Source organism: Saccopteryx leptura, chromosome 12, assembly GCF_036850995.1.
Source record: "Saccopteryx leptura isolate mSacLep1 chromosome 12, mSacLep1_pri_phased_curated, whole genome shotgun sequence".
Classification (NCBI taxonomy): Eukaryota; Metazoa; Chordata; class Mammalia; order Chiroptera; family Emballonuridae; genus Saccopteryx; species Saccopteryx leptura.
The window spans coordinates 15,829,747-15,973,925 of record NC_089514.1 but is presented as its reverse complement, the minus strand read 5'-3'; the positions used below and the strand labels follow the sequence as shown (position 1 = coordinate 15,973,925).

The 144,179-nt window shown below is 40.4% G+C and overlaps 1 protein-coding gene across 7 annotated transcripts; it reads left to right on the top strand.

The window, feature by feature from the left end:
* The first annotated feature begins 63,479 nt into the window (after positions 1-63,479).
* PALS2 (protein associated with LIN7 2, MAGUK p55 family member) lies at positions 63,480-143,371 on the top strand. Of its 7 annotated transcripts, XR_010747534.1 has the most exons (14): positions 64,099-64,468; positions 109,956-110,077; positions 113,692-113,844; positions 117,744-117,893; positions 118,244-118,471; positions 125,648-125,689; positions 127,094-127,225; positions 129,069-129,168; positions 129,503-129,571; positions 131,108-131,269; positions 136,587-136,789; positions 138,082-138,210; positions 138,817-140,494; positions 143,239-143,371. XR_010747534.1 is itself a non-coding variant. In XM_066354246.1 (13 exons), the coding sequence occupies exons 2-13, from the start codon at positions 109,961-109,963 to the stop codon at positions 138,991-138,993; spliced, it is 1,662 nt and encodes a 553-aa protein (XP_066210343.1). In that variant the 5' UTR covers positions 63,480-63,780; positions 109,959-109,960; the 3' UTR covers positions 138,994-143,371. The 7 variants fall into 7 exon arrangements, 6 of the variants coding, with proteins under 6 accessions (XP_066210343.1, XP_066210342.1, XP_066210339.1 ...); XM_066354246.1 differs by lacking the exon at positions 64,099-64,468 and adding an exon at positions 63,480-63,780 and having other exon boundaries at positions 109,959-110,077; positions 138,817-143,371; XM_066354245.1 differs by lacking the exon at positions 64,099-64,468 and adding an exon at positions 63,480-63,780 and having other exon boundaries at positions 138,817-143,371.
* The last annotated feature ends 808 nt before the right edge of the window (positions 143,372-144,179 follow it).

Sequence of the window (144,179 nt, the reverse complement as noted above, 5' to 3'; positions counted from 1 at the left end):
CTTCTGACCTAATTTAGCCCTAGCTCTGGGGTCAAAGAAGTAACAGAAAGAAATTAGTTCCTTTCCTCAGTTTGCACAGTTAAGTAATTGTCAGAGACAGAAGTATAATGTAAGATTCTGAATTTGGAGACTCAGTGGATTATTTGGAAGCTCAGTGGATTAGACTGACTCTCTCACTCTCTCTCTCTCTCTCTCTCTCTCTCTCTAGGACTGTGTTTCTCTCACACAGTCCTTTATCTCTTATGAGTCTTATAGTTGCTTAGGAACCCCCTGGGGAATGCAGCTAGTGGGTAGGGAAAGGAGGAGCACTGTCAGTGTTAAAAGGAAAGCATAGTGTGTGTGAACTTCCCAGTAGGCACCTTACCTGACATGAGACATCTGACTCTGGTGGGAGCCAACCTTGGCATCCGTAGGCTAACTCCGAAATGCTCCTTCAGATAGCCCTTGACCCCTGAGGGAGGAGAACAAACACAACGGCTTTCTCACCGCTCGTGTGTGTCTCTGTCTTGTTCTTGGCCTCAGCTTACAAAGGGGGAAAGAAGCAGCAAGTTTCATGGTTGATGTTTGTTTTCCCTCTTGAGTCTCTTAAACACTCTGAGCAAAATTCAGAAATGGCTTAATTTTTTAAAGCTGATTTTCTCCTGAAAGGTTGGATATTTGATGCCTTAACCCTGCAGTGTTCTCTTTCTCTTTCTCTTCCTCTCTCCCTCCCTCTCTCTCTTGCTCTCTCTCTCTCTCTCTCTCTCTTGCTCTCTCTCTCTCTCTCTCTCTCTCTCCAGCCAGCCAGCCAGCCAGGATTCAACTCATCTCTCAGTAAAACCATCTGGTCTCTAAAACATTTATACATCTTAAAATATACAAAACCCAAGACCTACCTTCTCATCTAGACTCTGACTACAGCCTCTTCGGGCTGGGTTCCTTGTAGAGGATGATTCATGAAACATTGTTTATTATTGAGAAGCCGGTCTGCGGTTGGTCCAATTTTATCCATTGCCTGGCTCATCATTCTAAAACACACAGTTATGGAAACAGGTTATTAGCTTCTTAAGCATCTAGCCGTAATGTTGTGCAGGAGTCACTCCATTTTGTAGCAAAGACTGCCCGAAACTGGTCTTCCTCTAACAGCCAAGGAACACTGACAGAGAGTGAGGTATAAACTAGATAGTGTGGTATAATGATAACAGCAGCATTTTGAAGCCTAAGCTGATATCTTTGCATTTCTGTAAAGAAGAGGTCAGAGAAGCCTGAATTCCCAGCTGAGAACCCCTCTCTGGGCAGGGACATTTTGGGGTTAAGGTCCTGCCAGTGACTGTGTCTCAGAATTTAGTAAACACATAGGAACGGTCTTAGATCTTACTCCAATTTGGAAATAGATGAACGATGTTTAATGTTAATGAGGTACCTGGAGCCTTAGATGCAAACAATGTAGGTTTCTAAAAGCTCTGATGGGGACAATACCGCAGGCAGAAAAGAACACGTTTGTAAATTAGCGTGGCTGGATGAAGAATTTCTGTTGAACAGCCCACTGGGGCTGGGTGCAGGGAGAGACTGCAGGGTAAGCGCCACATCTCGTTTTTGCAGTCTTGAGAGGCAGAAGGGAGCAAAAGGTGGGCCTGCCGGGGCAGCGTGGCTTTCAATGAATGAGTTCCAAATGGCTCCTCTGGTGACAGCCTGGCCAAAGAAGGACAATCACACTTAACCATGTCTGCTCACATTTGGAGGGCGCTGGCCACACCTGTCCTGTTTCTGCCCACAGATCAGCAAACTTGAGGGAGGGTTCTCAAGATAAGAAGAAGTGACATTTTGGAAAAGCCACGACAGTGGCTTTGTATGTGCCCGTGCGTGCGGTCTGGTTTGCAGAGCACGCCGCGGCTGGTATTGTGCAGGATGAACACGGAATACAGATGTGGGCCTAGGAGGGCCTGGGAGGGCCGGGCGCTGACATCACCTCCAGAAAGCAAAACGTTGGCAGCATTCTTCACAGCTTTATGTTTACACAACTCAGATCAGGGCTATTGATTTTTTTTTTCTTTTTTCTGTAGTTAGACCAAGCAGTTCAGGGAATTAAACATCCAGACAGCACAAAAATCCCCTTCTGGGTAAAATGTTGTAGTTTGCAAATTGCTGTGACAAGGCTCAAGCAGAACGGAATCTTAGGATATGAATTGGGGTGTGCGCCCCACTCGGCCCCTTTCTCCTTCTAAGTGCCGGCTCCCTGGCGAGCTGGAGGACCACCCGCCCGCCGGGTCCCAGGGCCCCGCAGGAAGCAGGCGGAGGCAGCTGGCGTCTGTGGACCGCACTGTGTATTTGTGGGAGGGGGCCCTGTCTTCCGCGGAAGATTTTGCTCACATTGCTATTCTGTCTTCGCCAAGACACAGGAGGAATTGTTTGTTCTCTCCGCACGGTACCCCGACTGCTCACAACTCCACGATGAAAACAGATTCCCCCTACTCTGGATTCAGCTCACACACAGCGAGTTGTGTGCAGTCTCCGGGGATCACCACTCTTGCCAACAGAAAATTAAAACCAATTTGGCTAGATAATAAGGAGCCATGCACATAACTCTTTTTTTTCTTAATTTGCCAGGAATTTGATGCTCCCGCGGGGATGGAAATGAAGCCTTCTGAGCCATTGTAAGTGAAAAGGAGTTGAGGGAGGAAGCACGTGCTCCCATTCTCTTCTCACTGAACAACTGAAACTCTTAATTGAGACCTACAGCAGAAAGGGCTCATGGAGTGAGGAGGCGTGTGTTGTACGTGTTGTACTTGCTACCAGAACACAAACCCCTGGTGCTGAATTAGCCAAACAGACTGTTTCAGTGAGGCTGAGTAGACGTAGAAGTCCTACATGGCAGTCTTCATAGAAAATATTTTGAGGCCCTGGCCGGTTGGCTCAGCGGTAGAGCGTCGGCCTGGCGTGCAGGGGACCCGGGTTCAATTCTCGGCCAGGGCACATAGGAGAAGCACCCATTTGCTTCTCCACCCCCCACCCCCTCCCTCCTCTCTGTCTCTCTCTTCCCCTCTCGCAGCCGAGGCTCCATTGGAGCAAAGATGGCCCGGGCGCTGGGGATGGCTCCTTGGCCTCTGCCCCAGGCGCTAGAATGGCTCTGGTTGCGGCAGAGCGACGCCCTGGAGGGGCAGAGCATCGCCCCCTGGTGGGCAGAGCGTCGCCCCTGGTGGGCGTGCCGGGTGGATCCCGGTCGGGCGCATGCGGGAGGCTGTCTGACTCTCTCCCCGTTTCCAGCTTCAGAAAAATACAAAAAAAACCCAAAAAAAGAACTTAAAAAAAAGAAAATATTTTGAGTTGTGAAGTGATTTTTGTTGCTATATGCTTTTAATAAAGACTCCAACATTTTTTTTCTAAATTCTGTAATGAATCTAGCTGAATGAATGTCAAATAGTAGAGACTGCAGTTCCGTAGTAATTGTATTTATTGAATGCCTACTACGTGCCGTGTCTTCTAAGCACTTTGTTGTATTTGGTGTATTCTTAATTCCACTTTACAGATAGAGAACATGAGAAACAGAGAGATGTGTGAGTTGCCCAAGGTCACACAGCAAGCAGCAAGCCAGAATTTAAACCCATACAGTCTGGCACCAGAACCTGTGCTCTTAACTACTAGACTTTACTGCCTCCCAAGAGCTCTCTATTCTGTCTTTCTGTTTCAGTTTTTCCACTCTGTCAGATATAATACAATAAAGGAAGCATGCAAAACATAGCATTTTGAGGTAACCCCAATTTTTGACGCTTCCCCTTGATTTTACAGTGAAAGAAAGCAAGTAGTGCTGTACACTTTTATTTTTAACATGGCGTCTATTAAAATACTTACACGTGAGTAATGAAATCAGCCGTTTAACGCTTCCAATAATAAATATGCCTAATATAACAACTTAATTGAACATTTTTCTCTGGACCTGCATTCTCAAGTTAATATTAATAAAGTCAATGAATATCACTAAAGCATAAATATTAAGACACTGTTGTTAAAAAGCAAAAGTGAAAACACAGTTTTAATATCATCAATATGAATAATGTTATTGCAAATTTTACTTATATCATTGCTCTGCCTTTGATTCGGGGGTCATAACACTGTCGTTAGTAACAGGTACGTTCACGGCATCCTTCTTGCTCTCAGACAATGCAGATGGGAAGGTGCGTTCGGGAGGCCCTTTGTCTACCCTGGCCTTCATGTTTGTTAAAAACGTACTCATGCGGGTTCGATTCCCGGCCAGGGCACACAGGAGAAGCGCCCATTTGCTTCTCCACCCCTCCGCCGCGCTTTCCCTCTCTGTCTCTCTCTTCCCCTCCCGCAGCCAAGGCTCCATTGGAGCAAAGATGGCCCGGGCGCTGGGGATGGCTCTGTGGCCTCTGCCTCAGGCGCTAGAGTGGCTCTGGTCGCAACATGGCGATGCCCAGGATGGGCAGAGCATCGCCCCCTGGTGGGCAGAGCGTCGCCCCTGGTGGGCGTGCCGGGTGGATCCCGGTCCGGCGCATGCGGGAGTCTGTCTGACTGTCTCTCCCTGTTTCCAGCTTCAGAAAAAAGAAAAAAAAAAAAAAAAAAGAAAAAAAAGAAAAACGTACTCATGGATAAAATCAAAAAACAAACAGAAGTAGCTATGAGCACAAGTCATTTGTAAGCACAACTATAACAGCACATCAGTAATTATCAAAAGAAATCACATCAGAATAGAATGAAGTGACATCACCATAGACATCACCATGAATCAGCTCCAGTTATTTTTTTTAAGACAAATTATTCCAGAACCCCAATATTTTATAATTATTAACCAATTAGTTGCTATACATAGTTCATCACAGTTAAGAATAGCCCAGCAGGATAAATTCTGGCACAGCCCAGTTCAGCCATTCATTCGTTTATTCATTCAACAAATATTTACTGAGCGCCTCCAATGTGTCAGGATCTGTTTGTTCCCTAGAAACATGATCATCATGAATTGAATTCTGTACACCTTGTGCCCAGTACAAATTCTCTATGCAGTGATGATACCATTTTTATTAAGTACTTTGGGCTTTTCTGTCTTCGAGCTTTTAATTCTCTTTCCTGACAGCCTCCCACTCAAAACAGTGGCTTTCTCTGGGAGAGCAATTTTCAGCCTTTTTCCTTTTTTTTTTCTTTCTTTTTTGTTGTTGTTGTTGTTGTTGTTGTGACAGAGAGAGGGACAGACAGACAGGAAGGGAGAGAGATGAAAAGCATCAATTCTTTGTTGTGACACCTTAGTTGTTCAATGACCTTTGGGCTCAAGGTAGTGACCATGGAGTCATGCCTATGATGCCATGCTCAAGCTAGTAAACCCACACTCAAGCCAGATGAGCCCATGCTTGAGCCAGTGACCTCGGGGTTTTGAACCTGGGTTCTCTGTGTCCCAGTCCGATGCTGTGACCTCGGGGTTTTGAACCTGGGTCCTCTGTGTCCCAGTCCGTCGCTGTATCCTCTGTATCCACCTGGCTAGGCATACCCTTTTTGTGTGTGTGAAAGAGAGAGACAACTAGAAGGACAGATAGGGACAGACAGACAGGAAGGGAGAGAGATGAGAAGCATCAATTCTTTGTTGTGGCACCTTAGTTATTCATTGATTGCTTTCTCATATGTGCCTTGACTGGAGGCTACAGCAGACTAAATCACCTTTTGCTCAAGCTGATGAGCCTTGCTCAAACCAGATAAGCCTGTGCTCAAGCTGGTGACCTCGAGGTTTCAATCCTGGGTCCTCTGCATCCCAGTCCAATGCTCTATCCACTGCACTACCGCCTGGTCAGGTGGACATAACTTTTTCATCTCATGGCACACTAATTACTAATCAACTAATTACTAAAATTTGGCAGCACACCAAAGCATATTTTTTGATGATCTGACAAAAAAATAATAGGTATAATTTTGATTCAGTTGCACCAGATGGCTATTGTTGCATTGGCTGTTGTCATTTTTTTTTCTTTGACAAACTAGGAAAAAGGTCAGTGCCCTAAATAGCCAGGTATTGTTTGTTTTCATTCTTGAGTCACACCAGTTGAAAATCGCTGATCTTGGAGATCACAGTGGAAGTTCTAGACTCTCATCTTGGTACAAAGCCCCCTCTGTGGATTTTGTTTCCCTCCTGAGTAACTCAGAGCTTAATAATTTCAGAATCTTAGTGATAATGTATCACAAGGCGGTGCTCATTGTCACCTGTCTCTGACTGTTTTCATCAGCATGCCCAATAACTGTCCTGCCAGCCATTGTCGGGAAGCAGAGGGAACAGAAATGAGCCAAGATGGCCACCTTTCATAGAAGGAATCAACACTCCCGTTGAAAGGCAGACAGACTACTTAAGAAATGATTCAAGGGCTTTTAATGAAAAAAAAAAAAAGATTGATAAATGGCTGTTGACTTCTGACTCTAAGGTTGATTTTGGCAAAGTCAGTACTTGAGAAAAAGTCAAGGTGGTGAACTCGAAGAAAAAAAATTATACAGTAGTTCTATCTGACTATATTCCAAGTATCATAATTAGAAACTCTGGAACCCACTCTCTTTCTCTCTTTCCTATGAATTTCAAAAATATGACGGATTTATTCTTCTAGGAAATAACATTCTTAAGAGTTAAAGACCCTTGGGAACTCCTAGAACAGGAAATTATCCAACCTCTACAAGGCAATTAGTAGTCAATCAAAGTATATTTATTTGCTTTTCATAAAAAAAAAAAAAATAAGACTTCATTGTTTACGTGACTGCATTGAATTTTTATGAAGCCCATAATAGAAACTTACTGACTCACCGACAGAGCTTGAATTGATTCAGAAAATGCTATAATAAAAAATCTCAGCTGGGTATTTTTGGCCTTCTTATAGAAGAGAGGATTTCAGCAGCTCTTTAGAACAAATTCTGAAAACACACTCTATCGTTCAAGAGTTTGTTTTTAGTGATCCTGTATCTAGGTTTTCTCCTGTAATCATTCAGTGTCATTCTTTGTTCTGCTTTGAAAGAACAAATAGACGACAATGCAAATCACAATTGCAACATTCATTTAACAAACACAGTGGAGCAAATGAATCACGAGACTGTTGGGAGATGGATTTTTAACTTGCACAAAACAAGACGTGTCTAAGCAGCCTTTTTCCTTTTGGAGCAGATGTGAAATGTGTCCTCTCCCCTTGGCGATGAGCCACAAGAGGGTGAGGGAACTGGTTTGGTTTAATTCAAAGTCACCTGAAGTCTTGTTTGAAGTTTACTAAGGCAATTAGATTCAATTCCACAAGCACGGAGCCACCTCATGCAAGGAGGTCTGCGTGCCAGACTCTGTGGGAGCCGCAGCGATGCTGAGACGAGAGCGCACCGCCTCTAGATTCGGGAGACTGGTCCCCAGCAGTATCACTACACAGCCTTCTTCCTAATTGGCTTCCATGAGCCTGTGAAATTTACTAGGCATTGAACTACCTTGAAAACCAAATCTAAACAGCCTATTTCCTGGAACTCCTGAAGCCTACACATTCTAGATCAAAACTGGGAAAGGAGAAGTCAAGCATTTAATGCACATTTCACTTTGGAAGCCCTTTTCTCGCTTATCAGTTTTTATAGCTATGTGATTTGTATGCCGGTGTACTTTTTCCGTGATAATAATTGACTAAGTTTTAGAAAATTTGTTTACATTTATTTAGACAAGGTTAATTGCTCACTTAACCTAATAGTTCCAAGTATGAATTAGGACCTTAAAGTATTTATTTAATATAATATCCTTGATATAATTTTTCAAAGCCTCATAGCTAAAAATTTATTACGTTTGTTCTGGGACCAGAATCATTCAAAGCACCTTAATACAGTATGTCATCTAATCCTCACTATGCCCCCATGAGGTGGGTATGGTTATTATCATACTTTTACAGGTGACAAAATTAAGATTTTGTAAAACTAAGTAACTTGCCTGAAATCTTAAAGCCACTGAGTGGCTGCAATGGATGTTGCCTTATTTCTTTTCCCCAGCCCACTCCTTCAACATTACGCATCTAGTACATTCTCCAGCCTCTCAGGCTTCAAATTTATTTGCTTCCAATAGATTCCTGTCTCCATATAAACCAACCAGAAAAGCCCTTCGCTAGACTCGGTGAATCTCAAACTTCTGCCCAATTCTGAAGTCTCCATCCTCATTCCAGACTGTAGTTCACTATTGCCTGCGTTAGTAGTTCTTGACTAAAGGTAATGTTGCCATCCTGGGGACATTTCTGGTTGTCACAACTGATGACGAGAAAGTGGAAGCCAGAGACGCTGTTGAACATCCAAACAATGTACAGGACAGGCCCCCACAACAAAGAATTCCCTGGTCCAAAGTATCAATAGTGCTAAGTCTGAGAAATCCTGAACTATGTGATACACTGATATGTAAAATGGGCTCTCTTCTATTGTGAATTGTATGTTTTTTGACACCTGCTTCACTAACTAGGTCATCCATAGGAGCTAATCCAATACTTCTGTATCCTGAGTGGCCAAGCCCAATACTTCGTCCAGAATAGGTGCTTAATAAATACATAAGTCATGGTGAGGCGCTCATCTCTTCATTCATTCACTTCCTGCACTGTTCCACAGGTATTTATTGAATCTCTTTCTGGGGCCAGTTCCACGCTGGAAGTGGGAGTAAAATGTAAGCAATAGAGACACATCTCTACCTTCAAAATGCTTGTCGTCTAGAGAGAAACTCAGACCATAGAGCAAATGCTGAGTGCTGGGGCGGGGGGGGGGGGATTTGGGAGCTGGGAGCTGGGGAAGGTATGGCACAGGCAACACCCAGGGGCAAGGCTGGTAAGAGAGGCTTCTTGCAATTAAACAGATCCTGAAGGGGGAGTTTAAACATGCAGAGAAAGTGTTCTAGGCCGGAGAAATAGCACGTACAAAGGCCAAGGAATGAGAAAGGAACACAAGGGGGTGGGGTGACATTCAGGCCGTGACAGAGAAAGTAGCAGGAAAGGAGGGGCCTCAGAGCCATGAACAAATATTTGAATTTTATGTCAAGGATACCAGGAAGCTATTGAAAGGTTTTATGCAAAAGAGTGACAGGATCTCATTTTGTTTTAAAAGAGTCATTCTGTCTGCTCATCATATATCATCAGAGAAATGCAAAGGAAAACCACAATGAGATACCTCTGCACACCTGTTAGAACAGCCCAAATCCAGAACACTGGCAACCAATTCTGGCAAAGATATGCAGCGACAGGAAGTCTTATTCTTTGCTGGGGGGGGGGGGGGGGGATAAGGCAGCTGCTTTGGAAAATAGTTTGGGGCTTCCTTACAAAACTACAAATATGCAAACCATACGACCCAGCACTCCTTGGAATTTCCCCAAAGAACTTGAAAATTTATGTCCTCAAAAATCCCGCATATAGGTGTTGATAGCAGCTTGATTCATAATTGCCAATACCTGGAAGCAGCTAAGATGTCCTTTAGTGGATGAGTGGTTAAATAAATTACAATACAACCAGACAACAGAATATTATTCAACATACAAATAAATGAGCTATCAAGCCATTAAAAGACATGAAGGAAACTTAAATGCTAAGAGTCAGAAGCCAAGCTGAAAAGGCTGCCTAACTGTATGCCATTCTGGAAATGGAAAAACTGTGGAAGATAGTAAAAAGATAAGTGATTGCCAGAGGCCTAGAGGGGAGAGAGGGATGAATAGGTAGAGCACAGAGGATTTCTAGGGCAGTGAAACAACCCTGTATGATCCCATAATGAGAGATACATGAGCTATACATTTGTTCAAATCCATAGAATGTACAACCACAAGGGTGAACCCTAATGTGAACTAGGGACTTTGGGTGATACTGATGTGTCAGTGTAGGATCACCAGTTGAACCAGATGTACCACTCCGGTGGGGGCAAGGGGCTAGAAGTGTTGGTAATGGATGAGGCAATGCTTGTGTGAGGGAAGGAGGTCCCCGAGAAATCTCTACCTTCCACTGAATTTGCTATAAACTTAAAACTTCACCAAAAAATAAAATCTATTAAAAAGAAAAAAAAGAATCCCTCTGGCTACTGGGCAGAGAATAGGATGGGAGGTTAACAGTTATGACACTCACGGGGAGACATTTCTTTGGGGCAACGAAATACCCCTACAGTTTCGTTAAGGTGTTGAAATGTGTGAGGGATGACCGAGGAATCCTCTGAATCCTAATCAAGGAAGGTGACGGCAGTGCACAGAAGCGGAAATCTTTTCGATTGTATTATACTCAGGCTGAAGAAAGACGGCCCTCCTACAAGAGCATGTCAGCCCGGGGCTAAAACAGTAGGTGCGGGAAGAGTGAGCGTTGGGCACTGTCTTCAGCGCGGGCATCCGGACTGGGAGGGGCGGCCCGCAGCGTGAATGAGTATATTAGTCTGTCATAACTCGATGACACCAGCTGTTAATTTCATCCTGCCTAGTACACATTCAATAAATATTTGTTTGCAGTGAATTGGATTAAATTGGATTCCATGCTCACCAAGCAACTTTCTGATCATAATTTGGCTTCCTATGAATCTTTTCTATGAGCATAAAATGTACTGATGAGCTGACACCAACTTTCTAGTCTGGTTTACATTTCTATTTTTGCCATAAATGATGAAGTTGGCATTATGATTCCCATATCTGTCGCCTCAGTTCAGTCAGTATAATGGACAGTTGCGGTTGTTGTATGCCCTCTATCTCCCCTTCTCCCTTCCAATCAGTAACCCTTTTTCTATTTAATTACCTATCCCTCCACCATGCAGTCTGTGCTTCTGGGGGAACTGACCCCCACCTGCAGCTCCAGGTGGGCCATGACTGTCTTCTGCCAATCATTGTGTTTGACTTCCACCACAGTGATTGATTCAAATGTTGGCATGTGACCTAAACCAGTCTAATCTAAACAGAGTTCAAGTCTTTCTTAGAAAACTGGAACAGGGACAAAGATGACCTCATTCTTGATGAGGAAGAAGGAAGCTCGGAGGTCCTGGATGCTGCTGGAAGTCAGTTTGCTACTATGATGGGCTAATTTTATGTGTCAAGGTGGCAAGAGTGTCCAATTACTTGGTCACAAACCAGTAGAGATGCTGCTGTGAAGGTATTTTTTAGATGTGATCAACATTTAAATCTGTAGACTTTGAGTAAAGAAGGTCACCCTCCAAATGTGGGTGGTCTCATCCAATCAGTTGAAGGCCTTGAAAGAAAAGACTGAGGTTCCTCAAAGAGGAAGGAATTCTGTCTCCAGACGGTCTTTGGACTCAAGACTGCAATATCCACTCTTCCCTAGATCTCCATCCTGCCAGCTTGCACTGCACGACTTGGACTTGCCAGCCCTTGACTCGTGTGAGTCAAACCCTTAAAATAAACTTGAGCAGGAGAGAGACAGAGGGAGAGAGATTTCCCATGGGTTCTGCAACTGTAGAGAACCCCGATAGAGCTCCCACCAGGGCACAAAGCAGACATGCAGAAGAGACAAGAACTAGTACCATTATTGGGGACACAAGCCAGAGCCCAGATCAAATCCTGTCTTGAAGCCCATGTGTATCAACCAGAATGATTTCAGCAACAGAAAACCCGGCTGCCTTAAGCAAAGTACAGGTGTCTAACTTACAAAGGTAGAAATCCCAGTGGCAGAACAGGCTTCGGGGTCAGTTGACCCAGCAGGGCAGTGAAGTCATCAAGGAAGCTTGGTCTTTTCTTTTCTCTGCTCTACTATTCTCAGACTTATTGTGTAAACTTGACGACAATCAGGGCTACCCACTTCCTCCTTCACATCCAGTGGGAGACAGTGGATTTCCATATCTCTGTCTCTTAAAAGAGAGGATGATTCTTCTTTTCATATCACATTAGTGCCGATTGGGATAGGTTTGCCCAGCTCTGAACCACTCATTGCCATTGTCAGGGCAGCAGGAAGAAGGGAGATTATTGTGATTGGTTTAAATAATCAAGGCCAACCCCCAGAGCCTAGTCAGCCCCTCAGCTTGCATTGCTGCTACACAATGAGGAGGGATGGGTGTACATTATTCAGGCAACAAGAATGTCCCCTACCAAGCCCAACTGCTGCACTTTCAGAATACAGAAGCTAACGAATCAGCTCTTTAAAGTCATTTTGAATTTGATATTTAGTGATTTACTACAGAAGTTATCCTAACTGTTATAGCAGCCAGTGAACACATTCTCAGGATCTGGTGGCCTCAGCATACCTTGACATAATCAGCTTCTTGAGTCTTCAGAGTTAAAGACCACCCCCTAAATTGTGGCGAGCTTCCGAGGGTATGCCAATCGATGAGGCCTTGTTCCTGTAGTCCACTTAGGAGCACTACCCACACCCTCTCATAGCCCGTGGCACAGCTAAATCACCCTGGGTCTATCACTCACCCAGCTCACTGGCACCCTCTGACCACTAGACTCCATCATTTACCAAGACAGGGCATCCTTTTCTCCCTGACCTCTGACCTCTGACCCTCCGTCATGTCTTGTGCACAAGTCATCCACTCAGGATTATACCCATTACCTGCTTCCCTTGCTGCTATTCTGGGCTCCTACAGGAAAAATTCTTTTATCTGTTATCTCACTTAGCAATGGGTGAGATGCTTTCTAATGTAAGTCTCATAATAAGCTTAAAAGGGTATTCTAATTTTTGTTGACAAATGAGAAAACTGTGACCGAGGAACATTAAAAAAAAAAAAAAAAAAAAAAAAAAAAAAAGACCAGAGTCATGTTGCTAGGAAGGACTTGAAACCCTCGTTGATCTTCTCCCAAGGTTGCACTTTTTCTGATGCAAAAAAGAAAAGCACGCTGGTCTCATCTGCAGTTGAATCTTTTACCCAGTTTGGGTTTAAAACTAGTGTTCTACAGTGCTTTCTAATTCATCCCTATCACACCGTTCATAGCTGTTATTCCAGACCTCCACTCATTTCTTGCGACCCTAACTGCTGTGTCTATAGCTGGGTGTGAATCTATGGAATATAGAAGATGACCCCCCTCTACCTCACAGTGAAATTTAAGCTCATCTGACCTAAGCTCTTTTATATGTCCATGTCATCCCCTCAGCCCACTGCTGCTTTCCTCCTAACCTTCTCGACAGTCTCCGAGGTTGAGTTCCATCTTCTTCGTAACGCTGTCTTACTTAGTTTTTGGAACCCACCCCTTTCCACTTCCTGCAACTACTACGAGTTGATGCTTCCTGCTTCTTCCCCCACTTTCTCTCTCTCTCCCAATATCTCTAAGAGTCAATAAATGAAATATTTTAAAAAGCCAACAAAGTATTGATTGACCATTTTATACCCTTCTGGTTATCTTCTGACTCTTTTCTGATTTTTCCTACAAAACTGGATCTAGCCATTCCTATATTTATCTCTCAATATCTGATTTATTTTAAACCTTTCACCCCACCCCATCCCTAACATCCACACACACAATGAAACAACTCTCAAGGAAGTTAAAAATGACCTGTCCTAGAGGTAGTTGAAAATAAAAGTTGGAGATGCACTTCAGGACCTAACATGGGTGTGAATTGGAAACCAACATTAGATGTACTCCCCCATGGAGGGAGTGAGAAGGGTATGGAGCAGGTGGTCAGCTTCTGTGCTTCCATGGGAGAGAGAGAGATGGTAAGGAGGCTGAACTTGCCCTGATAAGAGAGGAAGCCAAAGAGTAGTAAGAGAGATGGAAGGAACACCAGGAAGCAACACTGCCACGGAAAACAATTGGAGGCTAAATTTCAAACTGTGACTAGACTGTAGTGTTGAATGCTGCAGAGGAGTTGAGGACTAGAAATGAGACCATATGGTTTAGGCAGAAGGAGGTCACTTTTAACTTCCTATTCAAGAATCCACTCTGGTTCCTCCTTGCCCACCATAGGAAGCATAAAATCTTGAGGCTGTTGTCAGGAGTCTCTCTGATGAGGCCCCACCCATCTCTATCCTTCAGTTTGATCTCTCTTTCCAGATCTTATAGCTCAAGCTGGCGCTGCACTGCAGGTGAGCTGTGTAGGGTTAACCAACTCTGTTGCAACTATTAAAAGTGTTTTTTTGTTTCTGTTTTGAATTTAATTAACAGTGTACAGAGATGTGTTGTAGAATTGGGCCCCTCAAACCTATATAATTTTGTTAACCAGTGTCACCCCAATAAACTCAATTTAAAAAGTTTTTTGCACTCAACAATTGCATTTATTGTATTCCTTCTGTGTACCCAGATGCTGTGGGAGACAGGAAGAAGGAGGAAACGGACTCCTGTGCTTGAGCAATTCACCATCGAGTAGGAGAGCCAAAGGTAAGCATTTACAGATAATAATCACACCATCAGAAATAGTGGTATTTAAAAATTAATCACACAAAACCAGAAATTATCCATCATAAAGGTTATATATACATATGGTGCACATATTTTTTGATACTTCAAACATCACAGAAATCTATAAAATAAATAGGGAAAGACCCCTGCTATTTTGCCTTCTTAATTCTTGATCAGTAAGAATAATGTTAACAGATAATGTATAATGTATAGGTGTATATACATATTTACATATACATACATGTATACATTTACTTACCTTTAACAAAAAATAGCATCACACTATAGATTTTAACCTACAACTTTTTCTCACTCGACAATAATGTCCTTCAGTGATATACTTGATATCCTTTTTAATGGCTGCATAGGACTCTTTTGAATCCAACAGTCCCCTATAAATAATAACTTAGCCTCCTATTTTTCTCTAGCACAAACAATACTTCAACAAGCATTCATTCACACATTTTCAGTGGTATGCTGGTAAACGTTTTAACAGTTGGCTCTCTGAATTTAAAAAAAACAAAAAAGAAGAAGCAGGACAGCTTTGTAACATTTGCCTATTTCCATGGTGTCAATATTCCCACTACTGGTGATTTCAAGCTACCCTTGTGATACCGCTGAGGGTGGAAATAGGAAAAGACGTGTCCAGGCAGCTGTCTTCAGCTGACCCACTCAACCCTGGCATGCGTACTGTGTATTTTACTGTGCATCTACTTTTGAGTGTTTTATAACACAGGAAAGTGATTTATTAAAAGGCAATTATCACTTTGCCAGGCAGGAGAAACATAGCTAGCTTATTAGCTGTAATAAAGCTGAACCATGAATTTAATGCACTCCTGTTGGATTCTACAGAAGGCCCTTTATCTGTTACCATAAAAAGATTTGGTTTAATCACAGAAGAAAAATTGTATTTTTCATTTGGTTTAAGAGTAAAATCTTTCAGTTATAAGACATGTAAATTCTGGAAATCTAATAGATAGCATGGTGATTATAACTTATAAAATTTATTATATACTTGAAAGTTGTTAATTGAGTAGATATTAAATGTTGTCACCACTCAAAAAATTGTAATTATGTGATATTAAGGAAGTCTTAGCTAACACTATGGTGATAATTATTTTGCAATATATTAATGTATCAAATCAACAGGTTGTACACCTTAAACTTGTATAATGGTATATGTCCATGATATCTCAATAAAGCTAGAAAAAAAAAAAAAAGATTTGGTTTAAAAGCCAAGGAAATTTCAAAGTGTTTCTTTTCATTTTGCCACCTGAGAAAATCACTTAAGGAAAGTAGACAGGATGTATGACTAAACATCTTTTAACAGTTCAATAGAAGTGTTATTAGATTCACCAATTAGTCTATTCAAGCACAAACACACGTATGATGAGAGGATGCTGACCTCTCTTCTCTGGTCACTCGGATTAACAAGGCTGAAACATACAGAGGTGCATAAAAATAACTCCCTCCAACTTGAGAGTGCATCAGAATGCCTGGGGGCCTCTTACCCACATGAGTTCTGATTCCATAGGTCTAGGGTGGGGCCAAGAATCTGTATTTCTATCAAGTTCCCAGGTGTTGCTGCTGCTGCTCTTCTAACGATGTCACTTGGAGAAGCATCATTCTGCATGAACTCTGGGCCCAAAGCCCAGACTGCAGGCGTCCCCAAACTATGGCCTGCGGGCCGCATGCGGCCCCCTGAGGCCATTTATCCAGCCCCTGCCACACTTCCGGAAGGGACACCTCTTTCACTGGTGGTCAGTGAGAGGAGCACTGTATGTGGCGGCCCTCCAACAGTCTGAGGGACAGTGAACTGGCCCCCTGTGTAAAAAGTTTGGGGACCCCTGGTCCAGAGGATCATCTCCCACATCCTCGTCTTGTATCCATTTCTACCATGAAAGCAGATTCCTTTAGGTAGAGACATTCTCCTGGTAAACCATAGATAAATATACAAGTAGAGTAAGTTAAGTTCTTACCAGCAATCAAAGCATTTGAGAACAGGTTTAGTAGGGGAGTGGCACAGGTTCCTTATTGTACAGAAAAGCAGAATGAGCTTTGTTTCCTGAAAATGAAGGACATGGTTAATGATTGCTGTTAGAGCTAATAAAAAGGGTAAACTTTCAAAGCAGTATCATTATTAGTTAAGGAGTTCAAAGTTTCCGTTCAAAGCTGTGGTCACACAGACAGCTGAGTGAGAAGGCTGTCCCTGCCACTTAAGTAACTGTGTAAACTTGAGCAATTTATTCAATCTCTCTGTGCCTCAGTTTACTCATCTGTAAAATAGGGACAGTCATAGCAATGGATACCTCAGAGGGTTATTGAGAGGGTGTAATGGGTATAGGAACTGACATGTGAAAAACACTCAATAAATATTGGCTGTTATAAATGAGAACTCCAGTTCCAGTTTTTCAAGAAAAAAAGCATTTTTTTTTTAAAGCAAGCAAATTTGGAAAATACTGAATTAAACAAAGTAAATAAGTTTCCTTGTTGCAGGAGTTCTGAGTGCCTTTTGTATGCCAGAGCGTGCCACGCCTCCTGAGGAGGAGAATGTAACATGTGGTGCGGCTAAGGGGTATTTAGCTACAGAACACTTTTTCCCAGTAGCATTTTGAGGATAAAAAAAAAAATTAATACTGTTACAATTATAGGAATACCAGTATTTCTTGACTTGAAAACACACCTGAAAGAAATTGCCAAGTGGCCCCCGTAGAGCTGTCATGTGGCAGAATTGGGATAAAGCAAAAACAACACAAAACAAAAAAACCTTTGAATCATAATAATTTTCTACAGCCCTTCTGAAGTGTTAACATTTCCCCCATTTTATTCTCTTGTTCTCACCTGCATTCAGTATTTCCAACAAATAGTTATAGAGACCCTGGCCGGTTGGCTCAGCGGTGGAGCGTCCGCCTGGCGTGCGGGGGACCAGGGTTCGGTTCCCGGCCAGGGCACACAGGAGAGGCGCCCATTTGCTTCTCCACCCCCCCCCCCCCTTCCTCTCTGTCTCTCTCTTCCCCTCCCGCAGCCGGGGCTCCATTGGAGCAAGGATGGCCCAGGCGCTGGGGATGGCTCCTTGGCCTCTGCCCCAAGCGCTGGAGTGGCTCTGGTCGTGGCAGGGTGACGCCCGGAGGGGCGGAGCATCGCCCCCTGGTGGGCGGAGCATCGCCCCTGGTGGGCGTGCCGGGTGGATCCCGGTCGGGCACATGCGGGAGTCTGTCTGACTGTCTCTCCCTGTTTCCAGCTTCAGAAAAATACAAAAAAAACAACAACAACAAAAAAAACAGTTATAGAGCGCCTCTAAGTAACAGGCACCGGAGGTCCTGGGGATGGAATACGGGATAGAACATGAAAAGTTCCTGTCCTCCTGGAGTCTACCTTCTAGAAGACAGTACGCAAACAAACAGGAAAATATATATATAGTATGTCCCACGGTGATGAGTACAATGAGAAAAATGAGGTGGGGCGATGAGGAGAGGAAAAATCTGCAGGGTAGCAGGTCATGGAAGTAGAGATCTGGAGGAAAAGAAGGAGCAAGCCACAGGGACCTTGAGGGGAAACGGCCCAGGACGAGGGGAGCAGGTGCAAAGGCGCATCCCGGAGTGGGGGCTGCCTGGCGGCCAGACCCTGTGACAGGCCCGGGGGCAGGGAGGGAAGGAGAAGTTGGCAGTGAGGCTAGAAGGGCACAGGAGGCCACGCCAGGGGGAAATTGAACTGCATAGTAACACCCCCACCCCAACGCGGTGACTTGAAACAGCAATGATGACTTATTTCCTGCCACACTTCTGTGTGTGAGTAACTGGGGAGTGGCTCAGTGGGCAGATCAGGCTTCCAGTTCCACGTGAGGTTCAGTCAGAGGTCAGCTAGGACTGCGTCCTCCAGAGACTGGACCTGGCGGGGACTGGAGGAGCACTTCTGAGATGGCTCCGCCGACAGCGAGCGTGCTGATCTGGGCTGTTGCCTGGGACACTCGGTTCTTCTCCTTGTGGTCTCTCCCTGGAGCTGTCTGAGGGTCCTGCCTGGTGGCTGGCTCCCCTTGGAGAAAGCAATGAAAGAGCCTGAGACAGAATGATAATGCCATTTTGCCCTACATTGTAAGTCACATGCTGGTTCTGCACGGGAGGGCATTACAGAGTCGTGAAAATCAGGATGTGAGGATCCGTGACAGCCACCTGGGGGGCTTGCTACTGCACCGTGACACAGTCTTCAGCTATACTCTGAGATAGAGAGCGATCGGAGGTTTGGGCAGAAGAGTTGTATGGTCTGACTCATATGTTTTAAAAGGCTTGCTCTGAGTGGAGAATAACTATGAAGGGTGGGCCACAGGGTGAAAGCAGGGAGAACAGAGAGAGGCGATCTCAAGAATCCAAGGGAGAGATTAGGATGGCTTGGACCCATGTGGTGATGGGAAAGGTAGTGAGACGTGGTCAGATTCCTCTGGATATACTTTGAAGTAAAAGCCAATGGGATTCCTGATGGTGTGAATTGTGACTCATGGAGAAAGAAGAGTCAAAGATAACTGGAAGCCCTGGCCGGTTGGCTCAGCGGTAGAGCGTCGGCCTGGCGTGCGGGGGATCTGGGTTCGATTCCTGGCCAGGGCACATAGGAGAAGCGCCCATTTGCTTCTCCACCCCCCCCCCTTCCTCTCTGTCTCTCTCTTCCCTTCCCGCAGCCAAGGCTCCATTGGAGCAAAGATGGCCCGGGCGCTGGGGATGGCTCTGTGGCATCTGCCCCAGGCTCTAGAGTGGCTCTGGTCACGGCAGAGCGACGCCCAGGAGGGGCAGAGCATCGCCCCCTGGTGGGCAGAGCTTCGCCCCTGGTGGGCGTGCCGGGTGGATCCCGGTCGGGCGCATGCGGGAGTCTGTCTGACTGTCTCTCCCCGTTTCCAGCTTCAGAAAAATACAAAAAAAAAAAAAAAAGATGACTGGACCTGATTGTGCATTTGTGGGTCCTCTGCTATATATCCCGGCATCAGGCCTCCCCTTGCCAAGCAAACGCAGAGTTCAGAGGGGGAGCTGCCAGGGTGTTGACAGTATATTTCCCCAAGTCTGTCTCCGTGGCACTAATTCAATGTCCCATTTTGCATAAAAAGTGTCATTTCAAATGAAATATAAAAAGCAAAATTGTTGTAAATCATTAAGAAACTTGAAGGCACTTGTGACTGTTCCCAAAAACCATGGCTAAGCTAATTATCATCTCTTTGTCCCAACTCCTCTGTCTGGGTGCTTTTAGATGACAAAATACTACTCTCCGGTTTTTGTTTTAATTCTACGTTAACGGAAAGGTTCCTGGAATCTGTCAGCGGTAGAACATATTCAGCTACTACACAATTTTAAATAATCTTTCTTTACTTTATAATAAAAGCAATGTTTATTTAAGACTTTTAACTTTACCGAGCATTAAAAAGTTGCTGATTTGATCTGATGTCAGCGTGTTTATGCTGAATAGTCCAAATCACTGTGGAAACGAGCACCCTATAGAACAATGTCGGCATTATATTCGCAGCTTAATTGCCTGAGAATGAGTATTCTAAACTAAGTATGTCTTCTTTTAGGTCCTGAGTGTTAGGGTCCTTAAAAATTCATAAAGCAATCTTTCTCAAATCTTCTGAGACTCCATGTTTGATTATTAGACCAGGTCGTCTTTGAAAGTGCTGCTGTCATTTATTTATTTTCGTATTTATTCCATATTGACTTCATATTGTATTCAAGTCTTATGCTCTGTGCTGGTGATTCAAATATGGACTGACTGCATAAGGCTTACATATACTAGAAAAAACAGAGGAGAAAACAAAGTATGATTTGTAGAGTAAGAACAGGGTTCTTTGGAAGCACACAAGACCCCCGGCCAGTCTTAGGAAGGGAGATTATGAATAAACCAAGACCTTAAGCATAGAGGTGGGAGTGGGTGCAAGGATGCTCCAAGAAAGAGAAAACCTGGTATAGGAGAGTATAAGGCAGGGGTCCCCAGACTACGGCCCGCGGGCCTGAGGCCATTTATCTGGCCCCCGCCGCACTTCCGGAAGGGGCACCTCTTTCATTGGTGGTCAGTGAGAGGAGCACATTGTCCATCTCATTAGCCAAAAGTAGGCCCATAGTTCCCATTGAAATACTGGTCAGTTTGTTGATTTAAATTTACTTGTTCTTTATTTTAAATATTGTATTTATTACCATTTTGTTTTTTTTACTTTAAAATAAGATATGTGCAGTGTGCATAGGGATTTGTTCATAGTTTTATTTATAGTCCGGCCCTCCAACAGTCTGAGGGACAGTGAACTGGCCCCCTGTGTAAAAAGTTTGGGGACTGCTGGTATAAAAGACATTCAAGGAACATAAAGTGCAATACTATAGGGAACCACACAAGTCGACTCAATGAGGTTGAAGCTTCAGATAGATACGGGAAAGTAAAAAAAGACATCTGAAGAGGTAAACTGGTACCAGCCCAGGAAGAGCCTAAAATTTTAAGTAGCCTACAGTTTATCCAAATGACTTAACAGTCATTTCAAGTGGGCACCACTATGAAAGTCGATATTTTGGAAAGATCACTTCAGCCAGAGTTCAGAGCATGGTTTTGGAGGGATGGAATGGTATCCAATCTTTCCTTTATCTCATCATCCTACCACTACATTCAATCACCTTCACCTCTCTCTGGGACTGCTGCATCAGTCCCCCGCAAAGAGTCCCCCAGTTCATTCTCAGTAGCCAACTAAAACTGTCAACCAGGTCAGGCCACTCCCTACTGAAATAGTGCTTTGCATTCCATTGTCCTTAGAAAAAACAAAGCCAGAACCCGTAAAAGCATTCACAAGTGCTTGTTCAGTCAGGTCCAAGGTTCCCATCCCATTTCAGTAGTACTTCTACTTCTTTGGGTCTTTCGATTCCAATCATGGTGGGTTTTCTTCCAGTTCTCTCAAAGGAGAAAGCTCTTCTTCCCACTTGTTCTAGAACTCCAAATGGTTTTGTTTTCTCTGCCTAGAAGAGTGGACTTATCTGTCTCTGGTTCATTTATGTCTTCCATTTATATATATTTTAGCCTTTCACTTTCTCAAGGATGAGTTGCTTTACCTCCTTGACTAAATGAAGTACTCCCACTACACAGTGGACACTCCTATTCCACCTTGTACCTCTCCTCTCATTACACTTTATTGACCAAGCTTATTGAATGCCAGTCTTTCCCACTAGACTGAATTTCTCCTTCTCACCTCGCTTGTTGGCCATGGTACTCCCATCGCCTAGCACAACACTGGTTCCGTGTATCACCCAGTCACTACATACTGAATAAGTGAATAATGGCAGGACACAGTTAAGAAGTATGTCTGTACAGAGGAGATAAAAAGGATGGATTTAATTAAGTCTTGGGTGCTCAGAGTGACTGTACTTGGAAATTAACTGTAAGTAAAGATAAAGAATTTGGGGCAGGGCAGGCCCTCTGTGTCTGGTTCCCCACCACATTGCATGAGCTTGATTGGGGCCTCATACATAGTAGAGCACTCAATATTTGTGTCAAATGAATGAGGTGGGATGAGTGGAGGCCTTCCCTCAGGTTTCTGGCTTGGTCTGGTGCTTTCCCCTCCCCTGAGAGAGGGGACATATGAGCAGAGTTGCTTGTACAGACAGAATTTAGACAGCACTACTCAGCAATTTGCTTTCAAAGAGACTCCACAAGTACTCAAAATGACATTCTATCAATAGGTAGAAAAACAGAGCATGAGTGTGTGTGAAGTCTTGCCATTGAGCTGTCCTCAATTTAGTGTTTATAATAGCATTTTAATGCTTTAAACTGAACTAGTTACTTTTATTGGAATTATTTCATCTGATTGATTTCAATTTCTAGTAAAGACAAGATAAGATCTTAATGGGCTGCTTCCGAATCATCATCATCATCATCATCATTATCATCTCCCTCCCCTTCCTCTTAGAGGGAAGGAATTATAGAGATTCTCTAAAAACTTCTCTCACAGGACCAGTTATACGTCTTTCAACTTCAAAAATGTAACACACAGGGTTTCCATTTGGGGTGATGAAAAGGTTCCAGAATTAGACAGTGGTGATAGTGGCATAACACTGTAAATGTACTTAATGCCACCGAATTGTGTGCTTTCAAATTGCTACGATGGTAAATTTTATGTTGTGTCTTTTACCACACACAAGAAAATTTAGCACAACACAGCTTAAAAGTGTTTGACCACCTTATGCAACTTAGGTATTTTAGAAACGTGAGAAGCTTCACTTCGCTTGTGAGATGCTTTTGAAAAGCACAGCAGTGTGAGGCTGGGAGGATTTTTTTTTTCTGGCAAGAAGATTTGGAGCACAGCATCTGAGAAAGGAATGAAATTCGGATTGTGTGTGACATGATTTTGAAAATAAGAAAGAGAGTCTAAGTAATGGCAGAAAACAATGACTTCCCAGGTCTGTGTAAGAAAAAAGAATGGCCTTGATTCTCTCCTCGTCTAATTCTATTTGCTTCTTGAGAGTTGTATTCTTAGAAAATGTGAACTCCCAAAGCAATTCTGTACTTAAGAAATCCAAGGATGTGGTCCATACAGTAGTTTCCAGCTTTGTGGCCAAAAAGGACACATTGACTTATTATTTCCCTGCAGAGATTGCATGTTTTAAAAGGTAATATCTAGCCCTAGTTGGGTTACTCAGTTGGTTAGAGCATCCTCTGACATACCAAGGTTGTGGGATCAATCCCTGGTCAGGACATAGAAGAATTAACCAATGAGTGCATAAATGAGTGGAACAATAAATTGATCTCTCTCTTTCTCTCTCTTTCTCCTTCTCTCCCTTTTCCTCTCTCTCTGAAATCAATTTTAAAACATTTTTAATTAAAAAAAGGTAATGTCTACTAAATATTGGGTTGGGGAATAAGTTCGTAGCATTTTACTGAAGACTTTTATTTAAACAAAAAAACAATAATTATATCAATAAGTTAATCAATTATATATTCGCCGTTGCTGTTTACAACCTCTTCCTACCTCTCGACCAATTTGTTGATGCCGTTCTGCCAAAAATCGCCTGGTCTGGTGTCAAAGAAGTTGTTGAGCCAGTTTTTAAGGACCTCTTTGTTATCGAAGGTAACGCCCTTCATATGGTTTGACAGGGAGCGGAAAAGATGGTAATCGGTCGGTGCAAGGTCCGGAGAATACGGCAGATGCTGAAGGACCTCCCATTCGAGCTCTTGGAGTGCGGCTTTGACGACTTGTGCAACATGGGGCCTGGCGTTGTCGTGAAGGAGTATGGTTTGACCATGTCGATCAGGTCTTTTCAGTCGAATAGCCTCATTCACGCGGTGTAGCTGGGCAATGTAGAGCTCCTTGTTGACCGTGGCATTCTTTTCGAGCATTTCCCAGTTCTTCATCGAATTCAGAAGGCCTTCCGTTGCGGCACGTGTCATCGACGTCAAAGTTGCCATTTTTGAACTTTGCAAACCATTTCCGTGCTGTAGACTCACCTATGACACCTTCTCCATACACGTTGCAAATGTCCCGGGCTGCTTCGGCAGCTTTTTGACCTCAATGAAAAACAAAGAAGAGCAGGTGTCGAAAATGTTGATTTTTGCCTCCTGGGTATTCCATTTCTAAGCCTCAAAACTAATAAAAAATTAAATAACTCAAATATACAATTAACATAGTTTTGTAGAGCAGAAAGAGTTTTATCGAATGAATACTTACCCTTTGCCAAACAGCAAACAAATCGTTGTAAAATAAAAGAAAATATAAAAACTCTACGAACTTATTCCCCAACCCAATAATATCTTAGAAGCTTCCCTTGGTAAATAAATGAACTTATGTCCTGTTCTCTACTTATCAGTTATATAATACATACCTACCTACCCACTGTGTCTCTGATTAGCATGAGGTAGACAATGTTTCTAAACTCATTTGCTATAACTCCAGATAAATGCAAAGAATTGATTTTCAGGCTTATTCAGATTTTTTACCTATCAATGCCTGTAGATACTTTAAAACACTAAAAAAAATGTATTAGTTCTTAGAAATTCCGAAAAGAACTTGGTTACCACTCTCATAATCAGTGTTTATATCAATGTAGCTCAACAGAGAGGAGGCTTATCAAAGTCACCTCAGGTACTTTTTGAAGCTGCGCATTTGCCTGAGCCCCTGTGGAAACACCATTGTGCCTTCTGGGTTGGGAGGGGGGGCCTTCTTTCCTCTTGAGAATTGCAGTTGCTGCAGTGAGCCACCCTTACTGACGAGAGTGTACTGCACCTTTCAAGTGTATCAGAGTCAAGAAAGGGGTAAGAATCAAACGCTGATTTACATAATCCTTGGTGCGAGGCCTTCACAGCAAGTCGAATTTTCCAATGGCAAGTCATTGTCTCAGGGCGTGGTCTCACTGAAACACTATACACAACGTGCTCTAAGTGACTGATGAGGAAAAAATACTAAAGTTCCAATAAAAAATGAGCATTAATAACAAACCATTGATAGGAGAAGACTCTAAAATTGCTAATAAATATGGGGGCGACATGTTTCAACCTGACTAGGAACTGAAAAGGGTGAGCACGTCCCTGTGAGTTTGACTTCTGCTTCCATTCAAGATGGAGTAACAATGACCGGATGAATCCTAGCACCTGAAACAACTAAAAAATGGGCAAACTACAGGGTCTAGTGGTTTGCAAGACATTGGACATTTAACCATTGAAGACAGAGATCCTGACAGGGGAAATGAGCTGGGCCACATGATTGCCGAGCATGTGCCTGAGTGAGTTTCTATCCAATGGCACATGGAAGGGGGCTTGGGCAGGGCCTAGGGGCTCCCTCAGTTGAAAAGATGGAACAGAATCTAGGGAAACCAGGGCATCTACAATTTGGAGATAGGGTAATGAGGAGAAAGCATCTCAGAGAACCCTAGACATCTGAAGAGGTGGGTCCCCAGCTAGTCTTCATCTGAGTACTGATCAACACATGCATGCAAGAAGACCATCAGAGGCCAGAGAAAGAAAGCCATGGAAGGGCGGAAGGAGACAGTGCCTGGCCCACAGCCACTGGGAGCCACTGGAAAACCTCACTCTCCACTGGGCAAAGGGAAGTGTTCAGAAGGGTCTTGCCTCCCTAGCAGGTAATTAGTCCTTGACTGAGCATTGCTCAGGGAGGAGGAACTCCTAATTGCTCCCCGTATGCGCCTTGACCGGGCAAGCCCAAGGTTTCAAACCAGTGACCTCGTTATTCCAGGCTGACACTTTATTCCCTGTGCCACCACAGGTCAGGCAGATATTTTTTTCATTATTTAAATCTCTTTAAAAGATACAGGCTGTTTAAACAGAAAATGGTAACAATGGGCTGTGGGCTTTATACCATTTGCACAAGTAAAATGTATGGCAACAATAGTTCCGATGTTGGAAGGGGAGAACTGGAACCATAATGTTGGTTGGGTCAGAATAGTTTCACATCACAGCTGCCATCATGTCCACAAGACCAGTGGCTGCCCTCAGACACTTCGAACCGACTGTGGGGTATAGATAGTTACGACAGATTTTTTCTTTCCTCCGTGGCTCTCTCTCAGGTCATGCTCAGTCACGCGTGTTGACTTGGCCTGTGTTAGCTATCCCAGAGTCTGCCCCATGAGATAAATATGAATGCCACTTGCAGAAGCCCTTTGAATTCTTGCCCCAGCAGCTTGCCCAGTCTCCCTGCATCCATAGAGCTATAAATAGCTACCAGAAATTTGGAATGGAGAGGGAATCTCCTCGTTCTGTCCACCCACTGTGTCTATATCTCACTGCAGCCCAACCAGGGCACCAGTGGACCCTTACATAGCGAAAATTATAAAGGCTACAGACTAAAGGTTAATATTAGACATCTCTGAGTGGGGAACTTAAGGTGATATTTTTTCTATTTTCTTATTTTTCTTTCTTTTCTTTTTTTTTTTAAATTCAGTGAGAGGAAGGGAGGCAGAGACAGACTCCCATATGGGTCCCAACTGGGATCCCTCTGGCAAGTCCACTAGAGGGCGATGCTCTGCCCATCTGGGGCGTTGCTCCATTGCTCAACAACCAGCCTCTTCTTAGCGCCTGCCTGAGTTGGAGGCCATGGAGCTATCCCCAGCACCCAAGGCCAGCTCGCCCTAATCGTGCCATGGCTGCAGGAGGGGAAGAGAGAGAGAGAGAAGTGAGAGGGGAAGGGTGGAGAGGCAGATAAGCACTTCTCCTGACCAGGATTCAAACCTGGGCCATCCATATGCTGGGCCAATGCTCTATCACTGAGCATACTGGCCAGGGCCTTATTTTTATTTTCTAGGTTTTTTTTCTCAGAGACCATGATCACTTGTATTAGAAATTTAATAAAAAATAAATACATCCTGCTGTGATCAACAAAGAGTGGGTGAGTATTGGTGAGGGGTGGTAGAAATGCTCATATAACTGGGAAGGGAGTGACTCTTTGAAGGCTATTTGGCAATATCAGTCAAATCTTTTTCACACTCAGTGACCATCAATTTATCCTGAAGATATATTCCCTTAAAAATAAACAGATAAATGCATAGGAGTATATAAGGCAACATCATTTGCAATAACCAGTAACTGCAAATATCTTAAATGTTCATCAAAAGCAGAATAATTAAATATATAGATTTTGATACATCTATATTAGGGATATGGTACTTAAAATGATGAAATATATAGATCTCTACCTACTGATTTATATTATATTCAATATGTAACAAGCAAAAGCAGGTTACAGAATAGTTAGGTATAATATGATACACTTGAGAAAGACAGATAATTCAAACATACATAGCAAATGTCTGGAAGAATTAGGTGGAATGCTGTGACCTTTCACCTATTATCTTGGACTATTTATACTGCGACCTCATTTGCCCTCAGCCAGTGAACTCTGAGCTCAGGCCAGTATTCCCCAGGACAGCAGTCCCTTGAACGAACCCTTGTAATGTTTCTTCTATGGGAGATGCTTCCCCTCTCCTCCTTCCTCTCAGACTCCTTTCCTGCCCGGGTTCCAGATCAGTGTCACATCTTCAGAGCTCCTGCTCAGCTTCTATTATCTGTTAGCATTTTCCACATTTTAGTGTCCTTTTTTTTAAACATTCCTATTTCCTTCCCTGAAAGGGAAGCTTTTCAAAACAGGAAAACATGACTTTTATGTGTATTTCAGAATCTAAAGCTAGGGCTGGCACCTAATAAACACCTGCCGAATGTTTGCTATTTTTTAAAGAAGGGGGGAAATGACCTTTCTAAATATGAAAGTCTAATCTCCTAGAAAAAAAGAAATAAGCATCAGCACCCTAATATTTTATAAATCTGGAATTTCTTTTAAAATAAAGGTCTGATTAAGAGGGGAGAAAAAACCCATAAGGAAGATATTGAAGCCCAATGTTAAAATAAGGTTTAATCAAAATGGATGCTCTGAATTAAGTGACTATCTTGAGTCAATGTTCAGACTTAGTCACTACTTTAAAGAAATTATTCCACATTCAATAATAAGAATCATTTTTTTTTTTATTTCAGCTAACATCAGTTTTTATTTATACAAGAGAATAATACAAATGACTGGGTTTTGTTGGCATTTGTCAGTTCTAATTATAGATCTTATTTTTTTAAAAGCATGTGATCAAAGTGTTGGTTAAAGGTCATATACTCTGTGGTCACTTTCTATGTTGAAACTTCTTGTCTTGTTCTCGGCTGTAGTTCAGACAGGAGGAAAGGTGCACAATTTGATTGGGGGTAAACATGAATGTTAAGCAACCCTCCCCAAAGAGACTATGGCGGAACGTGAATAACGATATAAATCATAATAGAAAGTGAAAATCAGACAGTCTCCACATATGGCATGTGCCGCTTGGCTGCCTGAGTGCAGGAGGTTGTAGGATGATTGATGGGTACCTGTTGTGCTGATCACAGTGGAGTGTCTCACTCACCTCTGTCTTTAGCAAATCACAATGGAGTCCTTTTGTACTGCTAACAATGCAGTGATGCGAATCAATAACAATGCGTCCTAAAATTCTTTGGACAGTGTGATTTCAAGTGTTTTGTCCTATTGTCTCGTAAATATACCTTTCAGGCCATGGCTTACTGGAGTTACAGATGAGCTGTGATGTGGATAATTTATGAAAAATACTGTTTTGTGGTGGGGGCGGGGGGTGGCATGAAGATCAGATCTGTTCTATTAAGTCCTTCCAATAAACTCTGGGACTTCTCTGCAACGAAGAGTGACTTACTTGGAAGAGATGGACTGTCTACAGATGACTTGTTCCTCGTGTTTGCTTATATCCCTAAGTGTTTAGTCCCCTTCCTTACACAACACAGACTTTCAACAAGTATTTGTTGAATTAATTAAAAGACTAGAATTAAAGGAGAAATATTTCTAAGCCACGAAGAGAAATTAATCTCTCTTCTGCTAATACTACTCTAATTTTGCATTTGCCTAGAGATAGTGATTTTCTGGGGCGGTGGTACACAGTCACAAGGACGTGGGCATTAAATCCTGCTCAACTGACTGCAATGCCGACAGAGAAATGCCCGGATGGTCAGCATACCACCACCTACAGACTCTCCCAACCACTGCCCACCTTACTTACTGGGCCTCAAATCATTTCTTTTACTCTCCTCTGGCTTTGCTTTGGTGGCATTTGTTCTAAAAATTGAAAAGTGTCTTTGTTCTTGTTTTTATTGGACTTGAAAATTCAAATGTCTGGAATGAGGAAAAATATTGCTGAAAACAAACTTTCTATGTTTTATCTCTAAATAACCCAAGGATTAAATAGGATGAATGTGGAATTTTACTAATTGTTTCTTATAAGGAAATGTTAAGCTTTCTATGAGTTTTGGGAATTAAGAAAATTTTGGATTTAAGATGTGTAATTGAATTTTTATGTTTTTTGTCATAATATACAAATTTGAAAAGGTTTCCATGCAAGAGTCATAATGAGCAAGCCAATGTTACTGCAGGTAAAACACTAGAAATGATCAGGGTTCAAATGTAATACATCTATTTTTTTAATCTGGATCTAAAGGATTGTTAGACACTCAATAATTTTTCTCATCTGCCCATGACTTGGTGCTTAAAGTTACAATAGAAGGCCATCAGCTGTTAAAAAAAAAAAAAGCCAGAATAAAACTCTCCCTTCTCAAAAATTTTACCTATTTTCTATATGCTGAGAACCCATGGACTTCAGCATTGCTTTTTTTTTTTAGTTTAGTTTTTGTGGGGTTTTTGGGTATTTTTCCAAAGTTAGAAGCGGGGCGGGGGGCGGCAGTCAGACAGACTCCTGCATGTGCCTGCCCGGGATCCACCCGGCATGCCCACCAGAGGGCAATGCTCTGCCCATCTGGGGCGTTGTTCTGTGTAACTTGAGCCATTCTAGCGCCTCAAACAGAGGCCATGGAGCCATCCTCAGCGCCCGGGGCCAACTTTGCTCCAGTGGAGCCTTGGCTGCAGGAGGGGAAGAAAGAGATAGAGAGAAAGAAGAGGGGGAAGGGTGGAGAAGCAGATGGGCACTTCACCTGTGTGCCCTGCCTGGGAATTGAACCAGGGACTTCCACACACTGGGCCGATGCTCCACCGCTGAACCAACCAGCCAGGGCTGCTTTTTTTTTAGTTTTTAGTTAAGTTTACGATGAACTTAATGACTTTTAAATATGTTAGTATTTCAGTGATGAAGGAGAGAAGTAAGGAAGTAAGACCTCTCAAAGTGACTACTAAGTCTGTCTCAGTTTTAGCTGAAGTTTGGGGACACAGTAGCCACAGGTCTTTCTGTTGGATGGGGCTTTATCCACAGCCCCCACAGAGAGCCATAAATCTACCCACTAAACTGTACTCGGTACAGGAAGGGTTAGGACCTTTGGTCTTTATATCCATATGGCTATCTAGGAAGCATATGGCAAATGTTTGAAGAACATTTTTACTATGTTTTATACCAGTTTTTTAAATATAAAAAGAATAATATACTTTGTGTAATTTAACTATATCTGAGGTATATATATGTATATGTATACCTTATACAGATAAAAGAACAACTTATCAAGATGTAATTCACAAGCTATACCACTCATCTACTTAAACATACAATCATGCTTCACTTCATGATGGGCTATGACCTGAGAAGTGCGTCGTCAGGCTATTTTGTTATTGTGCGAACATCATAGAGTATTCTTCCAAGACCTAGATGGTATAGCCTACTCCACACCTAGGATATATGGTACAGCCTAGGCTTTTAAGCTCTACACCTGTGTGGCATGTTACTGTCCAAAACAGCATGAGATTAAATCAAGCACAAGAGATATAGTAAATACAAGATTATGAGGCTGCTGCCAGCGAAACACAGCATACCGTTTTATAGCAAACTATTTTTTAGTAACTAGAAAGAGGATACTCTAAAATAATAATGTAAAAGTATAGTAAATACATAAACCAGTAACCTAATCATTTATTATCAGTATCAAGTACAGTGTGTCCATAAAGTCATGGTGCACTTTTGACCGGTCACAGGAAAGCAACAAAAGACGATAGAAATGTGAAATCTGCACCAAATAAAAGGAAAACTCTCCCAGTTTCTGTAGGATGATGTGGCAGCATGTGTGTATGTGCAGATGATGATTAACACCGTGTAGACAGCAGAGCAGCCCACGGCCATACCAGTCGAGATGTGGACGGTACAGAGGAAAGTTCAAGGTGTTCTGTGGCTCGCTAAATTCGAATCCGTGACCAAAGTGCAACGTGAATATCAGCACGTTTATAACGAAGTGCCACCAACAGAGGATAAGCAGTTGAAGGAAACCAGCAGTTTGGTGGAGAAACCCCGTTCTGGTAGGCCATCAGTCAGTGACCAGTCTGTAGAGGCTATACGGGATAGCTACCTAAGGAGCCCTAAAAAATCTGTGCATGAGCCCACATCAAACTGAACTGAATAGGTATGAAACTGGGAGAGTTTTCCTTTTATTTGGTGCAGATTTCACATTTCTATCATCTTTTGTTGCTTTCCTGTGACTGGTCAAAAGTGTACCATGACTTTACGGACACACTGTATTATGTACTGTACATGATTGTATGTGCTATACTTTCATATGACTGGCAGCACAGTAGGTGTGTTTACACCAGCATAATCTCAAACACGTGAGCAATGCCTTGCACCACTACATCAGGACATTTCCACGGCAACAACATCACTAGGCAATAGAAAATTTTCAGCTCCATTATAACCTCATGAGAACACCATCATATATGAGGTATGTTGTTGGCAGAAACATTGTTATTTGGTACGTGACTGTAATTCAGAGGTTTTTAGTATTTTCATAGAGTTGTACAATCATCACCACAATCAATTTTAGAACACTTTCATCACCCAACAAAGCAGCCCTGTATAGATTAGTAGTCACTCCCCATTAACCTCCCATCTGTGGTCAACCATTAATCGACTTTCTGTCTCTTTAGATTTGCCCATTCTGGACATTTTATATAAATGGATTTATTCAATATGTGGTCTTGTGACTGGCTTCTCTGATTTAGCATAACATTTCAAGGTCCATCCGTGTAGTAGCATATATCGGTACTTAATTCTCTTTATACCTGGAGAATACTGTTTTGCATGTCTATGGCACATTCTATTTCTCCATGGGTTAGTTTACAGACATTACGGCTGGTCTACTTTTTGGCTATTCTGAACAATACCGCTCTGAACATTCATGTACTGTGCATGTTTCTGTGTGGACATATGTTTTTATTATCTCTTGGATACATACCTAGGAGTGACATTGCTGGGTGTTATGATAACTCTATGCTTAACTTTTCGAGCAACTGCCAGGCTTTTCCAAAGTGGCTGCCCCGTTTTGTAGTCTCACCAGCAGTGCACGGGGGCTCCAGCTTTTCCGCCTCCTCACCAACACTTGTTATTGGTTGTCCTTTTGATTATAGCCAGCCTAGTCAATGTGTAGTGTCTCGTTGAGATTTTGTTTTTTCCTCGATTACTAATCCTGTGAAATTCTTTAAAATTATACTCTGATAAAAATAGTTATTTAAGTATAAAAATATAATAAATCATAATAATACATTTTAATCACCAAAGATAGAGACTTTGAGCATCCATAGTGGTGAAAACTAATAGCAAAGAGAAGGAAGAATGGACACCCGTGTGATGGAGATTTAGAGAAGAGATAAAAAATATGTACTTTGAGGGCCCTAAAGGTAATCTATGACCACAAAACCAAATTACCTAGGGGGCAAAGGTGGGGGGGGGGGGAGAAAGAGAGAGGGAGAGAAAATCTCCTAGTACATTTATATTAATTATATTATGTGTATATATATTATGTTATGTTATATTGTGTTTGACAGTAGGAACTATGGAGACCTTGGGTACTATATATATATATATATATATATATATATATATATATATATACTGATACATATATAATATTAGCACACAGCTGCATGTGTATGTGCCTATACATATATATACATATGTATATCACCCAAATCATATAAGTACCATACATTATTCATGAAGATAATATTTATAAGTGTCTACTATATACCAGGCACTATTTCTGACCCTGGGGTATAGCAATAAACAAAACAGAGAGGTTGTATTCTAGTGGGAGTACTGTGTTACGTTAAAGCAGGGGTCCCAAACTACGGCCCGCGGGCCGCATGTGGCCCCCTGAGGCCATTTATCTGGCCCCCGCCGCACTTCCAGAAGGGGCACCTCTTTTATTGGTGGTCAGTGAGAGGAGCATAGTTCCCATTGAAATACTGGTCAGTTTGTTGATTTAAATTTATTTGTTCTTTATTTTAAATATTGTATTTGTTGTCATTTTGGTTTTTTTACTTTAAAATAAGATATGTGCAGTGTGCATAAGGATTTCTCCATAGTTTTTTTTATAGTCCGGCTCTCCAACGGTCTGAGGGACAGTGAACTGGCCCCCTGTGTAAAAAGTTTGGGGACCCCTGCGTTAGAGCCTACTGCTCACAGCACCTAGCATACAGCACACAGTGAGAAGCACACAGAATACACTTCCGTCTTCTGACTGTAATGTGGAACATTATCAACCCTGTGTGAGACAGGGTTTGGAGAGTGGAGCACAGCTGCCTAAGGATTATGAGAGAAGGGACTTCTAGGATGGACCTCACCTGGGCGTAAGGAGCTAGGGAATGAAGGGCTCATGGTAGAGTTGCAGTCATTAACAGTCTATCTCAATGCAATCAAATGCTATAGAGATGTTTACCTAAAACCTATGCTATTGTTTCTTGTGACCAGTGTCATCCCATTAAATTTAATTTCTAAAAAAAAAATTAATAAATAAATAATAAAAAATAAATACAGTCAATCTCAGAAACCCAGCCAAGAAGGGGAGCCACTGCCTTTGCGCAGCTATGGCCTCTGTAGGTGTCAGTCAGTCTCTGATTGTGGCCTGGGCAGCTGTTGGTCAGCAGTTGGGACAAGAAGCTGGGCACGGACCAGCTGGAACTGACCAGGCCCCTCTGCATCTGTTCATCCTGATCAGAGAATAACAACCAGCAGAGAGTAACGGCCACTCCATCACTCCGCCTTCCAATCCATGCAGCTTAACCAGGTCGACACAGCACAAAAGCTCACATCTGCCAGCAAGATCACAATAGGTTGTGTGGACAGACCGTAGGGTGGTCCTCATGGTTCCTGCCCTCAGTTGTCCACATCTTTGCATAACACCCTCCACCTGAATGTGAGTGGGACCAGTGACTTGCTTCTAATCAATAGAGTACAGCAAAGATGCTGGATGTCACTCCTGTTGTTATATCTGACGGTCTCAGCAGACTGGAGCAAGAGAAACCCCCCTGCTGGCCTTAAAGAGGCCGCCAGCCAGGCTGCAAATGGCCCATAGAGAATATACCTTGGAAGGGGAAACATATCACAGAAGAAAAATCAATCACAGGCATCCGACCCTCTCACTTACAGCGTCTCACTGCACCTTTCCTGTTTCATCCTGTACGGGGTTTCTCAGCCTCGGCAGTATTGACATTTTGGGCTGGACTATTGTGTGTGGGGGGAGACGTCCTGTACATTGTAGGAGGGTTAGCGGCATCTCTGGCCTCTACCTACTAAGCGTTATTATCATTCTCACCACCCTCCCCAAGATGCAACCACCAAAAATGTCTCCAGACATTGCCACATGTGCCCTGAGGGGTACATTTGCTCAGCTTGACAGTGTCTATTTTAGTATACGAACTACATACAGCAAGCAGCACTAAGTTCTGAGTGGCCAACAGGAAATCTTAAAAAAAGACAAAGATAGGTCTTGGGCACAGTTAATTTGCACACTTAAAATTCTATTTTCTAACCACACACTCCCAGAAGTCAAAGCAGGTGTCTACAGCCTTAACTCCAGTGCTTTCTTCATTTTACTCACCAGTAGATAATGAGGAAAGTGCTTATGTGAACACATTACAGGTACAACTTGTTTGGCAAAAAACCCCACAAAAACCCATATTTTTAATAATGCATGTAGAAGGATTTGACTCAATCATTAAGTAGCAGAGTATAGGTCCTGGCTGGCTGGAGAGCTCAGTGTATGGAGCATCTCCCTGGTGCACCAGGGTTGCAGGTTCAATCCCCAGTCAAGGCTCATACAGGAAGCAATCAATGAGGGAGCAACTAAGTACAGCAATGAATTGATACTTCTCTCTCTCTCTCTCTCTCTCTCTCTCTCTCTCTTTCTCCCCCACTCCCTCTCTCTCAAATCAATGGGGAAAAGATTTTTTTAATAAAGCAGATTATAAATGTAAGTCCTGTTCAAACGGCTCCTGTTCTGTGGGAGGATCTATAAAAAGACCATGATGAAAACTCTTTGTAAATGACTAAGAAAGAATACCGTAGATCTTCCTGAGATATTTGTTTGCAGTTCCAGAATCTGTTCTCATCATTAACTTCTGGCATGAGCTGCCACGCTACATAAAATATCGCAGCCCAGGTGATGTTATGGGATATTAATGCTAATGTGAAATCCTATAAGTGCAACAATTAAGCGCAGAATTATTTTGAAACAGATGTCCTGGATCTAATGCTATTAGCATAACAAAGCTTTGGGTAACAAAACTTCTAAAAATAAAGTTGACCAAAATATGAATGAATGAGTGAATGAATTCATTCCTACAACCTGTCTTTATTGAGAAACGACTGCCATCATTGCTAAAGACACAGTAGGTGAGGGGAAAGAGTTAATGGTAGGATTACAGAAACGGCAGGCGCCTTGTTCCATGAAAGGGACAACAGAAGAGATGAGTAATAGTTGCCCTAAGTATCACGATAATGTCATGCACAGGGCACCGTGGGAGCAGAGAGAGACGGCACCTAACTCCGCATGGGGATCGGAGAAGTGCTCCCTCAGAAGTGAAGGATGCATTTCCAGCTGTCGGGTAAAGAAGCTAGAAAAATGTGCTCTAGGCAGAAAGAATGGCATGAGCGAACTTGAGGGCTATGCCCAGGTAAGACTGAAGGAGAGAACAGGTGTATCCAAGTGGTAGGAAATGGGGCTGCATGGGCAGGAGGGGCCAGATGATGATGGGCCTATTAAGACATGCTAAGAATTTTAACAACATCCTGAAGGTGATGGGCGCTACTCTGGGTTTCATGCAGGGCTGTTCTTTCCCCTTCCCTACTGTGTCTCTAGCGATGACGGCCGTGGTTTCTCAACAAAGATGGGTTGCAGGAATAAATTCATCCATTCGTTCCTTCATATTTTGGTCTGCTTTGTTTTTAAAAGTTCTGTTACCTAAAGATATGTTATGCAAATAGCATTATATTCAGGACATCTGTTTCAAAATAATTCTGTGCTTAACTGTTGCACTTATAGTATTTGCATTTCCAGATGAGCAGGACTCCACATGGCGCAGGCTGGACTTGGACAAATCCTGTGGCAGGAAGCCATTAGGTGGTGAAGGCCCAGGAGGTTAGAGATATTTATCAAAGACTTCACAGAGGCAGTAGGGATGGAGAAGAGATGACAGAGGCTTTGGGCACTCACTCTCTCACATCCTGCAGGCTGGGTCTGTAAAGGTCCTCAGAGCGTGCCTCTTGGCAAGGGTAGGAAGACAGAAAGAATTAGCCAGCTTGGGTTCTGCAGGAGGCCAATCCACATTCAGAACACATTCCTAATGTCTAAATAAGTACTCCTATGATGCAGAGTACAAATTTACTCCCCTCCTAAGAAAAGATGTTGTTTAGAATACATATTCATTAGAAAGGAATTAGCATACCTCACAAATCTGTCTGTGATCATCAAATCTTGCCCTTCACACCTCTGAGGAAATTCACTGATGTGCGTGGGCATGTAAACCACACTTCATTTTTCTCTCTACTAAGTCTAGTGTGTAGACTCAGCATAGCAAACAATAAGTCATCTATTTTATAAATGTTTGCCAAACAAAAGCCACTGGATTCAATTATATTTCAAGAGGTAGAGGAATAACCCGTAAGCGCAGAAAGTCTCAAGATGTTCAAATTAGGTACACCAAGCCAACTTTGGGAGGATATAAAAATATTTATCGTGAATGTCAGTCAGGGTGCTCTTCTGCTATAATAAAAATATTATTTAGGTATGTCAGGTCACCGGCTCGGCACCTTTTGTCATTTTAAGCAAAGACTTATTCCTCACCCATTTCAGGCCCAATGAATAGGGTAATTTTTATTTTTATTGTTTTCTTTTTTACCTCACATTTATTATTGTTATCCTACAAACCAGTACTCATATATTACTCTCTCTCTTTCAACTATAATTTTCTGCATACATATATATATATTCATATATTCAAATAATTCAACTTTATTCTAAACAGGATTATAAAATGCACTTTTTATTTTTGTATTTCATACATGCATTCCTGATGTGGCTTCTTCTTTATATCTTTAGTCATAGGATTTCTGTTCAGCTAATCTTCAGATGGTTCTCCAGGTTGATTGTTCCATAATTAAGTTGTAATTTTGATGCGGCCATGGGAGGAGGCGAATGTAGCATTTACCTACTCCACCATCTTGACCAGAACTCGCTCTAATGGCGTAATTTTTAAATGATGGGAAGCAGAGATAGAATGTGATAGTTCTCGTCATGTAAATATAGCCCTGAAAGACTCAAGAATTTAGAGTGCATTTACCCAAAAACCTTTCAAACTCGACTTATTAAAGCCTACATCATCAAAATGAAATGCACTCTAGATCAAACCTGAACTGGCAGAATGGCTCCAATTGTTTCTATTTTCGAGGTATCTAGGCTGATCTAAAGTTTAAATACATTTTCAAGCTTAATTAAATGAAACGCCTAAATTATACAAGCATTTAATACTTAGTTGGAAATTGAAAAACAGATACCATGAAATCCCTAGGTAAAAAGAAAAATCAAGCAGCATCTGCTAGTCTCAATTCTCCATCACTTGGGATGGAGTGTTTGTAAAGACCCAAATGTTTAAATAAGCAAATGCCTCTAAAGTGATTTTTTTTAACTTTTTTTTGCGTGGTACTGCTGATTGACGGGGAAACCTGGATAGCTGTTGCCGAGCACTGCTCTGTGAGGGCATCTGAATAAAGCAGCCCCACCCCACGGGTTTTTCGATCCCTTCCTGTGACTTGAACGCTCTGGGAAGGTAGGAGAGAACCCAGTTCCTAATTGGGTCTGTGCTAGGATCCAAAGAGGGCTTTCTATTTTGGTATCGGTTTTATAGTGATCCATTTGTGAAGATTTTTCTCCCTGACCTTTAGCGGTGCTGTTTTATAGAGATGAAAAAGAAAGTAATTTCAATCAGTTATGAAAAATTATTGCACAGTGTCTTACATACACTCAACACACATTGCTGAATGAATTAATAAAAAAAAAAGGTGCACCCCCCCCCCCCAAATAAAGCCTAAGAAACAGAATCTGAAACTGTAAGAAGCCTTAAGGATCATCCATCTTGGTATCTCATGGCACCCACACACACCCAGTTTTACAGATGAATAAACTAAGACCCGGGAACGTGAAATGATTTGCCTGAGGTCATACCATGATTTTAGTAGTGAGAACCAGACGTGCAACCCAAATAAGAGGACAGCATTCACTCACTAGAGAGTTTGCTCACTTATCTTTGTCTATCAACAGGGCCTCCCTTTAGCCTGGACATTATAGGTACTCAGTAAATATCTATGAAATTTATTCATTCACCATTTTATTTGTTCACTCATTCATTCATATAACCTGTATCTAAATGCCTGCTCCGTGCCAGGCAGCAGGTATATTTTGGATCATTTTCTCCTTCAAAGAAGAGCTACTGGAATCAATGTGTTCATTTCTTGAGTAAGAATGAACATTCTTATATTAAATCATGTCATTAGCCTTTCTAGTACCACTCTCCACCCCCAGCCGAAATCTCGAGCTAAGATTCTTGAGGGGAAGTTGAATATCCCCATCCCAAAGTCTGTTACGTTGCCTTTTATGCAATGCTGCACGTGACTACGATGTCCTCGACTGACTGACAAGCTCAGGCTGTCAGTTAAGGCTCTGTTTCATGAGATTTGACCACCCTTGTTATGTTAGTTGACATCACTGATGTTCCCTGGTAACTGCAGACAAATTCAGGTTATTCAAAATTGCTTCCAGGTTAACTCCATGAACAGTTCACTAAACTCCAGGTTGAGGATAAAATAGAATGCTTCTGTTTACCTTCGTTTTATTTAGGGCACGTGCCCTTATCATCATTCCTTTTTTTTTTTTTTTTTAGTCCACTTTACCTTTTTAATTTGGTGAGGTTCCGTCCCCGTCCTGTTTCCACCTTGGAAGGATCAGATTCGCCGAGTTTAACACTTTATCACCCTATATGTGCTCGCTTAAAGTAACACATCTTTATCTCAAACATTACTAAACCCTTTTCATTTGGCGTCATAGCATTCCACACCGGACCCTTGTAAGACTGCTCCAGGCAGAGAGGTATTACACTTCTTTGTCCTGAGGCTTATGAGTCATACAGATTAATCTGCTATAGCAAATACAGCAGGTCTTCAAACAATGTCATTTCATTCGATGTTTTGTTATTATATTGATGAGGATAAAACGTAGATTCCTGGCCAGGGCCACTATCTGTGTGGGGTCTGCACACCATTTCCACGTCTGCGTGGCTATCCTCCAGGTTCCCTGGTCCCTCTTCCCCACATGCCAAAGATGTGAATGTGAGGTGAGTGAGTGGAGGGGGTGTGAGTGGCCCTGTGATGAATGGGCGTCCTGTCCAAGGGGGTTCCCCCCTTGAACCCTGACCTTCCAGGAGAGGCTCTGGTCACTCTGACCCTGAATTAGAATCAGCAGGTTAGAAAATAATGATCTTACTTGTTTTTATTCATTTTTCTTAAATGTATGAGTAGCTCACATCTATTTAAATAGTTAACATTAGAAGTGTTTGGGGGGCCTTTGTTTAGAAATTTGGTGATGCTTTTGTGACCAGAAATATGCCGTAGGAACTTAACTCTTGTTTATATCAATTAGCCTGTCGTAAAATTGGTTTCATTATATGTTGTTTTGCTTAAAGTTGCAGTTCCCAAGAACCTATTAATGACGTTAAGTGAGGACTTACTGTATAGCTTAATACAGTCTAAAGAGAGAATTCTAGATCTCTCAAGATGACATTAGTCACTATACTTTTATTCCTTGTTGAACTGTGCTTCTCAAACTTAACCGTGTAAAAGGGCTGATCAAAACACAGATCGCCCGGTAGAAACGACCAAGTATCCATCAGTAGATAAACAGAACAACAAAATATGATACATGCATACAGTGGAACATTATTCAGCCTTAAGAAAGGAAGGAATTGCCTGACCTGTGGTGGCGCAGTGGATAAAGCGTCAACCTGGAAATGCTGAGGTCGCCAGTTCGAAACCCTGGGCTTGCCTGGTCAAAGCACATATGGGAGTTGATGCTTCCAGCTCCTCCCCTTTCTCTCTCTCTGTCTCTTTCTCCTCTCTCTCCCTCTCTGTCTCTCTCTCCTCTCTAAAAATGAATAAATAAAATTTAAAAAAGGAAGGAATTATGACACATGCTACAACATGGATGAAGCTTGAGGAAGTTGTGCTGAGTGAAATAATCACAAAAAGACAACAGACTGTGCTATTCCACTTCTACGAGGCACCTGGAGCAGCCACACTCAGACAGAGAGAAAGGAGAACGGCAGCTCCCAGGGGCTAGAGAAATAAAATGAAGCTTCGTTGTTCAATGGGTAGAGTGTTTCAGTTTTGCAAGATACAAAGAGTTCCGAAGTTGGATGGTGGTGATGGCTGTCTAACGGCGTGAGTGTACTGAACACTACTGAACTGTACGCTTTAAAATGGTGAAGATGGCAAATTTAATGTGATGCATATTTTACTACAATTAAAAATCTCATGGACAGATAGATTGCCAGACTCTACACTGAGGACCAACATGATAGAGCCGAGGTGGGGCTTGATCATCTGCATTTCTAACGAGCTTCTCAGTGGTTCTGATGTTGCTGGTTCAGGGTCTATCCTCTGAGAACCGGTGAACAAAGTGAGGGACGGCTCCAGAATGTTCATACGCAAGGGTTTCTGGGTAACAGCGTGGTTGGAAGAAAGACAAGGGAACCTGGCTTTGCAGTTTGCAGAGCCAGCATGTTGTCCTTAGACTGCGTGTCTGTCTGGGGGAGAGCTGAAGGAATGACGACCAGCGGTCCTCACGCCCGAGCCACCTCTCGGTGACACAGCTGCACCTAATTGCTCAGATCATTTCTCACATCCTAAGCAGAAAAGAGAACACGTAAGAAGTTGACATTTTTTGCACTCATTGGCTACATTGTCTTTCCTTTCATTTTACAATTTTTCTTTTAAATTGAAAAAGGAACAAGTAGGCATTTTTAAAACAATCCATGTTTTAAAACAATCCATGTTTTGAAAATATGAAGCGTGAATCAAGTAATGAGCTATATATATATTATACTAGATACCTGCTACAAACAGAACAGACAGTTATTGTTCTGTGCAAATTAAGCATGAAGCAATGTGATAACCCCTATGAAATTAAAATTCATACTGCTCCCCGGGGCGAGGGAGGGCGGCAGTGTCATCAGCTGTTGTTGAGTGTTGACTACTACAAACACCCTGGAAAGATTTGACCATATATGCCATGAATTCATATCTTTTTACCCAGTAATCCCCCTTATCCTAAAGAAATAAAAGTATAGAATCTGGCCCTGGCCGGTTGGCTCAGCGGTAGAGTGTCCGCCTAGCGTGCGGAGGTCCCGGGTTCCATTCCCGGCCAGGGCACACAGGAGAAGTGCCCATCTGCTTCTCCACCCCTCCCCCTCTCCTTCCTCTCTGTCTCTCTCTTCCCCTCCCGCAGCCAAGGTTCCATTGGAGCAAAGTTGGCCCGGGCGCTGGGGATGGCTCCTTGGCCTCTGCCCCAGGCGCTAGAGTGGCTCTGGTCGCAACAGAGCGATGCCCCAGAGGGGCAGAGCATCGCCCCCTGGTGGGCGTGCTGGGTGGATCCTGATCGGGCGCATGCGGGAGTCTGTCTGACTGCCTCCCTGTTTCCAGCTTCAGAAAAATACAAAAAAAAAAAAAAGTGTAGAATCTGAGACTATCACAACATAATCTTTACTGGCAAGACGTGAAACAACCACGATGCGGAGGGGGAGACCAGTGAGAGGCTGAATTGATGACAGCGCCTCCAGATAACAGAAGTGGCAGCTACCAAACATGTCTGTTCTTTTGGGGCCGCAGCTCAGTCTTTTCTCGGCTTCTTTTATTGTTTGTTTCTGACGGCACCGTCAGTCAAGGGACCCCCCCCCCCCAACACAACCTTCTCTGATACAGAGGAAGTTTTCATGGCTCTTTCAGGGCCAGAGTCCTTTCTGGGGGGGAACAGATGTACGTGCTGGACAAGAGGCCTCCCGCCTTATGGCAACGCGAGCTGTGAGAGCAATGACAAGCCGGTGCCAAGACTGCCAGGAAAGAAAACACCGAGGAAAGCAGAGGTGAGCGCCGGAGAGAGAGCGGACGCTGGTCAATATTGTTTGCGCCTGGATCCCACTGTACCTGAAGCTAGCAAACTGCCTCAGAGCTTCCCAGTTACAGGAATCCATAAATGCCTCCCCTTCCTTTTAAACTCAAAGATTCTTGATTATCATGCTGTCGTTAAAAACCACATTTCACATTAATCTATAAGAATACACATCATATTATTAATTTAATTTAAATATATACACATTTAAGGAACATTAAAGTATTTTGAGTCTGTAGCATTATAGAGAACTGATTTTTTTACTTGCAAAAAATTCTTCACTTAAAAAAAAATGTTCCAGTGTCTTAATTCCCTGGCAATGATATATTCTAAGAGAAAAGGTCTATTGAATAAAATATAGGTATGTGTTTCACAGATCACTTGATTGTAAAATAACATAATCCTGAGAGAGGAAAATTTGGCAAAATCTGACAAAATTGCATATTAATTTATCTTTGACGCAGTAGTACCAGTTCTAAGAATTTTATCTCAAAGGTACAATAGCAAAAATATGAGAGGACATGTGCAAGCCTATTAATTGCAGCCTCCTTATAATAGGAAATGTTTAGGGACACTCTAACTGCCCATCAACAGGGGACTGAATAAACTAAGGCACATCCACACAATTGAATACTATGCAGATGTAAAAAGAGATAAGGAAGATCTTGATACACAATATTATATAAGATCTCTAGGATATATCATTTAAGTGAAAAAAGTAATGTGCAAAACAGAAAACTGTATATATAAAGATTGCTATCCTTTGTATAACAAAGGGGTGTGTGTGTGTGTATAATTCTTTTGCAAAAATAAATAGTGGAAGAATAAACTAAAAACTAGTGAAAATTATTTGCCATCAGTGAAAAGCAAAATAAAAGCACACACAGCAAGATGCCTACCAGAACAGATAATATTACTAAGACAGAAATTATCAAGTGTTGGAAAAGATGGGGAACAAATGGAACTCTTACATGCTGCTGCAAGAAGTGTAAATTAGAACATCCACTTTTAGAAACTCCTTGGCAATATCTACTAAAACCTGAGCACACAGATAGCATATGACACAGCAGTTCTCCTCTTGGGAATATACTCACCAGAAATATATATGTGCAGTTTAAAAAGCATATAAGAAAGTTTTAAGAAGCACTGTTGGTTAAAGCCGAAAGCTAGATAGGCTTATCTTCATCAACAGCAAAATGGATAAGTAAATTGTGGTATACTGTGTATGTAGTGCAATAGAATACACTAACAGTGATGAAAAACAATGAGCACTTCTGCTAAATGCAGCAACATGGATGGATCTCATGAACATATTGTTGAATGAAAGACACATAACACAAAAGAATGAACACCATATCGTTCCACTTCTATGCAATTCTGCACCCAGCAAGATTAATTGCAAGTGTGTGAAGACAAGAAAGTAGTTATCTCTGGAGAAAAATGGCATAGGAGTGGGAAGGGCAATTTCTGGAATACTAGAATATTCTACAGTATTTCTGGATCTGGTGGTGGGTACATAGGTATGGTCAGTTTATAAGAATTCATCAAGCTGTATACTCATGATGTAAACACATCCCTTTATATATTATACTTTTAAATTTGTTTAAAAGCATACAAATAAGTATATCTGAAGGAAGGGAGGAAGCAGGGTGGAGAAAATGGGATAAAAGCAAGACTTTCTTGAATCTCCTCATGATATAGCTTTGGAGTCATGTACATATTGTACATATTGCAAAAATAAATTCAGTGAAAAGTAGAAAAATGTAGAGATGCACATATCAAATGCAGGTAATAAAAACTAGTTTTGCCAGGTGTTAAATAATTTCTGATATATGTATATTTAGAGTATAAGAATAGCTAGCTATCCTTTCAGGAATTAATGTAAACCTGAAAATGGACAAAGCCACGTCCTCTGAAATGCAAGAATGATAATAATTGTAGTTTTGGTCTAGGAGCTTGAAAAACATCTTAAATGCTAAAAGCTCAAAAGCTCAAGCTGAAGGGAAACAATGAAGGAAGGTTGGAAAAGTGAACAGCTGGAAAAGCACGCGTTATTATCCAAAACAAACAGATGGGCTGTGGTTAGGCACGTACTAACCTAATAGCCTTTGGAATTAACAAAAATGTGTTTGAGAGGCTGTACCGTCAAGGCAGGAGGCTCCGTGAATTAAGCAGTAGACTAAACGCCCAGACAGAGCCCCCACCCACTTGGCCTTGGACTGAGTCAGTTATTCAAAACATTGCATACTGACCACTGCAGAACTGTGCAAAATGGTGAGTGAAAAAGATGGTCAGGTGGTTCATAAATGCTTTTTATCAGGACCTTTAGCTGTTTCTTCCAACTGCTTCATCCAGAAGATTTTTCCAAGTGGTCCTAACCTGATGGAGGGTGGAGGATAATGGGAGGAAGCCTAGAATCCTCATCTTGGGGAGAGGCAAGAAACATAACTAGACAGGTGTATTTAGTGAGCATTCTGAATCCAATCTGTAGAGAATTCTGACCCACAGTGGGTCACCATAAATGGGTTCAAAAGTTTGGACACCCTTCTAGTTCAGGGGTTCAAATCCAGCTGTGTACCTTACTAATTTTTGTGACATTGGCCTTGGACCTCAACTTTCCTCATCTGTGAAATGATAGAAGAAATTATAGAAGAGCCCAGTTGAGCTCTTCTAAGATGAAGTCATAGTTGATCAGGAAGGTTTATGAAATCTTCAGCATAACGTGAGTGTTTGAGACACACTACCATTACCATGCTACCACAATATACACTTGGCCCTCTATTTCCATCCACAGCTGTAACCAACCACAAGTCAAAAATATTTGGGGGAAAATGTTACATTGTTGCTGAGGTGTACCATGTAGTAAGGCCTACTATGTTGCATGTAGACTGAACATGTTCAGATTTTTTCTTATCATTATTTCCTAAACAATATAGTATAACAACTATTTACAGAGCATTTACATTGTATTAGTTAATATAATTATATAGAGGTGATTTAAAGTACAGTGGTACCTTGAGATACAAATTTAAATCGTTCTGTAACCGAGCTCGTAAGTCAGTCAACTCCTATATCAAACTGCCGATACTAGACCCGTGCGCCAATGCGCCAACTAGCGGCAGCTTCCCGAATCACAACTTGGATCTCGGAATTTCGCTCGGATCTTGAACAAAAATACGTCGCAGCTCTTATCTTAAAATAAATTTGTATGTTGCTCTGTTCGTATCTCAAGGTACCACTGTATACAGGAGGTTATATGCAAATACCACCCCATTTTATATCTGGGACTTGAGTATCCATGGATTTTGGTATCTTTGGGGGTCCTGAAACCAAGCCACCAGTGGATACTGAGGGACAACTATATCTTATCTTCATGCTTTACTAACTAGAAAAAAAGTGAGTGGGAAGGATTAACATTTATTCACCACCCATTATGTGCTAGCTGCCTCACTAAGCATTTAAATAGTATAAGATTTTATTTATTTTATTTAATTTTTAAAAACCACACATATGAGGTTTTCAAAAAACACAATGATGTTTCAAAAAAAACAAATTTAATTTTTAAAAAACACAAATGATGAAATGGTGTTCAATGTCACACGGGTAATAAGTGGCAGAACAGGGATTTGAACACACAGTTCTCTGATTCCAGAAGTTATTTTTCTGTGTCTACAAGAATGCAATCATCAGGATAAAAAAAGATAAAATATCTCCTTATTGGGAGGTAGTGTGTGTTTGCCAGGAAAGCATTCATCAGTCATTCAGAAAGCTGCTCCCCCACACACTGTAAGCACTAAGCAGAAGGGCTTACTCCCTCTTAGGATGGACAGAGACAGTTCTGTTTGGAAGATGGAGGCGGGCTGGAACAGACAGTGTGGGCATTTGCAGCTGGCGGACTGGAGAACGGTGCCTAGCACAATAAGAGAGTGAATGAGGACTTTTAATATGGAGAAAGGGGTTCTCAGTCACCATAAGTTCTCTGGGTGAAGCAGAGGTTAGAATTTAGGGACCAGGGCAAACCAGAGGACTTAGGCCAAAGAAAATATAATGTAAACCAAAACCAGGGATCATAGAATAAAGTATAAAAATCGTCTTGAGAAATCCAGGCGAGACTAATGGTTGCTGTAGATATAAGCAGTAGGTGAGCTCATATTGGTGTTGAGAGCTCAGAGCTGGCCAGGGGTTGCAGGTAGAGCAGCATAGAAGTAAGGTGTGGGCCCCTGCAGTTCAGATTGTACAACGATACACAGAGAAGAAAGTTTAAACTGAATAGGAAGGTCCTATCAGCTCTTTTCTGGGGATCCCAGGACAGTGGCTGTTTGCCTATAATTCTGGTTTTAGGTAATTAATGAAACTTTCAGTTCCGAGTTCTGGATCACCTTCTAAAATGTATTTTTCCCTATAGGCCATAGCCAAAATATTTTGAAATCTGCTTTAGGGAATATAAAACAAACAAAAAAATGTTACTCTTGTCAATGAAAGGGAAATAAGCTATGGTAGTTAAAAAAGAAAGACTTATAGTCTTGATATGCCTTGACGAGTGGCCTTGCCTTAATAAAATCACCATGTTCCAAGGTCTAGAAGAAATGTGATTGCAGTTCCTGTGAAGAGAGTATCATAGGACTGACTCATTCATTAATTTCCAAAGGTAAATATGGCTGCACAAACCTATTTTGATCATTCACTCCCTGTGGGAAAAATCTGCCCGGGTAATCGAATGAGAATGTAGCTTGGCACGCATTGAATCAGAGTAAAGCTAATTATTAGCTTGATAATGTAAGTGGTAGTGAGATCTGTGCGTGAAAACACTTTATGGTAATAATAATTAAAAACAACTAGGTAGCATTTATTGAGAGCTTACCACATACCAGGTGTTGTACTGAACACTTTGTATCTCATTTAATTCTCACCCTGTGAGGTTTTTCTGCAGAGACTCACTTGCCAAGCAGATGGCACACTGGTGTCGATTAGTCAACCTACTTCTTCTGAACACTCACTAACAAATTCTCAGTTTGACTCTACTTTTCCAGACTCTGTTAGTCCTGCTTGTTAACACTGTGTCTCCTCAACTTGCCTAAGCAATACTCCTGAAGAGACCCAAGCCGAGGAATGCCAATGGGCGTACAAGCCACAGAATAACATGGAGAATTTTTTGGTGAATTGGTCTTACTTGACAGTACCCAATTTCAGATACTTTTATATACAATAAACTGGATGTTATATGAAGCACAAAGCAAAATTTAAATGAATGCTAAGGATAAAACCTGGAAACGATTTCCCCCTTCAAATTCTTGAGATCTCTCTTTTAGGATACGTGGTGGGAAAGTTTTAAAATCATAGTCCAAGGGTGATACAAAAACAGCTGAATAGACTCAAATTTCCTGTATCATAATCATGTATTTGTTGTATTTCCTACAACATTGCTCAATTCACCTTGGTTGAATTGAGTGTTTTCAGTTTTATGAGCCCATATTGACAATTAGCTCTTAAGATTAGCTAATTTTTATCTATTAACATTTTTTCTTTTTTTTTAATTTTTATTTTTTTATTAACATTTTTTTCAAAACTAGAATGTATTCTCTTTCTCTGACTAAAAAAAAAGGAATACAAATTTATTGTAGAAAGCTTTGAAAATCTAAAGGAACATAAAGAAAAAACTTTATGTGCCTTAAACTCACCAACTGGAAGTAAGACTGTAAATATTTTGACAGTCAGATATGTGGTGAATACCTGCTGTGTGCCTGGAAACTATTGCAAACTTTGAAGTTACACTGGAAATTAGATAGTCAAATCCTTGCCCTCAAAGACATTCTACTTTTTCATTTTTGTAGATGATAAAGAAAACAACAGAGACAGAGATACACAAATATACACACATATATATTTTTATGAGACTGGGATACTACTACACATAGTCCTTTATTATGTGGCTTTAGATTTAATAGCATGTTATAGGCTCTGGATGGTTAGCTCAATGGATAGAGCATCGGCCCTGTCATATAAATGTGTTGGGTTCGATTCCCAGTCAGGGTGCACAGAAGAAGCAACCACCTGCTTCTCTCCCTCTTCCTCTCCCTCTCCCACAGCCAGTGGCTTGGTTGGTCTGAGCATCAGTCCCAGGCACTGAGGATGGCTCAGTTGGTCCCAGCATTGGCTCTGGGTGCTGAGAATAGCTTGGTTGATTTAAGCATCAGCCTCAGACGGGTTGCTTGGTGGATCCTGGTAGTGGTGCATGCAGAAGTCTATCTCTTTATTTCCCCTCCTTTCACTTAAAAAAAATAGCATATTATAAATATGATTTTACTACATTTTCATCTATACCATAATTATTTAATACTACACAGTAATATTTTAAGAGACATGATTTGTATTATATAATAAGCCTTCAACTTATTGTTAGGGTTCAGGTTGTTTTCAATTTTTCATTCTTACAAACATACTAAGATGCGTACTTAGATGAACAAATTTTGTGCATATTTATCATTATTTCCATTAGATGAATTCTTTTCAGATCAACATGATTCTCTTGCTAGGTCAAATATATGTGTATTTTCAAGACTTCTGATGCATTACCAAATTGTTTTCCAGAAATATTTATAGGAGTTTATATTTCCAAGTAGTTTATGATAATGTCTATTTTCCCATACCCTCAACAACATTAGATATTTATTATTAAAATTTTTAAACCAATTTGTAGGTGGAAATTGGTTTCTTGTTTTAATATGCTTTTTTAAATTCTCATGAGGGCAAACATTCACTAGCCTCTGCACTTCATCTTCTGTGCATTGCCTTGTCATGCCTGTTTGTTGACCATTTTTCTATTGTGGTATCTTTTTCTCTCCTATTTGTAAGAGTGTTTTACTTTTTAATAAAGTATATAATGGTATTTTGTCTGCCATGATGGTACAGCTATTTTTCACAATTTGTAGCTTGCATTTTAATTTACTTACTGAGTTTTGACCTTGAGGAGTTTTAAGATTTTTTGTGTGTGTGGTCTTATTTATCAATAATTTTGTTTTATAACTTCTGCTCTGGTTTGTAGTTTAGAAAGGCCTCTCCCACCTCAATACCTATTATCTTTTGATTCTTTCTAACTCTAAAGAATAACATCACAAACTGTGTTGGACACATTCTGAATGTCTCCCAGATTTGAGAGCACTATAATCCCTCAATTTTCAGAAAGAATTGGGGACAGGAAGGGGTCAAAGAGAGAGAGGGGGGAAGGTAGTGCTCTGAGGCATGCGTGTTACTGCCTTTTCTTCTCAGAAAGCAGCTCTAGTCTACTGGTCTTGGGTTGAGCTTCAGAATTTGCATTTCTAGCAGGTTCCAATGTGAAGTCTGAGGCTGTTCTACTCTATAACAATAAACAGGGACAGTAGAATTCCTTAACAAAACAACCGATTTAAATAGATTGATTTGATCCTTTTTCTAATCTAACTTTCACTAATCTGGCACATTAAGATAAACTTAAGAGTCTGAGCAAAATGCAAATTTTCTCTAGAATATGTGTCCCCACTCAGCAGTGACTACTCAAGACCTGTCCAAGTGACAGACATGCTGTCCAGATGCTGAGTTTACAGAAGGTCTCCATAGCTCCCTGGACACCTGAAATGCTCCTGAGGTCATCGACACAGGTCTGATTCTGACTAAATACTGGTCGATAGTTCATTCACTCCTGCATCAGTAACCACTTTGTAGAGCAACTCTGTGATGAATGAGATGTCAATCTCTCTTCTGAGCTAGAAAGGATGTGTGTATGTGTTGTAAGTAGCGAACCAGATTTCCTTTTCTGAGATATCTATTCGTTTTAAAAGTAAAAAACGATGGCAAGTCAGACCTCAAAGCCAGTTGATAGCACCATGTCTCTGATCCTCATCATCCTTGTCTACATGTGAGACCGAGGGCTTACATGTAGAGTCAGTCTGCACTGCTTTGCTTCCTCTCCAGAGAGCACTTTGCTGGGCGGCTCACCCTCCCGGTCATTTCCCCTGGGCTTTCTGAAATCCCGTGTTGGACCTTAACCAAGATCCTTGCATCTCCCCTTGTTTTTTCCACATCTGGGAGTCATCACAGACCCTCTCTTCATTCCCTGCGTTCAAACGCCAAGTCTGGGAGAGCTTACCATCTTGCTCTCTCTCAAACCTGCCCGTTCCTTCTATCGTTATTGCTATTGCCTCACTACAAGCCTTTAGGACCTGTCTCCTGGGAAGGCAGCGTGACACAAGAATAAACACTCCACTGGTTTGGTATCACAGAGACGATGTTTGACTCACTGCATATTAACATCCTGACACTAGAACAGTAACTTGACATTTCTGAGGCTTCCTCCTCTTTAAAATGTCAGCTCCATCCCTCAGGCATGCCGTGCAGGCTAGTAAGATAGCGCGGAATGAGGGGCTTAGTGTTTTGCTCCACCAAGTAGGTCTGCAATGGGTACTGGTCTCTTTCCTTCACCCGTTTTTTTTTTGTTTGTTTGTTTGTTCTTTGGTTTTGATCAATGTTTCCTAATAGGTCCCCTGATCTCCCAAAGAACGTCCCCACTACCGCCAGACCAGCCTTTCCAAGTCAGAAATCTGCTATTTTTGAAAGCACTTAGTGTCTTACCAGGACTCCGAGGACAAAGCCCCTGGAGAAGTGGCCCGAGTCACTGTCCTCCCCCTGCCTTCCCAGGGTTATGGTCCACGTCTCCCCTCTAGAAGCTTCCTGCAGCTGCACAGGCCTCGGAACACACCTTCCTACCTCCCTGGCCTCCAAATTCTGGCCCCTTCGACAAGTGCCTATTTTCCCAGCCTTGTTCACCTAACCTCTGCTGTTCATTTCTGCAGTCCCACCTGTAGCCTCTCCAACTCCAAGAAATTTTCTCTGAATTAATTTGTATACTTGATCTTACCTCCTTTTTTGGCCACTACTATACTTCATATAGAACATGAGTACATCCTCTAACACTATAGTACGGTAATGGCTTCTTTGTCTGTTTTCCTACGAGACTGTTTTGTTGTTTTTTTTGAGGACTAAGATCACATACGAGGTAGCCTGATGTAGTCAACACCTACGAAATAGAAGCATTCTAATTCTAACTCCACTAGACCTCATTACACTTTATATTGAACATATTAAAATAAACTCACATCCCATCATTAATATGAACATTTTTGCTGTGATATTTTGAAATTATTTTATAATGTTGCCTTTAAAATTATTTAGCTACAAATAATTGGTTTAATTTTCAAAGGGCTCCGATTTCTAGGTGTTCATTAATCAGACTCACAATTCTCACAAAAAGTAGGAAACCTGACCTAGAAATTATTTTTAAATACAATTAAATGCTAAATTAACAATAGTATTTTTGAATTTTTAATGAAATACTTATTATTTGAAATTTCATCATTTCTTTTTCTTTTCATCATGGTTTTGGTTTTTTTTTTCATTTTTCCAAAGCTGGAAACAAGGAGGCAGTCAGACAGACTCCCGCATGTGCCCGACCAGGATCCACCCGGCATGCCCACCAGGGGGCGATGCTCTGCCCCTCTGGGGCGTCGCTCTGTTGCATCCAGAGCCATCCTAGTGCCTGAGGCAGAGGCCACAGAGCCATCCTCAGCGCCCGGGCCATCTTTGCTCCAATGGAGCCCTTGGCTGCGGGAGGGGAAGAGAGAGACAGAGAGGAAGGAGAGGGGGAGGGGTGGAGAAGCAGATGGGCGCTTCTCCTGTGTGCCCTGGCCGGGAATCGAACCCGGGACTCCTACCACTGAGCCAACCAGCCAGGGCCTCATCATGGTTTTTGGAAAACAATGAAGTTTTGAAAATCTCAGATTTTTTTTTTTACCCCTGAACAGTTTATGACACAAAAGGACACTTCTTATGGTGCATAATTGATACATTTTTTTCAATTTTGTTTTTCTTTTTATTTGAATTTTATTGGGATGACACTGGTTAACAATTACACAGATTTCAGGTGCTGGATTCCACAACACATCTCTGTGTACTATATTGTGTGTTCACCCCCCAGTCAAGTCTTTGTCCTAATTGATACAATGTTTCTGTTGACACATACCTGCTATTAAGTAAATATGTTTTGGTTTAATTAGTAACTATGTGGCCTTTTTATATTTTTTACTTTTCTTGCTACCATGTATTTAGCCTTTGCCTACTGCCTGGCACTGTGTGCTAAGTTATTTTTTTATATAATAGTAACTCAACGCTCACCCTTATCTCCATTTTTTACAAGTGTAAAAAACCTGGTGCCCAAGCATATCAGGGAATTTGTCCACTTAGTTCATTGATGACGGAGCCAAGATTTACCAAGCTGTCCCACTCTAAGGACAATATCTTAACTACTATACTAATATATCATCTTTAGAAAATCCCTTAAACAATCTGACTAAACTAAAGATAACTATATATTTCTCAAAATATACATATATTTGAACTTGAAATGAAGAGTGCGTAGTACTTGGAACATAGTTGGTATTCAATAACAACTCAAGTAGTTTGCTAGGAACTGAAAACAATTTCATCCAAGTAGGTGGATTTTGTATGTCTTCTATGAGCTCCCATAGTCGCTGATCTTTCCCTACTGAACACCTATAGTGAATCTAGAATCCCTGTCTAGATTGTGAGCTTCTAGGACAAGAACCATGCCTTCTTAATCATCTTTGTACTCAAATTTTCAGCATACTATCTGACACCTATATCAGACGCTTAAAATGAATAGTAGTTGAATTGGTTCATTATTCAGCACCTAACCAGGAAAAGAATAGAAATTGAGTTTGTTTTATTTTTCTTGGTGTTTTTTTTTCTACACTCTATCTAGTTGGGATTAAAAAAAAACATTAGGCAATATTTCCAAAGCAATCTGTACTCAAATTATTTGTTTAGTAACATAAGACTATACCACTTTTTTCTATTTATAGAATTCCAAAAGCATGTAATATGAAAAAATTGCCATAATTCTGCTAATATTCTTTGAGCATACTAAGATACCATTAAAATGTAAGAAGAGAATTAAAAAAAAAAATCAAGCCCATAATGATATGCAAATAATATTGATATAATCAGTCATGTTTGCTTTCACAAAGAAGTCCACCTGATTACAAAATATTTTACATATTATGTGAACATTATCATTAAATACCCATCTCTGTAAGCCACCCAGCCAAGTACTTTTGTTAAATAAGTACAATCTGTACACTTTGGAAATCAAGTTGACTCAAGTAATCATTTTCTTTTTCTTAGATGTTAACCAGTGTCACACTAATAAATTCAATTTTTAAAAGTTCCCAAATACTTTGTTTTCCATTTAAAGAACAATTTGAGAAGCTGGATTCTATTCAATTGACACTTCCATAAATCACCAGTATAAAGGTGATTCCTGAAGAACATTGAATCAATCAAGCTTATAGTTTTCATTTATTAATTTAAACTAGATCTGGTTATTTATATTTATTTTAATCTTGGGTAGTCTTTATATCTAATGACTCAAGACTTTGTCATGAATTTCAATTTTATTTCTAAGTTTGATTTTCTAAATGTGATTTTCAACTTTGTTTAGGGCATCTTTTCCTTCAAGTAATTTTATGTAGTCCGTTTTTAGTCTTTTGATTATAGTTTATGTCTTGATGTAATGATGTATTTTCTTTTGGTTCTTTATATAGTTTAATCTTTTACATTTAAATCTTAAGTTCATCTGGATTTAGTTTTGGATGGATTTTAAAAAATGTTTTGCCAGTTATCTTACACTACCTTTCTGAGTTTTTTAAACTTTCTCCTCAAGTTATAAATAATAAATTTTGCATTTCCAAATTTCTATGTACAGATGGCTATATTTCTTGACTCTGTGCCATTACTCTACCTGTCCTTTCTTTCTCCAATACAGTATGTTTCAATTACTTTGGCTTTATTTTCAGTTTCTGGTACGGCACATTTTTGTTGCTGCCGTGAATGGGATATTTTCTTTTTCAGTTAAATTTTTTATCTTGTTATTATGTCTATGGAAAAGTAATTGCATTTTATGAGTTTTGACTAGATATGAGTATCTTTCAAATCTTTTTAGTTCTATTAGTTGTTTCAGTTGATTATCTTTGGTTATATAAAGAAAAAATTTAATTATTTAAAAATAAACGATAATTTTGTCTCCCCGTCCATGAATACCATATCTCTTCTCTTTCTTGGTTAGAACTTCCTGGCCAATGTTTGACAATAGTAGATATAATAGAAACCAATGCTCTACCACTGAGTCAACTGGCCGGGACAAGAGCATTCTTATAGCTCAGAATTGTGCACTAAAGATATTTAATAAATGACCATTTGTTGTTCTAAAACTATTGTGAAAATAATAGTCAATAATTACTCTCTTATCTGAGCAAGCAACTGTATCAGGCATTTTATAGATTTAATTTATAATCCTTAAAATATCTTGCAGGTGGGCTCATTTTTCCGATAAGGAAAGTTTTCATATATCAAATGACTTACCCAAAGTCACTGAGCTCATAAGTGGTGAATAAAAAAAAAGAGAACTTAAAGCTTTCAGATTTTAAACACTTTTTTTGTTCCATATTACCTGGATTATAAAATACCATAATGACTTAATTCTGTTATCAATGGATATCTCTGATATGGCAAGTAGGTATAGGTTAAAGTATACTTTAAGAATTTTTAACTAAGTATTGACTAAGAATAAGATAAACTATAATCATAAATTCTTAATTTTAAAAGTATTAAATAAATGTTAAGTTCCACAATATGTCAATATATTTATAATTATTTACCTTACTGTACTATATAATTGTATTGATTGAATTGTGACTTAACATTTAATATATGCATAACTTCTCTCCCAAATAGATTGTCTGTTAGTCAGAACTCTGTTGGTGGCAAGTGATAGAAACCCAACCCAATTTAGCTTTAGTTAAAAGGTTCTTGTGTATTTATGTAACCAGACAAGTCCAGAAGTAGGGCCGACCTCCAGCATGAATGACCAAATCTTTCTTTTTTGAGTTTTTCCAAGTGTTGAGGAAAGGAAAGAAAAATAAAATTATCTTTCTTGCTGCTGTAGTATATTTTTAAAAATTCAAAATTTTCTTGATTTAGGTAACATGCATACAGCTTGGACCAATCACTGTGGCTGAGGGGATGGAGTCCTCTGATTGGCCAGGCCTCGGTCACATGGCCACTCCTGAGCATATGGAAAGGCTGTGGTCATTAGTAGCCCCACCAGGATCTAATGCAATGAGTAGTAAGAGAAACATTTCCTCAAAGAAAGAGAGAGTCTGTAATTATCAGAAGATGAGGGAAAGAATAGTAAATAAAAATAACAGGCATCCAAAGAAAGAAAGAAAAATAATAATAAAAAGATAAATAACAGGCATCCATTGTAAACTGTAAGCTCTTCTAAGACAATAAAATTTCTTTCACCTATCTGTATCCCTCATAGCAACTAGCAAAGTGATGACCCAGGTGGCTAGAAGATATTCAAACAATGCATAAATACAGATAAACAATACATGCATATAAATAACTAAATAGATTCAGAATCTGCCATGTACTTCCATTGAAACTATTGAATTAGCATATATGAATTGATTATGTTACTGTATTTCCCTAAAGCAAAGAAATGTGTGGTATACAATTAAAATGTGTCCCTTTCCTGTATCCCCTGGTAAGTGCTCTGAGCCAGTTTAGCATCCAGTTCAGTAGGAAGGAACACCCAGATGAACACCTGTGAAAGGAAGGGGGCAACAGCATCAAGGTTGGGTGGAGGGCGAATTCGGTGTGGGAGGCAGACCTGAGGGACAGCCTCAGCTGACCCCACAGGGGACTCTGGAGCTTAAATGGCCTTCAGACTTGCCACACAGGGCTGAAGCTTCTGAGCTTTTATCTCTCTCCCTTCATTAATCATTTAATGTGACCACCTGGGAAGCACTTGGGGCATGAGCTTGAGCATGTGGGTTTTCTGCTGCTGGGGTGGTCCCAAGGGCTGACATCTGGGGGCTTTCTTCTGAGAGCTCTCCTGCAGCTGGACAGCAAGTCTTTCCTTGAAAGCAGATCTGAGGAGTATATCTGCGTCTACTGCGTTCTCTCGGGAAGCTGGATTTAACAGGCAATGAGAAAAAAAAACACCAAAAAAACTAGAGTAATAGTTTTGCTGCGCTCTGCTGTAGATAATCTATAAGTTGGATTTTAAAAGTATGTCATTTAATCCTAGTGTTATTGTTTCCTGGGAGAGAAGTGGATTTACACATAGTGAAGCTGGGTTGGAGCTCTCCGTTCCTTTCGTACTGGGTGGTTAACTTAACCCCTCTTCACCCGTGTCCTCGTCTCTAAAGTGATGATGGTAATGATGACTCCAATGGGATATAAAAGACATAAAACACTGTGTGCCACATTGGAGTGAGCTCAATAGATAGTTGTTATCATTCACTATTATTATCAAAGCAAATTTTTTTTTAAAAAAAGACCTAGCTTTTCATGTTTATAAACAGCTGATATTTTAAGGAGGAATGAAGTGCCCTGTACTTCCTCGCATAAAGATGGCGTCACTTTAGTGTGGACAATTCAGTTCTTAGATTTTTTTAACAGCCAAAACAGCTTGCCCTGACCACCCTCCACACGCACACACTCACATACACACCTACTTTCATCTTTGCTCCCAGGTCCCTGTTCCTGATCATCTTTCACTCATTCATGTAACAAATGAATGTAACAAAAATGGCTCAGGCATTTATATACACCTTCATGATTTGGTTTTACCCTTATGACTGCCCTCTAGTCTTCTGGAAGAGCCTCAGACTCCGAGTCTTACCCTTTACTTTTGTGCTTGTTCACTATTCAGACATTCTTTGTTTACTATAATGCCATAAAACTCCTCATAAAGACTCCTCTACCTACCACAATTTCATGTTTCTCTGCCTCTCCCGTGAGCCCAGGACACCATACTGACAACATAGACGTTCAGTTTTTTCTTTTCTTTTTAAATTTCCTGTTTTCATCTTTTTAAATCTTTTAGTACCTGAGTACGTAGAAGAGCTATTGTGTTATTTTCCCTCCCAGCTCATATCTAAGTGGGCGAGGTGTAATTTTTGAAGCCAATTTTAAGTGAAAACCCCAAAGGTTTAATTAGGTCTGGAGGCTGGCTGTTGACAGGATAACTCAACCGGCTCAGTTAGGGTCTCTGCCTGAAACATGCTTGTCCTTGTAAGAGCTTCTCAGCCGTAACTTGCATATTCAAGAACAAGAGTTCGATTCTAATTAGCAACATTTTTTCCGCACTTAATTTTCTCTAGTTTTAGAAGTCTACCAACTAACAACTTTATCTGTTGCAACAAGTAAGCCCATACTAGGAGCAGTATTGTGCCAAGTTCTGCAGGCATTCCTGTACACCGCCCCCTGGACTCCTGCGAGCAAGAAGGGAATGGGGCTGGGAGAGCGGGTGGTGACAAGAGTGTTAAGGTAAATATTAAAAACTGTAAATGAAACTATGATGAAGCAGAGCAGGGAAAGGACTATAGGAATTCAAAGAAAGCAGTTGTCTCTGTTTGGGTTGGGGCAGGAAAGGTTTACTGGAAAGAGGGAGTGTGAGCCGAGCGTACAATTTGGATTTTGATCAGCAGAGATGGGGGAATACACCCCTGAAAAAAACAGAGGGGCCCAGATATGGGTTGGGCAAAAGTAGGTTTATAGTTGTAATACAAATAATATAATAATTAATAATACAAGAATAAATTCTATTTTGCATACTCACAACTGTAAACCTACTTTTGCCCACCCCTGTATAAAGGTGCTAGATTCGACTGATGTGTAATACCCACACATTAGGGAGCCTTGACGATTACTATGAATGCCTTGTGAATGGAGTCCCAGAAGCAATGAGGAGGCAGGGATGATATGACTGACGTTTGGCATTAAGGTGCACGTGGGTTTGGGCAAGGAGACTTTCTGTAGGGCTAGCGGAAGTTGACAAGAGAATCCACTCTCCTGACATTGAGAAAGCAAGCTTCAAGGGACTTGGGTGCAGGTGTTATCTGTCAGGGAGAGGACAGATAGGTGAGGACAGATAGGTGGGACGAGGGAACCCTACAGGAGGCAATAGAGTAGGATGGTGGAAGCAATGAATTTTATTTTAGACATGCTAACTGGAGCTGGGACAGACCCAGATGGAGATATTCAACAGGAAGTTGGAAACATGCCCCAGGGAAGAGTAGAACCGTAGATACAGACTTGGAAGCACTGAAGATAGAGCCCTGAGGGTTGAGGAGATTCTGGAGAGAAACAGTGGTCTCTTCTCTCTCTACATTTTCTCCCTCAAAAATGTCTTCCATTCTTGGTGGAACATTTGTATTTCAGAAGTGGGAGGAGATAATGCCATGAGTTAAGAGGACAGTGAAGGAATCATCCCAGGAGTAGAAGAAGTTCCTGAGTTGTGTAGTATCATGGAAGTCAAAGGAAGAGAGAGGTTTATAAGGTGGAGGTGTGATGGGTTCATCTCAAACTCTGCAGAGAAGTTGGATTGCTTGAATACTAAGCCAAGACTTTCCCCTCTATTCTATTGTGTCGGTTAAGACTGCTGATGTAGCACTTACCACGTGACACTTTAATTTCTTACTACGCTGCTCACAGACATTAGGGGATCAGGGAACGTGCAGATACTCCAGTACTTTCAGACTTTTGCATAGCGCATTTTCACCAATGAAATAAAAGTTGGTTTTGCATCTCATTTGCATAACTGAATCACTGTCTTTGACTTGTCATTTGCTTTTCTGATGTTCTTGTTTAATAAAAAAAAAAAATCAAATGCTTCTTTTTGTATCACTTCATATTCATTTTGAAATATCCCCTAATTTTTGTGAGCAGTATATTTTCCACCATTAGGTAGGGGTACACTGATATTGTTGATTATTTTATTCCCCACATTTATTCTAAAAAATGAATGAATAAACACTTGAATGAAAATATCAATTGTGATGCCAAGAGTAGTTTCAGTATGGAGGTAGGTGGAGAAGTCAAATTCCAATGCTTACAGTAAATGAATGGTGGTAAAGAGAGTCATGGAGATATAGTGAAATAGTTTTTCCTCTGTAAGAAAAAAGAAGGAGGCCCTGGCCGGTTGGCTCAGCGGTAGAGCGTCGGCCTGGCGTGCAGGGGACCCGGGTTCGATTCCCGGCCAGGGCACATAGGAGAAGCGCCCATTTGCTTCTCCACCCCCCCTCCTTCCTCTCTGTCTCTCTCTTTCCCTCCCGCAGCCAAGGCTCCACTGGAGCAAAGATGGCCCGGGCGCTGGGGATGGCTCCTTGGCCTCTGCCCCAGGCACTCGAGTGGCTCTGGTTGTGGCAGAGCGATGCCCCGGAGGGGCAGAGCATCGCCCCCTGGTGGGCATGCCGGGTGAATCCCGGTTGGGCTCATGCGGGAGTCTGTCTGACTGTCTCTCCCCGTTTCCAGCTTCAAGAAAGATAAAAAAAAAAAAAGAAAAAAGGAAAGAAAGAAAACCCCCAAACATGTAAATTCTTACAACTGTTGGCTTTAACTGTGATAATAATAATAATAAATGAACTGCCATTGTGTCAGGAAATGTAGACAGGAGAAAGTCCTGCTACAAATGACATTTCTGTTTAATCTGAGATTGTCGATTGACCTATTGGGACTTCAGAGAGATTTAGATTACAGGAAAAGCCTCTGACATGAAAGCTAGATTAAAACAACGATATACACAATGAACGGTGGTCCAAAGGGTTGTAACCCAGGGCCAGTTGGAATGCTCAGAGAATTGGGAACAGCAATCTTTAGGCAACCAGGTGAGACTAATCTAGAGAAGCTTTAGGAAGGAGATAAATTTAAGCTGTTTTGAAAGGAGACTATTCTAGTCAATTGGCAAAGAGTCTTAAAGCACAGGATTAGGTATTTTAATTTGATTACTTGAGGTAATTTGGAGCCACCTCAACAATGTTCTGAGAAGAATTGTTATAAATGTTGTTTTGAAGATAACTCCTTTCAGTAGTTTTTAAACCGACTGCATATTAGAATTACCTGAAGAGCTTTGAAAAATCCTGGTGCCCAGGCTGCCCCCCAGAACAATGAAACCTGGAGGTAGGACCCAGTATTCAGCGGAATGTTTAGGTGGGTTTTTTTTTTTAAGTCCTCTCTGGATGAATCAAAAGTGAGAAGCTCTGTTCTAAGTGTAGGGAAAATTGCAAGCAAGCAAGGGAGAGACTTGAATTAGAAAGGTTAGCAAGGAGGCTGAAAATTGGAGTCTGACCTACCTTTGTGAACAGAGATAAAAGGGGTGAAGCTAAATAAAGTATCCTTGCAGAAAAGCTTGGTTGGACTTTGTGATGCATGTCAGTTGCAATTTTTCATAAAGCTATATTCCAGGGCCATCACTGCTCTTATTATGATGGATTTGTTGGAAAACGAGCAGGTAGGACTCACTTTGCTAAAAATTAGGGCTTTTACTATTAACAAAATGTTCCATTTCTAAAGTAGAAGGACAGGGCAGGAGAGAAAACACAATCATGTTAAAAGTATATAAGTTTTTGTTTATATTTGAGGGAGGAAATAAAGCCAACGATGGATGCTCCCAGAATTAAGACTCAAAACGCAGACTTTAAATTGACTTATGGTTGGGAGATACTAAGCTGTAGTAAGATTATGATCCCTTTAGAGTAACCTTGAAGGTAATGAAAAGTCTGACCATTAAGGACATTGAAGAGAAGGATTCCCCATCATTTTCAATCATAACATTCCCCTCTCCTGGAATGAAGAATTTGTAACAGGCATGGGAAATAGATGAGCGGTGTCTCAGAAATGATGACCTCTCAGAAAGGTGGGCTGGCAAGCAATGATGAGAGTTAGATGTTCCTGTTAGATTGCTTTACATTTATTCTGGCATGTCCCATCTTTAAAGTTTAGAGGAAGGGCGGAATGTCATCAAGTGGCACTTACTATTTATTAAAAGTAGTGTTTTATAATATAAACTGTATTGTAAGTGTTTGATAAAATATAGACACTGCAAGAGAAACTTCACTGGCAAGAACACCCTGAAGAGAAGTAATTGAAGATAGTTGTGGGGCAAAATCATTTTTTCTGGCTCTGGAGGATGAGGCTGAGGCTTACAATTATGATAAGCCTCCATCTAATAACTGCTGTCATTTTTTAGAGAACAGACGTGGAACTGTACATGAAAGGTTATTGTTCCTACATTCCTGCTCCCACATGCTGCATCCCTGGCACATGCAGGGACAAAGGAGCTGGTTGGTGGGGCTGGTCTTAGCTGTAGGTCAAGGTCTGCATGCTGCGCTTGGAGGGGCAGAGGCTCCACTCTCTCTCCCTTCCCAGAACTTCCTCAATTAACTTCGCCCTATTTGCAGGGCACTGGGGGTGGAGCAGGAGGTTAGGACATTGTTTCCAGAAGATCCCAGAGAAAATGAAAGGATCAGGAACACACCCAGAAGTGGCATTCACTCCTCTTCCCCAAAGGAGCTCGGGCATTCGCTGGGTAGGAGGGGGTGTGATGAGGTTGGGGGTCAGAGGGAGAGAGAAGACAAGTTCACAAGCCTGGGGAGGGCAGCAGGAATGAGCTCCTGTGTATCCTGTGGGAAGCAAACGGGCCTGGAAAGCAAGGAGCAGGAAAAGGAGGACCTGAAAGGTTTGCTGACTGAGAAGAGAAACCTCCTCCTTCCACTCTGCCTCTGCTCTGCCTCTGCCTCTGCCTCGCCTCACTCTTGGGCACACAACCCACTCCACTTCACTTCTTCCCGCTGGCCTGACTTCAGGGAGGCGGGGTGCAAAGTCACTCTGTGCCTCTTAGGACTTCCAGGCCCCCCTAAATGCGTTCAATTTCCCTTCCTCAGGTTTGCTGTTCCAGGACAGAAGGTTCTAAATTAATCCTCCACAAACTCCCCCTGAATGTTGGTTTGCAAAATTAATGGTCCTAAGAAAAAGTAAATTAATCTTTGATACTTGGTTGAGGCTAAGGAGAAAAATCTACTGTTTTGGGGACTGGGCCTTCTTAATACATCTCATCCATAGTATCTATACTCTCCCAAGCTAACCACATTCACGGGGGAGGGGGGGGGGGAGATAGCTTGAAACCCCATCACTGAATCCAACAGGCCATGATTCATTCACTCATTCTGCAGACGTTTATAAAATGCCTGGTTTGGGCAGGACAGTGCAACGTGCCCAAGAGAAGCCGGGAAAGGCTGCATGCTGGAGGTCACCTGATGTGACAGTGCTCTCATGACAAATTCTACTTGTTCTTTCCACATTCACGGTTGGAAAAGACTGCAGTGAACATTTTGTAACATTTAAATAACACCCTCACAGTTTCATTAATTTTAGGAAGAAACAGCTTTTTTCGAAAGCTCCCATCCCAGGTCGGAGGGTTCTCACAGAGATGTTTCCGGATTAGGTACATGTTAAGGGAACCCAAGTTCTCAGATGACCTTACTGTGTTTTCTAGCCAGAGCCTCTGCTGCACTGAAAAATGAAATCTGCACTCTTGTCAAAACGTGTCATCCACACACCGGACACTCACCACAGTTCACAGTCCTCTAGACAGAGCCAGGGTGAAGACATGCTGCAGTCCTCCCTTCTGAGCTTGGGGAGACTTAGATGTTTGGGAGGCGCTGACCGAGTGGTGTCCTGGGAGTGTCCCGCAAAGCCGGCGCTGGGGAGCCCACGGGGGACTCGGGGCTATGAAAGGAGCCAGTGTCCGTCCATTTCCTCGGGAGTGAATCACTCTCCCCAGTTGGGCCTTTGGGAGAAAATTCGTGAAGGACACCGTCAGCTGTAGAAACTGCCAAATACACATCAGAGCCGGGGGTGGGTGTGAAGGGGGGAGCATTTTCCAGAGGCTTTTCTTCCAGGTCTACGTATCCTTTGTGCCCCATGACTGGGCTCCTTGAATGTAAACTCTTGGAAAGGGCAGGGAGGAGCCTCTTTTGTGCCCCCCAGAGTATCTTGCCCATCAGTAAATGCTGAATGACAGCGGCAATTTCGACCTGGAAGACCGGAGGGGACGGGGTATGACGGAGCCCCTCGCGAGCGCGGCTCTGGGCCGGGACCCGGGCGAGGCCGCCGGGCGCAGGCGGCGCAGTCGGGCCGGGCGCCGTCTGCCCGCGCTCGGAGGGGGCCCCACCTGGCCGCCGCGCCGCGGCCGAGGGGCGGGGCCGGCTTCCCGGAGGCGGCGGCACCTCCCCGCGCCCGGGCGCGCGCTCCTCGACGTCCGGCGCACGCGCGAGGCCAAAAGGGAGCGCGCCCGGGCGGCAGTGGCGGCGGCGGCGGCGGCGGCGGGAGGAGAAGGAGGAGGCGGAGGGCGGCCGAGGGGAGGCTGGCCGCGCGCATGGTGGCGGCGGCGGCGGCGCGGGCGACCCGAGCCGAGGCAGAGTGGGGAGCGAGGGAGGGGCGGAGGGAGAAGGAGGTGGAGGCGAGTGAGCGCCGCGTTTCCAGTTCCCAACTCCGAGCCCCGAGTTTGTAGATGGGGCTGCGCGGCGGCGCCTGCGGCTGAAGGAGAGCCCCAGCGGCGAGCGGAGGGGAGCGGCGGCCGGAGGCGGCCGAGCGGCGAGCCGGTGAGTTACCGGGGTCCCGCGTCGCTCGGGTAACGGCCTCGCCGCGCGCCGGGGTCGGGCGGGGGGCGCCCTGTTGCTGGTCGCCGCGCGCCACGCGGGGACCCGGGCCCGCCCCGCCCCCTCCGCACCTGGGCCGGGCTGGGGCTCGGCTGGCGGGGCCCGGGCGGCGCGGGCGGCGAGGGCGGCGAGGGCTGCTCGGCGCGCCCGCCCGGCCCGCGCGGATCGGGCGCCCTGGCCGGGCCCCCGGCTCCGGGGCTGCGGGCGGGCGGGCGGGCCGGAGCGCGACAACGTGCTTGGCCCACGCTGCCGGCCGGCCGCGGCACCGGCTCTCCCCACGCGCTCCGCTCCCGGCGCGGCCCCGGCCGGGGCAGGCGGGGCCGGGGGTGCGGGGCCGGCCCCCTCTGCGGCGGTAAAGCATGAATGGGAAGCCGCGCTGGGGCAGCGGTGGCCGTGACGGACACCTTGGGGGTCAGTCCCGAGAGGGGGCGATTCCGGCGGCTCCTGTCTTGCTCCGGGGCTCCGAGTTCTCGGGGCAGGAGGCTTTCTGCAACTACTGCTGCTACTTCCCGGGCACGAGACTCCGGTTTTTGGCCAAAGTGGTTGTGGGCCGCGCACACGCCGTTCCGGGGGCGTTCGCTGCCCAGGCGGTGCTTTCCGATCCTGGCGGCGTTGATCTGGAACCAGAAAGGTACCGGGGCTTTTTTACCCCCTGGGTGAAGGGACAGGAGGGAGTCAATTAAGGAATCGTACGGTCGGTATGATGACAGGATGTGGATTGGTTGGTGGGTGTATTTTGTAAGGAGGACTTTTTAACACTTTATTGTGAGTTTAGGCTCAATCTCACCAACTGCCGGATTTCATCCTTTAAACTTCCATCAGCTGGGGCATCGTTTGTGTAAGGGCGGGCGGGTAGGGGGCAGGAGAGAAAAGGGAGCGGAAGGGTGATGGGGAAGCTCTCAGAAAATTCTCCGCATTACTTATAAACTGCTTGTTAAGGTCAAGCTAGCCACGTTTTACTTTTCCCTAAGCCTTTGGGGATTGTTGGAATTTTACTTTCTGCTTCCTGAATTGGTCGTCTTGTAATGTGGCTTGGAACATTTGACGTGCGTTAAAATACTCTTCAATTGGAGTATGATTTAGCAGCCATTTCTTACCAGGAAATATTTCAAATGGTCGTTTGAAACTTATGTATCTCGAATACATTAGGGGAGCTAACACACTGTTATCAATGCGGAGATCATTGCGGTGCATAGGTGTAACACCTGACCTCACGGAATTATTGCTTGTTTTAAGGCGTCTACTGAACAGTTATCATGTGGTATCGGGCCTGATTATAGTCATATCTTCTGAGGCCTTATTACTGTAAACAAAGAACTTTTATGGGTTGTGTCATTTTGAGGTCATTTGTATCTGAAACAGCATATATTTAAATACATGTTTAAATATGTTTGCACAATGTGTACTTTTTTTTAAAGTGCATGTTTATTTTAGACTGGGTTACATAATATACAAAGGGTAACATAGTACTTTTAATTCCTGTTTTGTCCTATAGAGATTACACACCAAATATATGAAAAAACATTCAGGGATGTGTGTGTGTGTGTGTGTGTGTGTGTGTGTATGTGTATGTGTGTCCTTTTTTCCCCCTAATTGATGCCACTTTAATTTATTTTCCACTTGGAATTTCAAAATGAATTTTAAAAAACGTTCTAGATTAAATAAACACTTGAAAAATTAAGGTGCTTAAGCAAGTCTGATAGTTGTATGTAAGGTAGAGTCAGTTTTTGCTATTCTCTAGGCCAACTGTTGGATTTTTAAAAATGACTCATATTTTTCTTAAACATTTGAGGGAGCAGTTTGCCTCTTTTTTTTTTTTTTTTTTTTGAGTCTCATTTCAGGCTGAAACTGTTCCAGGAGATGACACAGCCTGCTGCTGTCCCTCCTCCTTCTCCCTCTCTTTATAGCTTGGGATAACCTGTATATATTACCTTATTTTAAAGACTTTTTAGAAATTGAAGTTATTTATTGAAGTTTATTTCTATACTTTGCCGTTTAATAATGGATGGTTAGCAGAAGACAACCTATATTTTAATTAAATGCTTTCACATTTTTGACACCCAAGCTTTGCTATAAAGTAATATCAGCAAATTTTTCTGAGAGTTGAAAATAACACAGGGATAGTGCTAATCAAAGGCTATCAAATTGTAAAAACACCAAGAAAATAAATAATAAAAGAGGCAAGAGGATTCAATTGTATTTTTGACGTTACTTTATTATAAATTATGTAGTTATAGTTGGTTTTTGAAAAGTAGTACATATTCTGCAAATTAGACATTAGGTATATACCTAATTCCCCCCCCCCTCAGGCAATTCATTTGTAAGTGACTAAATTTGTATCAGAGTGGATGTAGTTAACTTGCAAGAGATGTGCCCCTATTTATTTCAGAAAGGATGAACACCTGCCCATTAGGCAAAACAAATACCGGGCTGTTTGAGAATATTAAGTTATTCTTTAAAAAAAAAATTTGTAGCAGGAAAATTTATGCTGGTTTTACCTGTAGATTCTTTTCTTCTAATGATAGTCTTCGCATTTATAAATATCATAAGAGGAGATATGTGTAAGAAATCTCCTTACTGATAATGGTGTTAGTGTTGAATTAAAGATTTTATTTCTTCATTGTGAGGACCGGGTTAGTCTCACCGAAGCTGCAGTGATTTCCCTGCTCTTTCTGTTATTCGTATGTGACCACTGGGGGGAGACTTTACAATTTAGGTAGACCATAGCCCGCCCGCCCTCCCGCCCTCCCTTCCTCCTTTCCTCACACTGGCTGCTAATTATCCCTGGGCGCTTTGCCAACCTGCTGGAAATGTGTTGAGGATGCACTCAGAATCAAGTCTTGATCAAGGGGTGTAATGACTTTTATTTCTTGAGTTCACATCACACTTTGAAAGTACCGCCCTTCATAGATTGTGTTATTAATAGTCTACTTTTTGGTTTACCGTTAAGTGGGCTAACTAGGTATCTAATGTAGTGAAACGTGAGATTCAAGAATACATTAGAGCTTTCAAAGATCTGACTTTACTGACATTAATCTTAGAAGCAATATAGGTTTAATTGCTTGCTTAGTGTACACAGGTATTGGTTGTCTGGAAAGATCTGGAGAGAAGATCACAATTCTGTAAAGTATAGTATATCCAAATCTTTCTCTTTTTTTTAAAGTTTTTATTCATTTTGGAGAGTACAGAGAATGATAGATAGATAGATAGATAGATAGATAGATATAGATAGATGGAGAGAGAGAGAGAAGGGAGGAGGAGCAGGAAGCATCAACGCCCATATATGCCTTGACCAGGCAAGCCCAGGGTTTCGAACCTGCGACCTCAGCATTCAGGTTGATGCTTTAGCCACTGCGCCACCACAGGTTAGGCTATCCAGATCTCTTTAAACCCATTTGTCTATTGCTTTAAATAAAAGCTTTCAGAGGAGAGGTATTGAAGCAGCCCCTGTACTTCATTTCACCACATAGGGGCAGTTCTTCTATCCAGCGATAGAGATAAGATTAAAAATCAACTTTTGTTGACCATTAAGCTGTGGCTATTCTAAAGTCAGAAGTCTGGTTTTCACTTTTTCTCGTCTGGAAGTATTTAACTGTGTTAATGTCCAATCCAGTCATAGTGAACTCAGTTAACAAAGGATGTTATGTTTACAGAAACTTAGAACTTAAATTTTTATGTTCTTCTGTAAGACCTTTGTACAGTCTTGATCACAGTAGATTCAGTAACATAATTACCAGATAAAATTGAGAGTAGTTTTGCTTGTTTCCCTTCAGATGGTTTTGATTTTGTCCTAAAATTCTTTTTTGAAAAATTCGTAGTGTTCAAGAAGAGCTATTTTCTGCTTAGGAGATGTTCATTCCTGGCTAACCTCAAGATTGTGTTAAATACTTAGGGATGATTATTTCTAAATGCCTGTGTAGTAAAGTTATCATGGATGTGAGGCAAAGTAAGTATTAAAGATAACAGAGTGAGTTTTTCATAAAGCTCTAAGTTTTTTTCAAACCTTTTCCACAGCCTAGTAGTTTCTATACCTGATCTAACTAACCCCTACTCACTTCACCACCTTACACGTTTTCCTCTTAGGTCTATTACTCCTTTATCAGTTCTTCCACATCCCCCTTCTTCACTGTATTTCACCTACACTATTCTTTTCTTATGTCTCAGAAATGTCATGACTTGTTTGTGACTTAGTACTGTTCCCTCTGCTTGGAATTCTCTTCCTGAAACATTACATGACTGGCTTCTTCCTTTCATTTCAGGTTTCCATTCCAACATTTCCATTCAGGCAAGCAGTATTATCTAACCACCCTTTCAAAGTAACACGATTCTCATTTCCCACTAACCCCTTACCTTTTAAGATATTTTTTTTCCCTGCAAACCATTTATCACAAATTTATTTTATTACCTATAGGTTTTCACTAGAATGTAAGCCCCATGTGAAAAGAGTGATGTTATCTCTTTTGTTTAACAGTATATTTCAAGGACTAAGACCTGATCCTGGCATACATCTATCATTAAATAGTCTTTTTTTGTTTTTTAAGTCTGAGGTTTTATTCTTCCTGCAGTTTAGGTGTTAAAATGTTCCTTTATGAAATAATATGAGCAGATGATAGCAGTAGTAAGTAGGCTAATTTTGACTGTAATAGGAATCCATCTAACTGGTATAAGCAAGAGGAGAAATTTATTTTAAAGATGCAGGGCGTGTCTGATGGAATCTGAAGATTGTGACTGGGGAGTCCAGTGCTAGCATGATGCACTTTTATCTCTTCCTCACGGTGCATTTGCTTCATTTCTGCTTTTACTGCAGAAGACCCCTTTCTAGTCCTTTTACTGGAAAATATGTCACCATCAGCTACTAAGTGTTCTCTGTCCCCACCTAGACAGCAGGAAACAGATGCATCCAGGACCTCTCTCCTTCCCCTGTTCAGAAACGATGTTGTAGTATTAGAACGTGGTTGCATTTGCTGTAAACATGTGAAATGGGATTGGAGAGATGTCCCAAGTAGATACTCCAATGACAATTGACGTTCACAACTGACCACCCTCTAAAAAGCAGGTTTCCCCTCTTAAATTTTGCTGATATGTGAAGTTGGAAGATCTGAAAAGCACTGTCCTCGTGATATTCAAAAGAAGTCTTCCTTCTTTCATGGAAGAAATGTACAACTTGTTTGAGGATGCTAAAACATATATAAAGGAAAGAAACAGTCAATAAAAACAGCATGGTAATAATGCAGGAACTGAGAGAGTATCTATAAATTGATACGAAATGATCAACCATAGAGTGGGGGAAAAATCATGAATAGATAATTCACAGAAAAGGAAATCCAAATGGTTCTTAATCACATAGAAAGCTGCTGTTCAACCTCACACATAATATACATATCATACATGAAAACTAAAGGATACCATTTTTACCTATTAGATTGACAGATCAAAAAAGTTTGATAATGCCTTTGAGGAGGTTATAGATTAACATGTGCTTTCTCACACTGCTGCTGGAAATATAAATCAATAGAATTTGATGTGCTTGAAATTTCTGAAGACTACTGAGGTAAATAGAAATACCTGGAATATGCATAAATTGATGTAGGTGTTTGTGGGAGAGGAAGGAGCTAAAAGTACAACTCATTTTTCTGAATACTAACTTGCGTTGCTTTATTTTTGGCTTTAGTCATGGAACAAAGCCAGCAAGGGTAAAAGCAGCAAGTCATTGTGTGTTCATCCTTCATCATCCTCCTCGCCTGTCCTTTTGGGTCATATGTAGTTCCTCTTCCCAGATCACCCTTTCTTCTCAGCTGGTCCTGGTGGAGTTTGTGTCTGAATCACTGAGATTCCATGTACTTTGTATCTTTCAGATCCTCTCACTTTGTTAGCTACTTAGTAACCCTTACGTAAAGATTGAGGTGAAGGAGCTTAGTTTATTAAAGCCTTTTGTAGAGCCACTTCATACTTTTAGGCTTGTGGAAAGCTTCTGTATAAAGTGTTTTAGAATTTCATTTGTAAATGTGCTTAGGATTTTATTACAATAAATGGTCAGTAGAGCAGTTTCATATAATTTAAGTATATTAATGTATATTAATGGAACTTTACTTTTACATGGTGCCTTTGTTTTATAAAATATTGTTAGATCTTAGTTGGGTTGGTTAAATGTAGTGAAAGTGTAAGGAGGCCAGCTGAAGATGCATGGAACTTTTCTAGAAGAAACTGTTGGAAAGTGTGAGGAAAAAGACACTGAGCAGATCAAGGGCCGTATGCTTAGGAAAGGAAAAGTGAAGGGGAGGGATTAGTTTAGGGAAAGTCAGGTGCGTCCCAGAGAGGCTACATCTTGGGAGGAGCTTTAACGTAGGAAAATGCTAAGCCAATTTATTTGAATGCATACTTTGAGGATACAACATACACTTTCTGATATTTTTGTTGTGTAGGTCATGTTTACCATGAACTGACTCTGGTATAGGGATTCTCCAGAGAAGGGGGGATCACAATCCTTAAGAGTTGTTCTGTGCCAAAGGGATCTAATTTAGTAAGTCTAGTGTGGGGCCAGAGGATATTTAAAAATAAGCCCCCACTGACCAGGTGGTGGCGCGGTGGGTAGAGCGTCGGACTGGGATGCGGAGGACCCAGGTTCGAGACCCCGAGGTCACCAGCTTGAGCGCGGGCTCATCTGGCTTGAGCAAATAAATAAATAAATAAATAAATAAATAATAAGCCCCTAAGAGTCTGTATTTATAAAATAATCTTATCTTGAATAGCCAACCAGTCAGCATAGCTTCTCGGGTCCTATACCTGTGGTTTTCAGTTGCTGGTTCATGGACTGCCACAGAATTTCTGGAAGGCCTGGGATTGAACACCACTGTCCTATACCCTATAACTCTAACCCGAGAACTTGGTCTGTGTCACCATGGTCTCTACTTTAGCCAGATTGATACCTATACAAACATCTAATCGATTTTCATTGCTTTGTCCAATTTCATACTCTTCTTTGCCCCCCTTGTTTTGTTTCCACTAGTAAGTGTTGAAGCTTGCCTCCCCCTAGAAGCTGTCATTGGCAGACCTAATCCACAAGATGCCTCTTCAGTACAGGACAAATTATAACAACAGTTACATAACTGGCAAGTACACGTCATATGAGTGACTGGTTTATGTGTTTTCACACACATGAGCCTTGCACATATATGCCTGGTTTTACTGATGAAAGTCCTTATTTTTTCCTCTGGATACCAAGGACTTGGAGCTTAGAGTTGGCTTACTGTCGATAATGACATTGCCAGTATTATTGAATGTTTACTATGTTTTTGGAACTGTGCTAAATGTTCTCCACGCATTATTGCATTTGCTTATCCATAGGTTTTTTTAAACCAAAGTAAAACCCTTATATGATTGCATTGATTTCCTGTGGGTGCTATAAAAAATTGCCGCAAGCTTAGTAGCTTAAAACAAAAGAAATTTTCACATAATTATGCGACCAAACATCTGAAATCAGTATCATTGGGCCAGAATCAGGGTGTTGGCAGGGCTATGCTCCTTCCTAAGGCTAGAGAGGAGAATCTGTTCCTTCTCTCTCCATGGTTTCTGACGGCTGCCAGCATTCTTTGGCTTGTGGTTGCATCGCTCCAGTCTCCAAGGGCAGGATTTCAAATCTTTTGGCTCTGATGTTCTCATTGCTTTTTTCTTTGTGTGAGAGAGGAAGAGAGAAATCTCTCCCTTTGCTCTTTCCTATAAGAACTCCTGCAGTGAAATTTAGGGCCCAGCTGATGATCCAGGATAATTTCCCCATCTCAAGGTCATTGCTTTAATCATATCAGCCAAGACTCTTCCCCCAGATAAGGTAGCAGTTGGGGGCTAAAACACGCATATCACTTAGGGGGCCACTTTTCAGCCCACCACAATGATAACTCAAATGGTCCAGAAAAGGAGGGCTGGAAAAGGCTTTTGGCCCCATCCTCATCCCTCTCTAAGTGCATGTTTCTTAGCCAGGGACAGTTTTGCTGGCCTCTTCCCACTACTGTTGGGACATTTGGCTGTCATCACTGGGAAGGCTTACTATTGACAGAGGCCAGGGATACTGCAGACAGTGCACAGGACAAGCCCCCACAACAAAGAATCATTCAGCCCCAAATGTCATAATGCTGAGGTTGAGAGACATTGTTCTAAGGCAGGCGTCCCCAAACTACGGCCCGCAGGCCGCATGCAGCCCCCTAAGGCCATTTATCCGGGCCCCTGCAGCACTTTCGGAAGGGGCACCTCTTTCATTGGTGGTCAGTGAGAGGAGCACTGTATGTGGTGGCCCTCCAGCGGTCTGAGGGACAGTGAACTGGCCCCCTGTGTAAAAAGTTTGGGGACCCCTGTAAGGGCAGCTATTGCCAGTGGTTTTCTTGTGTATCATTTCTGACAAAAATTGTATACCTGTATCAGCACATACAGCTAGTGCTCGACTTATGACCACGATTGGTTCTGATAGACCAGTCGTAACACGATTTGGTCGTAAATTGAGTAGGCTATATGTACAGTACTGTGAAATGATGTTGTAAAAAATCTATGTCATATTTTATCATAATTTTCTTTCATTATTATATATCATAATTTTCTTTGTTCATTTTATGCCATTTGTATAATCTCTACACCATTTTGTTTCTTATTTTTACATTCATCAGGTTTAAGTAAAACACTGCATTACCAGTACAACTGGTTTAATATTTGCAAAGACAATTTCCTCTTGGTAGACATCTTGGGAGGGGTTTGATGAAAACTATTCAAGACAAAACACAAATTGCTGTACCGAGTCTGGGATAACAGTTGAAATGGTGCACGCGGAGATGGTAGTGCTGCCGGAAGCTGGTCCGCAGTGTCGTACGCCCAGCTGGGCAATGCTAGCGCTGCCAGATGCGGAGCAGCAGTGGCTAGTGATGTGGTCATAAAGTCGAATGGTTGTAAGTTGCATAGGTTGTAAGTCGGTCAATATTTGTATCACGAGTAAAACCCCTTTTATCCGATTTATGACTGGTGGTAGTTTTTAGTTGATTGAAAGTGGATTTAAGTGAGGAGTCATAAAATAATGATTCACACGTACCTTAAATATTATATGTTTAGTTAAAAATTATAAATACACATTCATATGCCAGTTCGTTTTATTTGAGGATGTATCTGTTGCCTGGAGCTCTGAGTCAACCTTCTTATGTAAACTAGCGCATTAACACTATTCCTAGCTTTGGAGCGAGAACTTAAACATTTGAGAAGGAGTCTGGATGTAGGATTCTTACAGTATTTTATGACTCCTCAATAGAGTACAGTTGTCTTGCTCATGCTAATATAGCAGTTTGGCTTTTTGGGTTTTTTGGGTTGTTTTTTTTTTTGGTCACCTGCTTTCTTTGGATCTTTCCAAAGCATTCAACTTGATTTTTTTTTATAAATAAGTTTTTATTAATGTCAATGGGGTGACATCAATAAATCAGGGTACATATATTCAAAGAAAACATGTCCAGGTTATCTTGTCATTCAGTTATGTTGCATACCCATCACCCAAAGTCAGATTGTCCTCCATCACCCTCTATCTAGTTTTCTTTGTGCACCTCCCCCTCCCCCTCCCTTCTCCCTCCTTCCCTCCTCCCGCCCCCCCTCCCCTCCACCCCCAGTAACCATCACACTCTTGTCCATGTCTCTTAGTCTCGTTTTTATGTCCCACCAATGTATGGAATCATGTAGTTCTTGGTTTTTTCTGATTTACTTATTTCACTCCGTATAATGTTATCAAGATCCCACCATTTTGTTGTAAATGCAACTTGATTTTTATATAAAGAACAGTATAACTTTTATGGTCTTGTATCATATACAATATTGTGTATGTGTAAAGAAATTTTGTACAAAAAATAGTGGCTCTCTAAGATTTTAGGAAAACTACCTCCAGTTTCGGTTTATTTGAAGAGCTTTTAATCTGGTGGTATAATGAGAACTAATGTCATAGTTGCTTCTAAACTTTTGGAAGTTTTAGAAATTTTTGTTTTAATATGATAATGACAGTTTATAAATTATCTATAGATAATACTAGAAATACTTTATTGCTATTACCAGTTTGATGCTTGAGTTACTCTTCTACTAAGGGAAACATTGGCAATTTATTAACTACAATAAAGATTACTTGTTCTGCCTGACCTGCGGTGGCGCAGTGAATAAAGTGTCAACCTGGAACACTGAGGTCGCTGCACATATGGGAGTTGATGCTTCCAGCTCCTCCCCCCTTCTCTCTCTCTGTCTCTCCTCTTTCTCTCTCTCTCCCTCTCCTCTCTAAAATGAATAAATTAAAAAAAAATTTAGAAGAACCCTGGGCTTGCCTGATCGAGGCACATATGGGGGTTGATGCTTCCTGCTCCTCCCCCTTTCCCCCTTTCTCTCTCTCTCTCTCTTTCTTTTTCTCTCTCTCTCCCTCTTTCCCCCCTCTCTCTTCCCCCCCTCTCTGAAAATTGAATAAAGTCTTTTAAAAAAAGATTACTTGCAGTTTTGCTTACGAGCAAAATATTTTCACTGCTTATACTAGAGTTAAATCATACAATTCCATGAAATCAGGTACTTTATTTCATTTCGTATATGATTTTCCTACGCAGCGTGGCAGGAGAGTCAAAGACATGGGTTGTCATCGGCTCCTCTAGCGCCAGCTCTTTGTTCTGGACTCAGGTTTATGTGGTGCAGACCACACGTTTCCTGGCCAGTGTGCCTGGTGTTGCTTTTGAACTCAGTTTACCTCGTCTCTAAAACAGGGACTGTAATATCGACTTGATGGGTTTGGGTTAAGATTTTGATTGGGTAACAGAGGTAGAGTGTCTAGCAGAGAGTCTGGTTTAAGTTGTTTTTCTCTTACTGTCTAGAACAGTGTTATGCACAGTGGACACTATTTGTTGAGTAAACGGTTTCCATTGCCTTTGCTTCAACCATAACTTTTTTTCTCCAGCATACGTTCTATGTGTTATTTAATAAATATTTTTTAAAATAACTGCTTTTAAAGGAGCCCAGTAAGTTATGTGCTGTTGAATAAAGGTAATAAGCCTTATTTTTACATGACATTTTAGTGTGATTTTACAAAGGCAAATTAAATATTGGGTGGAAAGATGATTATTGTGACCTCAAAAATTCTTCCCAACATAACGTAGTTTTTATAAAATTCACAAAGTCCCCGTTTTTCCTCCTGCTTTTCCCCTAAAGGACGACAAAAGTAAGTAGCGTTTGAGAGTGTAGCATTTTGTTTTGAATAAAGAAAATGACCATATTGCAGTGTGTTCATAATGGTCCATTTTCACATGATAGGAATTTTTTACTGTTTTGGATGAATGGGGCTGTCTTCAAGTGGATTTGTTTCTTTTTTTACCTAGAACATGTATGTCATTATACATTCAGGGTGGGGCAAAAAGTAGGCTTGCTATTGTATGAGAAACGAGTTTATTCTTATATTATTATTTATTAATTATTGCATTTTTCATACAAACAACTGTAAGCCTACTTTTTTTCTTTTTTTTTTTTGTATTTTTCTGAAGCTGGAAACAGGGAGAGACAGTCAGACTCCCGCATGCGCCCGTCCGGGATCCACCCGGCACACCCACCAGGGGCACGCTCTGCCCACCAGGGGGCGACGCTCTGCCCCTCCGGGGCGTCGCTTTGCCACGACCAGAGCCACTCTAGCGCCTGGGGCAGAGGCCAAGGAGCCATCCCCAGCGCCCGGGCCATCTTTGCTCCAATGGAGCCTTGGCTGCGGGAGGGGAAGAGAGAGACAGAGAGGAAGGGGGGGGGGGTGAAGAAGCAAATGGACGCTTCTCCTATGTGCCCTGGCCGGGAATCGAACCCGGGTCCCCCGCACGCCAGGCCGACGCTCTACCGCTGAGCCAACCAGCCAGGGCTAGCCTACTTTTGACTCACCCTGTATAATAAAATGTTTTATGGAAAATTTAGCCTCACATAAATAAAATTATTTGCCTTTCTTTTTATATAGTAAATAGCCTCCTTCTGGGATTTTGGTATAAGAAACTTGGATAACTAAGTTAAATTTAATTCATTAAAGTTATTTACTTTAGAAATTAAGCAGTTGTCATTCATATTTTTATGTAAGTTGATTCATATATTTTTTATTTTCTTTTTAAAACTAGTAATCTTTTGGAATGGGGGATACTGGAAAACAAAAAGAAAAACCTGTGTTTTTAAGAAGGTTGGAACGCCTTGGGGGCAGATAGGCAGAGTTGTCCCTGCGTGGCCACGCCATCCTTAGCACTGGGTTCTTGAAAACCCTTAAGTAGAGAAATTTTCCTTGAAAGAATTTAGGATGCTATGGGGAAAATAAGGTTAAGTAGCCTGAAATTGTGTATGAACCTTTAAAAATCCTTACAAACTTTAATGCTCACCCAATTAAAACATTAAGTAAAGCCTGATCTGTGGTGGCGCAGTGGATAAAGCGTTGACCTGGAACCCTGAGGTCGCCGGTTTGAAACCTGGGCTTGCCAGGTCAAGGCACATATGAGAAGCAACTATGAGTTGATGCTTCCTCCTACCTCCTTCTCTCTCTCTCTCCTCCCTCTAAAATAAATAAAATCTAAAAAACTAACAAAAAACATTAAGTAAAATATGTCAAACAGCTAATCAGTGACATTTTATGCAGTTCAGTTTGTAAATATCAGGTACTGTACAATTAGTTTTCCTTTACCCCTACTTTCCTGAAAGAAACTTATCAGCATTTCCAGTCTGGGGGTGAGAGGCGGGCAGTGCTCATAAATCCTAAGAAGCATTAGAGTATTTTACTCAGGACCTTTCTTATTTTCATTTAAGTTACTAACTCCAACTTATGGTTCCACTGGTTGTTGTAGAGATATTATAGCTGGAATGTTTGAGATTTTTAAAAATATGCTTTCTATAACCTTTATTTAACTCAGCTTGCTACAGCCCAGTGGATATTCATAGTTCTTCTCCACTCATGATAATTTCATGCCAGTACTCATCAGAATAGAACATAATGGAGTGCTGACTTGGCTCTGTCGTACTTCTCATTGTCATCTCCTGTCTCTCCTTCTCAAAAGACTATTCTGTATTGAAGTCAGGAAATTTGTTTTGTCTCTGCTTCTGCATGCACTGCAGATATCTCTGCAGCTACACTGCCATTTATTTCCCTTTTATCTTCCACACCTACAGTCTCCTCTTCCCCAAGATGTCTCCAGAAGGAGCAACCTAGAATGTATTTCACTCAAGTAGAAATTTTCACCAAAAGTAAATCGGTATATTTATGTATAATATATATCAGAAATTCACATAGTAAAGGGATTACTTTTTATAGTTTATTTGGGGAAAGACAGGAAAGACACTGTCTTTGTAGCCCCTCAGGCAAGCCTTGTCCCATGATCATAGGCTATACAATACTTATTATTGGACAAATTGGGAAGCAACACAGATTAGCATATAAACAGTATTTGTTCACGTAGCAGACTATAAGTTCTGAAAGAGTTTAGGAAAAATTCTCATCTGTAGGGAGTGACTTCCTACTCATTGATTGAATTAATTTTGAGATCCCTTTTAGCTCTAAACTTGGACTCTAAGAAAGCAAAGAGGGTAAAATTGATTCGGCACTGAATAGCTAAGGAAGACAAGAATATTGGTTGGAGTAACATGAGTGAAGACATTTAGGTGGGAATGAGATACATGGTTGTGCATATAGGAAGTAGGTCACTGTGTTTAAAACAGTTTGTAGTAGAGAATAGAGGAATTAGGTTGAATAAACGGAAAGCTAGATTTTTAAGAGAGAAATTTAAATATCCCCCAGTGACAAAAAAACCTCTTAAGTTTTTTAATGCATTGGTGTGGTTAAAATGACATTTTAACATTTTAACATGCTGTGTGTGATAGTCTGTGGCATAGACTCTATGCCAAGTAGATTATGCCAAATGAATTACAGTGAAGGAAGAGTAAGTGGGAAAAGACTTGCAGTGATAATTTAAAGGTGAGGGAATGAGGACTTTTGTAAGACTTGGGTGGCAGAGGGAATGGAGAGCAAAAGATGAAAACAGGGAAATTATGAATTCACTGTAGCCAATCAAATGACACGTAGAGCTGTTTTGAAGTTTTCGAGTCCCAACACCTCAACCACTTGGCCATCACAGCCCTGTTGCTATTTTGAAGTTTTCAGGGGATTCCTAGTCCACAGATTTTCAGGGTTTAGGGACCGCCTCCCAAAATAAGCCCTGATCTTGTTGTAAAGGTTCATTTAGAGTCTTATTTTTAAAAATAAGTTGTTATATTCTCTAGAATAAAGTAGGTTGTTCCCAACTTTATTATTATAAATAAATAAGTTTTTTTGAGACCACTTAACCTGGGAATTAATTAGTCAGATTTCACTTATCACTGCATGCCAAACTGTTACCCTTCAAAGAAGGGTATTTATAGTAATGATGGTAGATGAGCTGTGTGGGTGTTGTAGTGGAGGAGAGGGGGAAATGGGAAAATTAGGAAAATGGAAAACTTAGAAAATCAAGATACTGATAGTGGTTAGGAAGGTGGTAAGATATTAAACAAGAAATATGAAAACAATTTGTATATACATTTAAACATGATATATACTTAAAACAGTATTAGAAGTTATAGGAAATATGAGTATTAATGTGATTTTATTTTTATTATCAGAAGGCATATATAGAGTAAGGTCATGAGCCTTCCTCTCTGTTGTGTGTGTGTGTGTGTATTTCACCAAAGAACTGTATAGCAAATACTTCTTGCAACCATGGCCACAGTTTTTTCTAGAAAAATAAATTATTCTGAGGCATTTGCTAGATAAGCAAGAAAAGTAAGATGATTCTGATGCTAGAAAAATCAAACTATATTAGCTTGGTACATCTGTTTGCATTTTTTAGAATATACCACTGATTTGGTTAAGGGTGCAGTTTGCCACACATGGGACATTTGGTAATATCTGTAGATGTTTTTGGTTGTCACAAATGGGATGGGGATGAGGGTGCTTACTAGCATGTAGGGGATAGAGGTAAAGTATGCTACTATAAAACAATTCATAGGATGGACCTCGAGAACAAGAAATGATCAGGCCCAAAATGTCAAGTCAGTAGCACTAAGATTGAGAAACCCTGGGATACAGAGTAGGCATGTTCTTCTGGGAGATTTTAGAGACCTAAGTCAATTTATTACTTTCTTTTTTCCTAGTCTTGACCAGATCCTGTCCTTCTGCTAACATACTTTCCTTCTAACAGGTCACAATGAACTTGTCACTTTTGTGGGTGGGTGTGTTCTTATCCTAGGTTATATCTTACACATTTTGATTAGACAGATAGTTCCGAATACTTTTACCTATTTTCTCTTAGAGTGGCTTTTTTTCCTGCTAAGTTGGTTTGTATCTTGTGTTTCCTTTTACTAATTTAGTTCTTGAGGAATCACTTTATTTCCAAATTCTGAAGGCCCTTGATGTGATTTCTTAAGTATTTTCTTTTGCAAGAGGCTTTTCATGTGTTTCAGTGTGCTTCTCTGGGTTGAGCTAGTTCTTGAGTCCAGGTTTTTCTGATAGTATTTGTTCTAGTTTATTTATGCAAAATTTTTTCTGACTGTGTTTGAACCTGTTCTAATCTTTCTATATGCAAGAAATTTATATAAATAAATTGCTTAACTTAGAGGAAAGAGCATATAGTTATTTTTTTAGAATAAATATATTCCTGCTTATTGATAAAGATTGCCCCACATATAACAGCTATAGACAAAAAGGTTTATAATGGTTTCCAAGTAAGTGAAAAACATTGAAATTCTGGATTGAAACAAAAAAAAATCCAAGGATTTTTGTTTGGTTTATTGCTATTCTAAACAGAACAAAATAACTCATTGGAATACTGTATAAGGATAAAAATTGAAGGAATCTATTAATAATGGAGAAATGGGGGGGGGCGGTTTCCAAAGAACCAGTTCATTTTTTCCTTAACCTAATTCAATTTGATGTTGATCTAACATAGTGACCATTTAGTGAAACATAAGTGCAGTATGCCTGTGTATACTCGCTGTCTTCTGTACCATAAAGGAACAGCGAGAGGAAGCGAAGTATAGAGGGAACTATTCTGTAGTGGTCAGGATGGTGGATCCAAATTGTATGCATGCCATGTGAGTATGGGTTGAGAATTTTCCATTTTTCAAAGGCAAAGTTCTAGGGTAAGAGTTTGTTTCCCTATATTAAATATTTTTGTTTGCTTCTACTATACAACAGTCATACCTTTTCTTTCTCTCTCTCTCTCTCTCTTTTTTTTTTTGTATTTTTCTGAAGTGAGAAGCGGGGAAGTAGAAAGACAGACTCCTGCATGCGCCTGACCAGGATCCAACCGGCATGCCCACCAGGGGGCAATGCTCTGCCTATCTGGGCATTGCTCCATTACAACTGGAGCCATTCTAGTGCCTGAGGTGGATGCCATGGAGCCATCCTCAGTGCAAGGCTAACTTTGCTCCATTGGAGCCTTGGCTGTGGGAGGAAAGAGAGAGAAAGGGGAGGGAGAAGGGTGGAGAAGCAGATAGGCACTTTTCCTGTGTGCTCTGGTCGGGAATTGAACCTGGGCCTTCCACACGCTGGGCTGATGCTCTGCTGCTGAGCCAACCGGCCAGGGCTCACGATAGTTATATAATATCTTAATTTTCAATTTTCATCTGTGCAAATGTTTCATTTATTGGCCTTCCATCAATCTAGAACTGATCTACCTCATTGATAGCTCAATTCTTTTTCTACTCACGTACTTTTTTAGTTTCAGGTATACAGCTCCTCAACACTCCATTTCTCTGACAGCCATCAGTCTGTTCTTTGTAGATAGATCAGTTGTTAGTATTAGGCTTTCATCAGTTTACTGAGTGGTATGTTCTTGAATTGACCACAGAACCATCCTACCCCACCACTTCAAATGTATATGGTTATCGAAAAAAACAAGAACTACATGATTCCATACATTGGTGGAACATAAAAATGAGACTAAGAGACATGGACAAGAGTGTGGTGGTTGCCGGGGGTGGGGGAGGGAGGACAGGGGGAGAGTTAGGGGGAGGGGGAGGGGCACAGAGAACTAGATAGAGGGTGGCGAAGGACAATCTGACTTTGGGCGAGGGGTATGCAACATAATTTAATGACAAAATAACCTAGACATGTTTTCTTTGAATATATGTACCCTGATTTATTAATGTCATCCCATTACCATTAATAAAAATTTATTTTAAAAAAAAAATGTATATGGTTATCGTTTCAAGTCCTGACTCCTTCCTTGGGCTTCTGCCAGCCGTGGAGAGGGTTGGTGTTGAGGCTGCTGCCTCCCCAAAGAGGTGTCAGGTCCTCACTGCATGAGCACACACCAGCATCAGCACGCCTGTTTTGATTCTGGAGATATTTGAGCTGAGAAGTCTTTAATAGTTTGAAGAGACTACTCTGCTGGGTCTAGGAATTCAAAGTAGTCAAGGGCCTTTTTTGATCCTTGTGGCTCTGAACACACCAGTTTACTTGAAGGGAAGACTATATCGATTAAGGAGCAGCACAGCTCTCTCTCCCATTACTTATTTTTATAAATTTTTAATTAAAATTTTAAAAGCATTAATGTTACACAGTAAACAGTTGAGATAGTGCAGAAGCATGAATGTACAATGAAAATTTAACATTTCTTTTCCCAGTCTTACTTTATAGAGTTAATCATTGACAACAGTTTTAGATTTAAGTAAGGCGTTTCTCAACAATTCATAATTGGCATTTTTGGCAGTACTGTACGTTGTCACTTGGGATTGTCCTGCACACTGCTTAAAATTCAGTGCCCCCTTCTCTACCACCACCACTGGGTCATCAGAAATGTCCTCACGTGTTTCCAAATGCTTCTTAGAGGGGCGGTGGTACTTACCGTAAGAGAGAGTATTGTAAATTTCTTAATTGTACCACGTCTTACTAAACATCTGTCTATTTTTTCAACCTCACACAGTAATTGTTGATTCTACTAAAAAAATAAGAGTGTGTGTGTGTGTGTGTGTGTGTGTGTGTGTGTGTGTGTGTATTTGAACATAATCCCTTAAGTACTTTTTAAGGGAGGAGGCCCAGAGTAAATCCACTTGGATAAAACTGTGCTTACTTCTAATGTCTTAGATTATAATATTTGTTTAACCTTTCTTTTTTTTTAAATTTCCTTGAGTGTTTTTTGTGCTTTTGAATTGTGAGCTCAGGCTTGGCTGGGTGTGTTCAGAGGACTCTGTGCAGCCTGGCTGGAGGGCGGGTTCCTGCAGGGGAGGTTTGCTGAGGCTCTTCTTCGGCAACTTCACAATTTCTCTGCTTAGGGTTTTCTGAACGAAGTGGGCATAGGGGAACCCCGAACCCTTGAGAGGAGGCTGTGGTTACGAATTCTCAGCTGATATTTCCCCTTAATGTGGAGCCTGAGCTGACAGGCTCATTTCCTTGTTGTCTTCCTCAGCCATCAGGCCTGTCTTTGCAGGCCACGCATTCCCAAGGTGGGGGCTAGTCCTGGAAGGTCCCAGCTTTATAGCGACGGCTCTCAGTGGTAATGCTCCATCCTGAACGCACCCTGCGCCCTGAGCTCCTAGGTGTGAAAGCTGTGCGCACCCCGGAGCAGCCGTGACTCAGCACCCGCTTTATCCTGTTTGTTTTTATCCCCCTCCCGGTGGCCCATGGGGATTTTCTTGGGGACTTGTTTTTGTATTTAAGAGGATGTTTGGGGTATTTTAAGTAGCGTTTCTAGGTATTTAGTGAGAGAATTACTTTCAGATTGTCAAGTCAGTGTTTTTGCTGGACATGCAGGCCTCATTCTTCTGCTTTCTAAATTTGAGAAATTTCCTAAGATTCCTGGTGTACTCACCTCTTTTCTTTTTCACCTCTTTCCCAATTCATGTCCAGTTTTGTCGGCATTTTATTCTTTTAAAAATTTTATTTGTTGAGATTAGAGAGAAGAGAAACACATCAGTTTGTTGTTCTGCTTATTTGTACATTCATTGGTTGATTCTTTATGTGACCTTACTGAGGGATCGAACCCGCAACCTTGGAATGTCGGGGTGACACTCTAACCAATTGAGCTGCCTGGCTAGGGCAACATTGTATTATACACTTGAAAAAGCATCTTTTCTGTCATTTCAGGATAGTAGGAAATGTAGGTTGTGTGCTCCTAAAAGTTTTTAGATCTATGCCCATTAGGGCTAACTTACCTCATGAAAAGTAAGTTTCTGTAAATACCTTTTTATTTAACTCTGATTTTTGTTTGTTTGTTTGTTTGTTTGAACTTAAGGAGCATGATCTTCATCTCTAAGAGAGGTGAAAGGTCAGGGATGAAGGATGAAGTTCAGAAATTAACTGCAGTGGAGCATGGCCTTTCTGGGGTGGATCAGTGTGGGGAATCTTACCATAAAGTCTGAATATGGAGGGCAGGTCACATTACAACAATGATAAATCAGTTTTTAAAATTGCATGCCGGCCCTGGTTGGGTAGCTCAGCTGGTTAGAGTATCATCCCCGTACACCAAGGTTGCTGGTTAAATCCCTAGTCAGGGCACATACAAGAATCAACCAATGAATGCATAAATAAATGGAATAACAAATTGATGTTTTTTTCTCTCTCTCTTTCTCCCTATCTCTGTTCTTCTCTCTCTCTCTAAAATCAAATTTTTAAAATTTACATTCAATAAATATTAATGGCAATATTTCTGGCATAACAGTAGGAATTAGAGTTCAAAGATAAATAAGATGCCCTTAGAAACCCCACTGACTTTTTGCTGGCAACAGACATGTAAATGAAAATAGAGTCAGTCTCATTATTTGTGATTCGGGCTAGTTGTGTTCTGTAAGTTCTCTGTGAACACTGAATTAGTGAATACTAAGCCATTGTTTCTAGGGAAGTACAGGGTTAGGTTTCTGCAAGCCTCTGGTCATGTTTTCATTAACTGGTTAATATATTACCTTGTTTTATGTGTTTCTGTTTGAAGACACCTTAATACACTATATATTTTTGGTTCATTGATACTAAACGGCCAGTAACACTGCACAACTCATGCCTGAAGGAAGCTCATCAAGCCACATGAACTTTCTCTGTGAGGCAAGTGACCAGCCTTCCTGTCTTTGAGGAACACTAAACAGCACCTTCACATTATGCTTGGGGGACATTTTTTTTTTGTGTGTGTGTGTATATATATATATATATATATTTTTTTTTTTTGTAAGGTTATTTGAACCAAACTGATGACGTATGCCAGGGAGAGCAAGATCTTAAATGCTTTTCTCTTGGGGGACATTCTAGACAGCAACATCACCAACAAAAATGCAAAAACTGTGGCACTGCATAGATTGTAAAAAGGATACTTGCTTTTAGAGTGCGAGCTGAAACGAGGCAGAGTGTTGCCTCGTTGCACCTGGGGACACACGCTTAGGGCACCTTTTTAAAGCTGTTCCTTGCCTGTCCGCAGATGACAAAAGCACTGTGAGTATTGGTGCTGGGTTTAAACGTCAGTTTTAGTGAGTAGACGAATTCACAAGTTCAGACTTTATGAATAGCGAGGAGCCCTGCACTGTGCAGCCCGCAGCCCTCTGCTCTCGGTTGCCAATGCGGGTCACGAAAGGCTTCATCTGAGACCATTAAGATGTAGTGACAGCAGTGGGAAAAAATGGATTTAGGAAACAACAGGTGGCCCAGTGTGACTGGAAATAAAGGAAGTTTGAACAATTAAGGGGCAAGATGTGAGACCCTTATGACATATTAAGAAATTTGGATTTTATTAGTGATAGGGAACTAGTGAACGATTTCAACCGGAGAGAAACATGGTCACGTGTGTATTTTGGAAAACTCACTCTGGTGGTGGTATTGAGGATAAATGGTATCGGGGAAATAAGGAGGTTGTAGAAGTAAGGTGAGAGATAATGAAAGAAGGAACTAAGGCAGTGACTGGAGACTAGAGAAGTAGGAATGTATTTGAAAGATATGCAGGATATCCCATTGAAAGGTCTTGTTGGCAGATTAGCTAGAGGGAAGAAAGGAGATTGAGCGGGGATGTCTGGGTGCCATTGACAGATGGGGGTATCGGAGGCGGACCTGTCATCAGTTGTAGACATTACTGAGATTATGGTGCTGTGGGAGTTTGCAGAGATTAGGCAAGAAAATGTGAGCCTGATGCTTGGAGATAGAGCTTTGAGAGAAATTAGTATGCATTTATTAATTGATGAATATCTGAATGCCTACTGTGTGTCCAGGCACTGTCCTGTGTTAGAGGAGATAGTGAATTGCTAGTGAGGAGAACAGTGGAGAGTCAGCAAGCAAACAGTTCAGACATGTTCTGCTGAAAATGAAACTAACGGGGAGTGTCTGAAGGTATGTGAAGGGGGGCTCGTTTAGATTGGGTGTTTGGTTCACTTTCTGGGGAGGTAACGAACGTTTATACTGAAACAAAAATGAAGGGGGGTAGGGAGTAATGCATGTGGGAAGGCCATTTCAAGCAGGGAGAACAGAAGATGGTGGAGATGGGCACTAAACTGGGCATGCTGGAAGGGCAGAAGGAAGGCCAGTGTGGCTGGAGATGAGCAGACGGGGAGAGGGCTGTGGAAGATGAACTCACAGGGTGCCAACTCATGACCGTCCTGCAGGCTGCGGGTTGGGGTATTTTCCTAAGTGTGGTGGGTGCCTCTGGACAGTTTCAATGGAGTAGTAACAGAATCTTTTAAAATGATGTCTCTAGCCATTCTGGAGACTGGTTTTGAGAACGAGAATGAAAGCAGGGGGCCAGCTGAGTGACTGACGGCTGCAGTGAAGGGTGAGAGATGAGGATGGTGCAGAGGAGTGAGCAGTGGGGGCAGGAAGTGAGAGTCTGAGTCAGTTGCTGACGATTACTTCTCATCAGTCACCTCCATCATGGCTGAATTTAAGAACCGGGTTATCACTGGGTGGCTATGTTATGAATTCTATACATTTTTCTAAGTGCATACATTGTGTTATCTTGAAAAGAATTACTGAAATTTATTCTAAAATCTAGTTTTGAGATACAAAAAAGGATTCAAATTTGTGTATTTGATAAAATCTGGACCATGATCCTTCAGTCAAATTTTGTGTTTATTAGTGCTTATTTGTTGTTTAAAAATACTTTCAGACAGTTCTGCTGGTTCAGTTACACTGCTACATATTTTCTTGTAATAATAAAGTAATGAGGCTTTGACCTGCTTTGTTAATTAGTGGTTAGGTCAGTAAAAATTTATTCAAAGCAGGGCCACTACATTATGAAAGCAAATTAACAACAGCACTACTTAATTGAGCTGTTTTAAAAAGAATCTCTGTACATCTGACTTTTCTCTGGCTGAGCTCTGAGCCCTGCACTTGAACCAGAAAACTTATGGACATAGTATGGAGCAGTGACTGGGGCGGAGAAAGCGTGGAGATTAGTAGACCGGTTAGGAGGCTTTTAAAACAGTTTAGGAAGATAAACACTACACCAGAGATTGCAGAGTGGGAATTGTGTTGAGGATGAATTTGAGCCTTTTTTGAAACCTGAGAGAAGAATGAAAAGATTTGGAGAAAGTCGATGCCCTGTGGGTAGGGAGAAGAGAAATCAGGAGATTCTGAGCTTTTAAGCTTTGGAGAATGGGTGGGTGGTGATGTCATAATAATGAGAGCTAGAATGTATATTAGGAGTAGGCTTGGTTAGGGTGAGTGGTTTTGAAAATGGTAAAGGCAACATCTTTGGGACTCCCAGGAGAAGTATGTTAAGAAGATAGCTCGAGAAAGGTGAGACCTGTAACTAAGATTTGGAAATGATATTCCTCTGGACACTAGTTGAAGCCCTAGAAATGAATGAGATCACTCCAGAAGAGATGAAACCTAAGGGATACCTTCAGCAGGGATGGTCTGTCCTCGAGCAGAATGAGTGATAGGCTGCTCCTAAACTTACCCAAGAAGTCTGAGCGTGCCCTGGTAGGAAGGCAGAGTGGCTGAGGTGGGGAGACGGGAGAACGGAAGAAATGGTGCCCAGTGTGGAGAAAAGGAGAGAGAAGGCTGTGACTTAAAAGAGAAGTGGGTTCAAAGTGGGGTTTTTTACTGAACGATGAGGAAATGTTGGCACATTTATGAACGTGGGAGTATCAAATAAGGAAAAATAGTGAATTTGCAGTAGTGGGATAACCCTGGGTCCTGGTCCCCAGGGGATGAGGGTGGGTGGGACTTGGTTCATTGCACAGGCAGCACCCCTGTGGAGGGGGCGGGGCATAGTTTTTCTGAGATTTGAGACGCGGTAAGAAAGTGCTGATATGTTTGATTCTGCAAGTGGCTGGAATCTCTAAGGAGTAAGTGATAGCCTCTTTTTTCTTTTTTCCGTCTGGCTAAATCATCTGACAATTTAGTGTAGTGAATGTTTTAAATAGGGAATGTGAGAGAAACTCAAGAAATGGCAAGTAATAGAATTGTGCTGCAATTTTTGAGACCTTGATTTTTGGACACCCAGGGAAGTTTGAACATACTGTAAAATCTGGGGATGAGACTAGGAAGAAGGGCCCCGAACTGGAGGACGAGCTGTGGAAGCCAGCTGTGAGGGGAGGGGAGGACCAACCCGGTCCCCTGGCTGTTCTGTCTAGCGCAAGCGGTAGGCGCCTGGGTGAATCTTTTCACTAAGCCTAAATGTAAACTACGCCATGGATGCTTTAATTTTATTAATTTTAGAGTAACAGGAGGAGAGAAACATCAATTTGTTGCATTTATTTATGGATTCCCTGGTTGACTCTTGTATGTGCCCTGATCAGGGATCGAACCCACAACCTTGGTGTATCAGGACAACGCTCTAACCAACTGAGCTATTTGGCCAAGGTACTATTAATGCCATTTTATCAATCCTAACAAAGCATATAAAGGAAGTCCTCTTAAAGCAAGAAACTTTCATTGTAGAAAATTATTTGTACAGCATTCTGCAATATTTGAAACAATATCTTTATGTAACTTTTTAAAAATTTATGAAAGACTACACAAATTACCACATCGTTCTTTCATTTTATTACCAGTGTTCTCGAAACAGGGTATCCAGCTCAATCCTTCCTTGCTAGAGATGGAGGGCTGGCAAGGACGTCCAGTTTGTCTAGTGTTTACGCTTGCCAGAGGGAAATCTGCTATGAGAAAAAGTAGTACCAGTGTTCAGTTGTCTTTTCTTCTTTTCCACCACTTTGAACACATTGTATATTCTTTAAGTTTCTTACAACCAGGAGGTCTTCTTCCAGGTAAGAAATGTGAGGTTAAAACCTAAAATAATCTCTCATTTTGGATAGGGTATATTATACCTCTTTTTCCTTTCTAAATTTCTAAAACTTTGTAAAACAATTACTAAGGCTATTCTATGTAAGGTTTTCATCTGGACTTTTAGAGTAAAAGCTTTCTAATAGTTGGACTACGTTTTGACATTTCATGACCTCTTTGTGGGGAGCCTTTGTTCCCCTGTCTTTTTATCTGAGAATTCTTGCCCAGAGGGCATGATCAAATGGCATTATGCCTTTGAGAAGAGAATGTTCCCCTCTGTCAAAACAAATTTTTTGGGTTTATTTTTAATGCAGTGCCTTGTATTTATGTACTTGTATGTGATGTTTTGCTCAGTACTACATGGGCTGGTATAGGTAGAACTGAAGAACAGCCTGAGTCTTGAGTGAGATAAGAATACACTATTACAAATGGAAAGCTAATTCTAATCCTTTGTAAAATATTTTTTAGATAGAGAGCTATATCTCCTGGTAGTATAACATAGTGCTATAATCTGAATTGTGTTTGATTATAGGTTGATGGGTTGTTGGGTTTTTTTTATTTTTATTTATTTATTTATTTTGTATCTTTCTGAAGCTGGAAACGGGGAGGCAGTCAGACAGACTCCCGCATGCACCCGACCGGGATCCTCCCGGCGCGCCCACCAGGGGACAATGCTCTGTCCATCCGGGCCGTCGCTCTGTTGTGACCAGAGCCACTCTAGCGCCTGAGGCAAAGGCCATGGAGCCATCCCCAGCGCCCGGGCCATCTTTGCTCCAAAGGAGCCTCGGCTGCGGGAGGGAAAGAGAGAGACAGAGAGGAAGGAGAGAGGGAGGGGTGGAGAAGCAGATGGGCACTTCTCCTGTGTGCCCTGGCCGGGAATCGAACCCGGGACTCCTGCACACTAGGCCGACGCTCTACCACTGAGCCAACCGGCCAGGGCCTATATTGGAAGCAGGTTGATGGTTTTTGAGCTGCAGTTCCTTGTTAGTGTGGAACTGGTAGTGTGTGAGTTAAGAAAAATGATTTGGGTTCACTAGATAAGCATGGTAGTAAGTGGAAGCAGCTTTATGATGAATTAAGATTGACACAAAAGTTGACTTTTGTTTAAGTTAAATCTTTATACCTGTGAATGTAGAGAATATACATATCTTTAAAAAATTGAAAATATTCTTTCCAGACTTAAATATTGATTTTACACATTATATTTTAGTGGGATATTTTACCAAAATATGTTTTATGCCATAATATATACAAAGAATTTTAAAAATAATGAAGCGTATCATCCAAGGACAGCTTGGTCTTCCTCAGGCATTTTCCTTTAAAAAAACAAACTCCTGTTTGTTTTTAACTTTAGAAGAATGATTGCAATTCTCTGATTTTTCTGCACTCAAACTGGTTACTCTTTACACATGAAAGATGTGTTTTAGTAGGTTTTAATTTTTTATTAAAATTATTAATGCGTGTATAGATGAAAGACCAACAAGTTCCCCACTTCTCTTTATCTCAGTTTCTTGCTCCCCTGAGGCTGTGCCTTTGAACTTTTTAGCTGATTCTCTTGGCATTTAGCTCAGTATCAGTAAATGGCATGCTTATGCTGCTGGTTCTTGACTTTTCAGTTTTAACCATTATAGGAGATGAGGATTTAGCTCTTTTTCCACTCTACCCACCCTCCCCCAGCGTGCACGCATGCGTGCTCTTGCTCTCTACACACACACACACACACACACACGTACACGCACACACACAATACACACGTATGATCCCTCGATTCCCCCAATGTGTCTCAGTATTCAAAACCCCATTTTCCATGTGATTTCTTTGTCCTGTGCCCAGATGCACTTTTTGTGGTACTCTCTCCAGAATGTAAACCTCTGTATGGGGGCCTGTGTGGTGGAGGGTGAGGGGCCAGCAGTTATTACCCTGCAAGGAGGGTGGGGTTGAGTTTTTGATAAGTGGTATAATGAAAACCTAAGCAAATAGGAATTCCGAGAAGATAAAAATACAGGTGTAGAGAAAGGTAACTGTAGTTTACAAATGGGTCGGCTAGTGAGTACTGACCCAATAGTGTCTGGGTCTCACTGTAGCTCACCTCACCTCAGGTACCATAACTTGTGTTGCTAATTCCTGAGTCTTTGGAAGATTTTGTTGAATAAAATTTTCTGCTTTCCCAGCAGCTACTTTAGCGTTTGGGCACCTTGGGGCTGCTAAATCAGTTACTCTTTTATCCATATGTTTTCTAGCTTTCGGGGTCAAATTTTTTCCCCCTTTTCCCCATCTTTGTAAATGTATCCCTTTCAAAATAAATTACAGACACACATCTTTATTATATTTTTGGAGGGTTTTATGCTAGAGCAAAATTAAATGAGTTTATCTTTACTTAGAAAAGTTGATATTTGTCTTCTTAAATAAAAGTCTTTGTTCATTTCACATGTGCATTTCTATATACTTTTTTTTTTCAAGATTGACATTTGATTTTGTCAAATCCAAGCACACTGAAATTTTGGAGATTGTCAGAGGGAGGAGTTTCTGCTGAATACCATGCTTAATTTTAATTTTTAATTATGCTTTGGGAAGAGGGATCTGTGATGAAGGGCACCCTTCAGCTTTTCCTTCCAAAGTAAGACTGTTGGCTCTAAGAGCCACTCCAGCTAGCCGTGCCTTGCTGCAGTTTGAGTTTGTCTTTAGACCTTTTGACTGTTAACACAAGAAATGAATTGGCTCCTTTGACATACTGGTGCTGTTATAAACTCAAGCTAATCCCAAGTGACTTTGTATTTTACTTCGGTGTGTGACAGTATTTGATTATACAAAACTTTGCCTTAATTTGAGCTGAAAGCTAGGTAATAAAAAGGCAAAAATATTTAGAGCATTAGTTGAGCTTTACTAAGCATCTGTTGAGTACTGTGCCTGTTATATCAAGGCGCCGTCCTGGGAGCTCTAATTGAAGAGAAAGCTCTTGTTCTCTGAGTGGTCATAATTCAGTCGAGAGAAACAGGGAACATACATGCAACACCTACTAAATGTTGGAAAACCATTCCTCTCCCCTTTTTTTCCTAAATATTTTTGTTTAAAAACAATTGGGGAAAGGGGAAAAGAAGTTATGAATGATATGTATTTCCTTTGGATCATGGCTTCTCTGATTAACTGTTATACGAGGGTTTTTTGAAATTATATAATGTACAGTGACATAATTAAAATCTGCATGTTTTTATTCCTCAGCATTTCTTTCTTTATTGATAATTGCTTTTAATCCTAAAGAAATTACTTTAAGCAACAAATATGAAGGAGAAAGGATTGGTAATTTGGAAAAAAAAGGATATTTTATATCTAATACTTCGTTTTCTTTCCCTTCAGATTTCGGTAAACCTTGTACAGTTCGGGGAGACAGAGATCATGAAATCAAGTGGTGACAAGTATGTTAACCCACTGTTGATCTGTGTCACCCTGAGCTCTGGACACTCCTGACTGCAGATAGTTTCTAAGGCCGTTTCTGACCATTGACCTTGCTTGTTTCAGTCATCTGCTGCTCCTGTGCATATTATTACTGTGCATACTCATTTTCTCTTATTTTACTGAACTTTACTACTGCTTTTAGTTTCTCAAAGATATTTCTGATTCCATTACTATGTCCAAACACTTGGCATGGCAGTGTTGAGAGATGGCTGGTGTTGATCCGTAGAAGTTTGTGTCTACTCCTTCAGGGCTAAAATTAATCAAGTCACGCTGCGTAATAGCAAGACTGGGACTAGCAACTGCATTTTCTCATGACCAGTGCTCTCTGCACTGACCAAACCAGATTATTTCAGGATTTTTCGTCCTGTCTGCCACTTGTTGAAATGCATGCCCTCAGTGACAGAACGGCGTTCATCAGCTCTTTATGTTCTTGGCCAGACTCTTGAGAAATGTCTCATTTTTTTTTTCAAGAGTTTATTTATTGATTTTAGAGAGAGAGGAAAGCAAAGAGGTGGGGGGAGTGAGAAGTATCGACTCATAACTGCTTCAGTTTAGTTGTTCATTAATTGCTTGTCATATGTGCTTTGACTGGGCAAGACCAGTGTTTCAAACCGGCGACCTCAGCATTCCAGGTCAATGTTTTATCCACTGTGCCACCATAGGCCAGACAAAAAAATGTCCCAATTGTTATTCTTCCTGTCTCTTAGACATTTTTCTTCTTTCTGTTTAGGGAAAATACTGAGGTTTTGTAGAGGGATTATCTATGGGAAATGCACTTTATAATCTATGATCACAGCTGAAAAAGATTAGTATAGTTTGGAATCAGTTGAACTGGATTCTTGGTTGTTTTTCTTTCCTATTGGCCTACCCTTCGACATGTCTCTTAAATATTAGGGGTCATTTTTCTCATTTACAAATGTAGATAATACCTATCTCATACAGCTTAAGACAACTTTTTGAGTCAAAAATGAGATAGAAAATGTAGGAAAAGGTAATAATCTACACAAAAGGTGGTTATTATTTATACTCAAGTAGTGACTTGGAGCAACACTTAGGATTCACTGAGTTAGGGAAAATGCAAAATTGAATAGTGAGGTGACGAATCTCCTGCCAATGGATAACTGATCTAAAAATTAAACTAACATAAGATAGTTTGTGCAGCTACAGAGGTAGCAGGCAGGCGTGGTTCAGTGATGGAGCTGTAAAGAATAAGGGATTGTTGAGACTTCTGCTGAAACCACTTGATGACTTTTGATTATATTAGCATGCGTAGGTATGTTTATATTAGGAGACTCTGAAAGAACACTTATGAAAGAGGCTCCTTAAAGCAACAACAATAAGAAATTCTTCCTCAGTCATGTACTATATGTAGAAAAGATTGTTTTATCATCTTACAATTGTGAGAGAGTAATGTAGTGTTATAGGAGAGTAAGAAAGTCCCCTGACCTGATAAATATTTAACAAGACTGTACAGAACTTGATTCTTAATCATCTCTAACCAAATACCTTGGAGCTACATGTAGCAACTACAGATTCCATTTTTTTTGGGGGGGGGGGCTAAAAGTGGAAGATAAGTTGTTTCGTTTATTCCTACAGTGTCTTGAAGGCTCTTTTTAGTTTTTGAAATCCGTTAAGGCTGTTATTAGGGTAAAAATGGAAAAAATACCTGATTTGTAGGATAAAATTTAAAGAATTCAGAGTAACTGTTAATGAGTTTCATTCATTGTAATTCTTAACTATAGGCATTGAAGAAGTGTTGTAACTTAGAGGGTGCCTATTAAATTTATTAAAAGGTATTTTTAATGCAACAGACTGAAATCGCTTACTAGCAAGAAATCCATGATAAAAAGTACAAATGAGGCCCTGGCCAGTTGGCTCAGTGGTAGAGCGTCGGCCTGGTGTGCAGGAGTCCTGGGTTCGATTCCCGGCCAGGGCACACAGGAGAAGCGCCCATCTGCTTCTCCACCCCTCCCCCTCTCCTTCCTCTCTGTCTCTCTCTTCCCTTCCCACAGCCAAGGCTCCATTGGAGCAAAGTTGGCCCGGGCACTGAGGATGGCTCTGTGGCCTCTGCCTCAGGTGCTAGAATGGCTCTGGTTGCAACAGAGCGACGCTCCAGACGGGCAGAGTATTGCCCCCTGGTCAGGCACATGCGGGAGTCTGACTGCCTCCCCGTTTCCAACTTCAGAAAGGTACAAAAAAAAAGGAGGGGGGGGGAATTTAAAAAAAAAGTACAAATGAATTCATAGGAATGGGTATTTAAGGGATGAAGTGTTCTATACATAAGGAGATTATCTTTGGAGAGACAAATTCATGACTTGAGAAATGAGGCAAACATTTTTGCATAATTAAATCTTGTATTATAAGTGTACTTGATTTTATTAGGTGAAGATGAAGTGGCTATCTTTAATCTTTATGAGTCTGTATGGAAATTTCTAGGAACCTTCATGTTACTGACTTTCCAAATATACAGTTCATAAGTTGAGCAACTCATTTATTATGTTATTGTTTTGTTACACAGGTACACATAAATATAATAATTTTGTAACAGTTTCCAAGAGCCTTTTAAACTAATCCTTCTTTCAATCTTTGCTCTTTCCCCAAGGGTAATAACTATTACCCATTGTATTATATTTTTACAAACTTATTTTGTATATTTATATATTTGTACCTGTGGAAAACATAAAGTATTGCTTACTTTTTTCCACAGAAAAATATGTTTGGAGAGCTTTTCCACGTTAGTACATATAAAACCTTGTTCTTGTAACTGTTGCAGATTATTCACAAGATGGGTATTTAGCCATTCCCTGCCGAGGAACATTGAGGTTGTTTCTATTTTTCTACCGGTGTTTTCCAATAATGTCACAGTAAGCATCCAAAATATTGTCTCATTAACAGCATGGATGGACCTGGAAATTATTAAGTGAAATAAACCAGTCAGAGAAAGACAAATGCCATATGATCTCACTTAAATATGGAATCTAATCAACAAGATAATTTAACAAACAAAATAGATTCACAGAACAGACTGACAGCTGCCAGAGGGGAGGGGTTCTGAGGGGCTGGGTGAGAAAGGTGAAGGGCTTAAGCAAAATAAATAAATGTGTGTGTATATACGTGTATATGACACATAGACAGCGACACCAATATGGTGATAGCCAGAGGGAAAGGGGGTGGGGGCGGGGGAGGTTGGCGAAGCGGGATGAATGGTGGCAGAGGAGACTTACTTGACTTTGGGCGGTGAGCACACGATGCAGGGTGCAGATGTTGTTTTGAGTTGTATTCTTGAAACCTGTGTGGTTTTATTAACTAATGTCACCCCAATAAGGTCAATAAAATATAAGAATAAAAAATATTGTCTCCTTGGAAGCAATATTACCAATTATCATGATACTCTCTTTCTCTCGATAAATTGTGACAGTGAAGGTTTAGTATAGATAAACTTTGAAGCTTATTAAAAACTCCTTGAATGCAGAGATGGTGGCATGAATAGTCTAGCATTCTGTTCTGCAAAAAGCAAATATAAAACTGCACAGATTTTTTTAAAACAGCCATTTAGGGGTATTGGGAATTGATGAAAGATGGTTAAAAATTGATCTTTTTTATAAAGTGTTTTTTTTTATATTTATTCATTTTTAGAGAGAGAGAAGGGGAGAGGAGCAGGAAGCATCAACTCCCATATGTGCCTTGACCAGGCAAGCCCAGGGTTTCAAACCACCGATCTCAGCATTCAGGCCGATTGATTGATCTTGCAGAACTGTTAGGGCTTGGGGTGAGAGTGTGATCTGGTCTCCTCACTGGAATCTGCCCAGATTACTCCCCGCTTTACCCCATCTACCCCCAACACCCTCCCTTGGGCACCCTTCTCCTGCCCGCCTTGCTCAGGTGGCTTTACTACCTTGGAACTGGCTGAGAAAACCAGCAGCTTTGCTGCCCATGGGGTGGGGGGTGACTTGATTCAAGAAAGGGAGAGGGGACACAAACATGTGACTTTGCTGGTGAAAAGAGGTGGTTTGGTTGGAAATGTGGAAAAAAACATCTGCTGCCTTGGTAGCTCAAGGTTGTGGGCCTGGTTTAGGGTGAGCAGTGCACCAGCAGAAATATAACAGGGAAATTCCCGAAATGAGAGTCACAGAGGGCTGTACGAGCCTCTCCACACAGCTCCGGCTGACTGGGACACTCGTATGTGGAGGGGAACCCAAGGGCGCCTAGCAGAGAAACCCCAGCCAGGACAGACTGCAGGACTGGCTGCAACTGCGAATGCATTCCCCGAGCTGTGCACAGAGGGTGGACGTCTTCCAGACTTGAGACTTTCTTTTTTTTTTTTTTTTTGTATTTTTCTGAAGCTGAAAACGGGGAGAGACAGTCAGACAGACTCCCGCATGCGCCCGACTGGGATCCACCTGGCACGCCCACCAGGGGCAACACTCTGCCCACCAGGGGGCGATGCTCTGCCCCTCCGGGGCATCGCTCTGCCGCGACCAGAGCCACTCTAGCGCCTGGGGCAGAGGCCAAGGAGCCATCCCCAGCGCCCGGGCCATCTTTGCTCCAATGGAGCCTTGGCTGCGGGAGGGGAAGAGAGAGACAGAGAGGAAGGAGGGGGGGTGGAGAAGCAAATGGGCGCTTCTCCTGTGTGCCCTGGCCGGGAATCGAACCCGGGGCCCCTGCACGCCAGGCCGACGCTCTACCGCTGAGCCAACCGGGCAGGGCCCAGACTTGAGACTTTCAAGTGTAACCTTTGCCCGAGTCGTTGGCTGAGGATTGAGCTGCTCACAGACACAACCCCTAAAAAGCCAGGTTAAATGTAAAAATAAGAAGTAAAAAACTGAACAGACATGTCCCAACTGCGTACCATGGAGGGAGACAGATTCTGCAGGTAAAACTCAGATGCATTACTAAAAAAGACTCAACAACTCTGAAAAATAAAATGAATCTGGAATTACTATAATGTATTAAAGGTTCAGTTTTCAAGTAAAAACTGCACAAGAAGGAAGGACAATGAGGGGAGGAAGGAAAGGAGGAAAGGAAAAGAAAAAAAAAACCCAGGAAAATATGACCCCATAATCAGGAAAATAAGTCCATGGAAACTGTGAGTGGGCTTGATGTTGGGACTTAACAAAGACTTCAAATTGGCTGTATTAAATATGTTCAAAGAATTAAAAGACAGTAAGTTCAGAACACTCAACAAGTAGAAAATCCCAGTAGATAAATTTGAAAAGAAAACCCAAATAGAAATTTTAGATGTGAAAAGTCCAATAATTGAAATGAAAACTTCATTGGATAATCTGAACAGCAGATTTAAGGCAGCAGTGACAATGTGAAGATCAATAAGAAGTATGTGATCCAAAGAAGAGAGCGAAAGAAGAGAAGTGAGCAGAGCCTGCGACACCTGTTGGACACAGTTAAGCATTTCAGCATATGTGTAGCAAGAGTTCCAGGCGGAGTGGAGGGAAAGGGACAGGAAGAATGTTTGAAGACATATAGCACTAAATCACCCCAAATTCAGTGGGAAATATAACTTACAAAGTGTTCCATAAGATGGACTAAGCACACTACACTGTCCCTCCACTGAATACAGCTAAAAGCTGGACAGAATACAGGAGTAACTATACATTTGTAGATTCTGAAAAATAGCTGGTATTTAATTACCACTGAATCAATGGTGAGGTTACCTTGTATTCCCTGACCCAGCCCCAAACCCCAAAACAGGCATCTGAATGAACAAAGGAAACTCCAGAAACTAGCTGGCTTACAGAGCAAGATGCCCAGCGAGAGTGCAGAAATCCCTCTTTCTTGTTTTCTGAGTGCTCCTGCACGCCAGCCCCCGGGAAGCCCTTTGGCAGCAGTGGTGAAGCAGTTGCAACAGCCAAGAGGATCCTAATTAAAACTCCACGGGAGGAAACCTTCCTCTTCAGTCGGAGGAGTTGTTGTTCCTGTTGTATGTTCCTTTGTTTTTTGGCCTCCTGAACCAGGTCATGAGCAAGTGTAGGAAGTACAGGCAGAGTGGGTTAGTCAAAGCCTGAGATTTCTGGCCAGAAGATTGGTAAATCCCAGAGAACCAGAATATCCTTAGATTGTGGAGGGCGGGGGGGGGGGGGGTGCGTTCTGGGAAGAGGCTCCTTAGAGTTGATTATGCACGCTGGCGCTCACTTGTGAGTGGTGTGCGGTTCTGACCCTGAAGAGCACACAGAAAATGCTGAGTACAGGGATACTGAGAGAGCACCGCCTAAATCCCAGACGGCCTGGTGTGCGGTTCATGCGGGACGGGTCCAAGTAACACTGGGAAAGTTTTGAACAGTTCAGTAGTTTCTTTTTTAAAATTTATTGAGATGACATGGTTCACCAAACCATACAGGTTTCAAGTGTGTAACTCAAAACACCACCTATATACACCACAGCATGCACCCCCCCCCAAAGTGAAGTCTCTCCCCACCCCTATTTTCCTTTGTATGTCCCCCAGCAATCGCACCACTAGTCATTTACCCAAGAGAAATGAAAACTGAAGTTCACAAAAAAGGGTGCAGTTAAGAGTGGAAGACGAAAAAGGGAGAAATTGGTGAAATTATACACACATAACACAACTTTATTTATTTTTTTTCTCTCTTTTTTTTTTTTTTTTCATTTTTCTGAAGCTTGAAACGGGGAGAGACAGTCAGACAGACTCCCGCATGCGCCCGACCGGGATCCACCCGGCACGCCCACCAGGGGCGACGCTCTGCCCACCAGGGGGGCGATGCTCTGCCCATCCTGGGCGTCGCCATGTTGCGGCCAGAGCCACTGTAGCGCCTGAGGCAGAGGCCACAGAGCCATGCCCAGCGCCCGGGCCATCCTTTGCTCCAATGGAGCCTTGGCTGCGGGAGGGGACGAGAGAGACAGAGAGGAAAGCGTGGCGGAGGGGTGGAGAAGCAAATGGGCGCTTCTCCTGTGTGCCCTGGCCGGGAATCGAACCCGGGTCCTCCGCACGCTAGGCCGACGCTCTACCGCTGAGCCAACCGGCCAGGGCACATAACACAACTTTAGAGAGAGCAGGAAAGCTAATTCTGGAGAGAGGGGGAAGGTGTTGCGGGGAAGGGGAAGGGGATGTTGTGGGGGACGGGGGAGGGAGGATGCATTCGGGGGGGGACACTAGAATCTATGTAAACACAATAAATTAAAATTTATAAATAACTAAAAAGAGTGGAAGACAAAACTAAAATGCTATTGGTACCTCAGAAGGTCAGGATTTAAGGCCTGAACTCACCTGAGTCAGTTGCTTGCTAAAAACAGAAATATCAAGACTCCGTAAGATTTCAACAAGACACACAGCTTCATAAGATAATACTAAAAATGTACAGCACACACTCCAATATTACTTGGCATGCGAAGAAGCCAGGAGGAGCGCAGCTCACAGAGGCAAAGGTAATCGGTCAGCAGACACCAACCCCGAGATGACGCAGATGTGGGAATCACGGGAGAAAGATTTAAGGCAGCTTTTTATAAGAAGTAAGGGTGTGCTCTCTTGAAATGAATATAAATATAGAATGTCTCAGTGAAGACAAACCAAATGGATAATTTGGAATTGAAAAATACAATAACAAGTAAAAAACTCATTGAATAAGCACAATATTAGAGTAGAGATGACAAAGAAAAGAGTCTATGAACTTGAAGGGAATAGAAATGTATTCAAATTAAACAGAGGAAAAAAAGAGTTGAAAAAATAATCAGAACTTCAGGAACCTATGGGATAATACCAGAAGGTCTAATATTTTGTTTCATCATCAGAGGCCCAGAAGTAAAGAAAGAATATTGTACAGAAAAATATATTTGAAGAAATAAATAGTGGCTGAAAACGACCGAAATTTAGTGAAAGACGTCATGAACCTCAGACAGGATAAGCCCAATACGGTTTATGCTCAGATACATCATAATCAAACTTCTGAATATAAGACAAAGAAAAAAACTGTGAACAGAAAAAAATAAGCTACTAATAACTATCTGAATAATGTGGATTTCTCATGAGAGACCAGAGAGGTCAGAAGGAAGTAAAACTGTTTTAAATCTGGTGGTGGGGGTGTCAATCCAGAATTGAAAATACAGTGTGTCCGTAAAGTCATGGTGCACTTTTGACCGGTCACAGGAAAGCAACAAAAGACGGTAGAAATGTGAAATCTGCACCAAATAAAAGGAAAACTCTCCCAGTTTCATACCTATTCAGTGCAGTTCCATGTGGGCTCACGCACAGATTTTAGGGCTCCTTAGATAGCTATCCCGTATAGCCTCTACAGACTCATCACTGACTGATGGCCTACCAGAACGGGGATTCTCCACCAAACTGCCGGTTTCCTTCAACTGTTTATCCCACCGAGTAATGTTATTCCTATGTGGTGGCGCTTCATTATAAACGCGCCAATATTCACATTGCACTTTGGTCATGGATTCGAGTTTAGCGAGCCACAGAACACACTGAACTTTCCTTTGTACCATCCACATCTTGACTGGCATGGCCGTGGGCTGCTCCGCTGTCTACACGGTGTTACGTCATCATCTGCGCATGCGCACATGCTGCCACATCATCCGACAGAAACTGGGAGGGTTTTCCTTTTATTTTGTGCAGATTTCACCTTTCTATTGTCTTTTGTTGCTTTCCTGTGACCGGTCAAAAGTGCACCATGACTTTATGGACACACTGTATTCTTCAAATGAATGAGTGAATGAATGAACAAATGAATGAGGAGAAAATACTCTCCAGACCTGCTTTTTTTAAAAGACTTTATTTATTCATTTTAGAGAGGAGAGAGAGAGAGAAAGAGAGAGAGAGAGAGAGAAAGAGAGAGAGAAGGGAGGAGCAGGAAGCATCAACTCCCATATGTGCCTTGACCAGGCAAGCCCAGGGTTTTGAACCAGTGACCTCAGCGTTCCAGGTCAATGCTTTATCCACTGTGCCACCACAGGTCAGGCAGAACCCACTTTTTAATTTTTTTTTTTTTTTTTTTTGAGAGGACTGCTTTTGAAAGCATTACATGTAACTGAAAATTGTTTCTAAGAAGTAAGATTGCCAGGAAGTTACACAAACTGCTTTTGCAAGGTGCCTGGCTTATAATAGGAATATTAAGTTCATTAAAAATGATAGTTCACTTTCTGAATTAAACTTGTCATCAGAAGATGACAAAGAGCAAAGTGGTAGGTTAAGATGATGGAATAGGAAAACCCAACTATTTTTGTTTAAAAGATTTTTTTAAGGTAATTTTTTTAAGGAAATTGTAATTAAATTGGTTTTTGAGATTCTGATTATAACCCTGATGATAACTGCAAAAAGTGGAAGCAACTTTTTATATCTTTTATCAACAGAGGACAGACTAAATAAATCTGATGCATCCATGTAGTGAAGTATTAGATCTATTGAAAAGAATGAGCTTCAACATGGAAAGATCACTAGGTTATTAATAAAAAAAACAATTATATACATGCAATTAAAAAGGATATATTCAAATATAGGCATAAATTTTGTCTGAAAGGCTAGAGAGGAAATCACTTTGGAAGAAAAGATCAATTTTTGTGTTTATTTTACAATATTTCAATATAGTTAGAATTTCTTGTACCACATATGTGTACAAGAAATATTTGTATGTGTACAGCTGTGTAAATGTATAATGGCTTTTAGAAATAACATCAGTAAGAATTTTAAACTTGTTTTTTCATGAAAGCTTTTGACATTTTTACTTCATTTCTTCTGGTATTCAGTATTACCAGTAATGTCATAGAAGTCTGTTGTTCCTTTTACATAACTTTTATATCCTGAAGATTTCTACTTTCTCTTCTAAACCTCAGCATTCTGGTGTTTCATTTAGATGTGTCCATTTCTGGGTCTTTTTTATTCAGTCGGCTCTGCACTTGGCAAGCCTTTCATTCTGAAGTTTTGTCATTTAAAACTCAGGAACATTTTTTCCCATTATTTCTTCAGCTGTTTCCTTACCATCTTTTCTCTGATCTTGTCGTATAGGCACTGTTGGACGTGGCCTATATGTTCCCAGTTTTCTCATGTTTTCCTCTTTGTTCTGCATTTGGGAATTAACTTTGACTTGATTTTCCTGATTAGCAGTTTCAACTCTATTCTGTTAGTCTGCTGGTTGATTTTTTTAAAAAAACGTGACAGTATTTTTAATTGCCAGGAATTTTCTCCTACTCTCGGGTTGCTCCATTTTCTCCCTCTTATTAGCCCTTTGTGAGTGCAGTAGCCTCTCACATGTCTCTGAGAGTGCTAAGAAAAATAAACTAGAGTTCTGTTCCAGCACCATCTGTCTGTTCTCTCCCCTAGTTAAGTTTGTTCAGTTCTGTCCAGAGTTATTTATCTTCCGTGTCTGCTGATCTAGAGTGGTTGATTTATATATATTTATAAATGGGGGACTAGGTTGATTAATCCAGAATATACATCTGATGAGGATTTCCTGTGTAGTTGGGTAGGCTCTTCCCACGCCCCAGCCTCTCTCTGGGATGGGAGGGTGTGAGTGAGACACGGAGTAGTAAGTCGTGAGCCTGTCCTTAGGCAAACTTCTCCTTCAGACTTTAGGTAGGAGCAGGTGAACAAGCTGGGAACCTTAACAATAGCTAAATTAAGAAGAATTTGCCCTGGAGATAGACCGTATTAATATTAGTACAATGCTTTAAGTTGGAAGAACAGAGGGGAGGAGGTGGCACTACTCCTAGAAGTGTTAGAAGTGTAGTAAGGGGAAGCTTTGGTTGTCGTAATTGTGGGACACTACCAGCATGTCATGGAGAACAGCCTTATACAGAAAGGGATTTTTGCTCCCCAAATGCGAAGTTTCCTGTTTGAGAAACATTGCTTTGCTTTAGTGTGTTCACTCCTGTGTAGTCTCCTTCCCTCCACCCCCGCCTCCTTTAGTGTCTGTCGGGAAAACCCAGATTTACGTCTGCTTCTGCGCTCAACAGCCATGTTAGGAACCCTTCCCATGCAGAACAGACCCCCCCCCCCCCGTCTCTTTTGAATGGGGTTTCTTAATCATCCCGTGTGGCTGCCCCCTCCACTGCGCCTGTCTTTTTCCTGTGTAGACTCAAACTTGGGGTTTCTCCAGGGTTGCTGAGGAAAATACAGCTGCACGTTCTGTTCGAAAGGCTTCACATATTGATCATGCGTTCAAGAACTTCAGTGGGATGAGCTGAGTTTTTTCCACTAGGATGCCTTCCACGGTATGTCTCCCTACTTTCCCATCTTCTTATCCCACCATCTCCATCAAAGAAAGTGAACATTTCACTCCTCTCTTGTACTCTCTCAGTGTCAACAATGCACTAGGAAATGTTGTTCCAGGAGTTTTCCATGTATTATTTAGCAGCAGCAACCCTGAGAGGTAGATACCATTGTCATTCCCTTCTTAACAGATGGAAGAAACAGGCTTGGGAAGTTAAGTCATTTTTACTCAAGTTTTCAGGACTAGTTAAGTGGCAGAGTCCAGGCTCTTAACCACTAGGCTGAGTCACCTGTTATTTCTTCATAGTGTTTGTTCTTTTTGTGCTTTATACACGTGTTTTAACTTTTTATTCTATTCTACTAGACTGATTTTTGGAGGAAAGAGAGTATCTGTTCTCTTCAACATCTAACATTGTGCCTGGCCTATAAGCGCTCAGTTAATGTTAATTTAGCTGAGCACATGGAGTAGTTTGTTTCTTCTTTGATTCAATGTAACAAGATTAGAATTTCAGGAGATTAGTTTGAGAGATAAGGTATTGAGAACATTCCTGTTACAGAAAATAGTTATTTTATTGACTTAACTGATAGTTGACAAGAGGTCCGCTATCATGGTCAAATCAATTATGTGAAAATAGTTGTGTCAAAATTGAACCTTAAAGAAACCTGACTTGATCTACATTTCAATGGATTCTTATTTTCTATATTATTTCTTGGAAATGTATTTTTTAAAATTTTGCTACTCTATTGCAAATACATTAGAAGTAGTTTGACTTTTAGGTACCTTCTTAGAAATTTGTTTATATCTTTCCAAACGCACATAAAATTTCCTAGATTTTGTAAGTTATGCAACATTGTTCTAGAGATATAACTGTTATCTATACAATGTAAGAAAAATATTTTTAAAAAATCTTCTGAAAACTTAATTTCAGTAGGAAATTTAGTTTGTTGAATTGTATAGGAATGAATATACCATCAAGTATGGTTATAAAAGGCTTTTTAAGGTTAAAATAGGCTCCAGTTCTAATTTATTAAGACTCATTTATTTAATTACTAAGAGTTCTGAAACTGGACAGAGATGCTCTTATAAAATTCTAGAAAGCTTTAGAACAGACTATAGGTGGGTTAATAACATTAAATTTGTTTCACATCTTGATATTATAGTAAGTTAGAAATGTATTTGTACTTAAGACGTATTGCTGTAAAAGCTCGCCATTGTGGTAGACTAACCATTGAGAGAGATACCACTTCCTTCTTTTTGGCTTGTTACAATTTGTGGAAAGTTGATAGTTTTTAAGATTACTGCTTTCTAAACTAGACCACATTTTGCTGATTCCAAGTATCATAGAGACATTTTATTTATAAATAACAATATTTAATTTACAAAACTTTTCTTAATTTTGGTAACAGAACAATGTTGTATTTTTATGGCTGAAACTATATTATCATGAATTTACGATGCACCAGACTGTGTGCTAGTTGCTGAGGACATAAGTCTGAACAGACAGACATAATTTCCGTGCTCATCAGACCTAGCTTAGAAAGGAAATCATACATGGAACAATTAACAAAATATTTAATTACAGGTTTGTCAGAGTTATAAAGTATAGAAGACTATGAAAATATATGTTAGGAGACTTTATTCTAGTTGGGGCTGCCAGACACATAGCTATTCTGCCCTGAAGGATGCATAGGAATCAGGCACACCACGGCGGTTGTGCATACCTGGCGGTAACTTGGCTGGGACAGGGGCGGACTTTGTATCAGGATGGGAAAAACGGGTACACTCAAGTTACAGAAAGATGATATAGATTGAATCTGGTGATGTATTGAAAGGCTTATAGGCCATACATTTACTTTATAGTATTTCTAGGTATATATACATAACTATATATGTAGAGGCTTTTGTGCTAGTCTGGGCAAGAAATGATTTTGGCTAAGACTCGTGAGGGGTAATGGAAAGAAATTGTTGGGTTCCAGAAATATTTTAGAAGGTAGAATACTACTTCCTTTGTTCTTAGTTTTTTTCTTGCCACTTTCAGACTTTCCAATATTCTGGAGGTTTTTGTCCAATTTTTTTTCAGCCATTCTCTTATTCTTGTGTTTTTTAAATACTGCTATTGATAATTCTGCTATTTTACTAGAGATTGTGAAGGGAAAGAACTTACTCTCAAATAGCCAGTCTGCCATACTGAGTTGAACCTTACTCTCACTGACTTGAAATGTCACTGTTAGCATGTATTAAATTCTGTTTAGCTACTGCTTCAAGACTTGTCTGCTGCTGTGCCAGTATTATAGCATTTAAGTTGCAGTGTATTTATACTTTATTTCTATTAAGGTTTATTCACACTCTTTTTTTAAAAGAATGACTTGTAGAGAGTTGACATTTTTATAGTTTGAATACTCCTACCCCACAACATGGTGTCTCCATTTATTTATTTTAAATATCCTTTAGTATAGTTTATAATTTTTCTCATATCTGTTAGAACATTCTTAATTTAGCCTTATTCCTTGTTTGTAGATTTTGTTGGTGTTATGAATGGAATCACTCCCCCCCCATGATGTTTTCTAATTGGTTATTACTATTATTTAGGAAAACTTCATTTTTCTATGTTGCTCTTATGTGTAGTCACCTAGCCAAACTCTTGTAACTAACTTTGATAATTTCCCAACTGATTTAGACTTTTCTAAGTATATCATTATCGGTATTTTAAAAACACATCATGTCTACTTCATTGAATAAAACTTTCAATATAGGTTTGAAAAGTAGTGGTCTTAGTGGGCATTCTTATCTTGTCCCTGACTTTATGGTAAAGCTCTGGCATTTCTCCATTCACTGTGATACTCTATGTAGATGCTAGTATAAAATGACTGGTTTCCTTCTGTTCTTCCTAGGAATTTCATTAGGACTGAGTTTGAATTTTATTTGATGTATTAGAAGCATTGAGAGAGATGGTTGTGGGTTTTTCCCTTATACTGTGAAAGTATATTAAATAATGTATTTTTAAGTGTTGAACCATCTTTATATTTCTAGGATAAACTATAATTGGCTCTTAATTGTTATTTTTAAAGACATTGTTAGATTCAATTTGCTAATACATTTTAAGATTTTTGCATATATGCTCATCAGTGAGTTTAGTTTCTAATTTTCTTTGAGTTTTGAAATTCATGTAGAAGTTGGAAAGCTTTTGATCTCTTCTGTCTGAATTTTAAAATATGAATTATCTCTTTCTTGAAGGTTTAATAGAATATATTCTTAAATCTAGTCAGGGCCAACATCTTTATAAAAGGGTATCTTTGAAAACCTTTGCAATTTCTTCTATTATGAACTATTTCCATTTTTATCTTTTTCAACTAAACTTCAATAATTGACAATTTCTAAGAAAATCTCTACTTGACTAGATTTTAAAATAAAGTTGTACATTGTATTTTCTTTTTAATCTTCTTTATGCCCTCATAAAGGAATGCAATTGCATTCCTAATGCTGTGTTTTCTCTTTTCTTAATCAGACCAGCCAAGTAGTTGTCTGTTTTTATTGATCTTTGAAAAAGCCAGCTTATTGATCAAATCTATGATTCTTTATATTTGCATTAATTTCTGCTTTCCATTATTTTTCTATTTCTGAATTTCTCATTAACTTGTCAAGTTTGGTCTTTCCTGATCCATAGTGGTTTTCTCATACTTTCTCTCTTCTTTGCCTTCTCTAGTGGGAGAATTCTTCAACTCGACCTCCTACACATTATAATTTTTTAGTCATCATCTTTATCTCTTTTGCTTTCTTTTCTTCCCTCACCTGAGCTCCCTAGTAATTTTGTTTCTGTGATGGTTAATGCTCTGCTTGTTAAATTTGATGAGGTGCATTCATACTGCTAATTTTCATAAGTGTTTCATGAGTCTTGATTTGTTCATATTTGTGATTGAAGGGTCTAAATCAGTGGTTTTCAACATTTTTACACTTGAGGACCGGTGAAAATAGAATTATTTCAGGGACCACTAAGGCAGAAATCACCCTGAGCATAAGCAAATTCAACTAAGATCATTGGGTCTGTAATCTTAATACAACATCAAGGTGGTTAACTCTTTCTTCCACGGACCAGCATGAACTTTCTGGCAGACTGGCAGTTTTCTCTAGCTTAAGTAAGAATCCCGTTTATATTGTCATTGAATCTAGCTTCTGATTAAAGGGTCTGTCTACCAGTGATTATGGAGAGGAGTGGAACTTGCAAAAAAAAAACTTATCTTCTGAGTTTTGGGACTTTCCTTTCTTCCTGGCATCTATGAGTAAATTGGGACACTTCCCCGTCTCTCTGACTCCCACTAAACTTTGCAAGGTTCCTGCTGCCAGGAACTTCCTATTTCATGTACGTATTAAGCTTTTACATACTCGAGAGCTGCCTTGTGGTTATCCATGTCAGAGTAATTATTACCAATTTAGTTCATGTTTTAATATCTTATACGGTTAATTCTCTCATTTCTTAAACATTTTCTCATTTATTTTTACATATGTGTCGAGGACAATTTAGTTAAAAAGAACAATTATTATTTTTTAATAGTTTATATTACTAAATAACTTATTTACAAAGTCAGACCAGTCGAGTGGCTTGTTAGGGGAGGCCATTCTTTCATCCTGTCCCACCTCCTCCCGGTAAAAGAGGAGGGGTGAGATTATGCCAGGTGTCAGAACATTGCACATTTTATTCACAGCAGCGTATAGAATGAAGTGTTAGGGCAGGTCCTGCATAGCAGGGGAGTTGTGGTAACGTTTTGACACCCTGGTTTCAATGGAGCCCCAGGTAAGTTGTCCCACACATACTCACTGGCTCCCCTCCCCTCCCCTCCACTTCTTGTCTCCTGTTCCCACCAGTCAGCTCTGAGATGCCCCCAAACCATTCCCATTCAACCAGGTACAAAGGGGAAGATCCACAGAAGGCCCCAAGCCCCTCACCACAACTTTCACCTAGGGGATTAAATAGCCTGGAGCAGGGAAGGGGAACTATGAATAAAACCAAGTGAGGATTTTTATAGAAGCCTTGACAGGAATGTTAAGAATATCATCTGATTGTAATTGAGGAAAAAAGTGCTACCAGGGGAAAATCAAGTCTTATCAAATGTTCTGAAACTGCCCATAAGAAGGGGCTGGGGACTGCTCTGAGAGCTTTGGAATCGGGGGCTTCGGCTGGTCAGCCTGGCCGTGCTGAGTCGGATGGCCGGGGGCGGCTGAGAGGCACAGGGCAGCCTGCCTGGCCCCCGCTTCAGCGGGAGTCCTTCGGCCACCTCACCGAGTGCTCCTGGTGTGTCACGTTCCTCCACGAAGCTCTTCAGTTTGAGGAAGTGCTTGGTACGGTTACTCTTCTGACTGGAGGGGAAGCGTGTCACCTGACTTGTTGGGGAGCCCTCAGGAAATGGGGTCGGGTCTTTGGCTGCTGATGGGTGTTGTTCCCTAGATCTTCCACTCTGTGCTCTGACCATGGTGACCCACCCAGTGCCTGCTGGTGGTACAGGCGCTCTCTCAGTCCACAGGCCCCTGTCCCATAGTGGGTGGCCAGCAGGATGTAATGAGGGCCATGCACACACCCGTGCAAGGGGCACTGGCGTTTCATAGACCTAGCAGGTGGGAGCAGAAGTTCTTGCTTGTAAAGGAATGGGAATGCCAGCCTTCACTCTGAAATGGAATCCTGGCATGGGTGGCATCCCGAGCTGTGATCCTGTACCGTTGGTTGTGCTCTGATTCCCTGAGTCTTTGCTCTAACCATCTTGTATCATCCTCTGCAGGGAGCTAGGGTTCATACTTGAGAGACTGAAGCTGAAATAGTTGAATGTCAGTCTCCTCTCTCAGGTCTCTGAGGGCAAAATCAAAGGTTCACAGAAGCCACACTGAGACTGCTCCAAATTTGCTGAGGGCCAGGCACAGACAGCTTCTCACATTGGCCTGCAGTGGAGTCTCTCCCGAGAGCCTCAGAACACACCCAAAGGACAGATTCAGACGACATCACAACTGGATACAGGAAGCTTCACAAGCCGCTTATCCAGAGGGAGAGCTCAGCAGGCACCAGACCCTTCTGAGGTGCATTCTGCTCCGGGAGGTCGGCACCTGCACAGCAGCTCGCTCGCCGTGGTGGGCTTGAGCCTCAGTCAGCCAGCCTGAGGGTTCATCCCGTCCACAAATGGGCCAGTAGTAATCAAGACCTAATCACAGTAGGGGGACCCACAAAACCCACACTAGGGACATTCCTGGAGCACCCAGGTCAGGTGATCAAGGAGACAGCACAACGGATCTCACAGGACACCGACTATATAAGGCCACCCAACGAAGAAGGAGAGTCATAGCAGATCTGTTAAGTCTTTGGTGGCATGTGTCCCACAGGGACATGAGGTCTGCTTTAAGGTTTCATTGAAAAGCACATGATTTGCTTCTTCACAAAAATAAGTAGCTGTTTATTTACCAGATTGCTGTTGATCTTCGCCAGCACTACATTTTCTCATGAAAGGATATTACATTTTGTCAAATGTTTGTTTGTTTTAGTCCTACACATACAGTGTATTACATTGGTAGATTTCTGTATGTTGAGGAACCACTGTTGCATTCCTGGGACGAACTACACTGGTCATTGTGTATAGTCTTTTTCATGTGTGGCTGGATCCAGTTGGCTAGTCTTTTTATTAAATATCTTTGCATCTTCATTAATAAAGGATATTGGCTGTAATTTTCTTGCAATGTCTTTGTCTGGATTTGCTATCAGGATCTCATAGAGTAGTGGGGAAGTATGTCTTCCTTTCCTTTATTTGGAAGAGTTTGTGAAGCACTGGTTTTAATTCTTTAATGTTTAATGGAATTCACCACTGGAGCCATCTGCTTCTGGGCTCGCAGGGAGTTTCTTGATTACAAATTCAATCTCAATCCTTTTTTTATAGCTCTATTAAAATGTCATATTTCTTCCTAATGTTTTTTAATTTGAAGATATAAAGGAAGTGTAAGATTGTAAGTGTGTATAAGGTAGCGTGATAACAGAAAACCTGTCCTGCTGCCCGTTCATGGGAAGTCAGTTTGAAACTTAAACTGTTTAACAGTGCTGTTTTCTAAATTGTGATTTTTCAAGTGTTAATTGTTAATGTCTTTTTTATTTGAATTTTATAATATATATCATAATGTAAGGTTTCAAAAAATTTATTGGGGTGACATTGGTTAATAATATTATATAAGTTTCCAGTATATACTTCCATAATACATCATTTTCATATTATACTGTTTGCACCATCTTGTTTTTGTCTCAGCAGCAATGCAGCAAGTGCTGGAGAACCTTACGGAGCTGCCACCATCTACGGCAGCAGAAGAAATAGACCTAATTTTCCTCAAGGGGATTATGGAGAATCCTATTGTAAAATCACTTGCTAAGGTATGTTGACTTATTCATAAGATTACTAAATTATTTTTAGAATTGTTTTTATAGAGGTCTTTTCAGATATTGCTATTTTAGAACTTAAACTTTAGTTAGCAAATAATATCATTACATAATAAAATCTTAGTATTCATCAGAATTGGACCACTCTATGCCTTTTCTATGCTTTTTTATTTTATTTTATTTTATTTATTTTTATTCAGTGAAAGGAGGGGAGACAGACTCCCACATATGCCCCAACCAGGATTTACCCAGCAAGCCCACTAGGGGGCGATGCTTTGCCCATCTGTGGCATGGCTGGTTGCTCAGCAACCAAGCTCTTCCTAGCGGAAGCCCATGGAGCCATACTCAGGGCCTGGGGCCAATTTGCTCAATCAAGCCATGGATGCAGGAGGGGAAGGAAGAGAGGGACAGAGGGGGGAGGGGTGGAAAAGCATATAGACGCTTCTCTTGTGTGCCCTGACTGGTAATCAAAACCGGGACATCCACCTGCCAGGCCGATGCTCTACCACTGAGCCAACTGGCAAGAGTGATGATTTATTTATTTATTTATTTATTTATTTATTTTTTTTTTGCATTTTTCTGAAGCTGGAAACAGGGAGAGACAGTCAGACAGACTCCCACATGCGCCCGACCGGGATCCACCCGGCACACCCACCAGGGGCGACGCTCTGCCCACCAGGGGACGATGCTCTGCCCATCCTGGGCGTCGCCATGTTGCGACCAGAGCCACTCTAGCTCCTGGGGTAGAGGCCACAGAGCCATCCCCAGCGCCCGGGCCATCTTTGCTCCAATGGAGCCTTGGCTGCGGGAGGGGAAGAGAGAGACAGAGAGGAAGGCGCGGTGGAGGGGTGGAGAAGCAAATGGGCGCTCCTCTTATGTGCCCTGGCCGGGAATCGAACCCGGGTTCTCCGCACGCTAGGCATGATTTTAAATATAGGATGAAATGACCTTTAGTTTTAGCCTAACACATTTAAAGTTTTAGGGAAATCATAACTGAACAGTCATGTTATAATGGGACTTGTGAAAAAGGTCCTAGTCCATTTTCAATAACAGTAAGGTACTGATAGGACATGATTTACCTTCAGAGTCAAGATTTTGTCATAAATATCAACCACTGTACTGTGCTGAGAAAAAGTAATAGCTTCAGGGTCTGTTGAACTACACAGAGGCTGTTTAAGCCTACGTTAAAGATGGCTCACCCTGAGCTCTTACTGCTAACTTAAAAATAGTTGTTGGCTTGTCCCTTGGTGTCATACTATTGTCTGTTTTTCTTGTCAGTGTATCTATTAAAACCCATTCCCATGTTCATTTACTTTATAGCTTTCGATTTGTACATTTAGAAACTAGACAATACTGTATAAGGCATCTTACAACCTGTGTATAGTTTACAGGCACACTCAGCGATATTGTGGGCTTGGTTCCAGACCACAATAAAGTAAATATCACAATAAAGCAACTCACACATTTTTGCCTTCCTAGTGCATATAAAAGCTGTGTTTGCGGGTTCATCCCTGGTCAGAGCACATGCAGAAGCGAGGAACAGATCGGTGTTTCTCTCTCTCTCTCTCTCAAATCAATAAAAAATCTTTAAAAACTTTAAAAAAGAAATGTTTACAGCAGAGGTCCCCAAACTACGGCCCGCGGGCCACATGTGGCCCCCTGAGGCCATTTATCCGGCCCCCACCACACTTCTGGAAGGGGCACCTCTTTCATTGGTGGTCAGTGAGAGGAGCACATTAACCATCTCAGTAGCCAAAAGCAGGCCCATAGTTCCCATTGAAATACTGGTCAGTTAGTTGATTTAAATTTACTTGTTATTTATTTTAAATATTATATTTGTTCCCGTTTTGGTTTTTTTACTTTAAAATAAGATATGTGCAGTGTGCATAGGGATTTGTTCATAGTTGTGTGGTTTTTTTATAGTCCGGCCCTCCAGTGGTCTGAGGGACAGTGAACTGGCCCCCTGTGTAAAAAGTTTGGGGACCCCTGGTTTACAGTATACTAAAGTCTATTGAGTGCAATGGCATTATGTCTAAAAAAACGATGTACATAGCATAATTTAAAAATGATAACCATTCTCAGCCTTCAGTGAACCTTATTGTGTTACTGGTGGAGGTCTAGCCTCTGTCAATAGCTGCCAACTCATTTGAGCAGTGGTTGCTGAAGGCTGGGGTAGCTGTGCCAAGTTCTTAAAGTAACAGCAGTGAATTTTGTGAATCAGTTGACTCTTCCTTTCATGAATGATTTCTCTGTAACATGAGATACTTTGTTAGCACTTTACCCACAATAGAATTTCTTCCAAAATTAGAGTCAGGCCTCTCAAACCCTGCCACCTTTTTATCAAGTAAGTTTGTGTCATATTCCAAGTCATTTGTAGCCGTTTCAGCAACCTTCACAGCATCTTCATCAGGAGTGGATTGCATCTCAATACCATTTGCATTGCTCATCCATAAGAAGCAAGTCTTTATCTGTTATAGGGAAACTGGAACAATTCAGTTACATCTTCAGGCTCCCCTTCTAATTCTAGTTCTCTTGCTGTTTCCATCACATCTACAGTTACTTCCTTTACTGAAGTCTGAACCCCAAAAAGTCATCCATGAGGATTGAAATTGACTGCTCTACCCTCCCATTAATGTTGATATTTTTATGTTTTCCCATGAACCACTAATGTACTTAATGTCCTCTTGAATAATGAATCCTTTCCAGAAGATGTTCAATTTACTTTGCCCAGATCCACCAGAGGCAGCTATTGCTACACAAAATGTATTTCTTAAGTAACAAGACTTAGAAAAGTCAAAGTTACTCCTTGGTCCATGGCTGCAGGATGGTATTGTATCCACAGGCACTTAACGCTCATGTCATTGTACATCTTCATCAGAGCTCTGGGGTGACCAGGGGCACTGTCACCCATAAAGGGAAGTGCAGTAAAACAGGTCATGTGTGTATATATGCACATAAATGAAGGGCTTGGGAGGCTTAATACTCTCCATATGTTGATTCTCTGCAAACTGAGGTATAGATTTAGTATAATCCCAGTCAGAATTTCAGGCTGTCAAGATGGTATTGAAATTTATAAAAGACATAGACTAGCCAACATAGTTTTGAAGAACAATAAAATGGTCTGACCGGTGGGACACAGCCACTAGAGTATCAACCTAACTTTGAGGCCCCAGGTTTGAAACCCTGAGGTCGCCAGCTTGAGCGTGGGATCATTGACATTGCTTTTATTATGTTTAATCATTTATTTACTAAAGCATGAATAATATCATCTGGACTTTGAGCCTAGACTGGAAAATCATTAGGATATTCTGTTGGGTAGGAAACGTTTTTTATTATCATTTGGCCTATTAGTTTTTTCATGGTTTAATTATAAAAATGAGTTTCCCATGACTTAGGATAAGAATAGAGGCCAAGATTTATTATACGACATGAAAATATTTACTAAAAACTCTATATATTGCCTCTGATTAAATTACTAAATTTGATTTCAGTGAATCAAATCTTCAAGACATATCTTTTAAAACTTTATGCAAAAGAAACAAATCAAGAGGAAAACCATCGTCTGGAGCAAAACAGTGTGGGTCATTATTTCACTGTTGTCTTTTCAGGCTCATGAGAGGCTAGAAGATTCGAAACTAGAAGCCGTCAGTGACAATAACTTGGAATTAGTCAATGAAATTCTTAAAGATATCAGTCCTCTAATCAATGTGGATGAAAATGTGGCCGAACTGGTTGGAATACTCAAAGAGCCTCACTTCCAGGTGAACTTTCCCTCCTCCTCTTCTCGCCAAGTCCCCGATTTCCCAAGTCCTCTCCAGTGCTCACTGTGTTCCAGTTTAAGATGAGGTGTTTAAGGGTTACTTAGGGCCATGTTTTGTAGTATGTAGATACCAACATCGGTATTTCAATCCGATATTCTGAGGATACATAGACACACATAATATACATTATGTATAAATGTATATCTGTCACAGAAATACATCTGAATGGATTTTTCTTTGTGTAATTAAAAAGCAAACACCTGATTCACCATCAGACCACATGCTAGAGACGTTTTTCTCCGTGATAGTGGATTTTTCTTCCTTACTTCCTGTTTCCCAGACCTTCTTATAAACAGTCATACACTTTTAGTGCCGTTTCTAAGATTGGGTGCAGTCGATGAGCTTGGAACAGTGGACAGCAATGTTAGGATAGAAACGATTGCATAACATGCTCTTGATAGGTACAAAAAAAAAGTGCAATTTAAGTATTGGTCTATATCAGTGAAGAGTTCATCATTTTAACAGAGAAGAGCCAGTTTCAGAAGAAAAACGGGTGGGGATATTTCCTATAAATCTATAATAACGACAGTATGGTATTGAGTCAGCATTCGAAAAATAGATTAATCGACGAGAATAGCAACCCAGAAATATATTCGTATGCATATGACAAGCTGGTTTATTATGAGGGAGATACTACATTTTAATGGAGAAAGAATGGACCATTTAATAAATGGTTGTGGGATGGTGGAATAAAATGTCACCTGCTTTCCACTGTAAATCTCAGGGGCAACACCCCCTTACTTTTTCTTAAAGACTTTCTGTAACTCTCCAACAATTTTACTGCAAAATATGAGGATTTATAGTGAGATGGTTCATACTTAAATCAGTATCTGAGGTACAATAAAGGACACATATCAGAGACACTCTAATGCAGGGGCCAGTTGATTGAGGCCTTAGAAGAGATAGTAAGGTATTCAGATTTAATCACAAGGGCAATGGGAAACCCTGGGTGGGGATGAGAGGAGGTATTAAACAGGGAGAGGTCAGATTATGGAGCTAGATTGTTAAGTACTAAAGCAGGAAATTGTGATAGCAGTATAAAATGAGGATTTTCAAGTGTTAAGCAGTAAAATAAACAGGACTTGTGACTGGTTGCTTATGACAGTGCGGGAGAGAGATGTGGGAATTTGATTAAGGATAGGATTCCTGACAATTGATAGCATCTGCTGAGATTAGCCTCTCGAGGAGAAACTGTTTGGGACATGCTAATGCTAGGTAACTGGCCGTGTTAAGTTAGTGATCTCTCAGAAGCATCTGGGTAGTGCTTTCAGGCATTCTGTATACTTTTTTAAATAAACAAAGTTTAATAATTATAAATGTATATAAAGTTTAATAAACACATAACATTAGAAAATAGCAGCAAGCAAAAGTAAAAAACACACTGCATTCTTACTACCCAAAATACTTTATCATAGTGCATATTTTTCCATGTTTTCTATGCATAAATGTACATATATTTTTTTTTCTCTACTAATGAAGCCATTTTCCACAAGGTATTTTATAATTTACCCTTCCTTTTTTTTATCATTGATTTCCACTTTTCTACTTCAGTGGACCTCCATCTTATGTAGTGCACATACTATATTCAGATGTCTTTATTTGATGCCAAAATATTTTTTTAGTGGGGGTAGGGGGCAGATAGGAAGGGAGAGAGATGAGAAGTATCAACTCATAGTTGTGGCACCTTAGTTGTTCATTAATTGCTTTCTCATATGTGCCTTGACTGGGGGACTCTAGCCAAGCCAGTGACCCCCTTTGCTCAAGCCAGGACCATCGGGTCATTTCTATGATCCCACACTCAAGCTGAATGAGCTCACACTCAAGCTGGCATCCTTGGGGTTTTAAGCCTGGGTCCTCAGCACCCAAGGTCGACTATCCACTGCGCCACCACCTGGTCAGACCCAAAATAATCTTTATAGCTGGTTTGTACATACAGCTTTCCAACGTAGGTCCATATGTGGTATCCCTCTCTCCCTTGACTATGATGTTGACTTTTTGAAGAGACCAGGTCATTGTCCTGTAGTAAATCCCACTTCCAGGATGTATCTGGTTTCTTTCCTGTCGTGTTATTTAATTCTCTGTCCCTTCCATTTCATGTAAACAGAAGCCCCATCTAAAAGGTTGACAATTCAAGTTAATTATTTGGAACTAGAGTTCATCTTAAATGATGTGATGCAGCATGAATTAAATTACAGCAGAAGATATATAATTCCTGGTTGGCCCACCACTGTTGATGCTGAGATTGGTTCTCTAGTTAAGGGCAGTAATAGTCTAATATTTCCTTTGAAAGCCTTTCCACTAGAAGTAATTTAGTGTGTTATTATTTTAGCATTATACAAATGCTCTTTCCTTTCAACCATTTACCTACTGGCAAATTCACATTAATAATCCTTGCCTGAATCAATATTTTCATTAGAGGTTGCAAAATGACATTTAAAAAATTCTTTCATTCTACATTTCTTATATGAAGTAGAGCTTTTCCTCATCAAGTGGGCTGTTTGGTTACTCTGTAATGCATTTCCCACCGAAAAGTCAGGCAAATGCTTGATCCTTCTCTTTACCAATTTTCAAAGGAAAGAATTTTTATAATAGCAATCTTAAATAGTAACAAATGTGTTACTTTTAGTCCTTTGTTTTTTAAATAGCACTGTAGACTTATGGATTTTTTTCATTAATTCAATATGTTTCAATCATCTACCATCCTTAACTGTTCTTGATTTTCAAAATGTCATAATTTTGTTTAGTTGTAGACAGATTTTTAGTCTGAGTCTGAAGCCCATGAAAGATCTGGACCAATTATAAAATTGGGAATTATCAATGTATAAGTAGTAGTTCAAGTCACAGAAATGAATATTTCCTAAGAGAGAACAGGGTGAGAACAAAGACCAGGTTAGGGATTTGAGTAACCTCCAGCATTTATAGGCATAATCCTTATTAAGGACTTGTAACTTTTTCTTTTTTGAAATTTTTCTTTAGTCTTGTACATATTTTCAATGAAATAACCAGAAATTACCAGTTAAACCCATAGGCTGATTATTTCTCTTGTGAACCTGTCGACATTTGTCCCCTTCTTTGTATTTTGAATTATGAATTTGCATTCCATCCATTCAGAAAAAATTATAAACTTAGCTTTATGTTGAGTATGCACAATTACAGTAAAAATGAAAATAAAACTAAATATACAAAAAGAGTAAGAAATTTCTAGAAAGCGAAATCAATGCCCTCCATGAAGATAGCACATAATAGTATATGGAGACATTAAAAGTATATTCAGGACTGTCACTGGCTCATTTTGTCCTCCTAAAAAAGTATGTTTTGTAAATTGCAACCTTTATTTCTAATATAAAATTTTCTATCACAGATATAAGGTGCTGATATTTTCTATTGGACATCTTTTTAACAGATATTTTGTACATGTAAAAAATGTATTGTTAACATAACAATTTTAGGGTAAAAATTAGGGTTCCTGCCAGCTGAGTTTATCTGGTAAGTAGTTCATTGGGGACTGGCGAGTACTGAATGACGACGGTGGTGACGACGGCGGTGGCAGAGAAACTCTGTGTCTCCATTGTGCCATACTTCTCATTGAACGTGCCACTTTTTAAAGTCACTAAACTCAGTTCTTCAAATCTTTTAAAATAATACGATATTGTTTGATGATTAAAATATGTCTTTTTTTTTTTTTAAAGACTCTATATATACTTGATTTAACTCATATTTGGGGATTCACTAATATGTGCCTTGGAAATTTTTAGTACTCTGCTGAGATAATGAGCTGGTATTTTTAATAACTTATTCCATCCATAATTAATAACCACAGGCTGTTTGAATCCTTTCAGTCACTCTTGGAGGCCCATGACATTGTGGCATCAAAGTGTTATGACTCACCTCCTTCAAGCCCGGAAATGAATAATTCTGTCAATAATCAGTTATTACCAGTAGATGCCATTCGTATTCTTGGTATTCACAAAAGAGCTGGGGAACCATTGGTGAGTAGATAAATCAGTTTCTTTTTAAATCTGCAGTCTGACGTGGCTCAGTCACTCTAGCTCATGTTTTTCTCTTCCAGAACTTGTATCATTATGAAAACTTTGTGTTTGCTTTATGTCCTTTGCAGGAAAGTCCTTTTGTCTGGGTGGTATATATTATCACAGTTGCACGTGGCTTAAGGAGATTTGAATATCAACACAGGAGAGAACACAGGAAAAATAGGAATGATTAACTCACCTACTTTTAGAATTATTTTCTTACATATATGTATATATACATACTCCTGAGTATCTAGAGTTTTTTTTTAGAAAATCTAAAATCAAAGACAATTTGTTCTTATTTCCTTTAGGGTGTAACATTTAGGGTGGAAAATAATGACCTGGTAATCGCCCGAATCCTTCATGGAGGCATGATAGATCGACAGGGTCTGCTTCATGTGGGAGACATCATTAAAGAAGTCAATGGCCATGAGGTTGGAAACAACCCAAAGGAATTACAAGAATTACTGAAAAATATTAGTGGGAGTGTCACCCTTAAAATTTTACCGAGCTATAGAGATACTATTACTCCGCAACAGGTCAGTAATAAAATTCTTGGTACTGTAATATTAAGAACACTTTTATTTCTTTAATCAACTGTTGGATATAACCACCAGTAGCTACTCTTTTGCCAAAGGGAAAAAAAACTGATTTAGTTGTTCTGAATTGCCTTATTTTGTTGTGGGTGAATTTTTAAATAAGTAACATCAACTTACTACTATAAAGGAATTAGGAAATCAATCTCTTTGTGAACACCATGAACCTACCGTTTGGTAATGTACAGCTAGGTATCAGAATAAACCGTAAAGCCTTTTAGTCATTAATCTAGCGAACATTTTGATAACCAGTTATGCTCCAAGCCCTGCGAGAGAATAATGTAGTCCCAGCCGCCTGCAGCTCAGTGCACATGCTGTGGGCAAGAGCAGCAATGCTCAATGGTGCGCCTCGGAGTGTTTCAAACATGCAGCGCCTCGCTATTTAGTCAGGGGCCCTCACCCCCTTTCCCTTTGTCAAGTACAAAAATGACAACAGCCAACACAGTAACCTTCCATAGTGACCGAATCAAAATTATACCTATTTTTTTGTCAGATCAGCAAAATATAACATTTTTTTTTGGTATGCTGCAGAATTTTAGTAATAGTTTATGTGTGCCGTGAGCTAGAAAATAAGGCCAGAAAGTGAAGGTGAGTTAGATGAAAAAGAATTTTAACACCTGGTTTGTGCACATTCCATCTGCATTTTGTAACTAATTTTTAGGTAAAATAGATTTTGAACAGAGGAATGTTTTAATGACAATGGTCATTGAGCCTCATTATGCTGAGTGGATCTCAGAGGAGGAGAGATGAGACTGTGTAACCCGGAAGCAGATTTGAAGGTGTTGAGGTGAATTGTGAAAGATGACTCCAGTGAAAGGTTAAGAAGATCGTTTGGGCCCTGGCCGGTTGGCTCAGTGGTAGAGCGGCCTGGCGTGCAGGAGTCCCGGGTTCAATTCCCGGCCAGCGCACACAGGAGAAGCGCCCATCTGCTTCTCCACCTCTCCCCCTCTCCTTCCTCTCTGTCTCTCTCTTCCCCTTCCACAGCCAAGGCTCCATTGGAGCAAAGACGGCCCGGGCGCTGAGGATGGCTCTGTGGCCTCTGCCTCAGGCGCTAGAATGGCTCTGGTTGCAACAGAGCGATGCCCCAGATGGGCAGAGCATCGCCCCCTGGTGGGCATGCTGGGTGGATCCAGGTCGGGTGCATGCGGGAGTCTGACTGCCTCCCTGTTTCCAACTTCAGGAAAAAAAAAAAAGATCGCTTTGGTTCAAATACCTGTGCCGCCACTTATGAGATCATCATCCCTGTGCTTCATTTTCTCACCTGTGTAATTAGGGATAATAGTTCTTTTCTCAAAAGATTGTTAATAAGTATTTAAAAGAGTTAATTCATGTGAAGCTCTTACAGAAGCACCTGGCACATATTGGTTGCTCAGCAGGTAGCTCCTGCCACTGTTGTGATGGTGGTGGTGTGAGGTGTTACTGTGGTGTAATAGAATTATAAGGGAACAAAAAGCAATGATGTAATTACAAACGAACAGTTGACGATTATGGTGGGAGTGTTGGAACTGAGGAGAGGATTTTCAAGCCTAGATAATGTAGAAATTGGAAATATTTTCCAGTGTTTTAGAGGACTTCAATTGTTCAGGCTTATTTGAGAAATTTATTGTTTCAAGTGTGAGTGAAATAGTAAGTTTTTTATCTAAGATTCTACTAGTGTATCTTATTTTCATAATGTTAAAAGGATAAGTTTAAAGGCTTGTTTTTGTATTTCCATGCCATTCTTTGAAAAAATGTGTTGAATAGTTATTTTACGTTATTATTCAGAGGACAGGATAGAATATTTAATCATTTTGTTAGTGTGCAAATTGGACTTCTGAATGTACATAGGCTTGTTTGTAATGAACTTTGGTTGAAATGGAGGTAGAGACCTCGTCTTCTGGGAAAAGGATTATGAGTCAGCACATTTCCATTTAGAAAAGTAGAACCAAAGATTTAATTTTTAAAATTATGTGTTAGTTGTAATACTTAGGAAGATTTATTTTTCCTCCTGTGGTCCAAACTCTAGAATTCTTACCAGCTCACCATGCCCATAATGGACTTCTGTGGGAGAAACAAATTTTTGTAGCATTAATGGCTAGAGCTTTGGCCTAAATCCTATAGATTCTACCTGGTGAATTAATCTGAATGACATGAAATGCGGGGATAGTTAGCTGTCTTAGGCATAAAATTTTCCCCATTCCATGCCTTCTCAAACCCTGATTTTCATTTATCCTTTATAACTGGAAGAACTGTTATACTTTAATAATACAGGGTGTTCTGGGAAAACTGTGGTCATCTTAAGAGACACTTGGGGAAGCAAGGGCATTGAGCGCCTCTTCAACTCTTCAGCTTTTTTACTAGAAACTTCACCATGTAGTATTGCTGAGCCTGTCTCTAATTCTCTTCTGGGGCTGTGAGAGCAGGTGGGAGCCAGGAAATCCCCCTCCCCAGCACAAAAAGACACAAATTAAAGAAGCAAAAGGTTTGGAAAGGAGACAATAAAACTTACTATTTTCAAATAAGATTTTTTTTCATAGAAACCTCCAAAACTATAAATTATTAGAAATAATAGTTTAACAAGGTACTTGAATAAGATTAATATACAAAAGTCCGTTGCATTTCTATATGTCATCAGCAAACACCTAGAAATGTAACTAAGATATTTACAACAGAGGCAGAGAATGTCACATTTATGACTAAGAATAAATCTTACAAAAGTACTCAGGACTGCTATGCACAAAAAATTTATGGTGAAAATCTAAATAAACAGCAATATATATCATGTTCATGGATAGAAAGATAATATTGTGAAGATGTCAATTTTCCTCAAATTGACTTATAGATTTATGAAATTCCAATAAAATTCCAATAGGGTTATTTATATTTGATAAGATGAATAGCCAAGACAATTTTGAGTCAGAAAAGCAGAAAAAAGGCTTATTATTAAGGTATAGGACTTAAGACATTTTCAGAAGTGGTGGAACAAAAAAATATGAGAGTGTCAATAACTGCACATCTTCAGTAACTTTTGGTATTGTCAGTCTTTTATCTCATCATGATTTAATTACATCTTCCTAATGACTAACATTAAGCATCATTACATGTACTTATTTCATGCTTATGTCTACTTTGGTGATATCCTCAGATATTTTATCCATTTTTTTAATTGTTTTCTTGGTTTTGAGAGTTTTGTCTTCTGGAACGGGTACTTTATCAGAATTAAGATTTATAAAGATTTTCTCCCAGTGAAAAGGCTTGTCTTTTCATTCTCTTAACAATATAATACAAAGAGCGGAAGTTCTTAATTTTGATCAAGTTCAATGTGTCCTTTTTTTCTATGATTCATAAAAGAAAACAATTTTTATGATTAAAATTTTTGCCTTGTTCTGTGTAAAAAAACCCAAAAACACTTTTGTGTAACTTCATCATAAAGATTTTCTTCTTAAAAATTGTAGTTTTTATGCTTTTCACCTAGCTCTGTTATCCATGTCCTTTACGAGTTTTTGTATAAGGTGTGAGATATGTATCAAAGGTTTTGAGGTTATTTTGCATCTAGATATCCGACTTTTCAAGTTCTATTTGTTGAAAAGGCTATTTCCTTCATCAGGTTTGAAAAACTTGACTGTTATTTCTTCACGTAATTCTTATATTCTTTTTCTCCTGTCCCTTGGTGACACGTGTATATTAGGCTCCTTGCAGTTGTCCCATAGCTCATTCATATTCTGTTCATTTATTTCGATCTGGTTTTCTCTCAGTTTTTCACGTTGTATAGGTTCCATTGCTGCTATGTCTTCAAGTTTACTAATCTTTTCCTCTGAAATGTCTGATCTCCTGCTGATCACATCTGATGTACTATTCATCTCAGACATTTTGGTTTTCATCTCTAGAAATTCAAATTGAGTCTTTTTTATATCTGCCATATTACTACCTGACATGTGTAATCCTTCCTCTAGCTTCTTTAACATATGAATATGATATGTAAAGTGAAAAATAACTATGTTAATGTTCTTCTCTTCTAATGTAATCATAATTGCCATTTTTTAATCACTCCAGATTTATTTTTCTTTACATTTTAGGTTGTATTTTCCTGTTTATTTGCAGGCCTGGTCATTTCTGATTGGCTGCCAGACATCATAACTTTTGCCTTGTTGAGTCCTGGATATTTTTGTATTCTTAGAAATTTCATTGGCTTTGTTCTAGAATACTTAAGTTACTTGGGAGCAGTTTGATCCTCTCAGGTCTTGCTTTTTAAGCTTTGTTAGGTGCAACCAGAGCAGGATTGTGGGGCATAGCCCTTATGGTGACTCAGTGCCTCATGAATTATGAGGTTTTTCCACTCACCCTGGTGAAAAAGACTGTTTCTGACCCTGTGTGAAGACTTTAAATTGTTGCCTATAACACTGGTTCTTTACTTGGCCTTGGGTAGTGTCTTCATGCACATGCACTGATCAGTACTTCACTGATGACCAGAGTGAGTCCTCTGCACTTTTGAGCTCTTTTCTCACTGATTATTCTGTTCTGTGCACTGTAGCCACCTTGGACTCCCTGTTCATCTCCTGCGCTTGGAGACCACCAGGCTCCACACAGATTCTCCTTTCCTGGGTTGCAAAGTGGAGACTTGCTCTGTGCAGTTAACTGGAGCAAGTGTAGAGCTCATCTTTTTCCACTTTTTAGGAATCACTGTCTTTATTTTATTGTTTGATGTCTTGAAAAATATTTTACCTATTTTGTCCAGTATTTTAATTGTTTCAGGTTGGAGGGTCCTTGTTACTTCATCTTAAAAGCAGAATTCATTTTATCTTTATTACCATAAAAATTTAATATTTGAATAGGTTAGTCATTCCCATGGTTCAAAATTCAAGAAATATCAATTTGTATTCAGTTGAAACCTCCCTCCAAATCCTCTACCATTTTAGTCTTCACTCCCCACATAAGATACCATGCTATTAGTTTAATCTTTCCAGAGTTTCTTTATTGACATGCCAGTAAGTAAAAATTATATATTTTTCCACCTCCTTTTTATGAAAAGGTTCCATAGTATACACACTCTGAACATTGGTTTGTGTTGTTTCAATTAAGCATATTATCTTGAGGATCTTTCCTTTTGGGGACATAGTCTGCCTATTGCTTTTTAACATCTGCATAGTGTTATATTACATAGATCTTTTTACCATCATTTGTTTAACATTAGTTCCGTATGGTTAAATAGGTTGTGTCTGATCTTTTCCAATTAGGAATAGTTCAGTAGTTAATAGTCTTCTATGTAAGTCACTTTGTATATGTCTGAATAACATTGCTGTTGAATCCATTCCCAGAGGTGGATTGCTAGCTAGGTCAGAGAGCTTTTGCATTTGTAATTTTGGTAGTATTTGCCTAATTGTCCTCCCAAGAGATTAAACAGTTTTTTTCACCAAGTGAGAAAAATGATTATTGGCCGATAGTCCTACTAGCCACAGTATATGAAGTATTTGGATTTTTGCTAATCTGACAGGAAGAAAATGTAGTTTTAATTTGTATTTCTACTTCGAGGTTGAACAACATCTCCTGTGTTTAAAAGCCACTTTATTTCCTTTTTTCTCTTTCATCTACTTTAGATTGTTAGTCATTCAGATCTTTATTTTAATGATAAGAATATGAGATTGAAATAATTTAGGTTGTGTTTAGTAACTTTTTAATAACAAGTGAACTGTTAACATCCATAGTCTATTAATAAAACACTTTAAAATGCACTTAATAAAATATAATTATACTAGACAAATCTCTAATGGTTTTAAGGTCACTGTAAAATGTTTCGATCAAAGATTAGGTTCAGCCCTGGCCGGTTGGCTCAGCGGTAGAGCGTCGGCCTGGCGTGCGGGGGACCCGGGTTTGATTCCCGGCCAGGGCACATAGGAGAAGGCGCCCACTTGCTTCTCCACCCCCACCCCCTCCTTCCTCTCTGTCTCTCTCTTCCCCTCCCGTAGCCAAGGTTCCATTGGAGCAAAGATGGCCCGGGCGCTGGGGATGGCTCCTTGGCCTCTGCCCCAGGCACTAGAGTGGCTCTGGTCGTGGCAGAGCGATGCCCCAGAGGGGCAGAGCATTGCCCCCTGGTGGGCAGAGCGTCGCCCCTGGTGGGCGTGCCAGGTGGATCCCGGTCGGGCGCATGTGGGAGTCTGTCTGACTGTCTCTCCCCATTTCCAGCTTCAGAAAAATAAAAAAATAAAAAATAAAAAAGATTAGGTTCATTAATAGTTTTTAGACAGATTTTCATAGTTAAACCAGTTTAATCTGAGTTTTTGAGCATGAGAGTAATGCTTCAAAATTAATTTCATAAATTAAAAAATAAAAACTATTTCTTCTTCTGCCTGACCAGGCGGTGGCATAGTGGATAGAGCATCGGACTGGGATGCGGAGGACCCAGGTTCGAGACCCCAAGGTCGCCAGCTTGAGTGCGGGCTCATCTGGTTTGAGCAAAGCTCACCAGCTTGGACCCAAGGTTGCTGGCTTGAGCAAGGGGTTACTAGGTCTGCTGCAGCCCCCAGTCAAGGCACATATGAGAAAGCAATCAATGAACAACTAAAGTGCCACAACGAAAAACTGATGATTGATGCTTCTCATCTCTCTCCATTCCTGTCTGTCCCTATCTATACCTCTCTCTGACTCTGTAAAAAAAAAAAAAATTTCTTCTAGAAATCTTTTACATTTAAAAGGTATGGTTCTTGTTCCACAAATAATGGCATTTTTAGGACAATTTGATGGGAGCAAGGGAATGAATATTTGAAATTTGGACTAACTCAAAGTAAGTTTTATGGTTAGAAAACATTCTGTCTCACAGGTAAAAATGATAAATGTCATGGTTAGATGACAGGGTACTCTTATTATTCATTCTGTGTGACTTTCTTGAGAAGTAAGAATATCCTAGTATTTTTACAACGTTGCATATCCATCCTTTTTCTCCGCCTCATCTCAAACCCCTCTAACTGTTTGCTTCGATCACATATAATTTTCAGATATTATACCCTATGGACAATAACTTAGGGAAATAGTTGCTTTACCAAATGAGTGAACTAATAAAATGGGCCAGTAGTTTGTTTATATTTTGTTGATTTAGTCTCACTTTAAAGCCTGTCTTTATTTATGCAATGAAAAATATATTTTTAGAGTTGCGTCAATATGGAGAGGCACTCAGCACACGTCCGTCAGGTATGATGTCATCCGGGACATGCCCTGGTACTCCGGTTTTCTGTCTTGTCAGCCAACTAAATTTACCTTGACAAAAATAATTGTTTGGGGTTTTCTCCATTGCCAAATCATGGAGCTGCATGCCGTTGTGAAGATAGCCAATTGTCACATTGTAGGGCAATCTTAACACCATTTGTATGCTTGCTTTTTAGATATTTTTAGTTTTATATCAGAAAAAATTATTGGCTTGCTGGTTTTTTTAAACATTAATATTTAGCGTCCTCTAGATTATTGAAATGCTCTGAGTGCTTTCTTTCAAAATCATCTAATTGTAAATAACTAAAATTTTATCACATATTCCCAAATTGTTTTTTTTAATTATTTAATATGCATCCATCACATTACATTTTACTACACTAATAATGTAATGTATCTTCTTGTGTTATTTGAATATCTTGTGTGGTTATATTTATAGAATTATGGTAAACAAATAGAAAAATAACACTTTTAACTAATTATGTGCTTTCCTGCTTGTTACATTTGAATTTCTGTAAATATGCACGAAAAGGGTTTTTTTACAGAAGTGATCTTTCTGAACTTGCTATGAAATACTGAAAATGCTTAGCTTGATTAGAATTCAAACTGAAGTGAATAAACAAAATATTCTAGATACTGGAGATCAAACTGTTAACTGACATACTTTTGTTGATAAACCAGATTTAAAAGAAATATCTAGTTAAATAGATTTATAATAGTTTAGAGGTATTTCAGTATTTGTCTTACAATTAATTTAATGCTGATTATTAAATCAGGGCAAGATGATTCCAGGAAAGTATTTTCCACACTAGTGTTGGCCAGTATAAGTCTAAGTGATTTTTAAAAAAATTTATTACCAGGGATAAAAGTTGGGTTTATTATTATTATTATTATTATTTTAGGTTACTAAATATATTTCTGGTCTGAATTTAACATGAATTTTTATTATTTAATTTTGGCTTCAGAGCCCTTTCAAAAACTTATTTCTAATATTGCTGAAATACATGCCTTAAAACAACTGCATATATTGTTTCAGGATGTTAATTAGGAAGTAGCATTTGCTTGCATAAAAATTATGCAGTGTTGGTTGGAAAAATCACATGAATAAAATGGTGGAATTAAATGCTTGTCAAACTCTTTTGATTTAAGATTAGATGTTAAAATAGAAACAAAACTTTAATGTGCTGCTAATGTTTATTTCATATTTTCTTTTCTGATGCCAAATAATGTTTTAATATATAATTTTTTATTGGAGAGAGACAAGTTCCTGCGTTCAAGTATTAAATACATTGTCCATTACAATAAAATTAAAGTGGTTTGAAAAAGATTTCAAAAATCCAGTGACAAATGATACATCTATAGTATTTTTAATTTTTCTGTGTGCTTTAGGTATTTGTGAAGTGTCATTTTGATTATAATCCATACAATGATAACCTGATACCCTGCAAAGAAGCAGGATTGAAGTTTTCAAAAGGAGAAATTCTCCAGATTGTAAACAGAGAAGATCCAAACTGGTGGCAGGTTAGTACGCGGCTCAGGATTTCCTCCGCTGCTTTTCACTTTCCTCTTAGACCAGACCAATAGCTGAGTATTCAGGAAGGAGGTCTTAATCAGCATTTGTTCCAGCGATTTTCCTGTGTGAACCGCTCCTGCGTCGTGGATGCTAATTTTGTGGACAGAAGATGAAATTAAGGGGGAATTTGTGAGTTGCTGGTTGTAAATGCAGAGTGAACTAGCCTGCGATGCTGTCTCTGGTTTAGGGATTAGACCAGTTGGTTTTTCTGCATGGGTAATCGCAGAAGGATGCAGAATTGGGAAAGAACAGTTCGTTTGGGGTCATCCCTTTCCAGGGTTTGTTTTTGCTTTAACTAGGAGTCTTTTATTGTGGTTGTAATAGCCTTTCTCTCATCTCCCTTCCCTCCCTGCATACATTCATGGCAAATACAACAATTTTTTAAAGCTCTTAGCTTTTAAATCTATTTGCTCACCTCTTCCCATTTATTGAGAAATAAAGGCGTGCTTTATCATCAGCGTTGTTTTTGACCAGGGATGCAATCTGTGTGCGTGGGAAAGGATGTGTTATCACTGTGTTTTGCTCCCTCCGTTTTCCAGTTCTATGTAATGGTGTTCTTTTTTCTTTCCCTTACTGCAGCTTTCAGAAATCTCTAGTGGCCATAATGTCTGCTTTTGTCATTCTTTACATCAGCTAACAACCACAGTATTCAGAACGGGAGAAACTAACAAATTGGGAAGTCTAACGCCTTTAAACTGCCCAAGAGTCTCATTACAGAAACACCCTGAGAGAGAGAAGGACCCGGGACCTAGCAGTCAACTCTAAATTAAACTGAGATTTCAGGAATGCACGTCAGCTCTAATGAGTTTTATTGACTTCTAAGGAGAATAAATGACAAAAATGAGAACAGTCTTAATAATGTTATGTACAAGTGCTGTCCATGTGGTTAGAAAACTAAGAAATGAGTAAATAGGATTAATGATTTCAAGGTTTACACTGAATTTCTTAGATTGCTCACTTGAAAAATCTGCCTTCTGTGGCTGTTTTGTTTATCAAACTTACTCAGTTTTTCTTTTTTCCCACATTTTGAATGCCATCTCTTAGTCTTCTCCTTCTTTCACTATTATCTCAATTTCTTCTTGCATTTGTGGTCTCTTCCTTTAATTCTGTTTTTCAGGATTTTAATTGCTAAAAGTGTACCAGGTTTTTAATGCTGGTCTGTAAGGATAAAGTCACTAACTTGTGGGCTAAGCCACTAGTAGCCGGTTCTCCAGCCCCTGTAATAAACTAGCTCTTCTTTGGTTTTTATTTTAAAAGTTTGTTTCTTGACAGTAGGTGGAAGTTTGAGCTCTTTGAAACTTGCTGCTTCTCAGGTATTCCAAGGGCTGACAGCGTGACTTACACGCTCGCTCTTTTCCCAGCGCCATCTGTTTCTTTAATTTGGCCTCAGGAAATCCCAATGAAGTAGGATTAAGGCTGACAGTAAATACGTTTACTGAAGGATGCTAGAAGAAATGTTCTGTAAACATACAGAATAAATAGCATTTATTCCTTTCCGTGCTTTGACTTAGTATTATAAGTAAAAAGTTTTAATAATTTAACGAACCTGTCTACTTTTGTGTTTTGATCCCAAAATTTTCCTACCAGATGGTGGGTGGATCAATTAGGTGCCATTTGATTCCTCAGTGTTAAAGTGTTTAAATAACTCAACAATGCCATGCATTTACATCGCAAGGTCAGTTTTTCAGAGCAAATGTGGTATTTTTGCATTGACAACTGCTTGTCCTACTTTTAAGAATATTGTCTCAAATTTTGGTCACTGAGATATACAATTCATTAATTTGATTCTAGGCTAGCCATGTAAAAGAGGGAGGAAGCGCTGGTCTCATTCCAAGCCAGTTCCTGGAAGAGAAGAGAAAGGCATTTGTTAGAAGAGACTGGGACAATTCAGGTGATGAGCTCCACACAATACATAACAAGTTGTCCTTTGTGGCCACCTTTCTTTGCCTCATTCATCTGAATTAGCAAATAAATTTATGTAATATATATATATATAATTAATCCTTCCCATATGCTTTATTGTACCTCTCTCAAAAGTAAACTTTTTGATCCCTTTCTGCCACCTGCTGATATGGTATCAGAATTCAGCGCCTCAACTGCCCCTTCTGCTTTTTAGGATGCCACACTGGGAAGATAATTCTCCCACCCTATAGAATACCACAGGGCAGCTTGTCATATGATATTTTGACATCTGTTTCAGTTATATTTGTCTTGTCATCCTTCAGGACCTTTTTGTGGAACCCTAAGTAGCAAAAAAAAGAAAAAGATGATGTATCTCACTACCAGAAATGCAGGTATATTTTCAATCCTTTTTGAGAAGTCTAAGTGAAATAGCTTTGTACTGTTCATCATTGTGGTACAAAGTCTAAATGTGTAATTTTCAATGAATATAATTCAGATTAGTACCCAGTTCAAGGGGTTGGTATATAAATACAATATTAAAGACATTATTTAAACCCTGATAGTATATATGCTATACTATTACCAATGTGCTTTATTTTGTGAGTATAATTTACAATACAGTGAATTGATGAAGATGCTCCTAATAATAAAGGAACAATGTTCTGATTGAAACTATTTGATCAGAGAACTTTGATAGTAATTTGTCATTTCTAAAGAGCAAAATGCCTTTATGAAAGTATTAAAAGAGTTATGATTAAAAGCAACTATATATATTTGGCCCTAACATTGTCCATGGTACTTTTGGGAAGATGGTACTGACCAGATAAATCTTAATCTGATCTAGTAAGATTCTTCTTTAAATATTTTAGACTTAAGGAAAGATAAATATAACAACTACTATAGTAATTCTTTCGAGTTGAAACCTTACACGAGTGGGCGGCAGCTCTGGAGCTGACTCAGAGGCATTGTCGAGCTCAGAGGACTTCTTGACTTTAGAGCTGCCTTTCTACTGGTGATAAACTAGCATACTATACAGGAAACACTATACTAATACACTATAATAACATAAGGACAAAATATGCCCTCTCTAATACCGGTTAAATCTACTGTGGGAAAATGGTGCAAAGGAAGAATTGCTGTTAAAAGAACTTAAGGAAGAAATGTTATTACTACAGATAGAAAGTTGTAGCCATAAATGGCAATGTAATAATTAAAACTCAGTTTAGCCTTATTGTTCATTAAATATATGTTCCTAAAGCTTTCCTGCAAAATAGAAAATTTGTAATTTTACCATTAACTAAGATTATAATTTTGGAGTGTATTACCACTGAAAATAATGTGGATCCTAGAGTTTGCTTTATACATAAATTAAGAATCTTAATGTGTACATGTCAGTATGTTGTCTATATGCGTGTTACTCAAACTGATATTTGCAGAGTCACCAAGACAATATTTACTGATTTGTGTCACTGGAAGGGCACATTCCTTCTATAAGAACTTATTTAAACAGCAGTGTTAGTTACACTGCTCTCCTCCAGCTTTGATATGCACTTTTTTGCTGAACAAATTTTATAAATTATTTGTCACTGGATTATTTATATCAAAGTAATTACTTCTACTCATGAGTTGAAAAGAAAAGGGTTTCATGTATAGAATATATAGAATATCTGATGAGGAGCAAGCACAGGCATTTTTCTAGCTTAGCTAGACAAATTCTTAAGAGCAAATGGATGGCAGCAAATGTTTAAATCAAAATATAAAATAATCTCTTGTACTTGACCAAATTAATAAAACAAATCTGCACTGAATACACCCCAAGTGCTGTTTGACTCTAGGGAACTAAGTCATTACTGAGCAGAATAGCAGAGGCTTCTCGTCCACATAAGAGACAATTGAATGTGATGTTTTCCATTTCGTTTTCCACTTAGAATTTGATCGTCATGAAATCCAGATCTATGAGGAGGTAGCCAAAATGCCTCCCTTCCAGAGAAAGACATTAGTATTAATAGGCGCTCAAGGTGTGGGACGAAGGAGCTTGAAAAACAGGTTCATCGTGCTGAATCCCACTAGATTTGGAACTACAGTGCCATGTAAGTTTCTCTGCGTTTTCTTTGCTGTTTAAGTGGCAGGAGAATGAAAGTGGGGTCAGATTATTATCTGTATTCCCAAATAACTTTTTATCGTGTCAGTGAAAACAAACAAATAGAAGACATTGAAAAATACTCTGCAGCTGTCTTGCAATAGCACGTGTTCCCGTCAGCCTGCTGCCTAGCGGCAGATGCTGCTCCCAGCCTTCGGTCCAGAAATGTTTGTTAGATACAGGTATTAAGAGTTGTGGCAAAATCAGCATTAACTTTGTATTTTCTTTTCCGTCTGATGTCTATCTGAATAATGTATTTTTCACCCACTTGAATGTCAAGAAGAGGGAGAAGCCAGCTGGATGCTCAGGCGCTTCTCAGTGTGGCAGCCCCTCTGTTAGTGTGTGCAACCCCGCAGGGTGTAAGCCTAGTTTCTGATAGTGGAGCGAGAGTGATTCGTCTTCCAGAGCACGCAGCCTTAATTCTAGTCTCAAACATTGATACATAAAATAAAATGATACTAATGGGACGTATAACCGTTAAGTGAACCAAACACTTGTTTTATTATTTTTGTACTCTTTCCCTGTTTGCATATGTACGTGGAAAGTTCAGTAATGATGTCAGAAGTATGCTTGTTGAGAATGGAATGAGATCACCAAGTTAGATGCTATCACTGACTTATTGTAATACATATTTGTCAGTAGTTTAAGGACCCAGGAGCCTTAAATTGTGGGAATTTATGCTCTGTCTCCTAAAATTTAGGGCCTAAAATGCAGAAGACATGCAGTTGTTGCCTTTATGAATCTTCTTTCTGTGCTTCTGTCGCTGAATAAGCCCTGTTTTTGATTAATACCGTGTTTCTTTAGGTATATCCCTTTAAGCCGTCCTGAGTCTAGTCTTAGCCCAACATCACTCATCTCTCTTTAGATGAAGTTTGAAGTTTCTCTGCTTCTTCCAGTTTGTTTTGAGGTTTAATTCTCAATAAGTAATCTTACTGCCCAGGTTCTCAGGGGTTGGTTGGGGAGTAATCTTATCCTTGCCCCCAAGTGCTGTTTGCAGTCCCTCAGGGCAGGGCTTTGGGTTCCATTGTAGGCCCTGAGGATCACTCACCTCAGACGCATCCTAGCTAAGTAGTTATAAAAACCTCACTGTGGTCAGTGTATTTTATTTTTATCAAATTACGAAATGTACAGCATTTTAATCAAGTACAGTGGTACCTTGAGATACAAATTTAATTCATTCTGTAACCAAGCTCGTAAGTCAGTCAATACTGGACCCGTGCGCCAACGTGCCAACTAAGCGGCAGCTTCCTGAATCACAACTCGGATCTCAGAATTTCGCTCGGATCTCGAACAAAAATACAGACCGAGTCACAGCTCGTATCTTAAAAAAAAAATTTGTATGTTGGTCTGTTTGTATCTCAAGGTACCACTGTAATTCGTAAACACATATAACAGAAAAAACAACTCCCCGTTTTCCTCTACCCCCACTCGGGCCTGCTTACCAAAACCAGCTGCTTTTTTTTCCTTTTGCTGTTTTTTCTGATAGTCCTCATTCTGCTGTTTCTTGCCTTATCCAGTGTGGGCCTCACCTGTTGCCTTCCTGACGACCCTCCCAATGTAGACAGCTCTAGTTTCAGTTAATTCAGTTTTACTTTCTTGGACAGCCTCATCCTCTTCGCACATCCAGCAATCATTAGATACCTGTTTTATTCTTCTCTTGAGCTTGATTTTTTTTCTGTATGGTTTTGTGTTAGACCCAAGGCTCGCTTGTCTATTATTTCATGTCTTTTCTCTGGGAGACCTCAGTCTCAGAACCTCTGTGAGCGCCCGCCCCGTCGCACCGCGCAGGGGCACACCGCGGCCACGCCCACTTCCCCCTCGTTGTCTGCTGGGTTGCCGCTGTTGTTCCTGGACCTCGCTCTTCTTAGTTCCTGGCCGTTCTGCTGGGCACATCCTCCTGTACCTTCACGAGAAACCGTGTAGGGTGTGTAATTTTTGCACCTTTGTACTTGAAGATGTGTATTTTCTGCCCTTTTTTCATGGATTATTTAGCGGAGAATAGAAATTCTAGATTGTGAAACTCAAAAGATGTTCTTGAATCTAGTTCTACTAAGAAGTTCATTGTCATTCTAATTATTGTTATCTCATACATGACCTGATTTTTCTTTCACAGATATTCAGGCTCTTTTGTTCTATTCTGTTGTTTTACAGTAATTTTGAAATTTAATAACGTGCCTTTGTGTGCATATTTTTTAACTCATTGTGTTGATGATTAGTGTTCTGTCAAAATAAATTTGCCTGTCTGGACATTTCATAGAAATGCAGTTATACAATATGTGGTGTTTTGTGAAAGGCTTCTTGATATAACAAAGTTCTCAAGGTTCATTCATGTTATAGGAGGTCTCAAGACTTAGTTTCTTTTTATTGCTAAATGATATTCTGTTATATGGCTATGCCACATTTTGTTTATCTGTTCAACAGGAGATGGGCAGTTGGATTGCTCTATTTTTTAACTATAATGAATAATGCTGGTATTAACATTTGTGTACAGATTATTCATGTGAACATTGTGTTTTACTTTTCTCAGGCATCTACCTAGGAAAGGAATTGGTAGGTTACATAATGACTCTTTTTAACCTTTTGAGAAACTTCCACATTGTTTTTCCGCTGTGGCAGTATCATTTTACACTCCCAGCAATGTATGAAGGTTCCAATTTTCTTAAAAATTTTATTAACCGTGCTGACATTGGTTAGTAAAATTATATAGTGTCAAGTGTACAATTCTGTAACACATCATCTGTATGTTGCAGTGTGTGTTCACCACCCACAGCCGAGTCTCCTTCCATCACCAGTCATCCCCCCTACCCTCCCCTTCCCCCCACCCCCTCTTCTCTGGTGATCACCACACTGTTGTCTCTATGAGGGTGTTTGGTTTTGCTCAGTACCTTCACCTTCTTCACTCAGCCCCCCAGCCCCCTTCCCTCTGACAGCTGTAGGTCTGTTCTCTGTTATCTATGAGTCCATTTTGTTCATTAGAGTCCACATATAAGTGAAAATCATATGGTAGTTGTCTTTCTCTAGTTGGCTTATTTCACTTAGCGTAATATTCTCCAGGTCCTTCCATGCTGACCCAAAAGGTAAGACTGGGTTTTTTTTTTTGCGTGTGTATGTGTGTGTGTGTGGCCAAGTAGCATTCCACTGTGTAAATGTAGCACAGCTTTTTTATCCGCTCATCTACTGATGAACACTTGGGCCCCTTCCAAATCTTGGCTATTATAAATAACACTGCAGTGAATATAGGGGTACATATGTTCTTTCAAATCAGTGTTTCAGGTTTCTTGGGATATATTCCCAAAAGCGGATTACTGGATCATAAGGCAGTTCCATTTTTAACTCTTTGAGGAAACTCCATTCTGTTTTGCACAGTGGCTGCACCAATCTGCATCCTCACCAACAGTGCACAAGAGCCCCCTTTTCTCCACATCCTCGCCAACACTTGTTTATTGATTTATTGATGATAGCCATTCTGACTGGTATGAGATGATACCTCATTGTGGTTTTAATATGCATCTCTATCTCTCTGCTGATAAGTGACATTGAGAATCTTTTCATATGTCTATTGGCAATCTGTATGTCCTCTTTAGAGAATGTCTATTCAGTCCTTTGCTCGGTTTTTAATCGGATTGTTTGAATATTGACCGCTTATCAGATATATCATTGGCAAATATGTTCTTCCATTCAGTGAGTTGTCTTTTCATTTTTGATGGTTTCCTTTTTTGTGCCAAAACCTTTTAATTTGATGTAGTCCCATTTGTTTATTTTTTTCTTTTGTTTCTTTTGCCCGAGGTGATATATCAGAAAGTAATAGTACTAAGAGAAATGTCTGAGTATTTACTTGCCTATGTTTTCTTCTAGGAGTTTTAGGGTATTGAGTTTTACATTTAAGTCTTGAATCCATTTTGAGTTTATTTATATGTGGTATCCTTTTTTTTTTTGGCACAGTATTTGTCCAATTTTCCCAACACCATTTATCGAATAGGCTATCTCTTCCCCATTGTATGTTCTTGCCTCCTTTGTCAAATATTAATTGACCATAAAGGTATGAGTTTATTCCTGGGCGCTCTATTCAGTTACATTTATCCATATAAATGTATAGTCTAGTCTTACCTGGTAACATGATTCCACCAACCTGTTCTTATTTGGGGTCTTTTGTGGTTCCACATAAATTTTGGAATATTTGTTCTAGTTCTGTGAAACACCCAATGATTATAGACTCTAATCTTCATACATCGGGGCGGTTAACTCTTTCACAGACAGGCATGAAGTTTCTGACAGACCGACGGTGGTAAAACTCTGCTCTCCTTCTCTTCCTCCAAGCTAGTAGTAACAAGCTGGCAGGGAGTACTTAACTCGGCACCTTTGCAATAGTTTGAAGGGTTATTATAGTCCATTCCTAGCATGGCCCAAGTTGCAGAGAAGTCGTATGTCTCTGAAAGTATTTCGAGCTCTAAAATATCAGACAAAACAATCTAAATTTTGACTTGGTCTACTTATTCTCATTCTCTCAGCAAGAGTACACATCAGATCAGAGTAGAGAAACTTGATAGACCTTAACAGTGTTGAGGTGGCTAGCTCCACCACGAAAGCACAAAATAGAACAACCTTTAGGATTACCAATAAGCAGGAAGCTGAAATGAAAGTGTCAAGAGGAGATAAAGGATAGATAACTTGTGGGTTAAATTGCACTTCAGAAAATTGATAATACCAACTAAGAATAAGAGAACTTTGCTCAATTGCTGAGCACTCAATTAGGAAATGTTCAAGTGTAAAGAAAGGATGTAATTGATGTTCCTTAAGGAGAAGAGGAGTGCTGGTCAGCTGGGAAAGACAATCACATGCCTCACACTTACTAGGATTCACCATAATTAAGAATTTAAATGTAGGGACTTTGCTCCCAGGCAATTACATTTTGAGTTTCAAACCTACCTTATAAAGCAATTTTTGGGTTACAAAGTGTATATTGAGGACTACCTTCTAAAACGTTCCTGTAGATCAGGGATCAGCAAACTATTTTACTCAAGGGCCACATAGTAAATATTTTAGGTTTTGCAGGTCATCTAGTCTCTGTAGCAACTGCTGCGCTAGTGTAAAACAAATGAAACCATAGGTGAAGCCATTAGTCCAGTAAAACTTTTTCTAAAAAATAGGGAGCCAGCCAGAGTTAGCCGTACACACTAAATGGACAAATCTTAAGCTACTCTGTTTATTTTAGTCTATTTCTAATATCCTGCATTCTCTTTGTATGACTTCTCAACATTTTTATTTAGTTACCTCGCGGAAACCAAGGGAAGATGAAAAAGACGGCCAGGCATATAAATTCGTGTCACGATCGGAGATGGAAGCCGATATTAAGGCTGGGAAATACTTGGAACATGGGGAATATGAAGGGAATCTCTATGGAACCAAGATCGATTCTATTCTTGAAGTTGTCCAGACGGGGCGAACTTGCATTTTGGATGTCAACCCTCAAGTAAGCTGTGTGGATTCCAGAGCTGTTTTTTAAATTTTATTTCCTGTGGGAGTTTTTTTGTTTTGTTTTGAGATTGTGAAGGTAGCTCTTTCCCTCCATTGCCTGTTGGTGATAGAGAACTTTATTATGCACCCATACTAGTTAAATAAATCTCTGATCAATTAGCCAGGTACTAGAAATGTGAAAGATGTTTAATATTTATTTACTTGCCCAGGTAATATATAAATGCATACATTAGGAAATGTTAAATTTTAATTTTAAACTAGGCTGCAAAATAGTCATGGGGATGTAAAGTATAGCATAGGAAATAGAAACAGTATTGTGATAACTCTGCCCGGTGCCAGTCGGGTACTGGAAATACCAGGGGGACACTTTGTATAGTATTTGTAAAGTACATGATTGTACACCTGAAACTAATACAAAATAATATTGAATGTAAACTGTAATTGAAAAAATTTTTAGATTTAAAGTGAGAATAAAAATTTGAAGTCAACACCCTTGCCCACCAACACACACACACATACACACACACACACACACACACACACACACACACACACACACACACATTCATTTCATTCTCATTCCGGGTCTGTCTCGCTGACCCCTTCCCGTCCTTCTGTACTCAACCCCTCACTTCCCTACTCAGGGGGACATATTACTGAGGTTGGTGTGTATCCTTCTGTCTGTTTATTATACCATAAGTTAAAAAGAAGAAAAGAAAGATATATGATATGTACACATATATACATATATATATAACATAATGGGTTTTCTATTTCTGTTGACTTTACATAGATGGGAAAATTCTATACAGATTCTTTAGCTTTTTTCATTAAACAGTATTACTTGAAGATCTTTTCATGTCAGTTATTTTAGAGCTTCTTTTATAATATTTGCAATTGCCACATAGTATTTTATAATACAGATATATATTGATTTATATACATAACCACTCTCCAATTAATAGACTGAGATTATTTCTGGCTTTTTCAGTATTCACAGAATTCTACAGTTAACATAGAAAATAGAAAGCATATCATTCTCGATGATTTTTGAGTCTTCCAGTAAGTTTAATGCCTTCCCCTGTTCACGAGGATCACAGAGAAGTGAGCCGGGTCGGAGGATCGCTGCTTTGGGAAGTGCTGTCTGTGTGGGGTCAGAGGGACCTATGCGGGGCCAGTGTTAAACCACATCCTTACTCCTCAGCAAGACAGGGAGCGGACAGACTATGGTTACTTAGTAAAACTTAAGTCCAGTATAAGTCGGTGTGTAACTGTGCTTCCGTGCAGGCCCTGAAAGTGCTGAGGACGTCCGAGTTCATGCCCTACGTGGTCTTCATCGCGGCTCCGGAACTGGAGACGCTGCGCGCCATGCACAAGGCCGTGGTGGACGCTGGCATCACGACCAAGCTGCTGACGGTGAGCCGTTCTTTCTAGGCGGGCAATATTCCTTCCTCCTAGAAGGTGTCCTTTTCCTTCCCTTTTGAGCATGTTTGATTCTACATAATCATATATATGAAATAGACACGAGACAGCTAGAAAGTAAGTTGTTTTGTATGTGTGTTTGAAGGAAACTGTTGTGAATTCATAGTGCTACTTCCCAGTCAGATTCAGGATTACAGGGTTTTTATTTAACCTCTATAATCTTCATACGGCATCAGGGCGGTTAACTCTTTTGCAGACGGGTGGTTGAAAAACACTAAAGTCCACAATATAAAAATCTGTTACGTTAGATTTCACCCTAAGATTATTGTCAGCAGTCTTTCAATTAGGAATCTTACCCTAATATTAATGAAACAAAAGATCCAGGATCCTTGTAAACACACACATGAATGTAGCTGGAAAGACAGGTGTAGGAACAGGAGGTCATGCCTTTTTTAACACTCTGTGTAGACTCTGAAAGTTAATATCAGAATCACAATAAAACAATTTCCAACCTACTTATTTCTTATGTTCACTTTGAGTGGCGTGTGAGCAGGTAAATCTACATTATAATAAAAACATCCTTCTAAAACTCTTCGACAGGACTCGGACTTGAAGAAAACAGTGGATGAAAGTGCACGAATTCAGAGAGCGTACAACCACTATTTTGATTTGATCATCGTAAACGACAATCTAGACAAAGCCTTTGAGAAACTACAAACTGCCATAGAGAAACTGAGAATGGAGCCACAGTGGGTCCCCATCAGCTGGGTTTATTGATGATTCCATAAGAGTCGCAATTAAAATACAACTTTTAGAAAGTGACTACAACAAATCAACCTTCTACTGTGAGAATATGTGCACAGATAGAAGATCTCACCAAGACCCAGGCATTTTTACTGTGTAGATTGAAATACCAGTACTCTATTCTGAATTTTTATAGAAAATGTGGTTGGGAAGGTGTACTAATATATAATTTATCTTAATTTTTCTAACTTTTTATGGACAATCTATTCATATCACATAAAGAAATGCGTTGAAGCATTTTGTATATGTTTTGATTTAGTACCCTTGCCTGTTTCATCATGGGAATTTTCAACTCATTCATTCGAACATTGGTCTCACATTTTCACTGTGATAATGAATACTTGAAATAGTTTTGTAAAGTTGTCATTTAGTTCAGTAATTAACGAGTGAAGACCCAGTTACTCTGATCGGGAGAAAAGAGTTGGCCTTCTTTCCTAATAGAATTTCTTACAGAAGCTGAGCTTCAATGTCAGGACAACCGCAAGTCTCCTGCCATCCAAACCTGACATCAGAAGTCTGCTCAGTGCTGCACCGTTTTGTTATTTCGGAGGTGTATGACTGTCCGTTCGGACTTATACAGACATACTGCCCCCCCCATTCTATCTTTAGTGGAAAGAATGTAGAGCAATACCTTGCATCCTCCGTTGTTGCAAAGACAGGCTGACGTTAGGTTAAAACGTACACAGCACGCGAGGTCAGGCAGGCTCAGAGACCGCGCTCTGTAAGACCTCACAGCGGACGGACACTTCCCGTTGATTAGTTCTCACAGGTAAAACCTTCTGACAAAAATGGACCTGCTTCTTTACACAGTCTTTTATTACAATGTGGTCAGCAAATGTATCATGCCTCTGCATATTTCTGTGATGCTTAAGAATGCCTCTGAGTTGCAGTTTTTGGGGAGGAGGGTTGTAAACAGTCTGTGTGATTTTTAAAGTATTAATATGATATGAGCATTAAGGTATTTGTTTGATTTGTTGTGTTGAGAACCCAATCCATTGAATGATTTTCAAAATTTGGAAATAATTGTCAGCTGTTTTATCTATATATAATATATACATTATATAATATGTACAGTGTATGTATTATATAATATATATTAAGTAATTTTTTTTATGTTTTGTAAGGAAATGCACTTTTTGTTTAATGATTAGGAAAACAGTTCTCTTCTAGATGTGCTAACTTATGCAGATTTCCAGAATTCACCTCAGATAATACCTTCCTTTAAGGATTCTTGATTGGTATAAACTCTTCCTAAAATGTATTCAGAGATGCAACTTGTCATTAAACTAAGTCAAACATATTTTATATTGCTAGCTCTTCACATACACAGGACTCACACTTAAAGGGTTAGGCAATTAAATGTCGGTGATTGTCTTTGGTGGCGGCACCAGACACCTGGTGGCTGAACTTGTCTTCCCCACACCAGACCGTCACGTGGAATGCCCGTGGGAGGGCTGGCAGGAGGAAGTGCATGGTGAGTAGGACACACGCTTTGTTTTAAATCTTTTCACAATGAAATAAAACTCAAATTGCTGTATTGTTAAGATTGGAAACCCGTAGGTATTTTTTGATTCCAGAATTTCATATCCAGAACACAAATTCACAGTCTTTGTCCTGGGATAGGAAATTTGTGGCAAACTGAATCACACTCTTTTAATAACTTTGGTAACTTTTTAACTGTATATTTACATCACATGATTGGCTTCTCAGAGCAACATGAATCAAAGCACAGTGTTGAGGTGTCTATGACTCTCAGCACTCTAAATCTGAAGAGAAGTTGTGTTTCCACATTCTCTGGTGTGCCTTCATTTTTGAACAGCTTTGGGATCCTTGTAGCAGCACAGTTTATCCATAAATTATTTCAACTACCTTGGCAAAATAGAGATGCTTTTTACATCATGTATTTTTAGCTTTATCCTATGGTATAAAAACGCGTATAATTTAGAAAATGACCTACACATAAAAGAGTTATTTCTATTATAAGTGGTACTCATCTCCAACTACTTCGTTCACACATACTAGATCTCTCCTAATATGAAATAAAACAGTGCAGTTTAGTTCATTTCAGCCGATTCCAGAGTTGAACAGAAGACATTTAGACAAGTTCATTTTCTCTCAATCAAGAGTCATTGAACTTGAAACTCCAGTCCTGCCTGAGTCTGCAGGAACTGGCAGAGCTGTACTGGGCAAGGAGTCCCGGCGGCCCTGGGACCCTCCCTGCAGCAGCGAAGGGATAGTTATGATCAAAGAAACGGGAGCTTCTCTTTGGGGAAAGGGCCAGCACAATTAGCTTTACCGGAGAGAAAATGGTTTAAAGTGATGTTGAACAATTGGTAATAGTTAAAACACACACACGCTTATGCTTTTGTAAACATGATGTGCCAGCCAGGACATTCATGCACCTGCAGATTCCTTGTGGCAGGTGAGTGTCCGCATTCAGCATTCAGGGCGTGACTAATTTATATACGACTAAATATATATATTTTTTTCATTTTCAAATAAATGTACAAATACCCAGAGAGGATGTCTCTGGATAGGTATCTAACCCTAACTAAAGGAATGTATGTGATGTGCCGTAAGTAGAATGTCACCTTTATTACAGCCATGCCTTGATTATGCAGTCTCAGTTTCTGTGTGATGCTTGGGTAATAGATCAGATATCCAGTACATCAGGACTGGGTTTACTTTCGCCAACTCTAACTATACAGTTGCTGAACACAGCTTACTGAAAACCGTTATCATAAAGCCAGTATGACCACTGAACACAGCTTACTGAAAACTGTTATCATAAAGCCAGTATGACCACTGAACACAGCTTACTGAAAACCGTTATCATAAAGCCAGTATGACCACAATAGTAGCCTGAACCCTAGAATCTAGAATCCAGTCAAATTAATTTGTAATTGCTTACAAGGACAAGTTTTTCCTAAAAGAACAAATTGATTAATTTGCTAAATACAAATTTAGGAAATGCAAACTAGCAATAAAATACAATAATGTGGCATTACAGATTTTGGCTATGATACTAGCTGCTTTGACCATAATATCCCAATAACAATAAAAGGTGATCTTTACTTTAAAATTTTATTAAATTGGTTTTTATTTTTATGTATAAGTGTCATGATCGTGACTGGGGTTGAGTTTCAAGATGGATAGCCATAGAACTAGGTACAATTATTTTGAATTGGTAAACATGGAACAAAAAGATTGAAAATTGGTCAAAATAATATGGTTAACATTGTGCTTTTACGACTTCTGAAACAACACTCCATTTTCCAGAAATTACAGGCTAGAGAGCCAATAATTTTGTAGTAATGAACCTTTATACTAAATATGGAAAAAGCAATTCTGAAATCTTATGTATATAGATAGCAAGTCATTTTTTAAATATTTGAGTTGCCATATATATATAATATAAAATACATATATATCTATATTAAATAGATAGATATATATACAGCCATGTGTAGAATATGTAAAATTCTTCCAAAATACATGAATAAAACTAAATATATTCACCATGTAATAATAACTTTTTTGTTTTGTTTTGTTTTTGGCATATAAACAAAAATTTATTCCCCACAGTTTGGGAGGCAGAAAGACAGAGGTCAGGGTGCCAGCTTAAATTTTTAATTACTCCCAAATTTTTACACATTCTGGAACTTTCTTTACATTGTTTGAAAGGGCTTTGGTTTTAACCTTGAGTCAGATACTAATATCTGTTTTGAAAACTAAATAAAGTATTAAGCCCATAAAATTAACATTCTAACTTAATTTCCTTAAGGAAAAAGGAAAGTCCTAGATGGAAACCTCTTGGGAAATATTTAAATCTTCTAATGCACCTGGGAGAGGCTTCAGGATTAGAGATTAGGGTACCTGGCCTCCTCTTGTTCCAAAGGATGTGTTGTGAGAATGCATGTAATTACATCTGCAGCGTACCTTGCATTCTTGGGCAAACTCAGTATTTTAAATGATAGGATTATTGTATATAGTACAAGTAAATATTCACAAATTTAGGAGTACCATTGACTAATAATTCAGCATTGTATCAGTTTTTATGTAAATATACATTGTATACCTGAGGAAGATAACAATTCTATAGTTTTTTAAGGTAAGATTATTTTGTAAATGCATTTCTGTTAGCTTCAAGTCTTACTCATTTTTAAAATATTTCCCATAATTTGTCATGTTACTTTCTGTGTTCCTCAAATGATTTAGTGCACAGACTCAAAAATGAGCCCTTAATCCACCAAAAAGGGAAGGAAATGATGATATCAAATTTCTAAGGTAAGAATTTAAAAGCTTAGTTTGTATTTCTGCAATACACTGCACTACTTTTTTAAAAATACTCCCCTTTGGGGGGAAAAAAGATGGTATACTTCTACTGAGATCCTAATTCTGACTCCTGACCATGTGAGCTTTGGTAAAATTTATCATCCCTTTACTTTTAATATTCCATTTGTTAAATAAGGCTAACTTAATATTGTCTTCAGCTTAAATTACAAGAATTTGTAATTCTGATGTGGTAGATGCTAAACTAGAAAGTCTTTATTTGGTTACTTTGTCCATTTATTTATATGTATTCAGTTACATCGAGGTTAGTTATCTTTTCATTCTTTACTACTATTTCGGAGGTAACAGGAAATAGTGCACACCATTCAGGAATCTCAACAGCTTTGAGGACATCTTTCCAGCCTGGAAGAGTCTGGTCCCTCACTCAGTGGTCCTGGGGTGGGGGTCCATTTTAATTAGAATCCCACTGCAAGTCTTAAAACCCTTAGCAAGTCCTTGCTGCCAACAGGACCACTCACAAGTCAAATTTAAGCGAGCAATTCAGTACTCTTACATCAGAAGACACGCTGGTCTTTGCCCCTGGAAGCTGCCTACCTATTCTCATGCCTGGAATTTATCACCACTTGCTCGCCCCTATTGTTTAACTGATAGGGTTAAATTTTAAAGGTTTCTGTCTTAATAGGGAGACACATTCACAGTTAGGTCATCCGTGGACCTCTAATCAGACGTGAACACGTTTTGGTTACATTCTCTTTCTCCTTGCATCACGGCCATTGGCTGGCTGATATGCAAGGTTGTAGTGGTACCTGACTTGCCTCCACACATGAAAGTCGGTCAGAAGCGATGGTTCTCTTGGTTTTTTTAAC

Bases quoted from the DNA above. Each gene is read 5' to 3' on its own strand.
- PALS2 (XM_066354241.1), top strand. From the start codon at position 64,201: ATGGGAAGCCGCGCTGGGGCAGCGGTGGCCGTGACGGACACCTTGGGG. The intron at 118,472-125,647 runs GTCAGTAATAAA...ATATATTTTTAG, and splicing joins ATACTATTACTCCGCAACAG to AGTTGCGTCAATATGGAGAG. The intron at 127,226-129,068 runs GTTAGTACGCGG...ATTTGATTCTAG, and splicing joins AAGATCCAAACTGGTGGCAG to GCTAGCCATGTAAAAGAGGG.